The sequence below is a fragment of the Armigeres subalbatus genome, chromosome 3 (genome assembly GCF_024139115.2).
Source record: "Armigeres subalbatus isolate Guangzhou_Male chromosome 3, GZ_Asu_2, whole genome shotgun sequence".
Classification (NCBI taxonomy): Eukaryota; Metazoa; Arthropoda; class Insecta; order Diptera; family Culicidae; genus Armigeres; species Armigeres subalbatus.
Window position 1 is genome coordinate 126,452,833 of NC_085141.1, and position 144,179 is coordinate 126,597,011.

At 40.9% G+C, this 144,179-nt stretch overlaps 2 long non-coding RNA genes across 2 annotated transcripts; both read right to left on the reverse strand.

Annotated features, from left to right (window-relative positions):
• Window positions 1-4,006: 4,006 nt before the first annotated feature.
• On the reverse strand, window positions 4,007-5,094 carry LOC134227107 (uncharacterized). Its single transcript, XR_009983612.1, has 3 exons — window positions 4,900-5,094; window positions 4,584-4,827; window positions 4,007-4,267 (listed from the first exon to the last, which is right to left on the reverse strand). It is a non-coding gene; the product is annotated as an uncharacterized LOC134227107 (long non-coding RNA).
• A 40,651-nt stretch (window positions 5,095-45,745) lies between these two features.
• On the reverse strand, window positions 45,746-101,694 carry LOC134227281 (uncharacterized). The gene is made up of 3 exons (XR_009983644.1): window positions 101,597-101,694; window positions 46,143-46,368; window positions 45,746-46,078 (listed from the first exon to the last, which is right to left on the reverse strand). It is a non-coding gene; the product is annotated as an uncharacterized LOC134227281 (long non-coding RNA).
• Window positions 101,695-144,179: the final 42,485 nt, after the last annotated feature.

Here is a 144,179-nt window from a genome sequence, read left to right on the forward strand (position 1 = left end):
CCTGAACATGGTTTTCCGGCGAAACTGATTCGGCTGATTCGTATAACGGTGGACGGATCTAAATCAAGTATAAGGGTTGAAATATCGACGTCATTTGTTACCTTAGATAGATTCAAGCAAGGTGATGCACTCTCGAATCCACGATCAATACCAGCAAAACGAAGTACATGGTCGCTGGCAATCAACGTGGGTTTATTAGTGGTGGTTGTAGCGAAATGGTGCTGGATGGTGAAAAATTTTGAGAGAACAAAACTCGCGCTGTATACTACTCTGATTTTCCGGTGGCTTTATACGGCCATGAAACATGGACGTTAAAGGAGGCTGATCGGAGAGCTTTCGGAGTGTAAGGTGCTGCGGACAATACTCGGCGGTAAACAGCAGAACGGTATCTGGCGGTACAACACGGCTGACTACGGTGGGCTGGTCACGTTGTTCGTATGCTGAAAGAACGTCAAGCGAAGATAATACTTAGTAGAGAGCTCGGAAAATGCCGCAGGCTTCGTGGAAGGCCGCGTACACGTTGGATTTTTGCAGTTGAAGAGGACCTGAGGGCGCCTAATGTTCAGGGCGACTAGAAGCGATTGACCCAGGATCGAGTCCAGTGGAGAAGAATTCTGCATTCGGAGTAGGTTCATTGAAGAGCTGCAGCCCATCAAGTATCAAGTAAGTATATGAATTAAATGCAGCAGCATGGAAATTATTACTTGGAAATGGTCTAATTTTTAAATTTCTATTAACTTAAGATTATTATTAACTTAGTATTAAGAAACAAAAATTGAATATGTACCATTTGGTGAAAAGCAGGGTTGTTAACGTTAATAAACGATTAACACCGTTAACGTTAACTTTTCAAAGATTTAACGTCAACGGCGTTGAATTTTCGGCATATCAACGTCAACGTAAACGAACAACATTGAACTAACGTAAATGCCAACGTTGAAGACATCGTCAATTTTCACCAAGGAGAGAAACTTTTCCGGGAGGCGTTGTCATTGTCAACGCCCGAATAAAAAGAACAATAAAAAAACAGTAACTTTTTTTGTTACAATAAGAAAGAATACATTAAAAATACAATAAAAATCAATGTGAGATGAACATTAAAAATACAATAGAATATATTGTGATGAACCATAACATGAATTGTTATTGGCACTTTTACAATAGAAAAGTAGGGTTGTTAGTTACCGTAACAGTAAGAAAATCTTTTTTTCCCCATATATTTGGGAACACAAAACAATGATTTTTATTGTTCTTGTATTGTCAAAGATTTTGAACTAAACTATAAAATGTATTGGTAAACAACTGTTGTTACAATTCAAATAGATCATGGCAAATTGATTTCATTTTATTTGATTTTTTTTTGGAAATGTAGTTGAATAATGCTACGTTTTGACAGGGCAAGTGAATTGAACAACTCAGTTGAATTCAATTGACTTGCCAAAAGTTGAACATGTTCAACTTTCTTTTCATTCAAGTGAAATGAATTAAGGTGTTTACACGTTCCATTCGCGTCCGATTCAAGCGACTTGCTCAATTCACTTGCCTTGTCTAAACGTAGCATAAAGGTAATTTTGTTATTTTGCTTAGTCCGAGGCTTAGTCGATCAATTGCATTACAAGAAAACAATGATATTATTTATGCTGCAATATTTATTTATTTTCTTCAACTTAACATGTTATTTTCATTATAATCAGTATTAAATAAGTTATAAATATAATAAGTAATGAATATAAGGCTAATAACCAATTCAGATTATAACATTTATTATAATAAATATCATGATAAAAAGTTAAGATCAAGTTCATGGTATGAGCTATTTTACTTGACAAGGAGAATCTTGACATGAGACGTCCTATGCAGTGGAAATTAGATATGTGAACATTGATGTCAAGTTACTCTATATCCATTAATACGGCTCGATCAAGTGATAGAGTTTGTTGTCTGGCTGGCTGTACTCATTGATTGATTTAAGTCAGCGGTTCTCAACCTGGGGTACATATACCCCTGGGGGTACCTATGCTGGTCCTTGGGGGTACCTCGGACAATAATGCGTAATGGCGGACGTATTACAATTCTAATCATAACTCATTCATAAAGCTTTGATAATTGTGTATTTTTTATTTCAAAAAAATATATTGTACACAATATGTATTTTTTTTTCAAAAATTTATATTGTACATAATATGCAATGCGATGAATAAATCCCAATTGATTCCTGCCTTCCACAATCAGCACAATGGGCTGCGGAACAAAAGATCAAACAAACAAAACATCGAATGAACAAAATGATTTTATTTTTCACTAAAGCTCGTTTGCATCGTTGCAAGAGGATTAGAAGCATCCTTCTACGCTTCTCGGAAGCCTTATAATAAGCAGCTTGAAGGTCTCCTTTCAAAAGGCTCGTAAGCCTCCTTTCAAGAGGTTCGTAAGCCTCCTTTCAAGAGGCTCGTAAGCCTCCTTTCAAGAGGCTCGTAAGCCTCCTTTCAAGAGGCTCGTAAGCCTCCTTTCAAGAGGCTCGGAAGCCTCCTGGGCACTTCAGAAGCCTCCTTTCAAGTGGTTAGGTTGCCTCCTTTCAAGAGGCTCGGAAGGCTCCTTTCACTTTCAAGAGGCTCGGAAGTCGCTTTCAAGAGGCTCAAAATCCTCCTTCCAAAAGTCTCGGAAGCCTCCTTTCTAGAGGCTCAGAAACCTTCTTTCAAGAGGCTCGGAAGCCTTCTTTCAAGACGCTCGGAAGCCCCCTTTCAAGAAGTTCAAAGGCCTTCTTTTCTTAAGGCACAAAAGTCTCCTTTCAAGAGGCTCGTAAGCCTCCTTTCAAAATCCTTTCAAGAGGCTCGGAAGCCTTCTTTGAAGAGGCTCGGAAGCCTTGAAGCCTCCTTTCAAGAGGCTCAGAAGTTTCCTTTCAAGAGGCTCAGAAGCCGCCTTTCAAGAGGCTCAGAAGCCGCCTTTCAAGAGGCTCAGATGCCTCTCTTCAAGAAGCTCAAAAGCCTCCTTTCAAGAGGCTCGGAAGCCTCCTTTCAAGAGGCTCAGAAGCCTCCTTTCAAGAGGCTCAGAAGCCTTCATACAAGAGGCTCAGAAGCCTCCTTTCAAGAGGCTCAGAAGCCTCCTTTCAAGAGGCTCAGAAGCCTCCTTTCAAGAGGCTCAGAAGCCTCCTTTCAAGAGGCTCAGAAGCCTCCTTTCAAGAGGCTCAGAAGCCTCCTTTCAAGAGGCTCAGAAGCCTCCTTTCAAGAGGCTCAGAAGCCTCCTTTCAAGAGGCTCAGAAACCTCCTTTCAAGAGGCTCAGAAGCCTCCTTTCAAGAGGCTCAGAAGCCTCCTTTCAAGAGGCTCAGAAGCCTCCTTTCAAGAGGCTCAGAAGCCTCCTTTCAAAAGGCTCAGAAGCCTCCTTAAAGAGGCTCAGAAGCCTCCTTTCAAGAGGCTCAAAAGCCTTTTTCCAATAGGCTCGGAAATCTCCTTTTGAGAGGCTAGGAAACCTCTTTTCGAGAGGTTTGGAAGCCTCCTTCCAAGTGGTTAGGTTGCCTCCTTTCAAGAAGCTCGTAGGCCTCCTTTTAAAAGGCTCAGAAGCCTGCTTTCAAGAGGCTCGGAAGTCTACTTTTAAGTGGTTCGGAAGCCTCCTTTCAAGATGCTCGGAAGCCTCGCTCCAAGAAGCTCAGAATTCTTCTATAAAGAGGCTTGGAAGCATACTTTCAAGAGGTTCAGAAGCGTCCTTTCAAGATGCAAAGGAAGCCTCCTTTTAAGTGATTCGAAACCCGCCTTCAAAAGGCTCAGAAACCTATCTACAAGAGGCTCAGAAGCCTTTATTCAAGATGCGCGGAAACCGACTTTAATATGGATTCAAAAGCTGAAAACAGCTTCCCTCCAAAGGGCTAGGAATTATTTTTTCAAGAGGATTGGAAGCCTACTTTCGAGAGTGGGTTCCTCAATAGATGCAAACGTTCGAAGGGGTACCTCTGAAGAAAAGGTTGAGAACCGCTGATTTAAGTGAATTAACAGATGCCATACCATAAGAGTATTTTCATGTTATAGCTATGATATACTGCATAATAGACTTGATATACGAATACATAAATGGGAACTTGGTTTAGAAACTGCGAAGCTAATAATTGTGCTTAATAGGCTTCCTCTACATTTAAACTGGAGTTTGTCCTGCTTCGGACTCCTTGTCAACTTAGTGTTCTATTAGCATTTCCTCAGTTATTAGTTGAAAGCTTTTGCGGATTGGCAATCCTACGCCTTTGCTCGCACGGCTAACTGGTGACCCCTTATGGGCGCTAAGCTGCAAATTGAAAATATTATATAGTAGGGACTTGCTGCGAACGAGTACGAGCATGCCTTAGCGGCATTGTGCTCATCGTTTTACCAAAATCCTGCTGTTTCCCGTATATGCATAAAAATAGATACTTGACACTTTATTGGTCTTAAGGAACTGTGGAGATCTCTCAATTTAAATCCTGATTTACTTATGAGAGGGGTTTGGAACAAATTCTCAATAATTACGGAGTTGTTGAAGTTGAGCCATTGAAGTTAAAGAAGTTGTATTGTTGAAAATTCTTCTAAAAAAATCATAATATTATGAATCATAAAATACTCACCCCCTGCAGGTAGCCTATTCCAACTTTAGCATCAAACTTTCAAAGTGCTGGGCCTTTGAAAAGTCCGGCCAGTATTCGACCGTCTCCGGTGATGTTGAAAATCACTTTCCAAACATTGAATTCTTGCTGCCGGGGCGTATTGAAGAACTCTGGGAAGAACCGCCTGATCACCGATCGAAAGACGCAGCTCTTCAAACCACCGCTCGTCTTCCGTGTCTCGTCTGCCGAATGGCCGTGAAGACCTCTGGAGTTTTATGGTTAAAAATGTAAATAGTGAGCCAAAGTTGTCGTATATTAAACTGTCCTGTTTACGTACCTGTTGATAATCCTACAGATTGAAGACAAATTCGCCTTTGAGGAATGGGGGTTTTGTTTCGTTTCCGCTCTAACGTCCGTCTAGTTGATTATGGTAATGTTAAGCTAATCCTTTCCGTGATCTCGTTTACCCCAGAATACAATCGGCTCCAATATGGCTCCAAAACTATGATACACTGAAACCACCTAAATTCCACCACACCTGCAAGTAAATAAAGAAACAGATTATTCGTACAAAGATCTTCTAGCTGTGTATCCCAATTCAGTTAGTATTTACCGAAAACAAATATTATTACCCAGCAGAAGCAAAAAACTAAGTTGTGGTAACCAAACAAATCACTTGCAGAATCGCCATTTTGAATACATTATTTTTGTTAACGGTCAAATAAATACAAATTATTGTAATTTTATTGTAATACGATAGAATGTTTTATTTGCATCAGAAATCGTACAATACAAGAACAATGTTTTTAATTGTTACCTATAAATTGTATTGTTTCTGTACGGTTTGTACAGTGTAACTTAAGGTTTTGTTTTATTCGGGCGGGTATGTCAAAAAATGAAAATTTCATGTGCTACTCACAAGGAAAAAAAAACTTTTCTGTAATTGTTGGCATATCGCTGCCAGAAAGGAAATTGTGGTATGGTAATCAAGCTGCTAGCTTTCATCATAATAAAAAGTTGTATATATATTCATCAAGGAGATTTAAGGGCATTAAAGGGTATTAGCTCGAATGGCCATTTGGTCGAAATTAAGTCTTCGATTAAGCCTTTCCTTCATTTGTCATAAGACGAGTTAATACAGTCCCATTGAATTCCACCACTTAATTGCAATTAAGTGGTGGAATTCAATGGGACTGTATTAACTCGTCTTATGACAAGTGAAGACATTCCACTAAAAAGCTCAAAATAATTTTCTTATCACTTTCCTTCATGGTAGCTGTAGAGCTCCATCACATTTTGCACCTTTCAACTTTCATCGAGTTGTTTCGAAAACAAAAAGCAATATTTGGCACATGAAACTATTGAAAACAATCCAGTAATTATTGATTAACAATCAAAAACTTTTTCATTTTCCACTAATTTTGTCATGAAAAATAAATGTTGTTCTAGCATTTTCTCTGAGGCGATTCTTTCGTATTGAAATCTTTGAAAAAGTCGTGGGAAGGAAAGGGTTAATCAATAACGAATTATGGCTTGAAGTGCATTTTATACCGAACTAATTACGTTTTCTGCCGTAATCTGAAAAAGTGACGTATGCGCCAAATTACAAACATACTAGTTTTCTATTTTTCTGTTAAAGAGCACGAAGAGTACTACTCGTTAACACCATTTTCGGAAAATGGTTGAAACGTCACTTTTCCAGATTACGGCAGTATTGTGTGAATATAGAGTGAAAGAAAGAATATCCATGAAAAGAATAAAAAACCCATAATAATCCACCTAACGTTGATGATACCTTTCTTGTTCATTATAAAATGTGTCGAGAAATTCTATTAAAGAAGTAAAACAATACAAATAAAAAGCAATTGAAGGCTTAGCGCTGACAATGTATATACGGTACGCCGGATTCAAGTTTATGATTAAAATAGACTTATAAACTATTCGGAATACTCTACAGACTTTCAAAGTATGGACATTTTAAAAATCTGGTCATCATTGTATCTTGTACATATTTGATTACGGAATGCTGAAACCCTTTTCCATTTTTTTTTAATTTTTTAAAACTAGTTATATAAAATCCAACCACTGATGCTTTAAGGAACATTTTCATATAAAAACATTTTTCATATGATGAAAATAGTAGAAGTTATATTCAAATTACTACCAGTTTTAAATGTTCTTAAGGCTCTATAAACCGTAATCAATTTGATGATGAAGATGATTTTGTTCTCATTCGCACTAATACTAATACAATTTTAGCCAAAATTAAATATTTCACTGCTATTCACCAACTTACCTCAGTTAACGTATATTCATGGTATTTTTATATGAATTTTTCACTCACCTAGCTAATTAATTATTATTTATTTGACTGAAAACCGCTTAAAACTGCGTTTTTCCTAGACAAATTTTCGTATACTAATTGTACACACACCAACTCCGAACGATCGAAACACACCCATACACTTGTTTTGAACATGCACTCAGTTTTTCACTTGTTCTTTTCTCCCCGTTTTCTTGATTTTATCACAACTAAACATAATTCATCACCTAACTTTCACTTTTGTCTTCGATGTTGAACACCAATTTCTTCACTTCATGTCGAAAAAACAACGAAAACTGCTTTAAAAATTTGAAGTGAGAGACAAATTTGACGGCCGTATTGTGAATGTTGCAAAATTCGGAACACCCAAATCAACTATCGCATTAGGTGAAATAGTGCGCTCAAAATCTCGGCAAAGCAACTTAGAAATATCAAAACAATACATCGAATATGCTAGTCGACACGCAAACAACTTTATGCATATACAAGAAAAGAATCATCATTTCATCGTTGCCAGATTTATTTAATCAAATAATTATTGCGGTTTGTCGAATTAATCAAATCAACCAGAAAAAAAGAAAAGATTATGCAAGCTTCTGTTGGCAGGGTGGAGAATGGTTGACATTTAATTTAACCGTATCATTCATCCTCAAAAAAAAAAACCACGGCAGCCGCAGCAGCAGAGACGACCAAGCAGACGACAGCGCATTTACTATTTTCTCCCCCACAATCAATGTTTTCGTAGAATAATTTCTCAACGTATAATCGGTTTTGGTGGCAAATATACATTTCATTATTCCTTACTCATTTTACAGATTAGAACTAGTAAATCAGTACCTGTGGTCAGCACTCTTTCAAGGCTGTGTGCCAGCCTAATTCAACTCGATTCTGCTCGAGCACTGCGCACAAGAAAGTGTGGATGGATGGCACGAGACTCACGCAGCAGCAAACAAACAGTCTGCGGATGAAGAATAAAAAAGACACAATTTTGTCATACATTTATTTGGGAAACTGTCTCAGTGTGCTCGGTGCGCGAAATTTTACCGGATAAAATGCAAATATTCGGAGAATCAAAGTGTTTTACTGTACTTTCCCCAACGTTGTATGTTGAAAGCCCAGTGGTGTATGAATAATTTTAAAATAAGTTTCCATATAATAAATATTTCATAAATGCTCAAAAGTAAACATTTTGTTGCATCTGGCAACATTATGTAGCAGCTGACAAGCTTTTACCACCCCATTTCCACCCACCTCAAATTTTCGTCACTTTTTTCGTACTAGTTGCCTCACCAATACTAACAAGCAATATTCAAAACAGAGTTATGGAGCCTTGAGCCTTAACGTTTATTATGAATAGATTTGGAGCCTTCTTTAGCCGCACGGTAAGATGCACTTTTTAATATTTCAAATCAACAATAAAATAAAACTACGAACTAGTTCTAAGTAGTATTTATGTTCTTTATTTTAAACTTGATTTGAACCTCAATGGACGTCTACATTATGTGACCACTGTTATATGCTACCACCGTGCATCAGTTTAGGTACTTGCATACTGTTTGTGATTATATGGCATTTTGTAGTTTTGCGAGATAGTATAGAAATTTCTGTGGATGGCTTCCGTTGTTGGCTCCGTATACTTTGCAAGGCCTCCCTGTAATGCGCTCACGAAATTCAATAACATGGAATTTCAAAATAAGAAATTTTTCGGTGATTGGTAGCCCGGCTTCTATCCAACTGCCACAAAAAGCTTGTATGGCGTCTGAATAGAAGTCCAGCAATAAACTAAAACAGCAATAAACTACCTGTGGTAGACTCTCCAATACCTCATAATAACTATTGCATTATTTTTCTTTCAAAACACCCCGTTTAACTAAGACTTCGGCAGTACCGCCCAGTGAAACCAAATTGAGCGTTATGGGTTGAATTGAATTCTGATGTTCAGACTTCAGATTTGTCTTGATTAGAGTTTCCATCCCGGGACATCCCGGGACGAAAAATCCCGGAATTAAGGAAAATTTGGGATTTCCCGATTCCCGGGATATTATTTTTGAAATCCCGGGATACCCGGGACAAAAAATCTTTTTTTAACTCAGGCTTACTCAGTGGCGCCGGGAGGAAATACCTGGGTAGGACAGTCGAAGCATTGTCCTACCCATGATTATGGTAAGCACATACCATATGGATAGCTAAAAGATCTAATGCTATCAATACTGTTTCAATTTATAGATAGATAAATATCAGCAAAACGTTTCAAAGTGCATCAGAGGTTTGAAGCTTATCAGAAGTTAAACTGACAATCGAGGAGGTTTCCGGGACTCAAGTTTTCTTTACCCTATTACTGATATTTCTGCCAGCAACTGCCGCTCTCTTATATTGAAACAACAAGTATCTACAATATATCGCTAGCTAACAGTATTCCTTGATATACCAAAACAGCAGATACATCTAACTGGTGAATAGTTCCTGCTTATCTTTTATCTACAACTATGAGTCGCACACTATCCGATACATATTTCAACATTACACTACACAACCTGAAATATTTTGTGAATTTAAAAATAGTTTTAATAAATCGAATAAAGTTTATATAGCTTTTCTATTTTATTTTATTTTGGGATTCTATTTTACGCGTAATTTAATTATCATTTGTACACGCCTCGTTAATCTTCTCGACCCTCCTAACACCGAGCTAGTTATCCTGAGCTCTTCGTCGCCTATGTTTGTGTTTTGATTCGAGTTCCTTCAGGACTTCTTCTGACTAGCTTCTGAATGTTTTGGATTAAAGTTCTTCTTAGACTTTTGCTGACCTGCCCCGATAAATTCGGTACGACGCTATCCATGATTAATGCAGTCAATTTATGATCACACGGCGCCACGTAACTTAGACAACCGATTCATGGATCCCGTACTGCAATTCAACCTGCAATGGAGTATAGGGAACTCTACCATTGTGTTTTCGTTGTGACTCGTGAGCTTATGGTCCCAGTACGATTCCACTGCGCATCTTCCGTCTTTTTGCCTTTCTCGTATACTAAGTATACGTAAAGGCTATAATTTCCTCAAAACCAAACTTTTGATAGAAGGCTCGGAGACCCATAGTGTTATATACCAATCGACTCAGCTCGACGAATTGAGGTGATGTCTGTTTGTGTGTATGTATGTATGTGTGTGTGTGTGTGTATGTGTGTATGTGTACAAATTTTGTAGACACACTTTTTGGAACTTCGCATTACCTGATTTACTCGTAACAAGTTGCATTCGACGGGGAATGCGGTCCCATTGTTTGCTGTTGAAAATTGGCCCGATCCGATATAGCATTTCGGAATTATTGGAAAATCATCGTTTTTCCCAAGGGTCACCCCTGGGAAAAAAAATTTCAAAATCGGAAAAAAAAATTTTTGTCAAGAATGGTGGAAATGCATAGTAATTAATGCAAAAACCATGCAAAATGAAAGAAAATATGCGATCTATCCCCTAAAGTGCTGTTTTGACCTTTCCTATGTGATTTTTTCAGTACATTTTACAATGCACGAGAAAGGCACCATCACCGCTAGGTGGATTAATCTGGGTTTTTTTTTTTACAAGGGAGAATGCATTTACACACCAACCCAGTACACGTGCATTGTAGTTGCCAAACTACCACACGGAAGTGTACTGGAGTGTCGGACTCGACCATACCGGTAATACCGACTAAACTCCCTTGGGCTCCACCATCGTTTCCCCCAGGAACTACCTCGCAGTACTACTTCTGGGGGGATGGCAGTACTAAGCGTACTCGCTCATTATCGCTCACACAGGCACTCGTCCCACGCGAGACTGACTTGGGTGCTCGCACACCATTCACTCCATTTGAGTCTTACTTGAATGCTCTCCTGGGCGCTCCGCTGCCATGCCTCGAGGTGTCAATAGCGGTAACTGCCTGGGCCTACAGATATTACGCTACGACACTCCTGCCTCAGCACGAGCAGATCAATCACACCACTGCCGAAGCAGACCACACGCTACCCTGCCGAAACAGGGACACTCCCCATGCACCACATGTGCACAACTGTAGGTGTGTGGGTACAACCCACTGCTACCCTGCCGCCGAAGCAGCTTCTCCAAAGACCATTCGCTCCATGTGACCCTTTTTCGGGTGCTCACTCTAACACTCCACTGCAATGCCTCAAGGTGTCGATGGGTATCTCGACTCCTACCTCAGCATGTGCAGTCCATACTCAGACTTCTGCTGCGCTTCGAGGTGACAATAGCGGCGACACGCTATGACACTCCTGCCTCAGCACAACCAGATCACTCACTCCCTGCCGAAGCAGCTCACGCGCTACCCTACTGAAGTAGGGACACTCCCCATGCCAATTGGCACTCCCTGGGCTTGTGCTTTTGAAGCGGCACATAGTCGCTTTGATAGAGTCTGATTACGGGCACTTGTGGTTTTTTGGGAGGGATTTTAGCAGAGCCCACTGCTAAATCCCACCACGCCCTAGGCAGTTCTCCCTGACTCGCAGACAGCTGGGGAGGGGTCGTCAAGCCCTTGGACATGGTCCATGTTGTCCCTGCTGTCCCTGCTGCCCCTGCGCATCTTCCGTCTACAGCGAGGTGTCTGACACTGTATTGCCAGAGAAAATACGTTGCTTGAATGAAAACTTAGAAATGGTCTAAATCCAATATATAATACAAACAATCAAGCCTACTTCGACGGACAGCGAATGCGTCTTTTCGAACTTGGCGAACATTTGTTCCAGAAACCCTACTTTCCGATACAAACACAAATACTATTTGCTTTTTGAAGTCAAACCAAGCATTGATTTAAATTTAAATTGAATATAGTTTCAATTTGAATTCTGTATCATCTGACCCCTGGCCCCTCATCTGACTTTATCCCTAAACTTCGAAAAAAACTTTTTCAAAACAAAAAAATATATGTTTAATATCGAAAATTCCAGGATCCCGGGATTTCCAGGATATACAAGAATTTTCATCCCGAATCCCGGAACAGGCAAAATGGCCGGGAAATGGAAACTTTAGGGCTTCGTGGCCGTGCGGTTAGCGACGTCAATCGTCTAAGCACAAGTACTTTGGAGTGAGTGCGAGTTCGATTCCCGCCCTGGTAAGGAGAAAACTTTTCGTAATCGAAAATCCTCCACTGGTCCACTGGGTGTTATGTCCATTGTCTCGTGCTAGGTGTTTAAATGTTCAGTCTGTACAACCTCTGGTCGAAGACGGTGTTCCTGTCTTTTTATAGTCTTGATGTTTTTTTTTTGCTACAGGGCCAAAAATTTGGTAGACCAATCCCACCAGCTAATGTAGCTTTGGAGAAGGGGTTTTGTCTAAAATTATGTCATAGTCTGCTCCTTCCAGAAGATGATTATGAACACAATTGAAATATTTATAATTGAGCATCTTTCTTGGCCAGTCCAGCGTTATATTCTGTTTCTATGGTAACAAGTGGACGGTTCAGGGTTGCGGGTTTTTAATAGACACGTATGAGTTATGTAGTTATGCAGTTAAGTTGCTCCGACAAACATTTTATTAAATATTCATGGAGAGATACGAGACAGCAGAAAAAATGCTGTGATTAATGCATTTTGTTAACTCATATCTTTATTCGATCGAACTTGAAAAATGAGTTTAAAACGCACTTTAAGTTTGACATAATAGTTTGTGCGATAAATCTGTTTAGGACAAATGACGTTGAAATAAGTAAATTTTTGTAGCGTATTTAGCATACAAAAAGTAGTATTTTCCTCATATTTTCAGAGCCCATAATTCGATCAGGCTCGTTTCCGACATCAAACAATGAAAAATGATTCCCCATCCATTATAACTTGTTGAGAGTGAATTAGTTCAGAATAAGTGCCCAACAAACTAGTGAGTTTCCAAAAAATTTTAAAAAAAATATTTTTCTGACGTATATTTTGAGCCTTTTGTTTGATCTGACCTATAGTTTGAATAGCCGTTAAAGGCAACTTGATGCGAGTAAATCGGATAAGTGCCGGAAAAATAAATAAGTTTTCGAAATGCATTTTGCGTATAATATTTTTATTCTGGCCATAACTTCTAATCCCACAGTACAATCAGGTCAACGTTCAATAGGAAACAATGAGGCAGAATTCCCTGTTGAATGCAATCTGTTGCAAATAGATCGGTTGAGGATACGTGCCCAAAAACGAGCTAGACTTTTCTGCCCATCTTTGGTTAATAAAATGTATTTCAGCCATAACTTCTAATTCAATAGACCGATCTGGCCAATTTCCAGTAGGAAACAATGAGACAGAATTATGCGTCCAATGCAACTTGTTGCGAGTAAATCGGTTGAGGGTTAGTGCCGGAAAAGAGGGCGACGATTTTGGCGTAATAAAAGTAATTTGACCATAACTTCTAGTTCCATAGTCCAACCTGGCTAATATAAACAGTGTGGTTGTGGAGCGAGCATATAGCTTTACGTAAACTTTGTATGGGAGAAAGGCAAAACAAATGCTGCAATCCACTTTGGATGAAATGTCCATTTGACTAAATATGCCAAATAACAAATTTATTGCGGCTTGTTTTTATGTGAATGCTATCCTCTCGTTTAATAAACAATGTGCACTCACTTGGCTGTGGATATACAACAGTAAAGCACAGATTGGACAAATCAAGCATCCGAAAGATATTCAATTTGCAAAAAAAGAGCTAACCGCGGTGGAGGTTGGTACTCGGATTCTGATGGCTTTTCCGTAAACGTGACCTTTAAGTGGTCTTGTTGTGTAGGGGTTATCACTGTCTAGAGAGTAGGAGGTTGAGGGTTCGAGTCCCTCCAAGACACGTGGATTCTTTTTCGCAAATTTCATATCAATTTGTCTATTTCGAAACAGGTGCTGTGCATATGCACAGCCGAGATATTTAATAAGAAAATATGGTTGATACAAAAAAGGACCAATCGTCCAATGACTCCAAATAAAGCTTGAGCTATCTTATTGAGCATATTGTAAGTTACTTTTATCCAGTGGACAATCGCAAGCCGTCTGAAACTTGATGTAAGCATCTTGGAAGAAACTTCCACGGTTTTCTCAAACCCCAGAAGCCATACCGGAAATGCGGCTGCTGCAGTCGTGTCTTCTCTGGAAGCTACCGGCAGCTACCGCTTCGGCCCCACATTCGCTGACGACGTCACCGAACAGGCCAAATGCTACAAATCGTTGTCATCGTCGTCCCGCTCGGCGTTGTCATCTTCTTCGGAGTGCTTGTCCCAATCCCAAGCTTTTCAGTATACTTATGAGAGGTTTATTGATAGCAATAAGATTGGCTATAAAACTGAGCAACTAGCTATGGCGATTGCTATTATAAATCCGCTATAAGAATTAAATCCGGAGAACGTGAATTTCGAGCCTTGGACCCCACGAATAACACTGCATTCAAGTATAACATCTACCACAGCGGCGGCGGAAAAGCAGAGCATGGAGTTGGTTTCGTAGTGATGGGCAAGCAGATGAAGCGAGTGATGCGGTGGAAACCCATTAGCGAACGAATCTGTGTGTTAATGATACGGGGCAAATTCTTCAATTACAGCTTAATCAACGTTTACGCACCGACAAACGATAAATCCGACGACGTGAAGGACACGTTTTATGAATGTCTTGATAAAGCCTATGGAGAGTGCCCAAAGCATGACGTGAAATTTGTTATCGGAGACGCTAACGCTCAGGTCGGTAGAGAGGACTTTTTCCGTCCCATAATCGGTAAAGAGAGCCTTCACTCCGCGATGGCCATGAGTAGCACCTACTTTGCACGATAGAATATCCGAAAGCACACCTGGAGACACCCAAATGGTAAAACTTGCAACCCTATAGACCATTTTCTGGGCGCCATTTCTTGGATGTTATCGATGTGCGGACATTCAGAGGTCCGAATATTGATTCTGATCACTACCTCGTTATCAGTAAAATCCGATCACGGTTGTCAACAGTATCGAATGAAAGATCACAGCGAACGGTGCGTTACAATATCCAGCGATTGTCGGCGGAAGGAGTATCGGCTGATTACCGCCAGAAGCTCGACGAACGGATAAGTGCAATCAACGTTAGCGACAACATCAACGATCTATGGGAGTCGATCCATGGAGTGGTGAGTACAACAACACGAGAAGTTGTAAGCACTGCACTGAGGCGACCCAGGGCGGGTTGGTTAGATGTGGAGTATCAGAGAGTGACAGACGAGAAGAACGTTGCCAGAAGCCGGATGTTGGTATCGGGTACCCGATCGAATAGAGATCGGTACAAGGAAGCAAGAGCAACCGAAAAACGAACCCACCGCAGGAAGAAGAAAGAATATTAAGATCAAGTTATTAGTGACGCGCAGGAAAAAATGGAGCAGAACGATATGCGGAGGTTTTATGAGTCTGCCAATGGCGTGCGGAGAAAGACAGCGCCATCTCCCGTCATGTGCAACGACCAACAAGGAAATTTGTTGACAGTCAAAACCGAAGTGGCTGCCAGGTGGAAGCAACACTTCGAGACTTTGTTGAATAGTGGAAGCGACGATGCATCGGTGAATAGAATAAATATTAGCGACGATGGACAAGCTGTGGAATCGCCAACACTAGATGAGGTTGAAAAAGCTGTTAAAGAGCAGAAGACAATAAGGCTACGGGGAAGGACCCGCTCTCGGCTGAGCTTCTCAAGCATGACAGTGAGCAGCTTTAAGAAGCTCTGCATCATATTATGTCGAAAATATGGGAAGACGAGCAATTACCTGCTAGCTAGTTGGTCGACCTCATTTGCCCTCTCTTTAAGAAAAGGCACAGACTGGAGAGCGCCAATTTCCGAGGAATAACCCTCCTTAATTCGGCGTACACAATTATTTCCCGTATTCTGCTCAACAGATTGAGACCGCTTGGAAAGTCCTTCGTTTGCGAATACCAAGCAGGTTTTTGTGAGGGCCGATCAACGACGGATCAAATGTTTACCCTGAGACAAATCCTTGATAAATTCCGAGATTACAACTTGCAGACACATCATCTGATTTGTGATTTTCGAGGCGTCGTACGATTCAGTGAAACGGAATGAATTATGGCAAATTATACCTGAACATGGTTTTCCGGCGAAACTGATTCGGCTGATTCGTATAACGGTGGACGGATCTAAATCAAGTATAAGGGTTGAAATATCGACGTCATTTGTTACCTTAGATAGATTCAAGCAAGGTGATGCACTCGAATCCACGATCAATACCAGCAAAACGAAGTACATGGTCGCTGGCAATCAACGTGGGTTTATTAGTGGTGGTTGTAGCGAAATGGTGCTGGATGGTGAAAAATTTTGAGAGAACAAAACTCACGCTGTATACTACTCTGATTTTTCCGGTGGCTTTATACGGCCATGAAACATGGACGTTAAAGGAGGCTGATCGGAGAGCTTTCGGAGTGTAAGGTGCTGCGGACAATACTCGGCGGTAAACAGCAGAACGGTATCTGGCGGTACAACACGGCTGACTACGGTGGGCTGGTCACGTTGTTCGTATGCTGAAAGAACGTCAAGCGAAGATAATATTTAGTAGAGAACTCGGAAGATGCTGCAGGCTTCGTGGAAGGCCGCGTACACGTTGGCTTTTTGCAGTTGAAGAGGACCTGAGGGCGCTTAATGTTCAGGGCGACTAGAAGCGATTGACCCAGGATCGAGTCCAGTGGAGAAGGATTCTGCATTCGGCGTTGGTTCATTGAAGATCTGCAGCCCATCAAGTATCAAGTAAGTATATGAATTAAATGCAGCAGCATGGAAATTATTACTTGAAATGGTCTAATTTTAAATCTCTATTAACTTAAGATTATTATTAACTTAGTATTAAGAAACAAAAATTGAATATGTACCATTTGGTGGAAAGCAGGGTTGTTAACGTTAATAAACGATTAACACCGTTAACGTTAACTTTTCAAAGATTTATCGTCAACGGCGTTGAATTTTCGGCATATCAACGTCAACGTAAGCGAACAACATTGAACTAACGTAAATGCCAACGTTGAAGACATCGTTGATTTTCGCAGAGAAACTTTTCCGGGAGGCGTTGTCATTGTCAACGCCCGAATAAAAAGAACAATAAAAAAACAGTAACTTTTTTTGTTATAATAAGAAAGAATACATTAAAAATACAATAAAAATCAATGTGAGATGAACATTAAAAATACAATAGAATATATTGTGATGAACCATAACATGAATTGTTATTGGCACTTTTACAATAGAAAAGTAGGGTTGTTAGTTACCGTAACAGTAAGAAAATCTTTTTTTCCCCATATATTTGGGAACACAAAACAATGATTTTTATTGTTCTTGTATTGTCAAAGATTTTGAACTAAACTATAAAATGTATTGTTAAACAATTGTTTTTACAATTCAAATAGATCATTGCAAATTGATTGCATTTTATTTGATTTTTTTTTGGAAATGTAGTTGAATAATGCTACGTTTTGACAGGGCAAGTGAATTGAACAACTCAGTTGAATTCAATTGACTTGCCAAAAGTTGAACATGTTCAACTTTCTTTTCATTCAAGTGAAATGAATTAAGGTGTTTACACGTTCCATTCGCGTCCGATTCAAGCGACTTGCTCAATTCACTTGCCTTGTCTAAACGTAGCATAAAGATAATTTTGTTATTTTGCTTAGTCCGAGGCTTAGTCGATCAATTGCATTACAAGAAAACAACGATATTATTTATGCTGCAATATATATTTATTTTCTTCAACTTAACATGTTATTTTCATTATAATCAGTATTAAATAAGTTATAAATATAATAAGTAATGAATATAAGGCTAATAACCAATTCAGATTATAACATTTATTATAATAAATATCACGATAAAAAGTTAAGATCAAGTTCATGGTATGAGCTATTTCACTTGACAAGGAGAATCTTGACATGAGACAGTGGAAATTAGATATGTGAACATTGATGTCAAGTTACTCTATATCCATTAATACGGCTCGATCAAGTGATAGAGTTTGCTGTCTGGCTGGCTGTACTCATTGATTGATTTAAGTCAGCGGTTCTCAACCTGGGTACATGTACCCCTGGGGTACCTTTCGCTGGTCCTTGGGGTACCTCGGACAAAAATGCATAATGGCGGACGTATTACAATTTCAATCAAAACTCATTGATAAAGTTTTGATGATTGTGTATTTTTTATTTCGAAAATTTATATTGTACGCAATATGTATTTTTTTATTTCAAAAATTTATATTGTACACAATATGCAATGCGATCAATAAATCCTAATTGAATTCTGCCTTCCACAATCAGCACAATGTATGAAGGGCTGCAGAACAAAAGATCAAACGAACAAAACATCAAATGAACAAAATGATTTTTTTTTTCACTAAAGCTCGATTGCTTCGTTGCAAGAGGATTAGAAGCATCCTTCTACGCTTCTCGGAAGCCTTATAATAAGCAGCTTGAAGGTCTCCTTTCAAAAGGCTCGTAAGCCTCCTTTCAAGAGGTTCGTAAGCCTCCTTTCAAGAGGCTCGGAAGCCTCCTTTCAAGAGGCTCGTAAGCCGCCTTTCAAGAGGCCTGTAAGCCTCCTTCCAAGAGGCTCGGGAGCCTCCTGGGCACTTCAGAAGCCTCCTTTCAAGTGGTTAGGTTGCCTCCTTTCAAGAGGCTTGGAAGGCTCCTTTCAAAAGGCTCGGAAGTCGTTTTCAAGAGGCTCAAAATTCTCCTTCCAAGAGTCTCGGAAGCCTCCTTTCTAGAGGCTCAGAAGCCTTCTTTCAAGAGGCTCGGAAGCCTCATTTCAAGACGCTCGGAAGCCCCCATTCAAGAAGTTCAAAGGCTTTCTTTCTTAAGGCACAAAGTCTCCTTTCAAGAGGCCTGTAAGCCTCCTTTCAAAATCCTTTCAAGAGGCTCGGAAGCCTTCTTTGAAGAGGCTCGGAAGCCTTGAAGCCTCCTTTCAAGAGGCTCAGAAGTTTCCTTTCAAGAGGCTCAGAAGCCGCCTTTCAAGAGGCTCAGAAGCCGCCTTTCAAGAGGCTCAGATGCCTCTCTTCAAGAAGCTCAGAAGCCTCCTTTCAAGAGGCCTGGAAGCCTCCTTTCAAGAGGCTCAGAAGCCTCCTTTCAAGAGGCTCAGAAGCCTTCATACAAGAGGCTCAGAAGCCTCCTTTCAAGAGGCTCAGAAGCCTCCTTTCAAGAGGCTCAGAAGCCTCCTTTCAAGAGGCTCAGAAGCCTCCTTTCAAGAGGCTCAGAAGCCTCCTTTCAAGAGGCTCAGAAGCCTCCTTTCAAGAGGCTCAGAAGCCTCCTTTCAAGAGGCTCAGAAGCCTCCTTTCAAGAGGCTCAGAAACCTCCTTTCAAGAGGCTCAGAAGCCTCCTTTCAAGAGGCTCAGAAGCCTCCTTTCAAGAGGCTCAGAAGCCTCCTTTCAAGAGGCTCAGAAGCCTCCTTTCAAAAGGCTCAGAAGCCTCCTTTAAAGAGGCTCAGAAGCCTCCTTTCAAGAGGCTCAAAAGCCTTTTTCCAATAGGCTCGGAAATCTCCTTTTGAGAGGCTAGGAAACCTCTTTTCGAGAGGTTTGGAAGCCTCCTTCCAAGTGGTTAGGTTGCCTCCTTTTAAGAAGCTCGTAGGCCTCCTTTAAAGAGGCTCAGAAGCCTGCTTTCAAGAGGCTCGGAAGTCTACTTTTAAGTGGTTAGGAAGCCTCCTTTCAAGATGCTCGGAAGCCTCGCTCCAAGAAGCTCAGAATTCTTCTATAAAGAGGCTTGGAAGCATACTTTCAAGAGGTTCAGAAGCGTCCTTTCAAGATGCAAAGGAAGCCTCCTTTTAAGTGATTCGAAAACCGCCTTCAAAAGGCTCAGAAACTTATCTACAAGAGGCTTAGAAGCCTTTAATCAAGAGGCGGAAACCGACTTTAGTAGGAATTCAAAAGCTGAAAGGAGCTTCCCTTCAAAGAGCTAGGAATTATTTTTTCAAGAGGATTGGAAGCGTATTTTCGAAAGGGGGTACCTCAATTAATGCAAACGTTCGAAGGGGTACCTCTCAAGAAAAAGGTTGAGAACCACTGATTTAAGTGAATTAACAGATGCCATACCATAAGAGTATTTTCATGTTATAGCTATGATATACTGCATAATAGACTTGATATACGAATACATAAATGGGAACTTGGTTTAGAAACTGCGAAGCTAATAATTGTGCTTAATAGGCTTCCTCTACATTTAAACTGGAGTTTGTCCTGCTTCGGACTGCTTGTCAACTTAGTGTTCTATTAGCATTTCCTCAGTTCTTAGTTGAAAACTTTTGCGGATTGGCAATCCTACGCCTTCGCTCGCACGGCTAACCGGTGACCCCTTATGGGCGCTAAGCTGCAAATTGAAAATATTATATAGTAGGGACTTGCTGCGAACGAGTACGAACATGCCTTAGCGGCATTGTGCTCATCGTTTTACCAAAATGCTGCTGTTTCCCGTATATGCATAAAAATAGATACTTGAAACTTTATTGGTCTTAAGGAACTGTGGAGATCTTTAAATTTAAATCCTGATTTACTTATGAGAGGGATTTGGAACAAATTCTCACTTGAAGTTGAGTTGGAGTTGTTGAAGTTGAACCATTGAAGTTAAAGAAGTTGTATTGTTGAAAATTCTTCTTAAATAATCATAATATTATGAATCATAAAATACTCACCCCCTGCAGGTAGCCTATTCCAACTTTAGTATCAAACATTCAAAGTGCTGGGCCTTTGAAAAGTCCGGCTAGTATTCGACCGTCGCCGCTGATGTTGGAAATCACTTTCCAAACATTGAATTCTTGCTGCCGGGGCGTATTGAAGAACTCTGGGAAGAACCGCCTGATCACCGATCGAAAGACGCAGCTCTTCAAACCACCGCTCGTCTTCCGTGTCTCGTCTGCCGAATGGCCGTGATGACCTCTGGAGTTTTATGGTTAAAAATGTAAATAGTGAGCCAAAGTTGTCGTATATTAAACTGTCCTGTTTACGTACCTGTTAATAATCCTACAGATTGATGACAAAGTCGCCTTTGAGGAATGGGGTTTTTGTTTCGTTTCCGCTCTAATGTCTGTCTTGTTGATTATGGTAATGTTAAGCTAATCCTTTCCGTGATCTCGTTTACCCCAGAATACAATCGGCTCCAATATGGCTCCAAAACTATGATACACTGAAACCACCTAAATTTCGCCACACCTGCAAGTAAATAAAGAAACAGATTATTCGTTCAAAGATCTTCTAGCTGTGTATCCCAATTCAGTTAGTACTTAGCGAAAACAAATATTATTAACCAGCAGAAGTAAAAAACTAAGTTGTGGTAACCAAACGAATCACTTGCAGAATCGCCATTTTGAATAAATTATTTTTGTTCACGGTCAAATAAATACAAATTATTGTAATTTTATTGTAATACAATAGAATGTTTTATTTGCATCAGAAATTGTACAATACAAGAACAATGTTTTTAATTGTTACCTATAGATTGTATTGTTTCTGTACGGTTTGTACAGTGTAACTTAAGGTTTTGTTTTACTCGGGCGGGTATGTCAAAAAATGAAAATTTCATGTGCTACTCACAAGGAAAAAAAACTTTTCTGTAATTGTTGGCATATCGCTGCCAAAAAGGAAATTGTGGTATGGTAATCAAGCTGCTAGCTTTCATCATAATAAAAAGTTGTATATATATTCATCAAGGAGATTTAAGGGCATTAAAGGGTATTAGCTCGAATGGCCATTTGGTCGAAATTAAGTCTTCGATTAAGCCTTTCCTTCATTTGTCATAAGACGAGTTAATACAGTCCCATTGAATTCCACCACTTAAGTGGTGGAATTCAATGGGACTGTATTAACTCGTCTTATGACAAGTGAAGACATTCCACTAAAAAGCTCAAAATAATTTTCTTATCACTTTCCTTCATGGTAGCTGTAGAGCTCCATCACATTTTGCACCTTTCAACTTTCATCGAGTTGTTTCGAAAACAAAAAGCAATATTTGGCACATGAAACTATTGAAAACAATCCAGTAATTATTGATTAACAATCAAAAACTTTTTTTTCATTTTCCACTAATTTTTGTCATGAAAAATAAATGTTGTTCTAGCATTTTTCTCTGAGGCGATTCTTTCGTATTGAAATCTTTGAAAAAAGTCGTGGGAAGGAAAGGGTTAATCAATAACGAATTATGGCTTGAAGTGCATTTTATACCGAACTAATTACGTTTTCTGCCGTAATCTGAAAAAGTGACGTATGCGCCAAATTACAAACATACTAGTTTTCTATTTTTCTGTTAAAGAGCACGAAGAGTACTACTCGTTAACACCATTTTCGGAAAATGGTTGAAACGTCACTTTTCCAGATTACGGCAGTATTGTGTGAATATAGAGTGAAAGAAAGAATATCCATGAAAAGAATAAAAAACCCATAATAATCCACCTAACGTTGATGACACCTTTCTTGTTCATTATAAAATGTGTCGAGAAATTCTATTAAAGAAGTAAAACAGTACAAATAAAAAGCAATTGAAGGCTTAGCGCTGACAATGTATATACGGTACGCCGGATTCAAGTTTGTGACTAAAATAGACTTCCAAACTATTCGGAATCCTCTACAGACTTTCAAAGTATGGATATTTTAAGAATCTGGTCATCATTGTATCTTGTACATATTTGATTACGGAATGCTGAAACCCTTTTCTGATTTTTTTTTAATTTTTTAAAACTAGTTATATAAAATCCAACCACTGATGCTTTAAGGAACATTTTCATATAAAACATTTTTCATATGATGAACATAGTAGAAGTTATATTCAAATTACTACCAGTTTTAAATGTTCTTAAGGCTCTATAAACCGTAATCAATTTGATGATGAAGATGATTTTGTTCTCATTCGCACTAATACTAATACAATTTTAGCCAAAATTCAATATTTCACTGCTATTCACCAACTTACCTCTGTCAACGTATATTCATGGTATTTTATATGAATTTTTCACTCACCTAGCTAATTAATTATTAATTATTTGACTGAAAACCGCTTAAAACTGCTTTTTTCCTAGACAAATTTTCGTATACTAATTGTACACACACCAACTCCGAACGATCGAAACACACCCATACACTTGTTTTGAACATGCACTCGCCGTTTTCTTGATTTTATCACAACTAAACATAATTCATCACCTAACTTTCACTTTTGTCTTTGATGTTGAACACCAATTTCTTTACTTCATGTCAAAAAAACAACGAAAACTGCTTTAAAAAATTTGAAGTGAGAGACAAATTTGACGGCCGTATTGTGAATGTTGCAAAATTCGGAACACCCAAATCAGCTATCGCATTAGGTGAAATAGTGCGCTCAAAATCTCGGCAAAGCAACTTAGAAATATCAAAACAATTCATCGAATATGCTAGTCGACACGCAAACAACTTTATGCATATACAAGAAAAGAATCATCATTTCATCGTTGCCAGATTTATTTAATCAAATAATTATTGCGGTTTGTCGAATTAATCAAATCAACCAGAAAAAAAGAAAAGATTATGCAAGCTTCTGTTGGCAGGGTGGAGAATGGTTGACATTTAATTTAACCGTACCATTCATCCTACCATGCAGTTAAAAAAAAAACCACGGCAGCCGCAGCAGCAGTCTCGACCAAGCAGACGACAGCACATACTTTTACTATCTTTCCCCCCACAATCAATGTTTTCGTAGAATAATTTCTCAACGTATAATCGGTTTTGGTGGCAAATATACATTTCATTATTCCTTACTCATTTTACAGATTAGAACTAATAAATCAGTATCTGTGGCTAGCACTCTTTCAAGGCTGTGTGCCACAGCCTAATTCAACTCGATTCTGCTCGAGCACTGCGCACAAGAAAGTGTGGATGGATGGCACGAGACTCACGCAGCAGCAAACAAACAGTCTGCGGATGAAGAATAAAAAAGACACAATTTTGTCATACATTTATTTGGGAAACTGTCTCAGTGTGCTCGGTGCGCGAAATTTTACCGGATAAAATGCAAATATTCGGAGAATCAAAGTGTTTTACTGTACTTTCCCCAACGTTGTATGTTGAAAGCCCAGTGGTGTATGAATAATTTTAAAATAAGTTTCCATATAATAAATATTTCATAAATGCTCAAAAGTAAACATTTTGTTGCATCTGGCAACATTATGTAGCAGCTGACAAGCTTTTACCACCCCATTTCCACCCACCTCAAATTTTCGTCACTTTTTCGTACTAGTTGCCTCACCAATACTAACAAGCAATATTCAAAACAGAGTTATGGAGCCTTGAGCCTTAACGTTTATTATGAATAGATTTGGAGCCTTCTTTAGCCGCACGGTAAGATGCACTTTTTAATATTTCAAATCAACAATAAAATAAAACTACGAACTAGTTCTAAGTAGTATTTATGTTCTTTATTTTAAACTTGATTTGAACCTCAATGGACGTCTACATTATGTGACCACTGTTATATGCTACCACCGTGCATCAGTTTAGGTACTTGCATACTGTTTGTGATTATATGGCATTTTGTAGTTTTGCGAGATAGTATAGAAATTTCTGTGGATGGCTTCCGTTGTTGGCTCCGTATACTTTGCAAGGCCTCCCTGTAATGCGCTCACGAAATTCAATAACATGGAATTTCAAAATAAGAAATTTTCGGTGATTGGTAGCCCGGCTTCTATCCAACTGCCACAAAAGCTTGTATGGCGTCTGAATAGAAGTCCAGCAATAAACTAAAACAGCAATAAACTACCTGTGGTAGACTCTCCAATACCTCATAATAACTATTGCATTATTTTTCTTTCAAAACACCCCGTTTAACTAAGACTTCGGCAGTACCGCCCAGTGAAACCAAATTGAGCGTTATGGGTTGAATTGAATTCTGATGTTCAGACTTCAGATTTGTCTTGATTAGAGTTTCCATCCCGGGACATCCTGGGACGAAAAATCCCGGGATTTAGGAAAATTCGGGATTTCCCGATTCCCGGGATATTATTTTTGAAATCCCGGGATACCCGGGACAAAAAATCTTTTTTTAACTCAGGCTTACTCAGTGGCGCCGGGAGGAAATACCTGGGTAGGACAGTCGAAGCATTGTCCTACCCATGATTATGGTAAGCACATACCATATGGATAGCTAAAAGATCTAATGCTATCAATACTGTTTCAATTTATAGATAGATAAATATCAGCAAAACGTTTCAAAGTGCATCAGAGGTTTGAAGCTTATCAGAAGTTAAACTGACAATCGAGGAGGTTTCCGAGACTCAAGTTTTCTTTACCCTATGACTGATACTTCTGCCAGCAACTGCCGCTCTCTTTATATTGAAACAACAAGTATCTACAATATATCGCTAGCTAACAGTATTCCTTGATATACCAAAACAGCAGATACATCTAACTGGTGAATAGTTCCTGCTTATCTTTTATCTACAACTATGAGTCGCACACTATCCGATACATATTTCAGCATTTCTCTACACAACCTGAAATATTTTGTAAATTTAAAAAAATAGTTTTAATAAATCGAATAAAGTTTATATAGCTTTTCTATTTTATTTTATTTTGGGATTCTATTTTACGCGTAATTTAATTATCATTTGTACACGCCTCGTTAATCTTCTCGACCCTCCTAACACCGAGCTAGTTATCCTGAGCTCTTCGTCGCCTATGTTTGTGTTTTGATTCGAGTTCCTTCAGGACTTCTTCTGACTAGCTTCTGAATGTTTTGGATTAAAGTTCTTCTTAGACTTTTGCTGACCTGCCCCGATAAATTCGGTACGACGCTATCCATGATTAATGCAGTCAATTTATGATCACACGGCGCCACGTAACTTAGACAACCGATTCATGGATCCCGTACTGCGATTCAACCTGCAATGGAGTATAGGGAACTCTACCATTGTGTTTTCGTTGTGACTCGTGAGCTTATGGTCCCAGTACGATTCCACTGCGCATCTTCCGTCTTTTTTGCCTTTCTCGTATACTAAGTATACGTAAAGGCTATAATTTCACTCCAAAACCAAACTTTTGATAGAAGGCTCGGAGACCCATAGTGTTATATACCAATCGACTCAGCTCGACGAATTGAGGTGATGTCTGTTTGTGTGTATGTATGTATGTGTGTGTGTGTGTGTATGTGTGTATGTGTACAAATTTTGTAGACACACTTTTTGGAACTTAGCATTACCCGATTTACTCGCAACAAGTTGCATTCGACGGGGAATGCGGTCCCATTGTTTGCTATTGAAAATTGGCCTGATCGGACATTGCATTTCGGAATTATTGAAAAATCATTGTTTTTTCCCAAGGGTCCCCCCTTGGAAAAAAAAATTTCAAAATCGAAAAAAATTTTTTTTTCAAGAATGGTGGAAATGCATAGTAATTAATGCAAAAACATGCAAAATGATAGAAAATATGCGATCTATCCCCCTAAAGTGCTTTTTTGACCTTTCCTATGTGATTTTTTCAGTACATTTTACAATGCACGAGAAAGGCATCATCACCGCTAGGTGGATTAATCTTTTTTTTTACAAGGGAGAATGCATTTACACACTAACCCAGTACACGTGCATTGTAGTTGCCAAACTACCACACGGAAGTGTACTGGAGTGTCGGAATCGACCATACCGGTAATACCGACTAAACTCCCTTGGCTCCACCATCGTTTCCCCAGGAACTACCTCGCAGTACTACTTCTGGGGGGATGGCAGTACTAAGCGTACTCGCTCATTATCGCTCACACAGGCACTCGTCCCACGCGAGACTGACTTGGGTGCTCGCACACCATTCACTCCATTTGAGTCTTACTTGAATGCTCTCCCAGGCGCTCCGCTGCCATGCCTCGAGGTGTCAATAGCGGTAACTGCCTGGGCCTACAGATATTACGCTACGACACTCCTGCCTCAGCACGAGCAGATCAATCACACCACTGTCGAAGCAGACCACACGCTACCCTGCCGAAACAGGGACACTCCCATGCACCACATGTGCACAACTGTAGGTGTGTGGGTACAACCCACTGCTACCCTGCCGCCGAAGCAGCTTCTCCAAAGACCATTCGCTCCATGTGACCCTTTTCGGGTGCTCACTCTAACACTCCACTGCAATGCCTCAAGGTGTCGATGGGTATCTCGACTCCTACCTCAGCATGTGCAGTCCATACTCAGACTTCTGCTGCGCTTCGAGGTGACAATAGCGGCGACACGCTATGACACTCCTGCCTCAGCACAACCAGATCACTCACTCCCTGCCGAAGCAGCTCCCGCGCTACCCTACTGAAGTAGGGACACTCCCCATGCCAATTGGCACCCCTGGGCTTGTGCTTTTGAAGCGGCACATAGTCGCTTTGATAGAGTCTGATTACGGGCACTTGTGGTTTTTTGGGAGGGATTTTAGCAGAGCCCACTGCTAAATCCCACCACGCCCTAGGCAGTTCTCCCTGACTCGCAGACAGCTGGGGAGGGGTCGTCAAGCCCTTGGACATGGTCCATGTTGTCCCTGCTGTCCCTGCTGTCCCTGCTGCCCCTGCGCATCTTCCGTCTACAGCGAGGTGTCTGACACTGTATTGCCAGAGAAAATACGTTGCTTGAATGAAAACTTAGAAATGGTCTAAATCCAATATATAATACAAACAATCAAGCCTACTTCGACGGACAGCGAATGCGTCTTTTCGAACTTGGCGAACATTTGTTCCAGAAACCCTACTTTCCGATACAAACACAAATACTATTTGCTTTTTGAAGTCAAACCAAGGATTGATTTAAATTTAAATTGAATTTAGTTTCAATTTGAATTCTGTATCATCTGACTTTATCCCAAAACTTCGAAAAAAACTTTTTCAAAACAAAAAAATATATGTTTAATATCGAAAATTCCCGGGATCCCGGGATTTCCCGGGATATACAAGAATTTTCATCCCGAATCCCGGAACAGGCAAAATGGCCGGGAAATGGAAACTTTGTGGGCTTCGTGGCCGTGCGGTTAGCGACGTCAATCGCCTAAGCGCAAGTGCTATGGAGTGTGAGTTCGATTCCCGCCCTGGTAAGGAGAAAACTTTTCGTAATCGAAAAATCCTCCACTGGTCCACTGGGTGTTATGTCCATTGTCTCGTGCTAGGTGTTTAAATGTTCAGTCTGTACAACCTCTGGTCGAAGACGGTGTTCCTGTCTTTTTATAGTCTTGATGTTTTTTTTTTGCTACAGGGCCAAAAATTTGGTAGACCAATCCCACCAGCTAATGTAGCTTTGGAGAAGGGGTTTTGTCTAAAATTATGTCATAGTCTGCTCCTTCCAGAAGATGATTATGAACACAATTGAAATATTTATAATTGAGCATCTTTCTTGGCCAGTCCAGCGTTATATTCTGTTTCTATGGTAACAAGTGGACGGTTCAGGGTTGCGGGTTTTTTTAATAGACACGTATGAGTTATGTAGTTATGCAGTTAAGTTGCTCCGACAAACATTTTATTAAATATTCATGGAGAGATACGAGACAGCAGAAAAAATGCTGTGATTAATGCATTTTGTTAACTCATATCTTTATTCGATCGAACTTGAAAAATGAGTTTAAAACGCACTTTAAGTTTGACATAATAGTTTGTGCGATAAATCTGTTTAGGACAAATGACGTTGAAATAAGTAAATTTTTGTAGCGTATTTAGCATACAAAAAGTAGTATTTTCCTCATATTTTCAGAGCCCATAATTCGATCAGGCTCGTTTCCGACATCAAACAATGAAAAATGATTCCCCATCAATTATAACTTGTTGAGAGTGAATAAGTTAAGAATAAGTGCCCAACAAACGAGTGAGTTTTCAAAAAATTAGAAGACAAATATTTTTCGGACGTATATTTTGAGCCTTTTGTTCGATCTGATCTATAGTTTGAATAGCCGTTAAAGGCAACTTGATGCGAATAAATCGGATAAGTACCGGAAACATTAATAAATTTTCAATATGCATTCTGCGTATAATATTTTTATTCTGGCCAAAAGTTCTAATCCCATAGTCCGATCCAAACAACTTTCAATAGGAAACAATGAGGCAGAATTCCATCGAATGCAATTTGTTGCGAATAAATCAGTTGAGGATACGTGCCCAAAACGAGCTAGAATTTTTTGCCCATCTTTGGTTAATAAAATGTATTTCAGCCATAACTTCTAATTCAATAGACCGATCTGGCCAATTTCCAGTAGGAAACAATGAGACAGAATTATGCGTCCAATGCAACTTGTTGCGAGTAAATCGGTTGAGGGTTAGTGCCGGAAAAGAGGGCGACGATTTTTGGCGTAATAAAAGTAATTTGACCATAACTTCTAGTTCCATAGTCCAACCTGGCTAATATAAACAGTGTGGTTGTGGAGCGAGCATATAGCTTTTACGTAAACTTTGTATGGGAGAAAGGCAAAACAAATGCTGCAATCCACTTTGGATGAAATGTCCATTTGACTAAATATGCCAAATAACAAATTTATTGCGGCTTGTTTTATGTGAATGCTATCCTCTCGTTTAATAAACAATGTGCACTCGCTTGGCTGTGGATATACAACAGTAAAGCAATCAAGCATCCGAAAGATATTCAATTTGCAAAAAAGAGCTAACCGCGATGGAGGTTGGTACTCGGATTCTGATGGCTTTTCCGTAAACGTGACCTTTAAGTGGTCTTGTTGTGTAGGGGTTATCACTGTCTAGAGAGTAGGAGGTTGAGGGTTCGAGTCCCTCCAAGACACGTGGATTCTTTTTCGCAAATTTCATATCAATTTGTCTATTTCGAAACATGTGCTGTGCATATGCACAGCCGAGATATTTAATAAGAAAATATGGTTGATACAAAAGGACCAATCGTCCAATGACTCCAAATAAAGCTTGAGCTATCTGATTGAGCATATTGTAAAGTTACTTTCTTCCAGTGGACAATCGCAAGCCGTCTGAAACTTGATGTAAGCATCTTGGAAGAAACATCCACGGTTTTCTCAAACCCCAGAAGCCATACCGGAAATGCGACTGCTGCAGTCGTGTCTTCTCTGGAAGCTACCGGCAGCTACCGCTTCGGCCCCACATTCGCTGACGACGTCACCGAACAGTCCAAATGCTACAAATCGTTGTCATCGTCGTCCCGCTCGGCGTTGTCATCTTCTTCGGAGTGCTTGTCCCAATCCCAAGCTTTTTCAGTATACTTATGAGAGGTTTATTGATAGCAATAAGATTGGCTATAAAACTGAGCAACTAGCTATGGCGATTGCTATTATAAATCCGCTATAAGAATTAAATCCGGAGAACGTGATTTTCGAGCCTTGGACCCCACGAATAACACTGCATTCAAGTATAACATCTACCACAGCGGCGGCGGAAAAGCAGAGCATGGAGTTGGTTTCGTAGTGATGGGCAAGCAGATGAAGCAAGTGATGCGGTGGAAACCCATTAGCGAACGAATCTGTGTGTTAAGGATGCGGGGGGGCAAATTCTTCAATTACAGCCTAATCAACGTTTACGCACCGACAAACGATAAATCAGACGACGTGAAGGACACGTTTTATGAATGTGCCCAAAGCATGACGTGAAAATTGTTATTGGAGACGCTAACGCTCAGGTCGGTAGAGAGGACTTGTTCCGTCCCATAATCGGTAGGGAGAGCCTTCACTCCGCGATGGCCATGAGTAGCACCTACTTTGCACGACAGAATATCCGAAAGCACACCTGGAGACACCCAAATGGTAAAACCTGCAACCAGATAGACTATTTTCTGGGCGCCATTTCTTGGATGTTATCGATGTGCGGACATTCAGAGGTCCGAATATTGATTCTGATCACTACCTCGTTATCAGTAAAATCCGATCACGGTTGTCAACAGTATCGAATGAAAGATCACAGCGAACGGTGCGTTACAATATCCAGCGATTGTCGGCGGAAGGAGTATCGGCTGATTACCGCCAGAAGCTCGACGAACGGATAAGTGCAATCAACGTTAGCGACAACATCAACGATCTATGGGAGTCGATCCATGGAGTGGTGAGTACAACAACACGAGAAGTTGTAAGCACTGCACTGAGGCGACCCAGGGCGGGTTGGTTAGATGTGGAGTATCAGAGAGTGACAGACGAGAAGAACGTTGCCAGAAGCCGGATGTTGGTATCGCGACCCGATCGAATAGAGATCGGTACAAGGAGGCAAGAGCAACCGAAAAACGAACCCACCGCAGGAAGAAGAAAGAATATTAAGATCAAGTTATTAGTGACGCGCAGGAAAAAATGGAGCAGAACGATATGCGGAGGTTTTATGAGTCTGCCAATGGCGTGCGGAGAAAGACAGCGCCATCTCCCGTCATGTGCAACGACCAACAAGGAAATTTGTTGACAGTCAAAACCGAAGTGGCTGCCAGGTGGAAGCAACACTTCGAGACTTTGTTGAATAGTGGAAGTGACATCGGTGAACAGAATAAATATTAGCAACGATGGACAAGATGTGGAGTCGCCTACACTAGATGAGGTTGAAAAAGCTGTTAAAGAGCTGAAAAACAATAAGGCTGCGGGGAAGGACCAGCTCCCGGCTGAGCTTCTCAAACATGGCAGTGAGCAGCTTTAAGAATTTCTGCACCATATTATGTCGAAAATATGGGAAGACGAGGAAATGCCTGCTAGCTGGTTGGACGGCCTCATTTGTCCTCTCTTTAAGAAAGGGCACAGACTGGAGTGTGCCAATTATCGAGGAGTAACCCTTCTTAATTCGGCGTACAAAATTATTTCCCGTATTCTGCTCAACAGATTGAGACCGCTTGAAGAGTCCTTCGTTTGCAAATACCAAGCAGGTTTTTGTGAGGGCCGATCAACGACGGATCAAATGTTTACCCTGAGACAAATCCTTGATAAATTCCGAGATTACAACTTGCAGACACATCATCTGATTTGTGATTTTCGAGGCGTCGTACGATTCAGTGAAACGGAATGAATTATGGCAAATTATACCTGAACATGGTTTTCCGGCGAAACTGATTCGGCTGATTCGTATAACGGTGGACGGATCTAAATCAAGTATAAGGGTTGAAATATCGACGTCATTTGTTACCTTAGATAGATTCAAGCAAGGTGATGCACTCTCGAATCCACGATCAATACCAGCAAAACGAAGTACATGGTCGCTGGCAATCAACGTGGGTTTATTAGTGGTGGTTGTAGCGAAATGGTGCTGGATGGTGAAAAATTTTGAGAGAACAAAACTCACGCTGTATACTACTCTGATTTTTCCGGTGGCTTTATACGGCCATGAAACATGGACGTTAAAGGAGGCTGATCGGAGAGCTTTCGGAGTGTAAGGTGCTGCGGACAATACTCGGCGGTAAACAGCAGAACGGTATCTGGCGGTACAACACGGCTGACTACGGTGGGCTGGTCACGTTGTTCGTATGCTGAAAGAACGTCAAGCGAAGATAATATTTAGTAGAGAACTCGGAAGATGCTGCAGGCTTCGTGGAAGGCCGCGTACACGTTGGCTTTTTGCAGTTGAAGAGGACCTGAGGGCGCTTAATGTTCAGGGCGACTAGAAGCGATTGACCCAGGATCGAGTCCAGTGGAGAAGGATTCTGCATTCGGCGTTGGTTCATTGAAGATCTGCAGCCCATCAAGTATCAAGTAAGTATAAGAATTAAATGCAGCAGCATGGAATTTATTACTTGGAAATGGTCTAATTTTTAAATCTCTATTAACTTAAGATTATTATTAACTTAGTATTAAGAAACAAAATTGAATATGTACCATTTGGTGGAAAGCAGGGTTGTTAACGTTAATAAACGATTAACACTGTTAACTTTAACTTTTCAAAGATTTATCGTCAACGGCGTTGAATTTTCGGCATATCAACGTCAACGTAAACGAACAACATTGAACTAACGTAAATGCCAACGTTGAAGACATCGTTGATTTTCGCAGAGAAACTTTTCCGGGAGGCGTTGTCATTGTCAACGCCCGAATAAAAAGAACAATAAAAACAGTAACTTTTTTTGTTACAATAAGAAAGAATACATTAAAAATACAATAAAAAGCAATGTGAGATGAACATTAAAAATACAATACAATATATTGTGATGAACCATAAAATGAATTGTTATTGGCACTTTTACAATAGAAAAGTAGGGTTGTTAGTTACCGTAACAGTAAGAAATTCTTTTTTCCCCATATATGTTCTTGTATTGTCAAAGATTTTGAACTAAACTATAAAATGTATTGTTAAACAATTGTTTTTACAATTCAAATAGATCATTGCAAATTGATTGCATTTTATTTGATTTTTTTTTGGAAATGTAGTTGAATAATGCTACGTTTTGACAGGGCAAGTGAATTGAACAACTCAGTTGAATTCAATTGACTTGCCAAAAGTTGAACATGTTCAACTTTCTTTTCATTCAAGTGAAATGAATTAAGGTGTTTACACGTTCCATTCGCGTCCGATTCAAGCGACTTGCTCAATTCACTTGCCTTGTCTAAACGTAGCATAAAGATAATTTTGTTATTTTGCTTAGTCCGAGGCTTAGTCGATCAATTGCATTACAAGAAAACAACGATATTATTTATGCTGCAATATTTATTTATTTTCTTCAACTTAACACGTTATTTTCATTATAATCATTAAATAAGTTATAAATATAATAAGTAATGAATATAAGGCTAATAACCAATTCAGATTATAACGTTTATTATAATAAATATCATGATAATAAGTTAAGATCAAGTTCATGGTATGAGCTATTTTACTTGACAAGGAGAATCTTGACATGAGACGTCCTATGCAGTGGAAATTAGATATGTGAACATTGATGTCAAGTTACTCTATATCCATTAATACGGCTCGATCAAGTGATAGAGTTTGTTGTCTGGCTGGCTGTACTCATTGATTGATTTAAGTCAGCGGTTCTCAACCTGGGGTACATGTACCCTGGGGAGTACCTATGCTGGTCCTTGGGGGTACCTCGGACAAAAGTGCGTAATGGCGGACGTATTACAATTTCAATCAAAACTTATTGATAAAGTTTTGATGATTGTGTATTTTTTATTTCGAAAATTTATATTGTACACAATATGTATTTTTTTATTTCAAAAATTTATATTGTACACAATATGCAATGCGATCAATAAATCCTAATTGAATTCTGCCTTCCACAATCAGCACAATGAATGTATGAAGGGCTGCAGAACAAAAGATCAAACGAACAAAACATCAAATGAACAAAATGATTTTTTTTTCACTAAAGCTCGATTGCTTCGTTGCAAGAGGATTAGAAGCATCCTTCTACGCTTCTCGGAAGCCTTATAATAAGCAGCTTGAAGGTCTCCTTTCAAAAGGCTCGTAAGCCTCCTTTCAAGAGGTTCGTAAGCCTCCTTTCAAGAGGCTCGTAAGCCTCCTTTCAAGAGGCTCGTAAGCCTCCTTTCAAGAGGCTCGTAAGCCTCCTTTCAAGGGGCTCGGAGGCCTCCTGGGCACTTCAGAAGCCTCCTTTCAAGTGGTTAGGTTGCCTCCTTTCAAGAGGCTCTGGAAGGCTCCTTTCACTTTCAAGAGGCTCGGAAGTCGCTTTCAAGAGGCTCAAAATCCTCCTTCCAAAGTCTCGAAGCCTCCTTTCTAGAGGCTCAGAAACCTTCTTTCAAGAGGCTCAGGAAGCCTTCTTTCAAGACGCTCAGGAAGCCCCCTTTCAAGAAGTTCAAAGGCTTTCTTTTCTTAAGGCACAAAGTCTCCTTTCAAGAGGCTCGTAAGCCTCCTTTCAAAATCCTTTCAAGAGGCTCAGAAGCCTTCTTTGAAGAGGCTCCAGAGCCTTGAAGCCTCCTTTCAAGAGGCTCAGAAGTTTCCTTTCAAGAGGCTCAGAAGCCGCCTTTCAAGAGGCTCAGAAGCCGCCTTTCAAGAGGCTCAGATGCCTCTCTTCAAGAAACTCAAAAGCCTCCTTTCAAGAGGCTCAGAAGCCTCCTTTCAAGAGGCTCAGAAGCCTCCTTTCAAGAGGCTCAGCAGCCTCCATACAAGAGGCTCAGAAGCCTCCTTTCAAGAGGCTCAGAAGCCTCCTTTCAAGAGGCTCAGAAGCCTCCTTTCAAGAGGCTCAGAAGCCTCCTTTCAAGAGGCTCCGAAGCCTCCTTTCAAGAGGCTCGGAAGCCTCCTTTCAAGGGGCTCAGAAACCTCCTTTCAAGAGGCTCAGAAGCCTCCTTTCAAGAGGCTCAGAAACCTCCTTTCAAGAGGCTCAGAAGCCTCCTTTCAAGAGGCTCAGAAGCCTCCTTTCAAGAGGCTGAGAAACCTCCTTTCAAGAGGCTGAGAAGCCTCCTTTCATAATGCTCAGAAGGCTCCTTTCAAGAGGCTCAGAAGCCTCCTTTCAAGAGGCTCAAAAGCCTTTTCCAATAGGCTTGAAATCTCCTTTTGAGAGGCTAGGAAACCTCTTTTCGAGAGGTTTGGAAGCCTCCTTCCAAGTGGTTAGGTTGCCTCCTTTCAAGAAGCTCGTAGGCCTCCTTTTAAGAGGCTCAGAAGCCTGCTTTCAAGAGGCTCGGAAGTCTACTTTTAAGTGGTTCGGAAGCCTCCTTTCAAGATGCTCGGAAGCCTCGCTCCAAGAAGCTCAGAATTCTTCTATAAAGAGGCTTGGAAGCATACTTTCAAGAGGTTCAGAAGCGTCCTTTCAAGATGCAAAGGAAGCCTCCTTTTAAGTGATTCGAAAACCGCCTTCAAAAGGTTCGGTAGCCTATCTACAAGAGGCTCAGAAGCCTTTAATCAAGAGGCGCGGAAACCGACTTTAGTAGGAATTCAAAAGCTGAAAGGAGCTTCCCTTCAAAGAGCTAGGAATTATTTTTTCAAGAGGATTGGAAGCGTATTTTCGAAAGGGGGTACCTCAATTAATGCAAACGTTCGAAGGGGTACCTCTCAAGAAAAAGGTTGAGAACCACTGATTTAAGTGAATTAACAGATGCCATACCATAAGAGTATTTTCATGTTATAGCTATGATATACTGCATAATAGACTTGATATACGAATACATAAATGGGAACTTGGTTTAGAAACTGCGAAGCTAATAATTGTGCTTAATAGGCTTCCTCTACATTTAAACTGGAGTTTGTCCTGCTTCGGACTCCTTGTCAACTTAGTGTTCTATTAGCATTTCCTCATTTATTAGTTGAAAGCTTTTGCGGATTGGCAATCCTACGCCTTTGCTCGCACGGCTAACTGGTGACCCCTTATGGGCGCTAAGCTGCAAATTGAAAATATTATATAGTAGGGACTTGCTGCGAACGAGTACGAACATGCCTTAGCGGCATTGTGCTCATCGTTTTACCAAAATGCTGCTGTTTCCCGTATATGCATAAAAATAGATACTTGAAACTTTATTGGTCGTTAGGAACTGTGGAGATCTTTAAATTTAAATCCTGATTTACTTATGAGAGGGATTTGGAACAAATTCTCAATAATTACGGAGTTGTTGAAGTTGAGCCATTGAAGTTAAAGAAGTTGTATTGTTGAAAATTCTTCTAAAAAAATCATAATATTATGAATCATAAAATACTCACCCCCTGCAGGTAGCCTATTCCAACTTTAGCATCAAACTTTCAAAGTGCTGGGCCTTTGAAAAGTCCGGCCAGTATTCGACCGTCTCCGGTGATGTTGAAAATCACTTTCCAAACATTGAATTCTTGCTGCCGGGGCGTATTGAAGAACTCTGGGAAGAACCGCCTGATCACCGATCGAAAGACGCAGCTCTTCAAACCACCGCTCGTCTTCCGTGTCTCGTCTGCCGAATGGCCGTGATGACCTCTGGAGTTTTATGGTTAAAAATGTAAATAGTGAGCCAAAGTTGTCGTATATTAAACTGTCCTGTTTACGTACCTGTTGATAATCCTACAGATTGATGACAAATTCGCCTTTGAGGAATGGGGTTTTTGTTTCGTTTCCGCTCTAACGTCCGTCTTGTTGATTATGGTAATGTTAAGCTAATCCTTTCCGTGATCTCGTTTATTCCAGAATGCAATCGGCTCCAATATTTCCGCTCAGTCACGGTCAAAACTATGATACACTGAAACCACCTAAATTCCACCACACCTGCAAGTAAATAAAGAAACAGATTATTCGTTCAAAGATTTTCTAGCTGAGTATCCCAATTCAGTTGGTTCTTACCGAAAACAAATATTATTAACCAGCAGAAGTAAAAAACTAAGTTGTGGTATGAAGAATCGCCATTTTGAATAATTTATTTTTGTTCACGGTCAAATAAATACAAATTATTGTAATTTTATTGTAATACAATAGAATGTTTTATTTGCATCAGAAATCGTACAATACAAGAACAATGTTTTTAATTGTTACCTATAAATTGTATTGTTTCTGTACGGTTTGTACAGTGTAACTTAAGGTTTTGTTTTATTCGGGCGGGTATGTCAAAAAATGAAAATTTCATGTGCTACTCACAAGGAAAAAAAAACTTTTCTGTAATTGTTGGCATATCGCTGCCAGAAAGGAAATTGTGGTATGGTAATCAAGCTGCTAGCTTTCATCATAATAAAAAGTTGTATATATATTCATCAAGGAGATTTAAGGGCATTAAAGGGCATTAGCTCGAATGGCCATTTGGTCGAAATTAAGTCTTCGATTAAGCCTTTCCTTCATTTGTCATAAGACGAGTTAATACAGTCCATTGAATTCCACCACTTAATTGCAATTAAGTGGTGGAATTCAATGGGACTGTATTAACTCGTCTTATGACAAGTGAAGACATTCCACTAAAAAGCTCAAAATAATTTTCTTATCACTTTCCTTCATGGTAGCTGTAGAGCTCCATCACATTTTGCACCTTTCAACTTTCATCGAGTTGTTTCGAAAACAAAAAGCAATATTTGGCACATGAAACTATTGAAAACAATCAAGTAATTATTGATTAACTATCAAAAACTTTTTTTTCATTTTCCACTAATTTTTGTCATGAAAAATTAATGTTGTTCTAGCATTTTTCTCTGAGGCGATTCTTTCTTATTGAAATCTTTGAAAAAAGTCGTGGGAAGGAAAGGGTTAGTCAATAACGGATTTGTGGCTTGAAGTGAATTTTATACCGATTTATACGTATTCTGTCGTAATCTGAAAAAGTGACGTATGCGCCAAATTACAACATACTAGTTTTCTATTTTTCTGTTAAAGAGCACGAAAACTACTACTCGTTAACACCATTTTCGGAAAATGGTTGAAACGTCACTTTTCCAGATTACGGCAGTATTGTGTGAATATAGAGTGAAAGAAAGAATATCCATGAAAAGAATAAAAAACCCATAATAATCCACCTAACGTTGATGATACCTTTCTTGTTCATTATAAAATGTGTCGAGAAATTCTATTAAAGAAGTAAAACAGTAGAAATAAAAAACAATTGAAGGCTTAGCGCTGACAATGTATATACGGTACGCCGGATTCAAGTTTGTGATTAAAATAGACTTCCAAACTATTCGGAATCCTCTACAGACTTTCAAAGTATGGATATTTTAAGAATCTGGTCATCATTGTATCTTGTACATATTTGATTACGGAATGCTGAAACCCTTTTCCATTTTTTTTTAATTTTTTAAAACTAGTTATATAAAATCCAACCACTGATGCTTTAAGGAACATTTTCATATAAAAACATTTTTCATATGATGAAAATAGTAGAAGTTATATTCAAATTACTACCAGTTTTAAATGTTCTTAAGGCTCTATAAACCGTAATCAATTTGATGATGAAGATGATTTTGTTCTCATTCGCACTAATACTAATACAATTTTAGCCAAAATTAAATATTTCACTGCTATTCACCAACTTACCTCAGTTAACGTATATTCATGGTATTTTATATGAATTTTTCACTCACCTAGCTAATTAATTATTATTTATTTGACTGAAAACCGCTTAAAACTGCGTTTTCCTAGACAAATTTTCGTATACTAATTGTACACACACCAACTCCGAACGATCGAAACACACCCATACACTTGTTTTGAACATGCACTCAGTTTTTCACTTGTTCTTTTCTCGCCGTTTTCTTGATTTTTTACAACTAAACATAATTCATCACCTAACTTTCACTTTTGTCTTTGATGTTGAACACCAATTTCTTTACTTCATGTCAAAAAACAACGAAAACTGCTTTAAAAATTTGAAGTGAGAGACAAATTTGACGGCCGTATTGTGAATGTTGCAAAATTCGGAACACCCAAATCAGCTATCGCATTAGGTGAAATAGTGCGCTCAAAATCTCGGCAAAGCAACTTAGAAATATCAAAACAATACATCGAATATGCTAGTCGACACGCAAACAACTTTATGCATATACAAGAAAAGAATCATCATTTCATCGTTGCCAGATTTATTTAATCAAATAATTATTGCGGTTTGTCGAATTAATCAAATCAACCAGAAAAAAAGAAAAGATTATGCAAGCTTCTGTTGGCAGGGTGGAGAATGGTTGACATTTAATTTTACCGTACCATTCATCCTACCATGCAGTCAAAAAAACAACACCACAGCCGCAGCAGCAGCCACGTCCAAGCAGACGACAGCACATACTTTTACTATTTTCTCCCCCCACAATCAATGTTTTCGTAGAATAATTTCTCAACGTATAATCGGTTTTGGTGGCAAATATACATTTCATTATTCCTTACTCATTTTACAGATTAGAACTAATAAATCAGTATCTGTGGCTAGCACTCTTTCAAGGCTGTGTGCCACAGCCTAATTCAACTCGATTCTGCTCGAGCACTGCGCACAAGAAAGTGTGGATGGATGGCACGAGACTCACGCAGCAGCAAACAAACAGTCTGCGGATGAAGAATAAAAAAGACACAATTTTGTCATACATTTATTTGGGAAACTGTCTCAGTGTGCTCGGTGCGCGAAATTTTACCGGATAAAATGCAAATATTCGGAGAATCAAAGTGTTTTACTGTACTTTCCCCAACGTTGTATGTTGAAAGCCCAGTGGTGTATGAATAATTTTAAAATAAGTTTCCATATAATAAATATTTCATAAATGCCCAAAGTAAACATTTTGTTGCATCTGGCAACATTATGTAGCAGCTGACAAGCTTTTATCACCCCATTTCCACCCACCTCAAATTTTCGTCACTTTTTCGTACTAGTTGCCTCACCAATACTAACAAGCAATATTCAAAACAGAGTTATGGAGCCTTGAGCCTTAACGTTTATTATGAATAGATTTGGAGCCTTCTTTAGCCGCACGGTAAGATGCACTTTTAATATTTCAAATCAACAATAAAATAAAACTACGAACTAGTTCTAAGTAGTATTTATGTTCTTTATTTTAAACTTGATTTGAACCTCAATGGACGTCTACATTATGTGACCACTGTTATATGCTACCACCGTGCATCAGTTTAGGTACTTGCATACTGTTTGTGATTATATGGCATTTTTGTAGTTTTGCGAGATAGTATAGAAATTTCTGTGGATGGCTTCCGTTGTTGGCTCCGTATACTTTGCAAGGCCTCCCTGTAATGCGCTCACGAAATTCAATAACATGGAATTTCAAAATAAGAAATTTTTCGGTGATTGGTAGCCCGGCTTCTATCCAACTGCCACAAAAAGCTTGTATGGCGTCTGAATAGAAGTCCAGCAATAAACTAAAACAGCAATAAACTACCTGTGGTAGACTCTCCAATACCTCATAATAACTATTGCATTATTTTTCTTTCAAAACACCCCGTTTAACTAAGACTTCGGCAGTACCGCCCAGTGAAACCAAATTGAGCGTTATGGGTTGAATTGAATTCTGATGTTCAGACTTCAGATTTGTCTTGATTAGAGTTTCCATCCCGGGACATCCCGGGACGAAAAATCCCGGAATTAAGGAAAATTTGGGATTTCCCGATTCCCGGGATATTATTTTTGAAATCCTGGATACCGGGACAAAAATCTTTTTAACTCAGGCTTACTCAGTGGCGCCGGAGGAAATACCTGGGTAGGACAGTCGAAGCATTGTCCTACCCATGATTATAATAACACATACCATATGGATAGCTAAAAGATCTAATGCTATCAATACTGTTTTAATTTATAGATAGATAAATATCAGCAAAACGTTTCAAAGTGCATCAGAGGTTTGAAGCTTATCAGAAGTTAAACTGACAATCGAGGAGGTTTCCGAGACTCAAGTTTTCTTTACCCTATGACTGATACTTCTGCCAGCAACTGCCGCTCTCTTATATTGAAACAACAAGTATCTACAATATATCGCTAGCTAACAGTATTCCTTGATATACCAAAACAGCAGATACATCTAACTGGTGAATAGTTCCTGCTTATCTTTTATCTACAACTATGAGTCGCACACTATCCGATACATATTTCAGCATTTCTCTACACAACCTGAAATATTTTGTAAATTTAAAAAAATAGTTTTAATAAATCGAATAAAGTTTATATAGCTTTTCTATTTTATTTTATTTTGGGATTCTATTTTACGCGTAATTTAATTATCATTTGTACACGCCTCGTTAATCTTCTCGACCTCCTAACACCGAGCTAGTTATCCTGAGCTCTTCGTCCCCTATGTTTTTGTTTTGGTCCGAGTTCCTTCAGGACTTCTTCTGACCAGCTTCTGAATGTTTTGGATTAAAGTTCTTCTTAGACTTTTGCTGACCTGCCCCGATAAATTCGGTACAACGCTATCCATGATTAATGCAGTCAATTTATGATCACACGGCGCCACGTAACTTAGACAACCGATTCATGGATCCCGTACTGCGATTCAACCTGCAATGGAGTATAGGGAACTCTACCATTGTGTTTTCGTTGTGACTCGTGAGCTTATGGTCCCAGTACGATTCCACTGCGCATCTTCCGTCTTTTTTGCCTTTCTCGTATACTAAGTATACGTAAAGGCTATAATTTCACTCCAAAACCAAACTTTTGATAGAAGGCTCGGAGACCCATAGTGTTATATACCAATCGACTCAGCTCGACGAATTGAGGTGATGTCTGTTTGTGTGTATGTATGTATGTGTGTGTGTGTGTGTATGTGTGTATGTGTACAAATTTTGTAGACACACTTTTTGGAACTTAGCATTACCTGATTTACTCGTAACAAGTTGCATTCGACGGGGAATGCGGTCCCATTGTTTGCTATTGAAAATTGGCCCGATCCGATATTGCATTTCGGAATTATTGGAAAATCATCGTTTTTCCCAAGGCCCCTCCCCCTTGGAATAAAAATTTCAAAATCGAATTTTTTTTCAAGAATGGTGGGAATGCATAGTAATTAATGCAAAAACATGCAAAATGATAGAAAATATACTATCTGTTCCCCCAAAGTGCTGTTTTGACCTTTCTTAAGTGATTTATTGCAAAATATTTTACGACGCACGAGAAAGGCACCATCACCGCTAGGTGGATTAATCAGGGTTTTTTACAAGGGAGAATGCATTTACACACTAACCCAGTACACGTGCATTGTAGTTGCCAAACTACCACACGGAAGTGTACTGGAGTGTCGGACTCGACCATACCGGTAATACCGACTAAACTCCCTTGGCTCCACCTATATCGTTTCCCCAGGAACTACCTCGCAGTACTACTTCTGGGGGGATGGCAGTACTAAGCGTACTCGCTCATTATCGCTCACACAGGCACTCGTCCCACGCGAGACTGACTTGGGTGCTCGCACACCATTCACTCCATTTGAGTCTTACTTGAATGCTCTCCCGGGCGCTCCGCTGCCATGCCTCGAGGTGTCAATAGCGGTAACTGCCTGGGCCTACAGATATTACGCTACGACACTCCTGCCTCAGCACGAGCAGATCAATCACACCACTGCCGAAGCAGACCACACGCTACCCTGCCGAAACAGGGACACTCCCCATGCACCACATGTGCACAACTGTAGGTGTGTGGGTACAACCCACTGCTACCCTGCCGCCGAAGCAGCTTCTCCAAAGACCATTCGCTCCATGTGACCCTTTCTCGGGTGTTCCCTCTAACACTCCACTGCAATGCCTCAAGGTGTCGATGGGTATCTCGACTCCTACCTCAGCATGTGCAGTCCATACTCAGACTTCTGCTGCGCTTCGAGGTGACAATAGCGGCGACACGCTATGACACTCCTGCCTCAGCACAACCAGATCACTCACTCCCTGCCGAAGCAGCTCACGCGCTACCCTACTGAAGTAGGGACACTCCCCATGCCAATTGGCACTCCCTGGGCTTGTGCTTTTGAAGCGGCACATAGTCGCTTTGATAGAGTCTGATTACGGGCACTTGTGGTTTTTTGGGAGGGATTTTAGCAGAGCCCACTGCTAAATCCCACCACGCCCTAGGCAGTTCTCCCTGACACGCAGACAGCTGGGTGGGGTCGTCAAGCCCTTGGACATGGTCCATGTTGTCCCTGCTGTCCCTGCTGCCCCTGCGCATCTTCCGTCTACAGCGAGGTGTCTGACACTGTATTGCCAGAGAAAATACGTTGCTTGAATGAAAACTTAGAAATGGTCTAAATCCAATATATAATACAAACAATCAAGCCTACTTCGACGGACAGCGAATGCGTCTTTTCGAACTTGGCGAACATTTGTTCCAGAAACCCTACTTTCCGATACAAACACAAATACTATTTGCTTTTTGAAGTCAAACCAAGCATTGATTTAAATTTAAATTGAATATAGTTTCAATTTGAATTCTGTATCATCTGACCCCTGGCCCCTCATCTGACTTTATCCCTAAACTTCGAAAAAAACTTTTTCAAAACAAAAAAATATATGTTTAATATCGAAAATTCCCGGGATCCCGGGATTTCCCGGGATATACAAGAATTTTCATCCCGAATCCCGGAACAGGCAAAATGGCCGGGAAATGGAAACTTTGTGGGCTTCGTGGCCGTGCGGTTAGCGACGTCAATCGCCTAAGCGCAAGTGCTATGGAGTGTGAGTTCGATTCCCGCCCTGGTAAGGAGAAAACTTTTCGTAATCGAAAAATCCTCCACTGGTCCACTGGGTGTTATGTCCATTGTCTCGTGCTAGGTGTTTAAATGTTCAGTCTGTACAACCTCTGGTCGAAGACGGTGTTCCTGTCTTTTTTATAGTCTTGATGTTTTTTTTTTTGCTACAGGGCCAAAAATTTGGTAGACCAATCCCACCAGCTAATGTAGCGTTGGAGAAGGGGTTTTGTCTAAAATTGTGTCATAGTCTGCTCCTTCCAGAAGATGATTATGAACACAATTGAAATATTTATAATTGAGCATCTTTCTTGGCCAGTCCAGCGTTATATTCTGTTTCTATGGTAACAAGTGGACGGTTCAGGGTTGCGGGTTTTTTTAATAGACACGTATGAGTTATGTAGTTATGCAGTTAAGTTGCTCCGACAAACATTTTATTAAATATTCATGGAGAGATATGAGACAGTAGAAAAAAAAAATGCTGTGATCAATGCATTTTGTTAACTCATATATTTATTCGATCGAGCTCAAAAAATAAGTGAGTTTTTAAAACGCACTTTAAGTTTGAAATAATAGTTTGTGCGATAAATTTGTTTAGGACAAATGCCGTTAAAATAAATAAATTTTTGTAGCGTATTTACCATACATAAAGTTGTATTTTCCTTATATTTTCAGAGCTCATAATTCGATCAGGCTCTTTTTCGACAGTAAACAATGAAAAACGATTCCCCATCCATTATAACTTGTTGAGAGTGAATTAGTTAAGAATAAGTGCCCAACAAACGAGTGAGTTTTCAAAAAATTAGAAGACAAATATTTTTCGGACGTATATTTTGAGCCTTTTGTTCGATCTGATCTATAGTTTGAATAGCCGTTAAAGGCAACTTGTTGCGAATAAATCGGATAAGTACCGGAAACATTAATAAATTTTCAATATGCATTCTGCGTATAATATTTTTTATTCTGGCCAAAAGTTCTAATCCCATAGTCCGATCCAAACAACTTTCAATAGGAAACAATGAGGCAGAATTCCCCATCGAATGCAATTTGTTGCGAATAAATCAGTTGAGGATACGTGCCCAAAAACGAGCTAGACTTTTCTGCCCATCTTTGGTTGATAAAATGTATTTCAGCCATAACTTCTAATTCAATAGACCGATCTGGCCAATTTCCAGTAGGAAACAATGAGACAGAATTATGCGTCCAATGCAACTTGTTGCGAGTAAATCGGTTGAGGGTTAGTGCCGGAAAAGAGGGCGACGATTTTTGGCGTAATAAAAGTAATTTGACCATAACTTCTAGTTCCATAGTCCAACCTGGCTAATATAAACAGTGTGGTTGTGGAGCGAGCATATAGCTTTTACGTAAACTTTGTATGGGAGAAAGGCAAAACAAATGCTGCAATCCACTTTGGATGAAATGTCCATTTGACTAAATATGCCAAATAACAAATTTATTGCGGCTTGTTTTTATGTGAATGCTATCCTCTCGTTTAATAAACAATGTGCACTCACTTGGCTGTGGATATACAACAGTAAAGCACAGATTGGACAAATCAAGCATCCGAAAGATATTCAATTTGCAAAAAAAGAGCTAACCGCGGTGGAGGTTGGTACTGGATTCTGATGGCTTTTCCGTAAACGTGACCTTTAAGTGGTCTTGTTGTGTAGGGGTTATCACTGTCTAGAGAGTAGGAGGTTGAGGGTTCGAGTCCTCCAAGACACGTGGATTCTTTTCGCAAATTTCATATCAATTTGTCTATTTCGAAACAGGTGCTGTGCATATGCACAGCCGAGATATTTAATAAGAAAATATGGTTGATACAAAAAGGACCAATCGTCCAATGACTCCAAATAAAGCTTGAGCTATCTGATTGAGCATATTGTGTTACTTTTATCCAGTGGACAATCGCGAGTCATCTGAAACTTGATGTAAGCATCTTGGAAGAAACTTCCACGGTTTTCTCAAACCCCAGAAGCCATACCGGAAATGCGGCTGCTGCAGTCGTGCCTTCTCTGGAAGCTACCGGCAGCTACCGCTTCGGCCCCACATTCGCTGACGACGTCACCGAACAGGCCAAATGCTACAAATCGTTGTCATCGTCGTCCCGCTCGGCGTTGTCATCTTCTTCGGAGTGCTTGTCCCAATCTAACACCGTCTTTGCATTATAAAAATAAAATATGAATATAAATCTGTGCCCGCTACATTATTGTGGCCACGGTTGAGATCGTGTCATCCCGTGCGGCTTGACGAAGTGGCGGGAAGCAGCGGAGTGAAGAAGAGTACGTCCAGTTTCTCTTCGTCCGTCTGGCTGGGCTGAGTGAACAACAGAAGTCGCAAATTAAAAAATATGCTAAATTTATTGCATGAACGAGCTCACGCCGTTGATCTGGCCGCGGCATTCAGCATAGCTCCGTAGCCACGTCTACCGTGGTGAAGGTGCGAAGAATCATACACGATGGTTGTTAGTTGCTCCCTTATATGCGTCAATGAAGGATTGTGGAGCTACGGACGGCGGCGGTGTGGATGGAAAATTGTTGTGGAAATATGTATTTGTTGTTGCTTGGATCGAGAACCGGGATCACTTTTTAGTCGTCAACACGAAGCTGTAAAAGAAAGAAGATTTAAGTGAGAAAAGTGCTACACTTCATTGAAGGTACGATTTTATTATGAAAAATGTACAGGAAAATGCAAATATGTTATAACAAGAGGACCGCGTGTCCTGCCGCGAGTCGAAAGAATTCCCCGAGGTGGAGAGTTGGTCAATTTGGTTCGAATCGGATTGCATAGCCAGGGAGGCATTAGGGACCGCACGAAACGAGGAGCAATCGCAATTGCGGACAAAGTGTTGCAAATAATGTGAATCGGAATAAAGCTTGAAAATGCTGCGACAAGACAAAGCAAAACAAATTTCTTATCGACATGCATCGGAAATAATTTTTATTTCATTATTAATGGTCGTCTGCTTAACTGGACCGGGGAGTACGAGCATGAAAGGTGTCACGCTGTTCTGCGCTGCAGTTGCGGTAGTTGCGATGCGTCTGGTGTGTCCTCCGACTTCAAACGGCTTCCAGGTCAACTATTCAGACTTCTTCAGAAGCATCCAGCAGCAGCAGCAGTCCAGCTAGGACCCGCCAATATCGTGGACTCAGCCGGTGGTGGATGAAATATTGCGTCCATGCGTCGCACTGTCGAATCTGTTATTTTCGCTAATAAATCATTGAACTTCATCGCACGGTTTCGATCGAATTGGGTGCTCCCGAACAGGTCTTTGCTCTGGCTTTGCATTCGGCTGCTGTGGCAATTGCATCAATAATGTGCAGTTTCGGGTGGCCAAATAACTAAACAACTAAAATAAAAGTAAAGAAATGTTTTCAAATTTGTTATTCAAACAACACAATGTAATATGTACTGATTTGTGTGAGACGATTAATCTGAAAAATGAAATGCAGTTATAGTCGATCATTGGATACTGGAGTTAATTGCAAAATATTGTGTTCCCAAGAGCCTTTAAAAACAATTTTGTTTTTCAAATGCAGTGGTAATGCAAATAAATGAAGGTAAACAAATGTAAATTGAAGCATGTTATGGAATTTATTCTCCTGAAGTTATATTTCAATATGTTTTTTTTAAACATTTTTTTCAAAGTTCATAAAGCATTTTGAATGTTTAACTTTCATTACATGTTTGATTCACATTTGATTGTTTTTGTTAATATTTCCTATGGAAGGTTATGAAAATTAGCAAGAAATTGACAGCGAACACAATGAACAACCGATGTACATGACCTAGATGGGCAACTCACACACACAGCATCAGGCTAAGGCCGGTCGCCAACCACGCAGTCTGCGGAGGGTCCTTAAATTGTCCTTCGCCTGATCGATCCATCTTGCCCGCTGTGCACCTCGCCTTCTTGTTCCCGTTGGATCGTTTTCGAGAATCATTATTACCGGATTACTGTCCGACATTCTGACTACGTGCCCGGCCCACCGCAGTTTTCCGATTTTCGCGGTGTGAACGATGGATGGTTCTCCCAACAGCTGATGCAACTCGTGGTTCATTCGCCTCCTCCACGTACCGCCCGCCATCTGCACTCCACCATATATGGTACGCAGCACTTTCCTTTCAAAAACTCTTAGTGCGCGTTGGTCCTCCACGAGCATCGTTCAGGTCTCGTGTCTACGGACTACCGGTCTAATAAGGGTTTTGTAGGTAGTCAGTTTGGAGATAGTCGATTTCCTGCCATGATGTGTTTCCGAATTTATCTGCTGGTATCGTTATCGGTGATCGTCAGTGAGAGTACACGAAGATGGGCAATTCAATTTTTTTTAACCTGTAGCTTAAGGAGATGAATTTCAGCCCATTTTTTCCCAGATTGTCATTCAGTAACCGATCACAATCAGTATAATCAGTTCGTGCAATACAATGGCGACCTATGGTCAATGGTTGGGTTTAATAGTTCTGCTGATACAATACCATACAAGTGTTGCAACAGTTAAAGAGTTGCCAACCACAAGAAAAAAATCCATGAACGATCGGCCTTTTTGTAGATGGGACACATGACACATGGTAGTTGGTGGACCCCAGGAGCTTTTGTTATTTTTCAGCCGTCCAATCTCCTCCTGAATTTCCTGGAGCTTTGGAGCCGGAAAAAATATATTGTTGTAATGATCCATAAATTTGACCATATGATCCATACATTGTTAAAAATTGTGGATCAATTAATATAGTTTTATTGGGCTTCCATTGAAGCGTTATGGATCATATTACCAAAATTATGGATCATACGAACAAATATATAAAACAGATTACTGAAATTATGGATCATCATCACGATAAAAATCGCACAAATTTGAAATTTTCTGGATCATCTGTTATATGTTCATGGGAAAATTAAAGGAAAAATATTGTTTTTCTTGGTCATGTCTAAAGGAACATTTTCCTATTGATTGCTAAATTTTAACTTAGTTATGGATCTCAAACTTATTTTTTTAAATTGCTGAACTCCATCTATAGATTTATGGTACCATTTTACGACACAATCAGATGTTATTTATGGATCTCTTTTTATTTTTCCATGTATCGTTTTTGCACATTTCACGGTAGGAAGTAAGGGCTGCCAAAATTTAATCGTTTGGCGACGGCAGAAAGTTGGCGTCTGTAGCGTAATCACAAGTGCTTCGCAAAGAGACACTGCAATAAATTTATGCTCATGGATAGTGACTGTAGCGATTAGCAACCATTTAGGGGCCTTTCACAAATTACGTAACGCTTAAGGGGGAGGGAGGGGGTCAAACCCTGCGTTATGACCCATACAAAAAAATAGATCTTCCATACAAAAAGTGTTACGAGGGGGAAGGTGGGGGTCCAAAATCACCAAATTTAGCGTTACGTAATTTTAGAAAGAACCCTTACATGAAACCCCAATTATATTTGCACCAAAAGGCTTTATTTAATTTACGTCAGGCGGTCGTACCTTACAGCCCTTCTGATTTTTTGCTATCGAACCTTTCGTCTCATAAAATACTGGTCCTGAAAAGACCAATTTTTTAGTTCACAATGCACCAGATTCAAACGACGATTTGACGAATCTGATAGTTCTCCCACGCAAACCAACACCATCAAAAATCCGCGGAGAAAATAATTTTGTTTAAAATTTTCAGAATCAAATAAGGTCGATTCGAATATAAAGACAAAAAATTGAGCCACCTAGATTTTTTTCTCTAAATTAAAGTTTTGATGCGACAACAAAAAAAAATCGGAAAATTATAAGAAAATCCTTATAATTTTCCATTCTTTAACAAATCCGAGGAGGTTTATGATTTTTTTTTTAAATTTTAATATTTATTATTTATAACCCCCTCCCCCTTGCCCTTTCCGGCATCAGGGCATAAATGTAACGGCTTTCATTCTACATAATTGTGACCCAAGTGCCATAGGTAGGATCTAGCTCAATTTTACAACATATGGAAGACATATGTAAGTAACAGGTTATTTTGGATCTATTCACCATTTTCAAAAGTATGCTCCTCACCATAAACAACGTGAAAATATTCAACGCCTAATATCGCTTAATAGGGTAAATCACTACTTGGGCCTATGGACCCGATTCCCGGCTCACTGCACAGAAAACTAAGGATTTATACTGTTTGGAAACCGTAGGTTTATGATTGATAGTTTTAAAAAAGTCTTCCATTTATTTCGCACAGTACTCAATATCTTTCAACCATTTATTTCACTCCTAATAAAAATGTAGATTTCTAATATTCGCTCTTCGTTGCAACACCACTGAGCCGGAGTGAGTCTTTCCACTTTTACAAAACGGTATCATCATATGAACACCTACCTGGGGCCCTCCTTAGCCGTGCGGTAAGACGCGCGGATTGGAAATTGTCTCGACTTCCCTGGGCATAAAAGTATCATCGTGTTAGCCTCATGATATACGAATGCAAAAATGGTAACTTGGCTTAGAAACCTCGCAGTTAATAACTGTGGAAGTGCTCAATGAACACTAAGCTGCGAGGCGGCTCTGTCCCAGTGTGGGGATGTAATGCCAATAAGAAGAAGAAGAAGAGCTACCTGAAAATCGTCACAGGTCTCGATACAATCATTGGTTGAAGCCACATAATAATTCTAAACTAATGCACTTCAATCCTTCCTATTTGTTCGTTTTACCAGAACTTATATGAAAATATTAGAATACATTTAGAAATGTATCCTCAAACCGCACAAAAATTCACCTTGGCCTAAGAACTTGTAGCCGAACCGTGCTGCCAAAAGACCAGGAGCCTCTTTTAATATGAAAATAATCCTTCATTGTTAATAGGAAAACTGTCTAATACATTGACGCTTTCATGTTATTTATAATACTCTCGATTTCAAAAAGTGAAAAAATATAGTTTTAAATGTTTGGAAGAAATTTGGATGAGTGAATGAATCTTTTCAACCAAACATAAAATATTATAAATAAAAACCATCTGGCATCATGTTGTCGTAGAACGTGCATATTTTTGTTTACGTCGCATTTTCTACCGTCCCGAGAGAGAATGAGAGTAAAATGTTGAGAGATTCAGTGAAATTTTGCTTAGACCGGGAACTGGTTTGAAGTGTGCCGGAAATGCAATCGCTATGACTGAAATGAGTGCTGCGCCTCGTCAATTTATATCAAATAAAAGCTTTTTCAAACGATGTTTAGCAAGAATAGCTATTTTTTGAGCAGAAATGAAACCCATTGCTGTATTGCACGGCCTACAAAATTCAGGAAAAATGGCTTCCTGTCATAAATATCAATTGAATAATGCAGTCGTATGCATGTTAGGCCGGGAATGGGGTAAGAAACCCTATTTCCAACAGATTTCATATTGATTAAATCTGTTCACCATTTTGAAAAGTATTACAGATTCAAAGTGCCACCCCTCCATTTCAATTAACATCTTGAATGAAGTCTCCAGGTAAATTTTCGACCAAATTCATGAAGATTTATTGAATCTGTAAAACTTTGCTAAATGGTCTTTTCAACAGATCTAAGCAGTATGAAGCTGTTGAGTTTTTTTATGGTGGGGAGCATTTTTCCATCACTTTTTTTAATGGAGATGGAAGATAAACGAAAATAGTGACTGCTCGATGAAAACCTTTTTTCGTTTCATTACTTTTTCACAAATTCTTTGGTGCGCTGCGGTGAGAGATTTGAACCTTAACAATAATATCCCTGGGATGCTCTGACTCTAGCAAAATGTTCACGCTATCTGTATGTAGGCATAAGTTTACAGTGGCCAACCGTCCCGGATTATGTGGAACAGTCTACTTGCCTCGTATTTCCTGGTGCCCCGGAAAACGTTCCGAATTCCATGATGAATTATTTGAAGCCGTTATTTCTGCAGCTCAGCAAAATGAAGAACAAATTTTCGTTAAAAATACGGTTATTTTCTGAGACTGCCTTGTTACTATCCAGTCGGTAGCTCTAAAGAGGTGATCGCCATGCCAGTGTAACTTATTAATTTGGTACAGAATCTTCCAAAGACAGGAATATCGATTTTATTTTCCCTCCAGATAATCAAATCCTTCGGATAATTGAATCACCATAAAAAAAATCTGCAATTAAAAAATCTATGTTTTATTTTACTTGCAGTGGTGTAGTCAATTATTTAGAAAAAAAAACCCTGAATAATCCACCTGCGGCATCGGTGACTTTCTGGTGTATTATGTAAAAACAGTATTTTTGCCATAACTTTTGAGTCCATAGTCCGATCCACCCAATATGATAATTTTATTATATTATATAATTATATGGATTGTTTACCCGCTTTTTGTACAAAAAAATGTATTTTGGCCATTACTCATTCTATGCCAACAACTCGAACGCAGACATTTACGATTATTGCTAAATATTAACTGTTAAAAGCAGCAGCACGTCCAAACTAACAACAAACTGCCCTACGTAAAACGCACTGCACCGGCACGATTGTGACAGAAAATCGGTACGATTTTGAAGCATTTAAATAATCTGGATCTAGAAAAAGTGAGAAAATTATAGATTTCCATGATATACGGAATCAAAAATATCTGAAGGTAGCTAAACCTCTATGAAAATGATCTCAATCGGAAAGATACGAATCAGTTCCAGAATCGGAAATAAATGAGATATCAGAGAATGCCTCAAATCAAATCAAGATCTAACATTCTACTGAATCAGGAAAACTTCTGAAACGTCACCATCTCCATTTCATTACTTTCAAACAATGGTTGTTCAAACTGAATACCTGCTTTCAAAAGACAACGGAAAACGGACAATACTCAGTAGTCCAGTGAGGATTATTTCGCTTATCGAAGAGTTTCCACAACTAGAAGAGCACAAATCGAACAAACACCTCATAATACATTACATGTTACATACACAAACACATCTCAGTTTACTTAAATAAAATTATAGCATACCAAAACGATGAAATCTACAAATTATTTTTACTTCACTGAACAACATTATTTAAATTAACAAATATGCATTACGTTTTATACTTGAACACTTTAAAAAAAAACATCGAAGAAATTTTCAAGTCGCAAGCTAAATGCGTTTCTGTTGAAGATACAGAATTGTTTTACGTAGTGAAATTTAGTGAAAGAATTTCTATGTATAAAATATTGAGTAGGGTTTGAATGACTTTATTAAGCGGCGCAGCCGAATTTTTTTTTTATGATATGGAAATTGAAATTATTAAAAATTAATTTCGAAATTCCGCGAAATTCCGTTAAATTTCGTAAAAAGACTGATTTTTCTGTCGAAATTTTTGAAATTTAACGAAATTTTTCGAAATACCGCATATGCTTAGTCTGGCTACTCAACAATTTTTCGCTAAGATACTATTTATAATAAACTTTCAGCACCGATGCTGATGGCCCGAGACCGCAACCCTTTCAATCAACCCTTACTTCTCATAAAGTGTTGACCCTGATCAGAACCGATTTTCTTTTCACAATGCGCCTTTCTAATCACTAACAGCAACTAACAGCACCCTGCCCTAACAGTGAATGTAGAAACACATAGTCAAAGTGTGCACCTATATCTTTTACCAAAGGGGCTGGGCTTATGGTGTTAGGGGAACTGGGGGTAGGACGCCCACGTTAAGGAAAATGCCATTTTTATCAATGAAAACCACCATTTCAGCCAGTTTTCATCAGCGCATACTGAAGAACAGCATATCTGCGACTGACTACCGATAACAGATATCTAATTGTCCATTTTATTGCACAGAAATTTGATTTTTAAAAAGCACCCGAAAAAAAATGATTTTGAAACCATGCGGGGTGAGATGCGCCAGTGGATGGGTTAAAACGCGCATGTGTTTATCGTACTGATTTTCATTTTAATTGCCTACATTAAGGCAATTAACCGAATGTTTCAGCTGTTTCGGTCATACGAAATGGGCATGGGCGTAATGCCCCACACCGACCTCAGAAGTTTGAAGGCCCATAAAATCGTTTTAAAACCATTTTTGACGACGATTTCGTTTGGAACATAAAGAACACGAGTAAGCAGCATGGCTCATGGCTCAATTATTAATTTATCAATGTATAACAGCGACAGAAAGACTAAATTCCACCGAGCTAGAATTGCATCAAAACACGCAAAAATCGTTTTTTCGAGTTTTTCATGTATAACTAGAGAAAAATCATGAAATATATGTATCCAATGGCAATATTTTTCATTGGTTTATCGTATAGACTATTGAAAAAAATCAAAATGGGGATATTTAACCTTATTCAGGGGTGGCGCGTTTTAACCCCTATGGGCGTGCTACCCCCACTTCCCCTACCACAACCAGCAGGTGGTGTTGAAATAATCGTGTCGAGTTTGAATGTGGTATGGTATGCACTTCTACACGAACAGTATGCATAGACTAAACATGTATAAAATGTGATTCCTGAAATAAAAATGGTGGATAATAATTGATATATTGGTAACTCACAAAGGTTTTACTAAAAACGTATTTTTCACTAATACTTCCTCTTCTTCTTATTGACATTACATTGCCCACTAGGGTGTCCCAAAATTGGACAAAGTCTGGGATTTTGGGGGCTCAACCTTCAAATGAATGCTTAGGGTAAAACAAAAGAAAAATTGTTCTACGACAACTCTGGGGAATGACGTTTAGGGGTGGCCCCGACGCGTTTTATGAAAAAAGTGCATTTTTTATAGGTAACATCGAAAATACCGGTATATCGGAAAGAAATTCGATGAAACCCATCCATTTTATATTTTTTACATTTAACTTATGGTCTATACTTTATGGTAAAACTTTGATACCGCATGTTTTAGGTCTATATATTTTTCACTGATGCTCTAAATGCCCAGAAATGATGGATTTTTTTAAATATTTTTTTATTAATGCATCCAAAACGGGTATCCATCATAATGCTTTCGAAACTAGATATACACAGAAAGATGGGGAATTTTATAACGAGCATTTAGCTAAAAATTGCAACCTTCTATCTCTATCCGTTTAAAAGTTATTCACGATTTACTGCAGCTTGGAAAAAGACTTTTTGAAATTTCGGATCATAATACCTGGATCATGTTTAAGTAAAAAACGCCTACTTTTCCATACCAACCAAATGAGCGCTTTAATAACCAATATAGTATTCATATGAGTTGCATAAAATTGATTTTAATACTTATTTGAGTGTTATAATGGAAACCCAACGATGGACCAGCAGTAACATGACTGACTACAAATTGTTCAGTTAGTCTGGGTGAGTACTCAAATAGATTGATGAATATGGTTTCAAAACTACCCATAGGTAGGTTCAGTTTTCGTGTCATGGTTTGTCGAGCTGTGCAATGTTTCTCGATAACATGGAAATAAGTTGTTTTTTTGCGATCATGTGAAGAACGATAATGTGAAGCAAATCCAACTAGATCATTTTGATATCGATTTGTCATATTTTACGCCATATTGAAGCTCATTTTACGCCATTGCAAAAAAATAGTGTGTGCAACTAATTGCAAAACTCGATTTTATCAGCACTGATAGTATTTATCTCATTCGGTAAGCCTCGTTGGATAAACGTACAACCATGCTGATTAAATCATCTTTTTGCAACTAGTTACACAAATTACTATTATCATTATTATTTTATAATGCATATTGAAATATTTGGCATCTACCATCTACGGAATCTCTGGAAATAAGAACAATCTACACTAATTACGAACTATTTTGCCTACCAATACTGAATACAATTATAAATTGATTGCATCGATAAATCGGGACAAAAATGATCCAGCCGGTCTAACTTCACATGATCGTGCTGGTTAAAAAATCAAGTTGGTCAGAAAACAATTAATTTCCATGTTATCGTGAAACATTGCACAGCTCACCAAACCATGAAACGATAGCTGAACCTACCTATGGGTAGTTTTGAAACCATATTCATCAACCTATTTGAGTACTCACCCAGACTAACTGAACAATTTGTAGTCAGTCATGTTACTGCTGGTCCATCGTTTGGTTTCCATTATAACACTCAAATAAGTATTAAAATCAATTTTATGCAACTCATATGAATACTATATTGGTTATTAATGCGCTCATTTGGTTGGTATGGAAAAGTAGGCGTTTTTTTACTTAAACATGATCCAGGTATTATGATCCGAAATTTCAAAAAGTCTTTTTCCAAGCTGCAGTAAACCGTGAATAACTTTTAAACGGATAGAGATAGAAGGTTGCTATTTTTAGCAAAATATTCGTTATAAAATTCCCCATCTTTCTATGTATATCTAGTTTCGAAAGCATTATGATGGATACCCGTTTTGGATGCATTAATAAAAAATATTAAGAAAAATTAATCATTTTGGGCTTTTAAAGCATCAGTGAAAAATATATAGACCTAAAACATGCGGTATCAAAGTTTTACCATAAAGTATAGACCCTAAGTTAAATGTAAAAATATAAAATGGATGGGTTTCATCGAATTTCTTTCCGATATACCGGTATTTTCGATGTTACCTATAAAAAATGCACTTTTTTCATAAAACGCGTCGGGGCCACCCCTAAACGTCGTTTCCCAGAGTTGTCGTAGAACAATTTTTCTTTTGTTATACCCTAAGCTTTCATTTGAAGGATGAGCCCCCAAAATCTCAGACTTGGTCCAATTTTGGGACACCCTATTGCCCACTAATGTCGAATTCGTTTTAAAAAAGTTCCAACCTAGGTTGGAACCAGTTCCAACCTAAGTGCTGTCAAAGTGTTTTTTTATTCGCTCAGGTTGGAACTAGGTTCGCACTAGTTCCAACCCCAAAGCTGTCGGGTTCGCACCGGGTTCACCAATACAACTGTACTTCAACTGTCAAAACCACGTGGGTGGGTGGGACTGGGCGGAATAAACAAGCAGAAGGGAGAAACGAAACTATCTGTTAATTAAAATAAAATGCGCGTTGAAAATCTTTTTTCGAGGAATTTTGTGATATTTGTTATTGTATGTAGTTTAAAAAGGAATTAATCCGGTAATGTTGTCTAGATTCAGTTTTAAAAATAATTGTTAGGGAAGTTATGTATTCATAAGTTCATTCAGTTTTCCTCACAGATGATGTCCTAAATTAGGTCGGTGGATGGAATTATGTAGTTTGGGAATTCCCCTTGAAACCCGTTCACAAAATCCGCTAAAAATTGTCAGAAAAATATATTTGAGGAATACCAAATAGAATTATTTCTTATGCCTATTTCAGAATTTCTCTTGGTGCGTTTCAGAATTTTCATCGGGAATTCTGCCAGAAATTACTTCAGAAATTCTTTCAATAATTCTTTCTTGAATTTTTGGCGATATCTTTCAAGAATTCCTCCATATTTTTTCCAAGGGAGGTGAATTCCTTTGAAAATTCCTCTAGGAATATCTTTGAATACTGTTCCAGGATTTTCGCTGGAAGTTGCTCCAGGAACTAATTTGGAAATTCCTACAATATAATTCCTTCAGGAAATCCTTCTAGAATACAGGAACTTACTCGAAGTATCCTTCAGGAATTGCTCCGCAAGTTTCGTACATAAATTCCCCCGGAAGTAGCTTGAGCCATTCCTCCGGGAGATTCTTGAAAATTAAAAATGCACGGGGCCCAAAATCCGGCGGAAAATTTTCCCGAGGTGTGAGGCTACCTTTACCAGAAGAGGTAGCGAGGAGAAAAAATTAGCGAATCCTGTAGAATTTTTATTACATTCTTCTGAGTGTTCTCCGAAAAAAAAACTTTTGCAGAAATAGATGAATTTACGGAAATACGGAAAATACGGAATTCTTGGTATAAAAATGTGCACGGGATTTTTGAATATAATTAAATAGGGGAACTGTTCCGATCTACATCTCACTGAACATATATTCATCTCAACGGGAAACAAAAAAATGCAGCACCAATTTCGTCGCCTCTTTTTGTCAACATTTGCTGAGAAAAATCCCAAAAATAATAAACAATCCAAATTCCTTTCCATTGCTTTGTTTTTGATGGGATGAATATCGGAGCCATGAAATGAATTCCAGGAGCAGTTTCCCTGTTTATATCCACCCAAAAGTAAATTCCACATTTATTTATCATGATCTGATTAGTCAACGCCAACGCACTGCCAGTGCACTGGATGTCCTGGATCATATGTTTCGAATCAAAACAAACACGATGCTACCCACACCAACATATCCAATGACAGATGGAACTGAAAATGTTTTTTTATTCAGGGTTCGGGTTGGCGCTGACCCAGGTTTAAAAACGAATTCGACATAAGAAATTGCCGCCTCGCAGCTTAGTTTTCATTTAGCATTTCCTTAGTTATTAACTGCGAGGTTTCTAAGCCAAGATACCATTTCTGCATTCGTATATTGTGAGGCTAACACGATGATACTTTTATACCCAGGGAAGTCGAAGCAATTTCCGAACCGAACCTAGACCGGCACCGGGAATCGAACTCAGCCACGCACGGCATGGTCTTGCTTTGTAGCCGCGCGTCTTTTCGCTAGGCCAAGGAGGGTTTCAACAATACAAATCTCTTAAAAATGCCATTGGCCTGAACAAAATTTGAAAATTCGAATTTTCTAATGAATGCGGAGGAAAACAATGCAAACTTTTCAAAATAAAATTTCGGTGAAAAAAATGTGTGTACTTTATATGGCCCATATCACCCACACCAGAATGTGCCGTTTTGCCCCACAATGATCAAATTTCTTTAAAAGTTTTGAGATAAATTATCAATTCAACCCGTACACAATCTTTGAATATACTCAGTTTGAGATCCTCGAGGATCATGCGGATTCGTTTTGCGATTTCTGTTTTAAAAGCTTAAATACAGCACATCAAAAATTACATCACCATAGCATTATTAATAATATAGACAGAATAGTTTTCATTTTTTGACTGAAGTAAAATATGTTGTACTCATAATTTGAAACAAACAAGCAATAAGATCCACTTAAGAGAGTGCCAAATTTGTAGGTCGCCAGAGATGTCGTAAAATCTCGATTAATCGATAAGTAACTAATCGATTACTCTCGATTCTTGTCGATTATTAAATCGATTAATCGTTGGAAAGTAATCGATTCAAAATTGATCGATTATCAAATCGATTAATCGATTAATCGAAGTAATCCGCCGCAATCCACCGAAAAAGAGAAAGAAGCAGCAATCGCAGCTGCCACAGGTGTAACCGGAGCAGAAGGAGCGAGGGCGTGAAAGTGATGCTGGCAAACAAGGACCATCATCAATCCGTCGTGGAGTTCCTCGAGGTCCACAAGTATGAGTACTACACTCATGACCACTCCAGCGCGAAGCCACTCAAAGCTTTGCTGCGAGGGCTCTACGACATGAAGGAAGAAGATCTAATTTCGGAACTCGAAAGCTGCTGCCTGAAGCCAGTATCCGTGCACAAGATCGCTCGTCACGACAAGGCGAGAAGATATCGCGACCAGCTTTACCTGATCACCAACTTCGGGCACGGCATCAGGAACTGCCGCATGAAGCCGCGCTGCAACAAGTGTGGCGAACCCCATCTGACTGAGCGATAAGATGGAGGTGGCCGATCAAAAGTGCGCCAACTGTGGCGACAAACATCGCCACAGCAGTAGCAGCAGTGGCTGCATCGGTTCAAGCTACAGCACCGCCAGCTCCATCCTCCAGCGAATGGCCCCAGGTCCTTTCTCCTGGATTACGCAGGCAGCACGATGAGCATCCTTTACCCCCGGAAGAGTCCGCTCCGCTCTACACACAAGAGCAGCTGGCTCCAATATTCAGCCAATTTGTGGCTCGGCTTCGAAGCTGCAAATCCCGGTTCACCCAGATCTACACCTTAGGCCTTTTCGTCATTGAAAATGGCTTCTAGATTGGGTCTGGCTAACTGGAACGCTTGCTCGCTCAAGAGCAAAATCGTCGAGCTCAGCGATTTCCTTCAGGAGAAGAAGATTAACACGGCTTTTATTGCCGAAACCCAACTGAAGCCTGAGGTAAGTGCAACAATCCCGGGTTTTAGAGTGGTGAGGCTCGATCGAACAAACTTCAAAAGGGGAGAAATTGCTATCACCTGGTGGAGCAACATCGCCTGCTGCCTGCTACCGGACTTCAAGCTCAAAATCATCGAAGCCGTTGGAGTGGAAGTCAGCACCTCCATCGGAGTCGTCCCGTTCATCGTGGCTCACTGTCCCACACAAGCTAAAGTCGACGACGCGACGGCACGTCAGCCGAAATTCGAAGGGATATAGGCAAGCTCACTCGGCGGAAGGGGCTGTTCATCATTTCCGGAGATCTGAACGCAAAGCACCAATCGTGGGGTCTCAATGGCACGACTGTGGAATGGGCCAATGATGCCGACTACCTTGGCTTGATCCTCGACAGGAAGCTTATTTTCCGTCAACAGGTTGACAAGACGGTGACAAAATGTAACGTTTTGGTAAAACTACTGTACCCTTTGATCAACCGTCAGTCGTGATTATCCCTGAAGAATAAGCTTGCTGTCTGCAAGCAAATAATCCTCTCTGTGATCGAATACGGCATGCCGGTCTGGGAGAGTTGCGCCAAAACCCACTATCTCAAACGGCAACGGGTTCAAACTAAATTCCTGCGGATGATCATGAACACCCTACCCAGGACAAGAACAACTGAGACCCATCGTCTGGCCGGGATGAACACATTACTGGAACGCTTTGGTAAACGTAAAGAGAGGTTCAGGGTCCGTTGCTTGCATTCAGACCAGGTAGTCATTCGGGCGCTTGTACCCAATTATGTTATCAAATTGCACTTGTATGTAATAGTGTACATAGTAGTTAGGTTATCAAATTGTCAAATTAACTAATGCTTCCTAAAAGCAATATTGGCATTACATCTGAAATATTGGCATTACATCTCCACACTGGGACAGAGCCGCCTCGCAGCTTAGTGTTCATTAAGCTCTTCCACAGTTATTAACTGCGAGGTTTCTAAGCCAGGTTACCATTATTGCATTCGTATATCATGAGGCTAACACGATGATATTTTTATGCCCAGGGAAGTCGAGACAATTTCCAATCCTAAAATTGCCTAGACCAGCACCGAGAATCGAACCCAGCCACCCTCAGCATGGTCTTGCTTTGTAGCCGCGCGTCTTACCACCGAAATAAACTGAATTTAATCGAAAATCGAAATAAATTTTTCACCGGGTTTGAAAAGAAATGAAATTTTCAATTAAACTATTGATAATCAATAGCAGTGTTGTCCTACACTCAGGGCAGAAAATTCTGCTCTTTGATTTTACTCCATCTAAACGATTTTATTGTCTCAACTAAATAAGTTCAACTAATAGAAGGATATTTGAATTTTCTAAATGTCATGGCAAACTGTCAAAAAATGCACTCCAGAGCCACAGGAGCGCGCGCACTGAAAATACACTGGAGTGTTTTCACTGGAGTGTATTTTCAGCGCGCGCGCTCCTGTGGCTCAGGAGAGCAGTTTTTTGACAATTTGCCATAACATTTAGAAAATTCAAATATCCTTCTATTAGTTGAACTTATTTAGTTAAGACTATAAAATCGTTTAGATGGAGTAAAATCAAAGATAAGATTTTTTTACACTGAGTGTAGGACAACACTGATCAATAGTATCGAACGATTTGACAAATTTCTGGAGTGTTTCCGAATCGATTAATAATAAAATCTCGAAAATTCATTGAAATATAAAGACGCTATTAGTGTTTGCCTTCCCCTTAGACGTAGATTACGTCAAAAAAGTACCAATCTGAATACCTAAAAAATGTTCAAAACTATTTGCAACAAGACTGTATTTTTGACCACTTGTTAGTATGACATTTCTCACAGTGCGATGTGGACTGTGCGTGTCCAATCCAATCGAAAACATTCGCACTTGCAGGTGCAAACTCTGTACCGCCCCCAGGAATTTGCTCCCGACTTGTTGCACACAGTCTGGCCTCTCCTAAATGGAACGCAAAAATGTACTTCGGTCCAACACCGTTGTGTTGATCCCAACTACATTGTGGCGCGGTGCCAGGATCGGCACCCGATCAATTTAGGTTTTATCGCACGCCGCGGCGGCTAGCCACGAATTAAAAAGCTTTTAGGATTACTTCGATTCATTAGGAATTTCACTTCCGAGTGGTGACGACTGCGAGGCCGAATGGGTGAGCGAGCGAGCCGTCGGCCATTCGAACCGCTTTGATCTTAATTAAGACGTAAGCATGGTTAGGCAGAATTGGTCAGTAGCTAATCCCCACGGCTGGACGGCTGGGATCCGGAATGAATGGGTCATTTGATAAGATTGTGTTTTTCCAAATGAGAGCGGATTTTATGACCAGGTGAACGCAACTGTAGTTGTTATCTATGGGTTTTAGAACATGACAGAGCGAATGTGGTAGAATGCGACACTTTTCCAGTCTTGAGTCAGACAGGACAGAGTAAAAATATTGTGGTTGAAGGTATAAAGCCAATACGTGTCGTATGTACGTTGTGAATCAATTAAGTATTTTTTCAATAAAAATCACATTTCAATAAATTTTACGATCGCTGCTCCAGCGATAATCCCCATAGTACTAAACTGAATTCATTATCGCTGAAATCAATTTCACCGCTGATTCCCCTAAAAAAGACCCCGAAAGCTCCTCAACCGGAACCCACCGAACCACATGTCGGATTTCGTTCATGAATGCGCCACCCACCAAGATAAAGAAAGGCAAAACAAGGCCTGGCCTTTAATCCCTCCATCATCGACCTGCAACGTTCACCGGGCGAGGGATTGTGACACATATGACAATCGACCGGCCAGCCCAGCGTAGTCTGAATCACCACACGCCGAGTTGCGATCGCTTTCCAACTATCACCATTTGTCTGGCCAAATGAGATGACTCTCTTAAACCAAGCAGCAGCAGCAGCAGCGGGTGGAGCTTTATCCCCGACAGCATCTTTGCCATTGTTATTCAAATCGCACCTCCACGTCGCGGTCGCAGTTAGCTTCAAAGTTTCGGACTGTCCAGTGCGAAGCTGAGCGAAGGGGTATGTGACATGGGAATGATACTGACATATAACGTTGGATCGTGATTATTATAAATGTAACGAAAGGTAATCAATTGCATCGTTGAACAAACTTTTCCAATTGGACCTAATTAACAATTAATTGCAGTGCAAAATCAGAGTTATCCGATAAAGTTACTTCACTTTTGTTAAAAGAATATTTCCCGAATAAAAAAAATGTGAAAAGATAAATGTAGCGGTTCGAAACCAAATTTATTTATATAAATAGTCACTTGTCAATGTATTTATTCCACTTTACCAACGTTCAGAAGATTCCAAGGAGTATATTGAAAATCATGTTCGAAAAGCTAAATACCCTTAAACAGAACACGCGACTCCCGCTCTATTGATCGATCAATTGGAGGTTGTTTTGAGGCAGCATATTTTCTGTCACAGCAAACAAATTCAATATCGAACTGGCTCAGCAGAGCAGCAGACCTCGAAATTCAAGAGGGCAAACCAACCCGTTTGTTGCCGTCGAAACAACGGGCATAATTTACGACTCGCGCCGGAACCTCACCAGGCGATTGTCGGTTGAATCCTCCCGCGCCACCCTGGCCGGGGTAGGTGACATGAGAAGCGTTGAAAATATGGTCACACCTCTCCGTGGGGACTTTCGTTACTCGGGGCCGATTGATCATGGAATTTCGAGCTAATGGGGGTAAAGGTGAGAGGGGATTCCATTGCGGTTGATGCGTCAATACCGAAATGGCCCAAGCGGTGGTGCTGCGTTGAGTTGGTTAGCGTTCGGAGCGGTGTCATCTAAAGTGGATTGGCCACACACGATGGTTATGGATGCAAGCTGCTGATGCTTGGGTCAGTAAATATGAGACATGAAAGCATATGTTAGTCGGTAAATCTTTGCGGATTGATTCCATAAATATCGGAGGTTACGTTAATCTGCTTAGTTACAGCATCCATCAATAATTAACGAGATGTTCAAAATTAGGTTTTACGTTTGCTTGACATAATCTTGGGTAACTCCATTAATTTGTTTCACAATGACTACAATTGCAACAAACTTCGACAAATTTTGAAATCAATGGACGATGCGAAACACGTTTGCATAATCGAATGAGCACATTATTGATCATTTGAAACAGGCAAACTGTGGGATCAGTCCCGTTATCACGGATCAGTTCCGTCTGCGATAACTATTCATGACGCTTCTCCATTGAGCACGCGCGGCAGGCGAAAAGAAACCCTACACCATTTTGTACAAACGGTCGTATTTCACCGAGTTTTTTGCAGGAATAGCATCGTTATCATTGAAATGGGTAAATCGACGAATTGCATCAAATCTATTTCGCGGCAACAGGGTTTCGACTTTTCGTTTCAATGAGACCAAAGCAAGCGTTTTTCGGGCCAAGGGAGGATCTTTTTTCTTTGTTTATGTTGAGGATCATCTTTCACCCATCAATCTTTCTCCAGAATTAGCCTGGGAAGATAAACGAAAATCTTGCCTATTAGATGAACATCATTTTCATCACATCACTTTTCGCGAGAATTATCGCAGAACAATTACAAAATTGTATGGCCGCGCCGGGACTCGAACCCAGAATAGTAACAATGCAGGATGCGCTTACTCTAGCCACACCACCACGCTATCTGTATGAAAGCATTAACACGTACGTCCCCAACCCCCATTTTACGACAAAACTCAAAATTCAAAACCACGCAGCTCGGCCAATTTCTAACGGATTTTCAAGCAATCTTCTGGAATCGATCACAAAATTCCTATAGTTTTAGGAACCGTGGTCAATTTTTGTGCAATGGCCATGGTTCCGGATATATGCCGGGGAGTACTGGGGTTACCTCCCTCCCGGAATAAATAATCGGCTTCGAAATCCATCTTGCGACATGTCAAACTTAATGATTTTGCAAAACAATTACACTGACGTACATTTCGGTGATTTTCGATCGAATTGGCCACCCTCCGGGTACTTCCAGGGCCTGGTTCCCTTGGGGAAGTGGCCAATTTTCATTCAATCTTGGAACCCATCTTGCGACATATCAAACTTCATGATTTTGCAAAACAAGTACAGTGGAGTACGTTTCGGCGATTTTCGATCGAATTGGCCACCCTCCAGGTACTTCCAGGGCCTGGTTCCCTTGGGGAAGTGGCCAATTTTCATTCAATCTTGGAACCCATCTTGCGACATATCAAACTTCATGATTTTGCAAAACAAGTACAGTGGAGTACATTTCGGCGATTTTCGATCGAATTGGCCACCCTCCAGGTACTTCCAGGGCCTGGTTCCCTTGGGGAAGTGGCCAATTTTCATTCGCTCTTGAACCCATCTTGCGACATATCAAACTTCATGATTTTGCAAAACAAGTACACTGGAGTACATTTCGGCGATTTTCGATCGAATTGGCCACCCTCCGGATACTTCCAGGGCCTGGTTCCCTTGGAGAAGTGGCCAATTTTCGTTCAATCTTGGAATCCATCTTGCGACATGTCAAACTTCATGATTTTGCAAAACAAGTACACTGGAGTACATTTCGGCGATTTTCGATCAAATTGGCCACCCTCCGGGTACTTCCCGGGCCTGGGTCCCTTGGGGAAGTGGCCAATTTTCATTCGCTCTTGAACCCATCTTGCGACATATCAAACTTCATGATTTTGCAAAACAAGTACACTGGAGTACATTTCGGCGATTTTCGATCGAATTGGCCACCCTCCGGGTACTTCCAGGGCCTGGTTCCCTTGGGGAAGTGGCCAATTTTCATTCGCTCTTGGAACCCATCTTGCGACATATCAAACTTCATGATTTTGCAAGACAAGTACACTGGAGTACATTTCGGCGATTTTCGATCGAATTGGCCACCCTCTGGGTACTTCCAGGGCCTGGTTCCCTTGGGGAAGTGGCCAATTTTCGTTCAATATTGGAACCCATCTTGCGACATGTCAAACTTCATGATTTTGCAAAACAAGTACACTGGAGTACGTTTCGGCGATTTTCGATCGAATTGACCACCCTCCGGGAAGTACCCGAAGGAAGCAGGGCCTGGCTCCCTTGGGGAAATGGCCAATTTTCGTTTACTCTTGGAATCCACCTTGCGGCATGTCAAACTTCATAATTTTGCAAAACAAGTACACTGGAGTCCATTTCGGTGATTTTCGATCGAATTGGCCACCTTCCGGGTACTTCCAGGAAGACCTGTGCGCTGATTGAAATTTAACCGGCGGTGGCGTGATAGATCATTTTCAGCCAGCGGCGTCACGCCGTTGGTGATTGGCGGCGGCGTGGATTGGCGTGAACCAGTTTCAAGCGCCAAAATTCATTCAGAAGTTCCTCCAGAAATTCTTCCATAAGTTCCTCCACGAGTTTTTTTAAAAGATCGTCAAGAAATTCCTTTGGACATTCCTCCAGATATTCCTCTATAAGTGCCTCTGAGAAATTCTTCCAGATACTCCTCCCGGATATCGTCTGGAAGTTCCTTCAGGAAGCTTCTCCAAGAATTACTCCAGGAATTTCTCCGGAAGTTCCTCCAGGAATTCCTTCTGAAGTTCCTCCAGGAGTTCCTCCGGATGTTCCTCCAGGAATTCTTCCGGAAGTTCCTCCAGGAATTCCTCCGAAAGTTCCTCCAGGAATTCCTCCGGAAGTTCCTCCAGGAATTCCTCCGGAAGTTCCTCCAGGAATTCCTCCGGAAGTTCCTCCAGGAATTCCTCCGGAAGTTCCTCCAGGAATTCCTCCGGAAGTTCCTCCAGGAATTCCTCCGGAAGTTTTTCTAGAAATTCCTCCGGAAGTTTTTCTAGAAATTCCTCCGGAAGTTTTTTCAGAAATTCCTCCGGAAGTTCCTCCAGGAATTCCTCCGGAAGTTCCTCCAGGAATTCCTCTGGAAGTTCCTCCAGGAATTCCCCCGGAAGTTCCTCCAGGAATTCCTCTGGAAGTTCCTCCAGGAATTCCTCCGGAAGTTCCTTCAGGAATTCCTCTGGAAGCTCCTCCAGGAATTCCTCTGGAAGTTCCTCCAGGAATTCCTCTGGAAGTTCCTCCAGGAATTCCTCCGGAAGTTCCTCCAGGAATTCCTCCGGAAGTTCCTCCAGGAATTCCTCCGGAAGTTCCTCCAGGAATTCCTCTGGAAGTTCCTCCAGGAATTCCTCCGGAAGTTCCTCCAGGAATTCCTCCGGAAGTTCCTCCAGGAATTCCTCCGGAAGTTCCTCCAGGAATTCCTCCGGAAGTTCCTCCAGGAATTCCTCCGGAAGTTCCTCCAGGAATTCCTCCGGAAGTTCCTCCAGGAATTCCTCCGGAAGTTCCTCTAGGAATTATTCCGGAAGTTCCTCTAGGAAATCCTCCAGAAATTCCTGGAATTCCAGGTGGCCAATTCCAGTTTTACGGAGGAATTCCTGGAGGATCTTCCGGAGGAACTTCCATAGAATTCCCGGAAGAACCTCCGGAGGAATTCCTGGAGGAACTTCCAGATGAATTCCTGGAGGAATTCCTGAAGGAACTTCCAGGCAAAATCCGGGAGGAGTTTCTGGAGGAACTTCCCAGAGGCACTTACGGAGGAATGTCCAAAGGAATTTCTTGACGATCTTTTAAAAATCTAGTGGAGGAACTTCTGGAAGAATTCCTTGACAAACTTTTGAAGAATTTTTTAAGCTTGAAACTGGTTTACGCCGATCCACGCCACCGCTGATCACCAACGGCGTGACGCCGCCGCCGCTACCTGAAAATGATCTATCACGCCACTGCCGGTAAAATTTCAATCAGCGCACAGGCCTACCTGGAAGTACCCGGAGGGTGGCCAATTCGATCGAAAATCACCGAAATGGACTGCAGTGTACTTGTTTTGCAAAATCGTGAAGTTTGACATGTCGCAAGATGGGTTCCAAGATTGAACGAAAATTGGCCACTCCCCCAAGGGAACCAGGCCCTGGAAGTACCCGGAGGGTGGCCAATTCGATCGAAAATTTGTTTTGCAAAATCATGAAATCAAAATCATGAAGTCGAGTCAAGTACGAGACACTGAAGACGGCCTTACTGTTGAGGTCGAAATACGTATCTGTCAAGATACAATTAAGTGGTGGAATTCAATGGGATTGTATTAACTCGTCTTATGACAAGTGAAGGCATTCCACTAAAAAGCTCAAAATAATTTTCTTATCATGAAGTTTGATATGTCGCAAGATGGTGTCGGCGGAAGCCATCTTTACTTTTTTCTTTCACTGCCACTCACGACCGTTCGTCACATCTTTCTTCTATAAACTGACTCATGTCGGTTCCACGCCAAGCGGCGCGACACAATTTTTTGAATGTATCTTTTGCTCCGTTATTCGAATGTCATTTTCGAACTTCCGCTTTATAATTTCCGTTGAAAGATTTCAAGCTTATAATGAACAGTGTTGGCAGTAATAATAACTTCATTCAATATCGAATCAATTAACCGCTGTTCATTATATCTGTGCAATGTTTTAATACTATTTATTGTCTAAACAAATAATTCTAAAATTATACGTTACGTTATCTTAATGATATCTACAATTTCCTCCACATCTACTCTCAAATTATCATATGTTGGAAACCACTACGATAGTATTGCTATACTGGGATACCTAATTATTAAAACAATTGTTAACCGTTGATTATAACAACAATTGACCAAGCATTTTTTTTCGGAGAGAGAGAAAAAAAAACTTATCCATTAGGGTCTGTTCAAATATTGTTGTATCAAAACCTCTCGCGTGTAATACTCTCGTACAGTAGCGCCATTGTAACGAAGTAAAATGAGTTAACTCAAGGTGATACGGGAAGCACGAACAATCATCAAATCGCCATCATTTTTTATCATTGAATGATTATTATTATTTTTTTTACTACGATTATGATTTTGAAAAAGTGTCACCGGCGCGTACTTAGTCGCGATCTATATGTTGATACGTTAACATTCGATACGACGCTTCGAAGTTTCGTGATGATGATGCTTTACTCCTGTGTTGAATTTTTTTGCGAACTTAATTTTGTTATTTTCACTTCCCCCTGTACTATGGTAAAAACAACTCAAATTTGACTCCTTTCACGGAGCAATAGTTTTTATTTTAGGTACTTTTTTTTTGTGTATAAGCATAACGCATGCTAACGCTGTAGCACAGTTTTAATACTATTTATTGCCTAAACAAATAATTCTAAAATTATACGTTACGTTATCTTAATGATATCTACAGATGGGTTCCAAGAGCGAATGAAAATTGGCCACTTTCCCAAGAGAACCAGGCCCTGGAAGTACCCGGAGGGTGGCCAATTTTGTCGAAAATCGCCGAAATGTACTCCAGTGTACTTGTTCTGCAAAATTATGAAGTTTGATATGTTGCAAGATGGGTTCAAGAGCGAATGAAAATTGGCCACTTCCCCAAGGGAACCAGGCCCTGGAAGTACCTGGAGGGTGGCCAATTCGATCGAAAATCGCCGAAATGTACTCCAGTGTACTTGTTTTGCAAAATCATGAAGTTTGACATGTCGCAAGATGGATTCCAAGATTGAACGAAAATTGGCCACTTCCCCAAGGGACCCAGGCCCGGGAAGTACCCGGAGGGTGGCCAATTTGATCGAAAATCGCCGAAATGTACTCCAGTGTACTTGTTTTGCAAAATCATGAAGTTTGATATGTCGCAAGATGGGTTCCAAGATTGAATGAAAATTGGCCACTTCCCCAAGGGAACCAGGCTCTGGAAGTACCCGGAGGGTGGCCAATTCGATCGAAAATCGCCGAAACGTACTCCACTGTACTTGTTTTGCAAAATCATGAAGTTTGATATGTCGCAAGATGGATTCCAAGATTGAACGAAAATTGGCCACTTCTCCAAGGGAACCAGGCCCTGGAAGTACCCGGAGGGTGGCCAATTCGATCGAAAATCGCCGAAATGTACTCCACTGTACTTGTTTTGCAAAATCATGAAGTTTGATATGTCGCAAGATGGGTTCCAAGATTGAATGAAAATTGGCCGCTTCCCCAAGGGAACCAGGCCCTGAAAAGTACCGGAGGGTGGCCAATTCGATCGAAAATCGCCGAAATGTACTCCAGGGTACTTGTTTTGCAAAATCATGAAGTTTGACAGGTCGGAGGATGGATTTGGAATCCGATCTGCCGGTGACCAGTTTTTCCGGGAGGAGGTAACCCCAGTACTTCCCGGAATATATCCGGAACCATGGCCATTGCACAAAAATTGACCTCGGTTCCTAAAACTATAGGAATTTTGTGATCGATTCCAGAAGATTGCTTGAAAATCCGTTAGAAATTGGCTGAGCTGCATGGTTTTGAATTTTGAGTTTTGTCGTAAAATGGGGGTTGGGGACGTACGTGTTAAGTTATTTGGTCCACATAAGCTACTACTATTTGCATTTATGGTGCTACGAAAAGACTCGAATATAAAAGAAAAAGAACAACCCAACGATTGGCGGCAATCGAAGGCTGTTTTTCTTTCCCCAAAAGCGATTTCTCCCCGAAAATTTTTGTGAAGGAGCATCCTGTGCTCCTGAGATTGAGTGAGCATTACGAACCCTGCGCGGCAACGTATTTTGGATCGATTGAAACGCATATTCACTCCAGTATGACCTTATGCTCGGGTATCGAAAAACAGACATGTAAAAAAGAGTTCCGAAATTTTTTCTTTTTTCAAACGCCGCACAGTGGGAATAAAAGGGCCCGTAACGGTAGTTATTTAGATGCCGCTATTTTAGAGGTCCGGAAAAGACCCATTCTAATGTAAGAAAATCCGAGGAATCGATTGGTGATATTTTCACTACAAACAAATAATTGGAGAGGGCTCAAAATACACTATAAAAGTGAATTAATTAACGGAAAATCATTTTTGCCGCTCACGGAGAGGACTCAAATGTTACTTAAGTGTTGATAAAATATTGGTGAAATGCATTGCATTGAGTTTTGTACGTGACATATCTCAAAACTAGCCTACTTTTCCCGAATCTCCCCTAAACTCATGAATTAGTTAATAAAAGTTGTAATAATTTCTCTCGATTAAAATGATATTTGCAGCTATAAATCTATTCAAGATACGGTTAGACTATGTCTGTCTGCATGTTGGAATTTGGAATTTTGGAATTCAAGATGGTCGACTTCCGGTTTGTTAAGGTGACTGGAAACTTTTTCAATACCAACGGCCAAAAACCATTCCAAGAATTCGTCCGGGAGTCCTTCCGAGTGTTCCTCAAATATATTCTTCCAGAAGTTCATCAAAGGAATCCCTCCTAAAGTTCTTCAAATGGGTTCCTCCGGAGATTCTTTTAAAAAATTTCTCCGGAAGTTCTTTAGAAGATTTCCTCCAAAAGTTCCTCAACGGAATTCCCCCAAAAGTTCCTCAAAAAAATTCTTCCGGAAGTTTTTTTCTTCAAAAAAATTTCTCTGGAAATTGTACAAAAGCATTTCTCCGGTAGTTCCTCAAATTAATTCCTCCAGAGGCTCCTCAAATGTATTTCTCCGGAAGTTCCACAAAGGAATTTTTCCGGAAGTTGTAGGATGGATTACCTCCGGTAATTCCTCAAAGGAATTCCTCCGGAAGTTCCTTTAAATAAATTACTTCGGAAATTTCCCAAATTCCTTTGACAAACTTCCGGAGGAATTCCTTGGAAGAACTTCCGGAGGAATTCGTTTGTAGCACTTGCGGAGGAATTCCTTTGTAGAACTTTCGGGAGTAATTCCTTGGAGAAATTTCGAGGTAATTCCTTTGAGGAACTTCCGAAGGAATTCCTTTGAGGAACTTTCGCGGTAATTCCTTTGAAAAACCTCTGAAGGAATCCATTTGAGGAATTTCCAAAGGAATTCCTTCGAGGTACTTCCAGAGGAATTATTTTGCTAAACTTCCGGAGAAATTCCTTTGTGGAACCTCCGGAGAAATTCATTTGAGGAACTTCCAGAGAAATTCCTTTGTAGAACTTTCGGAGGAATTCCCTTGAGAAACTTCCGAAGGAATTCATTTGATGAACTTCCCAAAGATTTCCTATGAAGAACTTCCGGAGAAATTACTTTGCAAAATTTTCGGAGGAGTTCCGGAGAAGCTCCTGGAGGAACTTCCGGAGGAATTCCTCGAGAAACTTCCGGAGGAATTCCTGGAGAAACTTCCGGAGGAATTCCTGGGGGAACTTCCGGAGGAACTTCCGTAGGAATTCCTGGAGGAACTTCCGTAGGAATTCCTGGAGGAGCTTCCGTAGGAATTCCTGGAGGAACTTCCGTAGGAATTCCTGGAGGAACTTCCGTAGGAATTCCTGGAGGAACTTCCGTAGGAATTCCTGGAGGAACTTCCGTAGGAATTCCTGGAGGAACTTCCGTAGGAATTCCTGGAGGAACTTCCGTAGGAATTCCTGGAGGAACTTCCGTAGGAATTCCTGGAGGCACTTCCGTAGGAATTCCTGGAGGAACTTCCGTAGGAATTCCTGGAGGAACTTCCGGAGGAATTCCTGGAGGAACTTCCGTAGGAATTCCTGGAGGAACTTCCGTAGGAATTCCTGGAGGAACTTCCGTAGGAATTCCTGGAGGAACTTCCGTAGGAATTCCTGGAGGAACTTCCGTAGGAATTCCTGGAGGAACTTCCGTAGGAATTCCTGGAGGAACTTCCGTAGGAATTCCTGGAGGAACTTCCGTAGGAATTCCTGGAGGAACTTCCGTAGGAATTCCTGGAGGAACTTCCGTAGGAATTCCTGGAGGAACTTCCGGAGGAATTCCTGGAGGAACTTCCGGAGGAATTCCTGGAGGAACTTCCCTAGGAATTCCTGGAGGAACTTCCCTAGGAATTCCTGGAGGAACTTCCGTAGGAATTCCTGGAGGAACTTCCGTAGGAATTCCGGGAGGAACTTCCGGAGGAATTCCGGTAGGAACTTCCGGAGGAATTCCGGTAGGAACTTCCGGAGGAATTCCGGGAGGAACTTTCCGAGGAATTCCGGGAGGAACTTTCGGAAGAACTTCCGGAGGAATTCCGGGAAGAACTAACGAAGGAATTCTGGGAGGAACTTTCGGAGGGATTCCGGGAGGGACTTTCGGAGGAATGCCGGAAGGAACTTCCGGAGGAATTCGGGAAGGAACTTCCGGAGGAATTCGGGAAGGAACTTCCGGAGGAATTCCGGGAGGAACTTCCGGAGAAATTCCGGGAGGAACTTTCGGAGGAATTCCGGAGGAACTTCCGGAGGAATTCCGGGAGGAACTTCCGGAGGAATTCCGGGAGGAACTTCGGAGGAATTCCGGAGGAACTTCGGAGGAATTCCGGAGGAACTTCCGGAGGAATTCCGGAGGAACTTCCGGAGGAATTCAGGAGGAACTTCCGGAGGAATTCAGGAGGAACTTCCGGAGGAATTCCGGGAGGAACTTCCGGAGGAATTCCTGGAGGAACTTCCGGAGGAATTCCGGGAGGAATTTCCGGAGGAATTCCTGATGGAACTTCCGGAGGAATTCCTGAAGGAACTTCCGGAGGAATTTCCGGAGGAACTTTAAGAGGAATTCATGTAGACACTTCCGAAGAAACTCCTGGAGGAGCTTCCGGAGAATTCATTCAGGAACTTCCGGGATAAGTCCTGTAAAGAACTTCCGCAGGAATTCCTTTGAGGAACTTATGGAAGAATTCTTTTGAGGAACTTCCCGTGGAATTACTTTGCGGAACTGAGTTTTTAGCGGAGAATTGGGCAAAATAGGTTTTTTTTTGGTTATGTCACAATCAGCAGCATTTCACCATTATGTTTTTTAATACTTGAGTGATATTTGAGACCTTTCCGAGAGATGTAAATAAGATTTTCCGTTGATTAATTCGCTTTTTTGAGTATTTTTGGGTAATTCGGGCAGAATGAACCCTTTCGTAAATCTTAAGTCACAAAATGATAAGAATATGCTGTCAGCATAGATCATTTTATTCGAGAGAAATTACTATACAGCAACTTTTTTTCCAATATTCCAAAAAATCTCCAATTTTTTCCAATATCTTGGTAGCCAAATGGCGTCAGACGGCGGTACCAAGATCGACATAGGCGCACGGATCAAGAAAGCAAGGGCTGCCTTTGCGAGTTTACCAAATATCTGGAAAAACAAGCAGATAAGTGAACGCACCAAAATACGAATTTTCAACTCTAACGTGAAATCTGTGCTGCTATATGCTAGCGAAACATGGTGAGTATTTTTGGACAACACTCAACGGCTGCAGGTGTTCATTAACAGATGCCTGCGGTATATAATTCGGGCCTGGTGGCCTCACAACTGGATCTCAAACAACGAGCTCCATCGTCGTTGTCACCAGAGGCCGATAGCAACAGAAATTCGGGATCGGTAGTGGGGCTGGGTCGGCCACACTCTACGTAGGGGCGGAAACGAAATCTGTAAACAAGCATTAGACTGGAACCCAGCGGGACATCGCAGCAGAGGCAGACCCAGAGGCTCATGGCGGCGAAGCCTCAATAAAGAAATAAAAGAAGTCGCCCGAAATCTAACCTGGCAACAGGTTAAAGCGATAGCAGGGCATCGCTCAGGATGGAGATCTTTCAAGTCGGCCCTTTGCACCACCGGAGGTGTACAGGATCCATAAGTAAAGGAAAAAAGATCATTTAAACCGAGAGAAATTACTTTCCAGCAACTTTTTTTTCTAACTAGTTGATGAGCTTAAGGGAGAATCGGGCAAAATAGGTTAATTTGGAGTTTTGTCACGCACAGAATTCAATGCAATCCATTTCACCAATATTTTGTCAACATTTCAGTGATATTTGAGACCTCTCCGAGAGAGGCAAATAAGAATTTCCGTTAATTCGCTTTTTTGAAGTATATTGGGGAAAATCGGGCAAAATGTAAATCGACAATCGTTGCTATGAAAAACGACAACAAAACAAATGTCGTTTTCTGTTGTTGATGTGTTTGTTATTGTCCAAAGAAGTAAAAATTTGAATTCTAAAAATTTGAACATATCGACATAAGGAGAGTGAATCCTGAAGAAAATATGATCAGAACCCATCGAGATAGGGAGGTTATCGAGATGTAAAGACCCCAAGTGTATGTAGATTGAAGGGACTGAGGAAACCATCGACATAGGGAGAGATATAGAACATCGAGATGTAGAGAGTCGACTGTAATTCATTAGTTTAGAGGAGAATCAGTCAAAATTGACTAGTTTTGAGATATGTCACGTACCAAACTCAATGCAATCCATTTTACCAATATTCTATCAACACTTGATTAATTCGCTTTTATAGTGTATTCTGGGGAATATCTGGCGAAACGGGCCCTTTTCAATGGTTTATCAGTAGTGAAAATATCACCAATTGATTCCACGGATTTTCTTACATAAAAATGGGTCTTTTCCGAACCTCTAAAATAGCGGCATCTGAATAAGTACCGTTACAGGCCCTTTTATTCCCACTGTGCCCCGTTGTGGAGAAACTACTCATGGCGTTCTTTTGCTTCGCATAAAGGTTAGTTTGAGCTGCAATGTGTTCCAAAATCCCGTCGAGAAAATATCTTGTTCAGATCTTTAAATTGCTCTATGTCAGCTTCTTCAAACAGTAGATCGGATTCCGGAACGACGAGATTTGATTTTTTCCATTTAATATTTTTGAACGCAGCAGCGGATCCAACGAATGTTCCGGGTCCTATGAGTGGATCTGATTTACCCGATGCTTTTTCAGCATTCACAGTGCCAGAGGTATCTTGCTTGCGTCGCTTGGGTGCAGGGGGCGAGGAAAACGACTCTTCAATTTCCGGGCCACGTCCGTGACGTGGAAGAACGAAATCTATAAAATTACATAAACCATCGTGAATCTAAATTGAACTCATTAAAAAATAAAGCTGCATTTAAAACTGGTTTGTGGTACAAGCGATTCTCAAAAAAAAAAATCGCTCTACTGCCCAATACCGCCTTATAAGTTTGATAAAAAAAATGTTAATTTCAGAGTAAAAAAACTTATATCTATCCCAAAGAACAAGCGTTTATCAACTTACTTACTAATTGTGTTGCTTTTGAATACTTCAAATAGTATAAAAAAATCAATTGCCTAAGCCGACATCCGTTCTCGAAATAGTTTTTTTGCACTTTTTTCCTAAATCTTCAACTTTGAACCGCTGTCGCTGTGTTGTTAAAAACCCAGATTAATCCACCTAGCGTTGGTGGAGCCTTTCTCGCATCAAGAGTTAAGACATCAACCTTATATGGGGTTTATATGGTCCGATGTGCCATTTTCTTCATAACTTGTAAACGCAATGATCGATCGTTATCAAATTCAATAGTGATCAACAAGGCTTTGACCCCTGTCGAATAAAACTTGTTGCGAAAAATTCGGTGAATGATTACTGTACGAAAAGTTGTCTAATGTTTTTTATAGATTTTGTGCACACATACACACACACATACACACACATATACACACATACATACACACGGACAGACATACATGTGCTCAGTTTGTCGAGCTGAGTCAATTGGTATATAACACTATGGGTCTCAGATTCTTCTATCCAAAGTTCGTTTTCGGAGTGAAATGATAGCCTTTCGGTACTACTTCGTTGTACGAGAAAGGCAAAAAATCGACTGTATATTGTACATAGTTTGTTTTGTACATTGAAGAAATTTCTTTTTGGATCAAAAAGAGACCTGATAGAAAGTTGGTCTTGGAAAGAATCGATTTATTTTCAATAATGCGCCTTCCCAATTAACTGCAACAAAAGCAGATCCAGAACCATTGAGAAAATTTTACTGGAGTGCCGCTGACGCTGGCGATAGCCACTCGATAGTTTGGCGCTGAACCGCTACAGATGCAGAAACCACCGCCATCGATGCTGGGACCGCTACCGATGTCGTCGTTTTGTCATCGCACTCCGTGCCCGCTCTCCGTGAGCACTCACCTTGGATTCTCGAACAGAAATGACGCGCGAGCGCGAAACACGGTTCTTTTTATACCCAAAGAATTGAAACGGTGGGTCAAAAGGCCCGTAACTTACATCATTTTGATGTGCGTGTTGGGAAAGCATGAACGTGATTGGTTGGTTCTAAAAATGTTACTGGGAAGGATAAGAATTGAAATTTTCAATAGTTTATCGTGAATAATCAAAAGTTTCAATAAAATTGACAAATTGCTGGAGAGTTTCTGAGTCAATTGGTATAGAAATCCCCAAAATCTATCGAAAGATAAAGGCTCTATTAACGTTCAAAATCGGGTAAGACGTTGTTCAACATCAAAAAAAGTTCGCAAATCTTCTCCATGGTAAGCGTTTGCGTTTCGGTACCATATGTTAATGATTCGATGGATAACAGGCGAACAAAAGAGATTCTTAAAGCGTCCACGATCAAGACAGATACCGGCAGGTATGAAGCCGGGCCATCAAATTTTCGGGCAGTAAGACCCATGGCGGAGAGCTGATTGAAATGTTTGGAACGTCGTCTTTGTAAATCTCCTGCATTAGGTAAATACGTGCGTCACACAACAAATGGTGAACTACAGCAGATGAATCCAAAGCGGATGTGGTTTTCACCCTTGTATGTAGTAGTACATCCCAAGAAACCCGAAAAGCTAGGGTGGTAAAGGACACCGTGGCGAAACGTCCGTTTGACGCTATTCAAGTTTTCTTCATGGATGTCGCTGGATTCAGATCATCATGCTCTCCAAGCTCAACGGAATATGTTAAGTACTTGAATGCGGAGCAACAAGCGACTGAGTTTTCGGAGGCATCTATAGCAATAAAGGATAACCATCATGTGGATAATTACCTCGAAAGCGCCAACACTATATGTAGAGGAAGCTGTCAAGCTACCGTTAGACGTCATAGAAGTTCACGCGAAGGCTCGTCTCCTTATCCGGCATTGGCTGTCAAATCCTTCTGAAATGCTACAGCAGATTGGCGAACGGAACACGGTGTCAGTGAAAAGCTCTTTTCAGCAATCTGGAACGAATTTTGGGAAAAATCGGGAGACCACATAAAGATGTGTTCAATGCTACCATTGTACTATGGGTATTACTAGAATCCAATATGTAAATCACACCATTATAACTTTGTTGTATGAGAGAAAAATATCCCTGAAGAGTTGTTAGCTACTGCTGTTATGAAACTCACATCTAGATAAGAACATTTACCATAATAAATTCCACCTAAATGCGATACAAAAATCCTTCTCACCTTATTTGCAATCTCCAATCGCTACCCAAGCGCCTCAATGTGATCTCAATCGCGGTTGTTTATGCTGGGCACTTGTATGTTCCGGACCACAAATTAAGACATTGGGGCAGCACACCCGACGTGACAAATCCCGAAAGCAGCCGAACGCGGTTGCGACAGATGCAAAATATTATCGCTTCATGTATAATTAATCTCCCGTAAGATAAATTAATTTATATCAATTACACACGGATCCGGAGGGAGAGAGCGAGCGATCCCGCGGCGTCGCGATTGGGTCACCTCGTGGATGAGCCTCGTGATCAAGAGCAGTGAGGAAGCAAAATGCGCGATCAATTATTTTCCCTCTTCGCTCATTATATTTTGCACTGCTGTTGTTTTTAGATATGAATTATAGATAAGCCAGCGTGCGGTCAAGTTTATCGCACGGTGCGGTGATATTTTGGTGAACTGATCGACGACAGTGGCTCTGCTACTTTGGTTGGTTGTTGAACAGTGGGCTGATTTTCTTAATTTTGACAAAAATCAATATTGTGGAAATAAAAAAAGATTTAATTCCATAGTTGCGTTTATGTATCTAAAAAGGGCTTTTGATTTCAAAATTTGCAATGAATATCAAGCTATTTAGTTGAAAGATGCTATGAAGTTTTGTCTAATCGACGCATTTTGAACCGATTCTCCCATATGTAATGTAATACTGCAAAAAAGTTTGATATTATATTTGACTTACTACGACTCGTTCACCAATAAAACCCTAACTATTGATAATCGAGTAAAACAAGCGATTCGTCCTATCCGCCAAATACCAAGTCCACATTCACTCGCGTGACAAAATTTATTTAATTTTAATAGCTTCTGTTTCGCTCCAAATCAAAAACCGATTATCGGAAATCCCTCTGCTGGTTGCTCCCGCTCGTGTGTGTCTCGCCGCTAGGCGAGGGTGAGGGTCCTAACCGGAGCGATACGGGCGGATTGGATCGAAGTCAGATGCCGATCTGATGGCAGTCAGTGGCAGCGTGATTCCCTCGACGATCCCTTCCTCCAAGCGGGCAGCGGAACTCGCGTGGTCGCGTCTACTCTCACCCTATCGCAGATTTCAATCTGTTCGTGTCTCGCGCTGCCCGCTCGTTCTCTGGGGTGGTGGCGTGGCGTTCCGATCAGCGCACTTCTGCTAAAACAACATACTTTTATTTTTCCAATTTAATTGCGTTAATGAATTGCCCGCCGATGAGCTCGGTGAGCTTCTTAGTGATGTTCACGTGGGATGTGAGCCGGGCAGTACTGCAGGTAAGGGTTGGACAACTCGTGCTACTGCTCGCAGGGAACAAAAAGGGGCTTGTTAATGTGTTTTCGGGTGTAGGCAAGTGTGAAAACTGACAAAAATTAACGTCATGTGTCAGTTGGTCTGAAATATGGGGAATTTTCGGGAAAAACGTCAGTATGCATGTGAGAGATCGGGCTTGATCTTATATATACTGGTCTTTAATCTTCATCCTACAAGCAAAACAAAGTTCATGAACTCGTGAACTAACTAAATCACGGTGTATTTGAAATCACGATTTCGGGAACAAGAGTCACGTTTTCTGGAACGTTCTGGAAAACGTGACTGGTGTTCCCGAGTCCGTAATTTAAATCACGGTGTATTTTACCTGGATCACGAATTCGGGAACGCTGTTTTTGCGTGAATGAAAAGCACTGAGAAGTGAATAGGCTAACTTCTTATTTTCATTTTTTTTAGTAGTGAGGACGCATGCTAACATACCCAAAAAGTGGTATTTTACTTCTTTATTTCAAAATAAGAAGAATTTCTGATAATGAGATAAAAATGGCAACTTTTTCTTCAATAACACAAGCTGAAATCATGAAAAAATTTAATTATTCAAAAACGACATTCAGAGCAATTACCGTTTTGATTCTGATGATATTCCATTACTCATTACATTTGAAGGTCAAGTAATTTCACTGGGTTAAAATTATTTAAATTGGTCTTACAATAATGTAAACTTGAACTATCGAATATCCTTTTCCACTTCCCCCAGTGCACCTTATTTGGACTTTTTATTCACAAACACTCTAAATGATGTCTGTGTAAATGAGTCTCTATCGCCTTTAAGGAAAAATGAAGCATTTCACACAGCAATTGAATATTCTGTATTTGTGCATGTAGGGTCATGGGTTCGAGTCCCATCGAAGGGAAAAGTGGTTACCTCCAATACATTTTCCAAATCAATATCTTCCACATAACGTACATATTCACATATGAGTTTTCACAACATTGTAAATTAAGGTCCAACTCGGGTGGTTTAATCTTCGGAAATAGGCAATTAACTTTGATTGAACATAACTTTTGATCCCATATTCCGATCTGGATTTTCAATAGGAAACAATGGGACAGGATTCCCCGTCGTATGCAACTTACTGCAAACAAATCGGATCAAGATAAGTTCCTAAAAGATGAGTAAGTTTTATTTTGCGCACATACATACACACACATACACACAAACAGACATCATCTCAATTTGTCGAGCTGAGTCGATTGGTATATAACACTATGGGTCTCCGGTATAGGTGTGCGCCGCCGCTGACAGTTTTTGGCACGCCGCTGCCGCCGAGATTTTTGCATCGGCGCGCCGCCGTTTGAAATTTGTCACACCGGTGGTTTATAATTTTCCACGCCGATTAAAAATAGAAGAAATCCGCAGAATTTTCCGTGGAAAATTCGACGATTCAATGAAATTTTCATAGATTTCTCCGGTTGATCCCTAGAACATCACGTTAGAATTCCAGTGATATTTTTGTGGAAATACCAATGATATCCTTAAAAATTCCATACAATTTTCCGTTGAAATTTCGAAAATCCAACCGTGAAAAGTAAGACAAACTTCGAGTGTAAATTTCGAAGGATTTCCCGTTGACATCCAAAAAAATGTCGGTGAAATAGATTGTTTGAACGGAGAGTCGTTTGGCAGAAAGCCATTTTGTCGAATGCAACAATGCCCAATAAACCTTTGGAGGAGAATAAAGCGCTTGTGACCATAAATTAGTCCACATCTCGATATTTAAGAGCTCGTTGCTTTGAAAAACGACAACAAAATAAATGTCATTTCTGGTATTTGAAGTGTTTGTTATTGTTCAAAGATGGTCTAGTAGCCTAGAAATTCGATCATAGAGAGAGAGTGAAACCTGAACAAAATATGACCAGAACACATCGAGATTGAGAGATATCGAGATAGGTCGAGATGAAGAAGGCCCAAATATATGTAGATTGAAGGGACCGGAAGGAAAACCATCGTCATACGGAGATATATCGATTAAGGTGGTTCAAAAAATCGAGCGCTAATCTGATTCTTTATCATGTTCTGAGTGTCGTCTGAAAATTTTAGCTCATTTAGATTAAAACTGATTTAGCCCAAGCCGAACATCGAGATATAGAGAGTCGACTGTATAGCTGAAATTTGAGCTCTATCTGGTAGAAGGGGGAATGTCCTAAGAGAGAATACTCTTCGTTGACTTTTGCTCTTTTAAGTAAAAGTGACAAGCAGAAGATTTATTTGCGGTTTATAACCTCAGAATGCAAGTTCTCATTGTTTTCTAGCTTTCTGAAGTTAGTTTGTTGGTAAGTCCGAAAGTTGTTTGGTCTAATATACTACATTTGACTGAAGCTCATCTGTGTGTGTGTGTGTGTGTGTGTTTTTTTTTTTTTTTTTTACAAGGGTTAAAGGCCATCAAAAATCTGCGCGACAGACACCTCGAGCATCCACACTATGCTCGAAGGCGAACAGGGATGGACTCCTCCCGACCTGCTAAAAATGTGCCTCCCGGATAAACCGGGTCCCTTATCCTCCTTGCCTCGATCCCCCCGGGACCACTGGATGCTGCGACTACTTCGGGGGGGGCTGTGCTCATGCACTTCTTCTAAAATTCCGGCCCCTAGCTTAGGCTAGTTCGCCGACTGGCTTGCTGAGATCCACTGCTACATTGTCTCGATCCCTCGGCGGTCGTGCCGCAAACTTCCTCACTCGAATCCTCCTGACTTCCCCCGGCGTCGAGGGTGGTCCACCAGTTCCGGTGAAGGAAACTTCCGCACTGATGGTGCCCCGACTACCGGCGGCTATCGCAGGGGACGCTTTCGCGCATTGCGCCGACTTCGTCTTCGGGTTGCAGAGGTGGTCCGACAGTTCCGGTGGTGGATAACGTCCGCACTGGCGGTGCCCTACATACCCGAAGCACTTCCTTCTTCTTTCTTCTTTCTTCAGCAGGTTGACTGATCGAGTGCCGAAGTCGGTCCGACGATTCCGGTTGGCAGAAAACTTACAGTTCGCTGGCGTACCGACGACCCGAGGCCAAACACTGCTCACTATGCTGGGTTTTCCTCCGAGCCGACGCTTGTTTGCTGGTCCCTTCTCCATCTACGCTGCAGCTCTGACAATATTTGCCTCACGACTCTGCTTACCGCATTCCACGTATCTTCATCGTGACACATTCGCTCTGCGATGTTGTCCACGCTTAGGGCAGGCATTCCTCTACGTGCTTCCGCAAACCTCGGACAATCGAATAACACGTGCTCTGGAGTCTCCTCTACGTTGATACACGCCGGGCAGAATGGCGATGACGCATGGCCACATCGGTGCAGATATTGGCGGAAACAACCGTGTCCGGATAGGAACTGAGTGAGGTGAAAGTTCACCTCTCCATGCTCCCTGTTCACCCACGTCGACACATTGGGGATGAGCCGGTGGGTCCACCTTCCATTGTCTGCATTGTCCCACTCCTGCTGCCACTTCACCATTGAGTCCAGTCTCATCGTCTCCCTCACATTTCTGGTACCTCTCCGTTGGTAGCACTCGATATCCTCTGCTAAGGTTATGTAGATTGGAATCATCCCTGCGATAACGCAAACTGCCTCTGACGAAATTGTTCGGTACGCACTCGTTACTCGAATGGCCATTAGACGAAACACGCTATTCAACTTCCTGCGATTACGTTGCGTCTTGAGCGCAGCTCCCCAGGCTGGAACGCCGTACCTAAGTATTGAGGATGATACGTTCGCCAGAAGACGCCTACAGCTGCCTCTCGGTCCGCCAACGTTCGGCATGATCCTAGCAAGCGCACTGACCATCTTTGCCGCCTTCTCGCAGGAATAGTCGACATGGGTGTTGAAATTCAAACGGTCGTCGATCATCACTCCTAGATGTCTCAAAGCCCGCACGGACGGTATGTCGTGCTCTCCGACGATAATCTGCATTCGCTGTATGATTCGGCAGTTGCTGACCAGCATCACTTCTGTTTTGTGGTGAGCAAGCTGCAGCTTGGCCCCATTGATCCAGTTTTCAACTGCGTCGGTCGTCTCCGCCACCAGCATATCTACCTCTTCCAGCGACTCTCCGGTTATCGTTAGAACGACATCATCCGCGAATCCGAAGATCTGCACGCCTTTGGGCAACTTCAGCTTTAGCACTCCGTTGTACATAACGTTCCACAGCATTGGGCCAAGTATGGAGCCTTGCGGAACACCCGCCGTAACCCTAATCGACTTCTGCCCCGAGTTCGTATCGTAGACCAGAATCCGGTTTTCGAAGTAGCTCTTAAGGATTCTACACAAATAGCCAGGAACCCGCATTCCATGCAGCGCTACGGCGATGGCCTCCCAGCTAGCACTGTTAAACGCGTTTTTGACGTCAATCGTTACTACGGCGCATAACCGATTGCCACACCTCTTTTCCTTGGATGCTTTCTCTGCCACTTTAACGACCGCCTTAATTGCATCCACCGTCGATCTGCCTTTTCGGAATCCAAACTGCTTCTCCGACAAGCCGATCTCACCCTCCGTGAACTGCGTCAGCCTGTTAAGGATAATCCTTTCCAGAAGCTTCCCCAGTGTATCCAGCAGGCATATGGGCCTATACGAAGCTGGACTCCCCAACGGTTTTCCTGGTTTCGGCAGTAACACCAGTTTCTGAATCTTCCACTTATTCGGAAAGTAACCATCTGCTAGGCATTTCTGCAGCACCATCCTGAACAAATCTGGAAACGCCAGTATCGCAGTTTTTAAAGCCACGTTTGGAATTCCATCCGGACCCGGAGCTTTCTTCTTCTTCAGACCTTTCGCCACTGATGACAGCTCGCCGTTGGAGACTTGCATACCTGCAATGGTGACACGGTCTTCATCTTCGTACGGTGCAGGCGGCCACATCGTAGAATCATGTTGCGGGAAAAGACCGTCCACGATGATCTTCAGCTTGTCCGGACACATCTCCGCTGGCGTCGCTGGACCCTTGATTTTCGTTATTGCCACCCGATAAGCATTGCCCCAAGGATCAGCGTCAGCTTCTTGGCACAACTGCTTGAAGCAGTTGGACTTGCTGACTTTGATCTCCCGTTTGAAAGCCGCTCTAGCTTCCCGGAAAACTATCTTACGTTCTTCTCTTACCGTTTCAGACCTTGCCCTCTGAAAACGTCTCCTGGCCCTGAGACAGGCAGCACGAAGATTGGCAAGAGATTCGTTCCACCAGTAATTTGGGCGTCGGCTGTCTAATGGCTCCAGTTTTCTTGGCATCGACGCATCGCAAGCCCTCGCTAACGTTTCCGTCAGTTCATCTGCTTCCAGATTTATTGCGCTGCTGTCAACTCGAAGTGCTTCGATGAAAAGCTCCTTGTCAAAGTCCTTCGTTTTCCATCTTCGCCCGGTAGTCCTTATCCCTCTCCGCGTCGTCGGTAGCCGTGTTCCAACACTATACCGGATAGCTTGGTGATCACTATGAGTGTAGTCCTCACAAACTCTCCAGTTCATGTTTCTCACCAGCGACGGGCTGCAAAACGTCACGTCAATGATGGACTCCCTGCTGTCTCTGCGAAATGTACTAACGGTACCTTCGTTGCACAGTCTGACTTCCAGCTTTGCAAGCGCCTCCAGCAAACTGTAACCTCTGGCGTTGGTCAGCCTGCTCCCCAATCCACTGCCCAAGCATTGAAGTCGCCTCCGATGATTGCGGGTTTAAGGCCGATCAGCTTCTCCGTGAGTGGGGGTGCGTAGCAGCTACACACGAAGATCCCGTTGATTTTGGCGACAACAAAACCTTCGTTAGAGCTGTCTACCACCTCTTGGATAGGGAATCTGCCCGTCACTTGGATAGCCGCAATCCCCGTAGCATCCGCCACCCAGTTGCCGTTGTCAGAAGGGATCCGGTACGGCTCAGCAATAATTGCCACGTCGCACATTGCTTCTGTTGTCGACTGCCACAACAGCTGCTGTGCGGTGTCGCAATGATTGAGATTCAACTGGATGATCTCCATTAATCTCGGCCCGCCATCGCCTTCTTGTATGCAGGGCATTGGAACCCGACCAGAAGAGCGTAACGGAAACTGAACACAATTTTAACATATTGTGATATTTATAACTTATTTTGATACAATTTTGTTCTCAGTAGTCATTATATTTCAAATGTTGTAACAGGATTATATCAAAATATGATTTGAAAAATGCTTAACACCGAATTGCCCAACAGTAGGCAACAAAAAAAAGTGGTAGCAAAGTCTCCCAGCTATAGATATCACAACGCTGATATAATTTGAGAAGGTTGTCTTATTTGTAATGTTGTTAGTTTCGTGTTCTCGAAAAATATTCTTGTTCGAACAAAAACAAAAATTTCTGATTGTTGATCACAATATGGAGACCTATCACGACCTGTAAAAATTCCAACTGCACAGAAACAATATATTTTGTATCTAATTCTGTTATAAATTTCTATCAAAATATGTTATTTTTATGATAAAGTTGTAACAAAATTTGATAGTTTTTTGCTTCCAGTAGTGTAGTTTTTGATAGAAATTTAGATATTTTAACAACATCCTGCACCATGTTTCTATCAAATTTAGTTTTAAAAATTTAGTATAACATAATAACATAGGTTGATATAATTTTGATATGACCTTCTAGTCGGGAAGCCACCCGTCGTATGGTCGTTTCCAACCTCCGGTTTGCAAAGCAGGCATCTCAGTTGCTTCGTACAGTCCCTAGCAACGTGTCCTTCTTCGCCACATTTTCTACATAGACCGGATCTGTCCGGACCTTTGCAGTTTCGCGTCTGGTGTCCAAAGCATCGCTCCATCTCTTTGGTGACCCGCGGAGTGAGTCTCAATGGACACACCGACCATCCGACTTTCACCTTGCCCACCTCCACCGTTTTGATGACAGCAACTGCTGGTAATCGTATCGCTGCTACTTGTGTACCTCCGTACGCTTTCCTAAGCCGGATAGTCATCTGCACCTCACTCAGCATACATTGTGAGACAAGAGCCTCCCTCAGTTCGTCTTCCGACGTAATCTCGTCCAGGTCTCTGCACTCGACTACTGCTTCCTGTGTAAGAGCTCTTACGTTTGCTTCACTGCCCAAGGAATTGGCAACGAGCTCCCGGAAGGCCGAGCTTTTGATTGTTGGATCTTTCTTCAGCTCGAAAAGCAACTCCCCCTTCTGGGTACGCCTAGTCCTCACTACTTTCTCTCCCAAGTCCTTGAGATCCGAGTTTTCTCTTACTTTCCGTAGGATTGCTGCATACGTCGTCCTGTCGCTCGCTTCGATGATCAGGGCGTCGTCCTTGACCCTCTCCTGAGGAGATCGACGTTTTTCTTTCTTCTTCTGTTCCTTCTTCTTTTCCACAGTCACCTTCTGCTTCTTCCTCTTCTCTCGCTGGCTTTCTACGGTTTGCCATTCACCGTTCTTGGCGCCATCCTTTAGTACGTTAGCACAATCGTGCACGTTCCGCTGCTTCTTCGGGACTTCCTGCTCCCCTGGCGAGTCCCTGCTTCGCTTCTCCGTGCGAGTATTTTGGATGCTCATTGGTGTCTGCTGTGTGTCTGCTGCATGCTCCGCTCCCTCTCTCAGCGTTTTTCAGCTGCCTCAGCTCTTTTTGAGCGCGTTCTGTTCGTGCTCGGCAGCTTTAACGGCGGATTTGATGCTCGTCACTAGAACCTTTATCTTAGTGTGGACATTGTGTTTGTCCTTCGTGACAAATGGCTTCATGGCTTCCGCACCTCCATCAGGTTGGACCTCCCAAGTTAAAGTTCCTCCTGAATAACTCTACTTGCCAAATTTGGTTTGGTGGACACCCTATTCTCGGATCCTAGCTCCTGTTGGCCTGTCTGATTCTAAGAAGTCTTGGCCATACTGTTGGTACTTGCTAATGCTGCCTGCGCCATCACTGGGAATCGCTGCAGATTCCCACTTTTTGCGAAAACAATCGCTCCGCCTGCTCCTTCGTTGATTTTGTATTCGTTTCCATGTTAAAGGGTCCCCCTCCGGGCCGTTATCTCTACCTGTTGTAGATACTCGTCTGTTGTGATCCCTTGGGTACCTTTGTAAACAGTGAGGTCCATACAAGGTTGACTCCGGTGCCTTATAGCACCGTGTTCAGAGCCGGATCGACGTAGATCAGGAATGTTACATCTGAACCTACTACCCACCAGTCTAGGTGACAGGTGTTGAGCGTTACCGGAGGCCTGCCAGGTTGTTTACCGGGACGGAGGCAGTCAAACCATTAGCCTGCCTGCCGTTTCAAAAAGATGTCACTCTTTTTTACTCAGGAAACAGAATAGCTCGACTGTCAGCCCATATACGCCTAATCCTATCCATAAATCGAGAATCGTCCAATGTCGTTTGCCGTGACCAGTATACCATAATCAGGATCTTACTGGTATGAATCCTGATGTGCCAGTTGGCACTCCTCTTGGGCTTGTGTGCTTTGAGCGGCGCACGGTCGCTGTGATAGGGCCTGCTTGCAGACACATGCAGCTTTTTATAGAGGTTCAACAGAGCCCACTGTCAAACCCCACCACATCCTAGACAGGCCCCCTAACTCGCAGTGGCCATGGGGAGGGGTCGTCAAGCCCTTGGACAAAGTCCCTGCTGCCCTTGTGTGTGTGTGTGTGTGTGTGTGTGTGTGTGTGTGTGTGTGTGTGTGTGTGTGTGTGTGTGTGTGTGTGTGTGTGTGTGTGTGTGTGTGTGTGTGTGTGTGTGTGTGTGTGTGTGTGTGTGTGTGTGTGTGTGTGAGTCTTAGTGTGTGTTTTAGTTTTCAAATAACTTTAATCCATAATTCATTTAGTTGACATTGAAGTCAATCAATGTGTACTTAAAAGTAACTTGAAGCTTAATTAAAAAATCATAGCAATTTTTATGAAATCTTTATTTCGTGAGTTGGTTTTATTTTTATATTTTTGTGTTCAAATTCGTATTACTTTGATTAGTGAAATATTTGTGGTTAGTATTCTTCTACAATTAATCCGATATCATAAAGAGCTAAAAAGATACATAATACTTTTGGTATGATGGAAATTATGTCCAAGTATGAAAAACTATTGCAGCAAAATTCTTAAAATTCAATGAATTTGACAAAAAAAGGAAGTAAAAAATGGTTTTGAGCGAATACGGGCATTTGGGTCTTAGAGGGTTAAAGGAAATAATTGGAACTTTCTCACCAGATTCGAGTGTCCGTTGTATTGTTCTCCATCAACCAGCTGCGTAATTCAGCAGGATACGTCAACAACGACGACCACAGAAACGATTTTCCGGCGATTTTCAATGGATGGTAGTATAAGTTAAGGAGTTCGTTTTAATGATTTGAAGACAAAATTTTCAAAACGACTTATCTGCTTTTGTAAACAAAGATTCAAACGACGATTTGACGAATCTGATAGCTCTCCCACGCAAACTAACACCATCAATAGGTAGGTGAAGGTTTCCGCTACCTGTTGATGGTGTTGGTTTGCGTGGGAGAGCTATCAGATTCGTCAAATCGTCGTTTGAATCTTTGTTTACAAAAGCAGATAAGTCTTTTTGAAAATTTTGTCTTGATTTGTCCTTTTTGGCATTTATTGGAATAAGGGCTCTATTCGGCGATGTGGAATCAGCATGTCAGCTCCTTCTGGACGCGAAACACTATTCTTATTTATCACTTAGAGCGAAAAAAAAAACACAGGACGAAAAGCGAGCGAGAGAAAAAAAAACCGTCTTCTTCCGTTATCACAACTTCTCACTTGAAATACTTTTTCACTAGGGGTTCGCCCTTTTATACCTTTCTTGAGAATAACTTCCAGTAACCCACAATTGCCGCGACGACATTCGGCCAAATAAAAGCCTATTTTAACTGGTATAAATACCGTTCACATTCGTACAACACGCAAGAACGCCTTTTTTTTCTTATATAAACTAAACTCAACTCGCGTCTTTTAAATCAAATTCATTAAAATTCGAAAAATTAAGACAGGAAAAACAAATACATTTGACTGAAGCTCATCTAGTCTTAAATTACTTTGCCGAAAATGACATTTGGTCGAACAGCTACTTTAACTGAAAAAAAAAAACAGTTGGCCGAAAAAAGCATTCGACCGAAAGTGTCGTTCGGCTGAATTGGTTGAATGTTTGTTTTGCAGAAAGGACATTTTCGGTCCAAACGACTCTTTCTGCCAAACGACCATTTCTATCAAATGACATATTCGGCCAACTGATCTAACCGGGCAAATGACTTTCTCGGCCAAATTACATTTTCAACCAAATAAACTGTTAGAGCAAAAAACATTTTCGGCCAATTTACCAATTTGGCCGAATGAGGCTTTTGGCTGTTTGTCGCTTTTCGGCTCTTTGTCAGTTTCGGTCAAACCATTTCCGACCTAATACCGTTCTGTACAAACGTTTGATTCGGCCTAATGGAAATTGGCTAGAAGACTTTTGGCCTAACCAGTTCTTCGAATAAATGGCTTTTCGCCGAATGATTTTCGGACAAACGACAGGTGGGGCCGTTTGGCCGATAGACACAAGGCCGAAAGGTGTTTGGCCGAACCAACTATTAAGCTAAAGCCTATCTGGCCGACAATTTTATTTAGCTGAAATAGACATACGGCCGAAAAAGGCGTTTGGTCAAAAAGTTGTTTGGCCGAAATGGTCGTTTGACATAAAGGCCTTTTGGCCAAACTGGTGGATTTTTTTGACCATATTACCGTTCAGTAACCAACATTTTCGACCAAATGACCCTTTCTGTCAAACAACCATTTCGGACTTATAACCTATGCAGCCAAACGACCATATCAGCCAACCAAATGACATGTTAGGGAAGAGTGCTTTTTCGGCCAAATTACTAATTCGGTCGTATGCTGCTTCGGCCAAATGTAATTTTTGGCCAAATGTTTGACATTGTAGAACCGTTTTGCCCAAACGTTCATTTCGATCAAATACAATCCGGTTGGATGATTTTTGACTTAACGTATTATTCGGCCCAATGGCTTTCGCCAAATTATTTTCGGTCAAACGACCCTTCTTCTTTTTAATAATTTTGCATTGAATTTTCTACGAATTTCTTATGGACAATACAAAGAATTCCCTGTAGAAATCAAAAGAAATTCCTTCAAAATTCCATTTTTTCGTTGAAATACCAAACGGTCAACTGAAAAAAAAATGACTTGGAAGTTCTGAGCAAAAACACCTATGAAATTCCGAAGAATTTTCCATAGAAGATTTGAAAAAATCCCGTGCAATTTCCAATGAATTACTTATGAAAACTTCGAACATTGTGCCGTTGAAACTAATTTTGTTTTGTTGATGTCCACATTTTAAACAATCTCGCGTAATATATCAGAAGATTTTTCTGTGTGAATTTCGAAGAATACTCAACGCAAACTTTCCATGGAATATCCGAATATTTTCCTGTAGAAACTCAAGCAATTTTCCTTGGAAATTCCCAAGTGCTTCCTTGAAAATTCCAAAGAATTATCAAAACTTCAAAGTAGTTGTCATGGAAAGTCCGAAAATAATTTTCAAATTAATATTTTGGAGAAGCTCAGAGAATTTTCGAGAGAAGTTCATCAGATTTTTCCGACGAAATGCAAAAGATTCTCCCGTTGAAGTCTTGAACAGAGTGTAAAATAATCGATAATTTTTGGTGAAGTCCACCTTTCTCCATTTGTCAGCTCACTTCCAGGCACACTCATAGTCGGCTGTCAATATTCGGTTGAATATTAGTCATTGAATATTTATGCACATTCTACAAATTGATAAATTATCTGAAATCTGAACACGTTTCAAATGGGTAAAGTAATTTATCACATAGAACTGAATCCGATTTGGATCCGCGAGGTACTTTCAACGGTAAATATCAATATCAATGCTAATTATGTTTTTTCTGCACATAGTAAACACTCAGTGACGGTCGAATGAATGAGTTGGTGGAGAAGTCGTTGGACTATGTCATTATATGCCGATTCACGCCGCCGCCGCTGGCTAAAATGGCTTTCGGCGTGACACCGAAAACGCCGTCGCCGCCGACTAAAATTCTGACAAACGCCGCCGCCGAAGATTTTCGGACCGGCGCACATCTCTAAATATATAGCCTTTTCGTTACACCCTGCTGTACGAGAAGGCAAAAAAGATATCCACAGTAAAACGGTGGCAGAAAAGGAGAGATCCACACAACCATTTTTGTGGATATGAGAAAGATTCTCTAGCGCGAAAGTAGAAAGCATAGCCAAGTTAATAATCACATCAGCTTCAGTTTAATAAATAATACATGGTAAGATTTCGATACTAAAAAATATATATTTCCGGGGCAATTTTTTTTGTGGGGAAGGGGGTAATGTAACATACTTACAAAGTAGGAACCGGTTTAGTAGATCTAATTGAGTTTGATTCGTTAGCTTCTCGCCACGAGAAGCCGATTCAAATCATCTTGTTGGATTGAGTACTACACACTTAAAATAAATCGCAGATTTCTGTAAAATTTCACCGAAATATCAACAGCAGAACTATTCGGTGAATAATTTTACAGATTTTCGGTGGTTTTGACAGTTGAACAAAGGGAAAATCGCCGAAAATTTTGTGAAAAAATTACCGAACAAATCTGCTGTTGAGATTTCGGTGAATTGAAGCAAAATTCACCGAAATCTGTGAAATGATTTAAGTGTGTAGGACTACGTTCAGACTGGTGATATAGCTACTTGATATGAAGAATCTTGACATGAGACGTCATATGCATTATTTACAGTGAAAATTAGATTTGTGAACTTTGATGTCAAGCTACTCTATATTAAGTGATATAACTCGTAGTCTGGATCAGAGCATAAAACATTCATCTTCATGAAGCAACTTCAGTCCGAATTTTGACAAACATCGCATGAATATTCAAAACATAGAATGACATAGTCAGACGACTACTCCCCCAACTCATTCATTCGACTGTCACTGAGTGTGTTTACTATGTGCAGAAAAAACATTATTAGCATTGTTTATGTTGATGTTTACCGTTGAAAGTGCCTCGCGGATGAAAATCGGATTCAGTCCTGAGTGATAAATCACTTTACTCATTTGAAACGTGTTTAGATTTCAGATAATTTATCAATTTGTAAAATGTGCATAAATATTCAATGACTAATATTCAACTGAATATTGACTGTCCAGAGCCGACTATGAATGTGTCTGGAACTGAACTGACAATTGAAGAAAGGTGGACTTCACCAAAAAATTTCAATTATTTTACACTCTGGTCTGGATGGCACAAACTTCCCGATTCCATTTAGCTTGACGACGGAAAAGGACACAAGTATGTATGATGCTAATTCTACTCGAAGCCATTCTGGGTCCTAAATAACTGTGCAGAATTTGGGCTCGATTGGTTACTTCCTCGCTTTCCGCATCGCGTTTGAAGTTTGTATGGAAATTAGTATGGGAGAACGCATATTTTTGCATTTTTACTTCTAGAGGTTTCAGTTCATCGTAAACCAAGTGGCACATTGCTTTAAAGTATAACCCAAAGGATTCCGAATAACTTTGCCGAAGAAGGTACGTTGCTGGAACGTTCACGAAAAAAGTTATAACGCTTCGAAGATTTAGTGTTCAAACCATATGCAAAAAATCATTTATTCTGCCAGCACTGCCGAACTACGTGGACCAATAATTTAACTGCGTGTTATTTCGAAATTATTGATTTTATAGGACTTTGAAGCTAATGGGAGATATTCGAAATGATTTCACAAAGTAAAAATTCCGACTAGAAGGAAAATGGGTTTTGCCCTCTGACAATTACAGGTTGTCTGGTAGTGCTGGCAGAAACATTGATTTCTTGCATATGGTTTGAACAATCAATTTTCGAAGCGTAATAACATTTTTTGTAGGCTTTATAGCTACGTACCTTCTTCGGCAAAGTCTTTCGGCATCTTTCAGACTATAAGCTAACATATTGAGTCACGTGATTGACGATAAATTAAAGCCGCTAAGAGCAAAAATGTAAAAAAGTACGTTTTCCCATACTAATTTCCATATAAAATTAAAACGCGATGCGGAAAGCGAGGACGCAACTAATCGAGCTCATATTTGGCACAGGTGATTGGGGTCCCAGAACGATTCAGAAAAACCTTGATCTCACTTGATTGAATGATGTTTGCGTTTTTCCATACAACTGCGCCCCACTCTAATGATGATTCTCACATCCACTTGGCATGAAACGTTGATTATGATTGCCTTTGGTCGCATCTTCCTTCATCTGGTATATAGTCCAGATGGTTAGCGCGTCAGTTGACAAGCGCCAAGCGTGGAGGGTGTAGGTTCAACAACCGTCTTTGATCGACTTTTTTTGTAAAGCAGAAAAAGTTGTCGAGGTATGCAGCATTCCACTCCTCGCTGGGAGTGTAAAACTAGATTCAGTATACACACAACACATAGGGGAAGGGGGGGCAATATGCCCTAGCTAAGCAAACACTGCTCTATTGTCTTATTTGTAACGCTATTCATGGGTATTTTTACGTTATGCATCAGTTAAACAAGATAGCTAGTTGATGCCATTCAAAAATTGTCAAAAATCTCAATCATATTGATAATATTCACATTTCAAAAAAGTGGTGATATTTTGTTGAGCTTGAGCTTGAGCTTGATTGACTGCTCGTAGTTGCTACTCCATTATGACCAGATCAGCTGTTCTTGCACAGGGAACCAACAGATGTTTGCTTGGGACTAGCACACATCTTCAATGTACAAGTACTGGTGATCTCATTTGTTAGGTCATACTGGCGCCTGCCACGTCAGAATGCAAGTCAATGTAGGGAAGGGGAGGAAATGATGATGCAATCACTCGCCCACTGCAAGCCGAATATACCTCTGCACTTGCCACGAGTTCATGCGGAATTTGTTGGAATTTCTGGGTTAGGTTGGAGAGGCAGAGGTCCGTCTTGGTTAACGAGCTGCCAATGTGATAGATAGGAGAAGGTAGCTGATGGAATTTCTAATTGGATGTAGGAAACGAGCTCTATAAGTTCATTTCCAATTTTAGCAGATTACTGTTAGAATACTCAAATTGAAGGTATAGGAATAGTAATGGAAACGGTATGGAAGTCCATTTCCAGTTCTAGCGATTGCTAGAACATGAGAAATAAAGAGAAAGATACAAAGTAGGAGAATGGAACGGACCTGGGATTGAATTCACGACCTCCTGCGTATGAGGCAGAAGCAGTAGCCATATGACTACCAAGCCCGCTTCGAAACAAGAGAGACCACGCACTGAACTGATTAATTTTATTACCGGCCGCGCAATGCAGAACACAATATTTCGTCCGACCACGCGATCGTTCTGCTGTCCGAAACATGAGAGATCATGCACTGAACTGATTATTTTTATTACCGGCCGCGCAATGCAGAACACAATAATTCGGCCGACCGCGCGATCGTTCTGCTGTCCGAAACATGAGAGATCACGCACTGAACTAATTATTTTTATTACCGGCCGCGCAATGCAGAACACAATAATTCGGCCGACCGCGCGATCGTTCTGCTGTCCGAAACAAGAGAGATCATGCACTGAACTCAAAAAAAAAAAAAAGTGGTGATATTTTGTTGCCGGAAAACTCATGACGCAAAACGCCTTTCAGCCGGCGGCTGAAGGGAACAAAGGGCCACGCGTCGGCGAATCAGCATTCTAGTATGGATAGTCCGTGGAGGCGCTTTTTGGTCCTCTTCCCCTAACCAGTTCTTATTTTCTCGTGACCGGGTACCTAATAGGGGAAGGCGAAGGATTTTAGAATATACACTACATGTGGCCCATTGATAAGAATTAGATGACACACAACCGTTTCATCATGCTCAGTTTTTGCCTTTCTCGTACAACTAAGTTGTACCGAAAGGCTATCATATCACTCCAAAATCGAACTTTTGATAGAAGTCCAGGAGACCCAAAGTGTTATATACCATTCGACTCAGCTCGATGAGCTGAACAAATGTCTGTCTGTCCGTGTGTGCGTGTGTGTGTGTGTATGTGTGTGCGTGTGTGTGTGCACAAAATGCCATAAAAAACATTAGCCAAATTTTCACATAGAAACTCTTAATCGATTTTCTTGCAACAAGTTGCATCCGACAGAGACTAAAACGCTGTTGATCACTATTGAATTTCATAATAATTGCAAATTGCAAAAAATAGATAATATTAAAATAGTGATGAGACATAGTCACATAGAACAATAATGAGTTATGAAAAATGCCTTGCATCTATGAATATTTTATCCGTGGCTTCCCATTAAGAGTTTCATCGTACTATAAAGATGCTCGTGTTGCACGCATTTAGGCGTAAGTATGCTCTTCGTTCAGTTTCATAGTACTATGTACATAGTACTAAATTGTCCGAAAGTCAAAATTCGAACATAGGAAATTCGAGAACCTTTGGCAGCGCCATCTGTCGTCTACTAGTGTAAATTTTATATCATAACATTAGACGGTGTAACTGTTTTGCCTTTCTTGTACATCATCGAGGTGTAAGCGTAAAGGCTACATTTATTACCTTTTTACGCGAGAAAGGCGCCATCACCGCTAGGTGGGTTAATCTGGGTTTTTGTTATACTAATCAATCTAGTTCACATCATTACGATGTTTAAGCACCATCATGATTAATTAAATTCATCACTTCATAGATGTTCGAAGTAAGGTTCGGGTCCGAAACCTTACTATAATCCAATGTTATGCGCCAACCGATGCTGCCGATCTGCAAGACAAAGAGAACTTCTACAGTCAACTCAATGCCGTCGTAGATAGAATTCCGAAGGGTAATATCAAGATCTGTTTGGGCGATTTCAATGCAAAGATCGGATCCGACAACTCGAACCATGAGCGCATTATGGGACGCCATGGTCTCGGAGAAATGAGCGAAGCTGTTCGCAGAATTTTGTGATAATAACGACATGGTGATCGGGGATCGCTCTTCCCTCATCGACCGGGTCACAAGGTCACGTGGGTCTCCGTGACGGCTTTACAGAAAATCAAATCGACCACATCTGCATCAGCCGAAAATGGAAACGGAGCCTTCTTGATGTACGGAATAAACGTAGTGCCGATATCGCGTCTGATCATCACCTCCTCATCGGCGAAATACGCCTGCGCATTGCGCGGATTCGTCGGCAGGAGAAAAGAGTTGGACGACGATTCAACACACGCCGACTGGAAGATGCCACGGTGAAACGGTCCTTCGTTGAAGAACTGGAGACGCGTGCTGCAGATATTCCGGAAGGTGGCAGCGTGGAAGACCAATGGACCGCCATCAAGAATGCCTTCATCGCCACCAGCGAGAACAATCTGAATGAACTACGCACCCAGAGAAAACAATGGATCACCGATGAGACCTGGAGGAAGCTAGAGGAGCGAAGAGAAGCCAAAGCCGCGATAGAGCGATCGAAACCCAGAGGAGCCAAAGTCTTAGCCCGTCAACGATACACGGCTCTTGAGAAGGAAGTAAAACGCTCATGTCGACGGGACAAGCGAGCGTGGGCAGACTCTCTGGCCGACGAAGGAGAGAGAGCCGCCGCAACCGGGGACATTCGCCTCCTCTATGATATCTCACGACGCTTAAGCGGGGCGAAGATGAATGCAACGATGCCTGTGAAAGACGCGAATGATCAGTTATTGACCGACCCAACTGACCAGCTGAAACGCTGGTTCGAGCACTTCGAATAAGTTTTCCAGTGCCGACCAGGCCATCACCACCTCGGCATGATCTGCCTAGGATCCGACGTATAACACGTGTCAATACCGAAGCTCCATCACTGCTAGAGATTCAAACAGCCATCCAAAGCATGAAATCGAATAAAGCCCCAGGGGTCGACCGCATATCAGCCGAGATGCTCAAAGCTGACCCCATGACATCCGCTCAACTACTGCATCGTTTATTTCGTAATATCTGGGACACCGCAACTTTCCCGGTCGACTGGATGCAAGGTATCTTAGTGAAGGTGCCGCAAAAGGGTGACCTGACTGTATGCGATAACTGGCGAGGCATTATGTTGCTGTGTACCGTTCTCAAAGTTCTGTGCAAAATTATCCTAGCCCGGATTCAGGAGAAGATCGATGCGACTCCCCGGCGGCAGCAAGCCGGATTCCGTGCCGGAAGATCCTGTGTGGACCATATTGTCACGCTCCGCATCATTTTGGAGCAGGTCAACGAATTCCAAGAGTCCCTTTACTTGGTATTCATTGACTACGACACAGCTTTCGACCGTCTCAATCACGCGAATATGTGGGGCGCCCTGAGACGCACAGGGGTTCCTGAGAAAATCATCGGCCTCATCGAAGCACAGTACGAGGCCTTTTCGTGTAGAGTGCTGCACAATGGGGTCCTGTCCGACCCTATCTGGGTCGTAGCTGGTGTGAGGCAAGGATGTTTTCTATCACTGTTACTGTTCCTCATCGTAATCGATGAGATTCTGGTAGATGCGATTGACCGTGAACCAAACCGCGGGCTGTTATGGCAGCCTATAACCATGGAGCACCTAAACGACTTCGAATTGGCGGATAACGTTGCACTACTCGCGCAACGGCGCTCTGATATGCAGAGTAAGCTCAACGACCTTGCCGATCGCTCCTCCTCGGCAGGTTTAGTCATCAACGTCAACAAAACCAAATCGTTGGATGTAAACACGGTGACTCCTTCCAGTTTCACAGTAGCCATGCAACCAGTGGAGAATGTTGAAAGCTTCCAATATCTTGGTAGCCAAATGGCGTCAGACGGCGGTACCAAGATCGACATAGGCGCACGGATCAAGAAAGCAAGGGCTGCCTTTGCGAGTTTAAGAAATATCTGGAAAAACAGGCAGATAAGTGAACGCACCAAAATACGAATTTTCAACTCTAACGTGAAATCTGTGCTGTTATACGCTAGCGAAACATGGTGTGTATCAGTGGAGAACACTCAACGGCTGCAGGTGTTCATTAACAGATGCCTGCGGTATATAATTCGGGCCTGGTGGCCTCACAACTGGATCGCAAACAACGAGCTCCATCGTCGTTGTCACCAGAGGCCGATAGCGACAGAAATTCGGGATCAGAAGTGGGGCTGGGTCGGCCACGCTCCTCGTAGGGGCGGAAACGAAATCTGTAAACAAGCATAGAACCCAGCGGGACATTGCAGCAGAGGCAGACCCAGAGGCTCATAGCGGCGAAGCCTCAATAAAGAAATAAAAGAAGTCGACCGAAATCTAACCTGGCAACAGGTTAAAGCGATAGCCGGGCATCGCTCAGGATGGAGATCTTTCAAGTCGGCCCTTTGCACCACCGGAGGTGTACAGGATCCATAAACTAAAAAACTTCATAGATGCTACGTAGGCCAGCAGCAAACAACTTCGCTTGGCATGCAAATATCAACACGACACCCGAATGGTAAATTTTGCATATTTAAAGGCCTAGATCCGATAGAATGAGGTTAAGGAATAGTTACTTTTAGGTGTAGTTAACAACAATCCTTCAACAAAAATTCAGAATCTTAGAGTCGGGCGACATATCATTAGGGAAAATAGATTAAGATGTGTTCTGCAAATTATGCTAAAACCATGTTGTTTCGAAAACATTTTTCTCGTGTCAACTCCGCCACCACAAAAGTATCTGTTTAGTATCAACTGAAAGTCAGCTACGGTGATAAAACCTGTAGAATGAAATATTTTTACAAGTAAGTTATATAAAGAAGATTCATCGCAACAAATTTTATTGAAATGTGAAATAAATATTAACCCTTTCCCGCCCACGACTTTTTCCAAAGATTTTAATAAGAAGGAATCATCTTTGAAAAAAATGCTAGAACAAAAGTTATTTGGCATAGCTAAAATTAGTGGAAAACAAATAAAAAGCTTTTGATTGTAAATCAATAGTTAATTGATTGTTTTCAATAGTTTAGTTATTAGTACCCAAAATTGATTATATTTGCAGTCTAATGGAACCATAAAGATGTGCCAAATATTGCTTTTTGTTGTTGAAACAATTCGACGAAGGATAGAAGGTGCAAAATTTTATGGTGCTCTACAGATACCATGGGCGGGAGAGGGTTAAAAATCATTCAGATCAAGCTGAACATTTTTTCATGAAATGAAAAACAAATCATGCAAATGTACTGCGGCCCGCTTCAATAGTTCAAAATTGCTATGCGGCCCTAGATAGTAAGCATGCTGGGGACCACTGGTTTAGATGTATTGATCGAAACCAAATAAACCGATAAACAAATATAACATTCTCTGAGCGGTTTGCATGCGAGATTTGATACAAAACGCTTTATTGGAAAAAATCTCACAACTTTTTGTTTTGGGTGCAGATTTTTGGTTAGGGTATAGATCTGAAGGCTTCACTGCTGTCAATGATGTGAATGCTTATAAGCTTATAAGCACAATCTAATCGAATACTCATTTTTATGTCAAATTAAGAATCTCATTTCAAACTAAAAAATCATGCTGATTTCATTGACAGCAAAATTTGTTCTCAGTATGATTCCACAGTTCAAAAATATACTCTTATTTCTGCATACAAAACAAGATCAACTGGAGAAATCAAATGATTGACATCATGGCAGCAAATCTTGATTTCAATTTTATTTGAAACTTTGTTCGGGTACCAATTTTGAATGAATGAACCATAACATTTAAATAATATATTTCAATTCTACCTGAGATTAAGCAATCATCGCTGGAAAGTGTTATCAAAAAATCCAATAAACATTTTCGTATAGCGCCACTTTTCATTAACACCAAAATGGATCAATCAGCGCTCAAAACTTTATCAGTGTTGATAACTAATACGATTACCGCGCTCTCATGATTCCTCGAGCTCCCATTCTGTGCGAGATCGTTGCGTCGGACGGATTGTTAGCCAGCTAGAGCGAGAAAACCCGATACCCATAAAATGCTTGTATCGTTAAAAGTTAAAAGCATGCAATTAAAATCCACTAATTAATCCCATCTCATCAAGGTCCCGTGAGAGCAACAACAGCGACAACGCGATTGCAGGCGCTTTGACGGGCTTCTTTCTTTTTACGACACCCCGACGCGACGCGCTGCTACCACGGAAAAGGGGTTCGCGGCCCATGAGGAACGCTCTCCGTGCCATAGTTTTACTGCGCCACATTCTATGCATAAATGAGATGCGTCGCCACTTCTGGCTGCTGCTGGTGCGCAACGAACATCAGTCGGATGCTATCAATGTCGACCACGCGCTAACAAACAGGTGAGAAAACTAGAATCCGTTTTGGCGGAAAAAGTGTTAAAGTGAATGCCACACCCAGAGATGCCAGCTGCTTTTCTGCACATTTTCAACGTGAACGTATTTCGCGTGCAGTGAGTTTTGTATTTATATGTCGTTTTAGTGTAAAGCATTATTAAAAAAGGAATATGGATTGAGCATTCCAGGCGAAAGAAAAATATGCCCTCAAATCTGGCATCCCCAACTCCGGAGAAAACGAAATCCTTGGGAGAAGGATTGATTTCCAGCAGCGCCCGATTGCACAGTTGTAAACACGCTTGTCACTCCGATCGCGGATACAGTTCCAGCTTTTATTGCCACGCACGGATCGCGCATAGGACACGATGAGTTCGATGCGCCCCTTTTAGAATTTACGATCTAATCAAAACGCGAAGATCACACCCCAGGGATAGGTTGTAAAAGGCAAGTAATTAAAATCATAAATTTCCAAACAGTGAGCCAGCACTAAATTGACCCACAGGGAACGAGAAACTGGTCCATCCCCAGTTTGGTCCGATGAACCAATTTTCATAATTTACGGCTTACGCACCGCAGACAAACAAACACGAAATAAATATCGCCCAGTGTATCGTCAAAATATTTGGATAGGCTAAACGTGGTTAGTTGGAGCTGCGATGCCGGCCAATATCGGTGAAAACGGGGAGGGTATTCCGAACTCTTTCTGGTTAGCCGTTGCGGCGGGTGTCAGTATAATTTGCTCGGTCGAAGCAGTTTCCATGCGCTAGAACTGATGCATGGTGACGAGATAAATTTATTACGAGGCGGATAATGATATGTATTTGCCGGAGTATTTTTCTAATTTGGTTTGATTTACTGAAGCAAATTAGTTGGTTATGTGTACGAAATATTTAAAGCGTGCCGAATACTTTTTGACATTTCAAAGTGCCAAACAAAATTGTCAGAATTAGAATAATCAACAGTGAGATCATTTTCATTTATATTGAAAAATGTTGATAGCTCACTACGGCGAATTGTAGTAGGAATAAAAGGCAATCACAAATTCAACCAATATGAATCAAACTGTTTTACGAAGTTAATATCACGTCTTCTACACAGTCCCTCAATTATTCACAGATTCATATATGACAGCGTACGGAGATGGCAAAATTAAAATCATTTGTATCCAGTTGCATCTAGCTCCAAGACCAACTCGATAGAACAACTTTTTCTACAATTTTCATCACAAATCGGAATGCTCACTTACCATCATTAACCTGGAACTTTTCCGTCTGATATCGTTGCCCATTAGCCATCATCCAACCAGCGAATGGCAGACTGTTCTGTATTAAAACATTGCTGAATCAGTATACAACTTTGGCATATACAAATTTGGGACCTTCCTTGGCCGAGTGGTAAGATGCGCTTCTACAAAGCGAGACCATGCTGAGGGTGACTGGGTTCGATTCCTGAACCGGTCTAGAAAATTTTCCGGTTGGAAATAAAAGTATCATCGTGTTAGCCTCATGATATACGAATGCAAAAGAGACATATTTATTACATTTATGTATTTCCAAGTATGCAGAAATAATTGGATGGCGATCTACCCTCAACTGTTAACAGCATTGAGCTGATTTTGTTATACCATTATGCTTGGGCAAACATATACATTTTTTTCTAAGGCTGTGTCTTGTTTCCCGAATTGAACTGAAATTAAATTGAAAATGGTAATTGAATAATTTTGTAATAACGCTGCTCCCACAACTAAATTACTTTTGGAAAACATTGTATTTTTTTGACAGATGTGTTATCGATGTTTTTGGGTGTCTTTGGTGTTTTAATCTTAAATTATTTCAGAATTTCATTAAGTATTTCAAATTATATGTTTTGGAACCAAAAAAAGGTTTTTTCTTCTTTCTTATAATTCCATTTGAAAATACTTCAACTTCTTGTAATTTTTTTGTTATTTCTTCAGAAATTATGATTTTTTTATGGAAATTTCTCCAGGAATTCATCCATTGGGAAATTAATCAGAAATTTTATTGAAAATTCCCACATAAATTTATCCTAAAATTTCTATAAGGATTTCAACCAGAAATTCCTTTACGAATTTCTTCTGGAACTTGTTCAAGAAATCCTTCAGGACTTGTTGCATGGTACCTTTTAAGAACTACTTCGAAAACATATTTCCACGAAAATTCCATCGTGAATTTCGTCTGGAGAAATACACCGAAACAGTTCCTGGAAGATTTCTCGCTTAACTTTTCAAAAGGACCTAAGTAACATTTTTTTCATGAATTAATTTGAATGCAGCAATCAATAGCTTTCATGTTCTTCTGTTGATAGCGCTTTTTTGTTTGCAGTATACACACTTAAATTTTTTCACCGATTTCGGCTGTGCGAATCTCGGTTTAAGTTCGTTTGCTGAAATATCAGTTAAATGGAGGTATGATTACTGGGATTTTTTGAGTGCTGCAGTAAACAAATTACATGTTTAGCTGAGATATCAGCAGAAAGTTACGAACCGAGCGCTCGGCTGTGCGGATCTGGGCAAAAGAATAAAAAAATTCTGAGCTGAACTGAGTGTGTACCTTAAGGAATTCCCGGGGGAATTTTAAAATATACTTTTGAAGCAATTTTCCGGGAAATTTCTTGGGGAATCTATTGAGGGATTTAGAGAAGGGTTCTTGAAGTAATTGCCGCGGAAACGTCTGGAGGAACTCGAAGGAGATAAGGTAGGAGAATTGTCGGAAGAATTTTCAGGAGCGAAATTTGGGTGGAAGTACTGGGAAAAAGTTAGGAGACTTTCGGAAGGAAATTCTGTAAAAGTTTCTGTAGGAATTGCTGGGAGAATTTAAAATATACAAAATGCATCTGTTATGCAAACTAGTATAAATAAAGCCAGGAGAGATATTCAACAAACGAATAAAGTCACTGGGATGAATTACACCAGGAGCAATGCTGGCGCTCTGGCCAATGATATAGTTACTGAACAGAAAGTTGAATGGGCGATTGATTCTTTTGAACCCTTCAAAGCGCCAGGTAGGGATGGAATCTTTCCTGTACTACTGCAGAAGGGAAAAGCAATCTTAACACCCATACTAACTAAGATGCTCCGATCAAGCTAAGTATTAGGCTATATACCGATTGCATGGAGAGAAGTGCGGGTTGCATTTGCCCCAAAAACCAATAAGAAAGATAAATCATGCCCAAAATCCTTCAGACCAGTTAGCTTATCGTCCATTATACTAAAAATAATGGAAATCAGTTTGCATATCAGGAGGGCAAATCTTCAGTAACAGCGCTTCACAAGCTAGTTACAAAGTAGGAAAGATCTTTTGAAGCAAAAGAAATCTCACTTGCAGCGTTCCTTGACATTGAAGGAGCATTCGATAACACACCTCACAGTTCAATGAAGAATGCTATGTTGAAACGAGGTTTCGATGTAGGTATTGTTGATTGGATTGGTGAGATGTTATAAAAAAATATCAACCATCCTTGGAAGCTCATCAATTAGTGTAAGAACAGTAGAAGGGTGTCCTCAAGGAGGCGTACTATCACCTCTTTTGTGGTCTTTAACCGTTGATGATCTTCTCAAACAACTGGAGGCTCGAGGCTTCGAAATAGTTGGCTTCACGGATGATATAGTTATATTGGTGAGAGGAAAATATGACTGTGTTATTTCTAACCGAATGCAAATTGCCCTAAATTTCATCACACTATGATGTGAAAGAGAAGGATTAAACATAAATCCTTCAAAGGCCACATTGGTGGCGTTTACAAGGAGAAGAAATCATTATTTTCCTACTTTGAAATTGAAAGGAGCAGATTTGAAACTGTCAAACTCAGTCAAGCATCTTGGATTTAGACATGACAGTAAGCTGAATTGGAACTTACATCTTGAGGAAGCATTGAGTAAGACAACAAATGCTTTATGGATAAGTAAGGCGATATTCGGTAAAAAGTGGGGACTAAAGCCAAAAATGATTCAATTATACGGCGATTGTGAAACCCACAATTTCATATGCCGCATTAATATGGTGGCTAAAAACAAAAGAAAGGGTGGTTCAGAAAAAGTTGGAGAAACTTCATAGATTGGCTACTCTTTCATTAACTGATGAAATGAGAAGCACGCCGAATAAAGCGCTAGACGCTTTGCTTTGGATCAATTTAAAGGCAGAGAAGAGTGCTTTGAAGATAAAAGGTGACCTAAAAGGACATCTTAGTATTCTAAACAAAATAAGTATCAACTCACTTATCACAACCAATGATGACTGGATGAAGAGAAGATACAATTTTTATCGTTGTTTTGATGTAATTAATCTTGAGCGAGTGCGCAAGTGTGGCAGCATTCGCTCTAAATGAATCCTGCCTATGAGCAAACATACTCCGATCGCGCGTGTGTGGTAATTGTTGTCCGGGTGAATCGTATGACGATTTAGTCAGAAGCGAAAATCGGCAGTTCATTCTCGTTTCTAGATACGATCCAGCGTGTAGTTTCGGGGTGAGCGATTGGATCAAATTATGAGAAAGTGAGTCGAATAAGGCCTTGAATAAGGCTGAATATCCCCATTGTGATTATTTTCAATAGTCTATACGATAAAGCAATGAAAAATATTGCTAATGGATACACACATTTCTTGATTTTACTCTAATTATACATGAAAAACTCGGAAAAACGATTTTTGGATGTTTTGAAGCAATTTTGGCTTGGTGGAATTCAGACTTTCTATCAATGTTATAGGGTAACGGCTGTATTTTGGACCGGGCTCATATTTTGGACCACCCAGCAGAATTTTGTATTTATATCACACAAAACTAAATAACACATGCAACATTTAAATGTTATTGCAAAAATAAACTATCCAGACGGTATTTCCTACATTTGTTTCTTATGAAATATTGCAATTATTAAGAATATTTGCACGCATTTACCCATTCTAGCTGGATTAGACCAAAACAAAGACGACATTGTAAAATTTAAGTCAACTTTCAAAAGCTGTAAGTTTATTTGTACATAGATTTAAAACATGTGAATGATGTTGTTGAATTATTACAACCTAATAGAAGCAGTTTCCTATCTCGAGCAAAACATTGTAAGTTTAAAAACAGTATTCTTAGGCATGTCCAAAATAGGTTCATTTTTCATTCAGCCGAACATATTTTCGACATATCTTCTTTTTAAGTTCTAGATCTCTTAAACTTTTGTTTTTACCAACCATTTGTTGCTCTAGTATCAAATCATTCATAAATTACTGTTCATATAGCATTTATAAATTACCGTTCATTGATGTAGAAAAATGAAAAACATTAAAAAATGTCTATTAACCCAACATGTAACTGTTTTTTTTAATTATTCCCATACGAAAATACTGCCTATGATCGCATATCAGTCCCATCTTTACTAGAATTCCTATCCATATGGGACAAATATGCTATTGTGGGCAGAACAGTTAAGAAAGCTCTATGACAAGAACCAATCTTTGCGTTCCAATTATGTTTCGTTTTTAAAAAGAATGTCCAAGGAGCAAGAAAGAACCGGGCAACCCACTACTATCAATGGCGCAAATGGAACAGATCTACATAAAAATGTGGCAGGGTAGGAGTGACCAGGTACATACATCACGGCCATGGGCCACACGTTTGTTTTGCTTTCATGATGCTGTACCGAGTGGTACTGAAATTGATATTATTTTCAATACCCTTAGCTTGCAGATATTGTTCTAAGCTTTTGAGTGCTTGTAAAAATGTATTGCTTAACAAGGAATTTCAGGATGAAAAAGCCGAAAATGCTGGAGATCACTAATTTAATCTAATAGTAACATAACTTTGCGAGCAATACAACATTATTTTAGTGGTCCAAAATATGTTCAATAGGTGGTCCAAAATAAAAACAGGCGGTCCAAAATTAAATCTTACATATCTTCAGAATTTATGATAGTTTGGTTCTTTCGGTGGGATTTACATCATTTTTACCTACAAATCCTACCTAGCATTCACAACTTTGTAGTTTCATAGGGAATTGATCAAGCATTATTACAAAATCTAACTTTTATTCGAAAAATTGTTCGGCCATCTCCTAAAGCGGTCCAAAATACCTCCCTTACCCTATTATATTGATAAATTAAAAATTAAGCTATGAGCCATGCTGCTTACTCGTATTCTATATGTTCCACACGAAATTGTCGTCAAAATTAGTCAAAATTGATACGGGCCCCCAAACTTCTGAGGTCGGTGTGGGGCAGTATGCTCATAAAGTTGGGTTAGCGAGATTGGACACAACACTTATGGTTCCTACAAACGAAAGAGGAAAATTCACTTATTTGTCAACTGGTCTTGGACCGATGCTGCCCATCTGCAGAACGTGAACCAACTAGCTTCAAAGAAGTTATCTGAGGGAATTCCGCACGAACTCCCTGAGGAAGTTCCGAAGGAATTTCTGGAGAAATGTTCCAAAGAAGTTCTTGAAGAAACTTCATGAGAAATTCCTGGAGGAATTTTGATAACTTTTGTAGGAATTCAGGGAAGAACTGTTTTAAGAACATTCCCGGAGAATTCCTGGAGGAACTTCCCAACTAATTTCTGGTGCAACATTCGGAAGAATTTCTGGAGCAACTTCCGGAAGAATCCCTGGAGGAACTTCTAAAGGAAATCATGAAATTAACATCCGGATCAATTTCTGGAGGAACTTCCGAAGGAATTGCTGGAAGAACTTCCGGAGGATATGCTGGAGGAACTTCCGAAGGAATTCCTGGAGAAACGTTCGGAAGAATTTCTGGAGGAACGTTCGGAAGAATTCCTGGAAGAATAGACCATTTGTACGGGTCCGATAGACCATTTGTACGGGTCCGCGACGTTAGGCATAAGTACATTAGGCATAATGGATGTTAGGCATAACGGACGATAGGCATAATGTACGTTAGGCATAATGGACGTTTGGCATAATTCTGCCTTCTTTATGTCATAGGCTGTTCTTTGGGTCATTTTATGCCTAACGTCCATTATGCCTAGTTTTTTTTGGCCTTTTTCAAAGTGTCATAAATTGAGGTGATTTAATTCAAAAAGTGAGTTCCAATGCTTATTTGTACATTATTATATCCACACTTTTTGGAACAAATCGTTGACTGATTTGCTTGCAACAAGTTGCATTCGACGGGGAATCCTGTCCCATTGTTTCCTATGCAGCTTTTTATTATGGGTCAACTATAGTAATTCATTTTGACACATGCTGTGTACGGATTTTATAGTATTTATTATCCTAGTAACCTTCGTAGATTCGCTCGGATTTTGCTGAACAACTAAAACTTAAAAAAACTGGTTTTGTTTTGAAACCTGATGACCACCTATTTAACCAGTTATTTTATTTCTTTTATATGATTTTTGAAAATACTAATTGACTGTTTATATTTTTAGATGGGTGCTCATTCAAAGCTTGATTCGAAGCCAGGTTTCAGACATATTGTGGACCCACCATAGAGCAAAGAAAAGGTCATAGTACTTAAATACGGGCAAAAGGTCAATGTACCAAAATGCAGAGATAGAAGTACGGAGATAGATACGAAGTATAATATGACTGCTCAAAGTTCTGGATTGAGTGTCGTAAAGAAAAAAAATTCTCCAAAACGAAGGTCACCATGTATTTTTAATGAGGCTGGATTTTTTATCTTTCGTACCAAAGTCACCTAAGCCCTGATGCCTCTTTGAAAATGCTTGATGCCAAAATCTGCGGAACAAGCTCTCGAGGTTTGCGGCTACTTTAAGAGCCATTCAACAGATACGGACTATGACTCATTGATTGAAGACCTCCCTAACTTTCCTTTGGACGAATCGTCTCTGTGTTAATTTGATTGCGAACATCTTACTAGCTCTGATTGTACCGTTTTGTGGTAATTTGGTTTTTTGCATGCCATACATACACGCGTCTTTTCATACCGTCAATTCATACCTTTGAATCCGTCGATATATTTTAAATGACGCCAGAAAATTGAAATTTGTTCGAAATGAGCTATAATTAGTAGTTATAACGCTCAAAATGCACAAAACCTCTCACGATGCGATGGATACTTTTTGACAGCTGACTTTGGAGATTTTTTGACACTCGTTTTGACTCTATCCGCAGCCCCCAGTCTGAAAGAAGCTCTGAATTCAAGTAAAAAAGAAGCTGATAGTGAAAAGATGCGCCATATAGATCATAATTAATAACTATAATATGCTCTTAGGACCTGTTCACTTTATTACCAGTTGCTATGAAAGGTATGAACGATGACACCATGAATAGATATCTATCCGAAAAACAGTTCCCATTCAATAAACGTATTTTAGCTTAAAACGTAAGACAAGTCAGCTCCAAACTACTTCGGGATCCCGAATACTTCTAGACCAACATTTGAAAAGGGCGTAACAGCCAAAATTTATTCCGTCTGATTCTTTGTCCACATATACAGCTGTATATGTAGATGAATAATCAGAAGGAATGAATTTTGGCTGTTACGCCCTTTTCAAATGTTGGTCTAGACTTGACCTTCCGTCTTATATACCCAGTCAATAAGATAATATTGCTAAAGTAGTAGATCTAAAATAACAAAAAGGTTCTGGTAAAATAACAAAAAGGTTAGGTTCTGCTGGGATACATTTACAAATAAACAGAGAAAAACTCGCCTCGTAAACAGTTCAGAATGAAACCTAGGCAACAAAAATTGTGCCATAAGCATTGTACACAGCTAGTGTCAAAACTTTATTACCATAGTTGATTTATGGCTAGCGTAAAAAGCTGGATTGAAAAAATGTTGACCAAAATTTATGGTCAAAATATATTTTTTTGTAATGAACGTGATTAATCAGGATTTTTTGAAGGCGTGTAATGAAGGCGTGATTAATCAGGATTTTTTTTTACTGTGAGGTATATCAATAAAGCGTAAATCAATGAAAAATTAAAACTCATTTACCTAAAGTGCTATTTTATACTTATGTGATTTTTTCAATATCCTCCCTAATGGAGGCATCATCACTGCTAGGTGGATTGATCTGATTTTTTGGTGCCTCCTGGATATTAGAATGAATAAATTATTCCTTTTCATTAAATTTGGGTGGTTTCTATTCATACTTCTTCATTTTTAGTTGAGTTTTCAAGGGTGCCCACAACCGAACCACAAAATTGAAATGTCCAAAAATGTCAAATTTGCAAAGTTCATTGGTTTATTATCCAGTTATATTGATAACTAGAATTGTTATCATTTTGGTTGAATTACCAATCGACATAACAAAAATGATAACCGAAGTTAATTCCAAATAGCGAATCAGCGATCAATTAGGATCAATACAGTTCATCGTACTTTTATTAAATACTTTATTTTTTTCAGTAATCGAGACAACAGAAACCTCAACTCATTCTTACTTATATACGATCGAATCTCCATGAGTCGACGTTCTATCACTCGATATCGACTCATGGAAGCAAATTTTTCCATACTAAATAATGCTTTATGGGTTACTGTGATGACAGTACCTACACCTTCCAAAGGATTTTCTATATCACATCTCGATAATTCCATGAGCCGACTGTCCCTTCACTATTGACCTATTCACGTATTCACTATTCAATCAAACCTAGGTTCAAACTGTCAACAGTTGAGCATATTGTAGCGCCGCACTCTAGATCGACTTCAGTGCGAGCATGATTGTGTTCTTCACAACATACCAGATCGTTGCAATTTTTTGATTATCCGACATTCCCAGTTAAATGTTTTGCTTTCCCATATATATGAACATTGCGGATTCCAAAACGAGTTATATTGCCGTGAATAATTATATTGCCTCAAAGCAAATGCAAACTATGTTTTATATATAGACACGTTGCCCTGCATAGTAGGCGGTTAGTCAAGAGTATTCGTCATTCCTGATTGAGCGAATCCCCTTGGCATATTTATTTTTATTTGCATACTCAAAAATTAATCAAAAGGATTGTCCTAAGCTTTTTTGACTTAATAAGTAGAAAAAGGGAATTTTCGACCAAAGCCGGGTACATTTAGCACAGGTTCATTTAGCATAGTATGTTTGATATATTTTTTTATTATCCAGTTATCAGTTAATCACAAAATTGATAACTCAATATCACAATGATAACAAGTTTAACTTAGCGTGTTATCAGTTTGATATAATTTCAGTTATCTGCCTTTGCTCGGGTCCACTACACTTTGAAAAATGTTTGTCTCGGTTCAACCTTCTCTTAAGCAATATGATGGTTCAGAATAGAACCGATTTGTTTTCAAATAATTCGCCTTTCTTATCACAAGCAGCAACAAAATCGAAATCAGAATCTAGAGAAAATAAAGGTTCCCCAAAACACACGCGACGGGACAGTCGTGACGCGAATATATTCGTCGCCGTAGGTATGGAACCGCAAATAGTATATTGCCTGCAGCGACCCAACGATAGAATCGCGGCGACTAGTTGTCGCCGTCGCGGCGATGAAATCTCCCGCCGACGATGAATATTCGAAATGAAACGTACTTGAAAAATATAAAAGACTAACAAAAAGTCATCACAAACAGTAGAATCCCCTTCTAGGTTAATGCAGCCATTATTGTTGCTAATAAGTAAGGCAAACGAACAAACCACCATAAATCAAAGAAGACCTCTTTCGAGAAACCGATACCATTTCACTGCGAACCAACCGACCAGCAGCGGGGCCTTGTTGACTCATCCGTACTGCTTATGCGTGCAATGCATTTTTGCCGCTAAAAGGACTTGTTTTCGACTTCATTCATTCACTCTGAAATGTTTATAATGTCGCATTTCAAGCTTGCGCGGAAATATAACGGATGTGAAATAAAACTGCAGCAGTCGACCCGTCCTTTCGCCATTGGACGGTGACCGTTTGTCAGAAACACGCGCCCCGACAGATTCACCGTGGTTTGCACTTGAGCCATTGTGAAAGACACACTTTGCGAACGACATACAACACGCGACGCAAGTAGGTACCTACTACCAATCATCAGGCAATAAAAAGTCAAATTCAGCGCGGCAGAGTATACATCATTAAATTGCATTTTATAGTACCTGGCGTTCCTCTCACCCCCGGGTCCAACCGATCTTCATTCACAATCGGAAGGTCTCTTCTCGATCCTGTTGCAGCTACCTGCGGCCGGTGACAAGACAACTCCGGTGTGGCAGTAACATGTCCTTTAGCGGCTTGCAAAATGATCGTCTTCCTCCTGCGCTGCGGACTGTGACATGCCACTTGATCGTGTTGCGGAACAAGGGAACCGAATGAATAGAGAATGCTTTTAAGCGCTACAAGTCACCGGGTCCGACCGATGAGATGATGGAACGGGTACAATCGTTGTCACTTTTTTTCTCACTTATCATTATACTTTATCATAGCAGAATCTGTGTTGTGATGATTATGATACTGGGGGGTTCCAAAGGCTTCAAATTGTGGGCTGTCAAAAATTTGTGACATAAATGCTTAATTTTACATGAATAAATATTCTTCATTTTAATACTGTATTGACAGAATCAATATTTTATTTTGTACTAGCAGACCCGACGAATTTCGTTTCGCCTAAAATTGATTTATTCTCTGATTAGTTTTCGAGTTATGCATAAATATCTGTTTCATTTGTATGGAAGTCCAAAAACGTCTGCATACAAATTTTCAAGCCGATCGGTTCATTAGTTTCCGAGTCTATAAGGGTCAGACAGACAGAAATCCATTTTTACTGATTTGTTTAAACGATTGACGCATCATCACTTGAACCACACCGATTTAAAATCCCAATCCATCAGCAAACGCACGATTGCAAAATGAATGTTACTCAACCCAACAGCGAAAACACTGAGTTGGACTCAGAAGATTTATTCAATTTAGACTCAATGATTCGGTTTGCGGCCTGAACCTTTCTACTGAATCCTCGCTCATCACTCAATTGCGATTTCATTCGTATGTGAACCGAATATAAACAAATACTCGGCTATGCTACCTGTGGGAAAGAGTTACTGATGAATTTTAGCTGTTTGTTATTGGCATGATTCGTTACTAACTGAAGCCATACGACAGACATTTGAAATTGAACATATTGGAAGGGCTCGTGTACAGTTGCCTAATCTGTGATTGTGTGTAGAAGTGAGTGAAAGATTAACGCTGAATGAACAGATTTTCCATACCTGAGTGTCACAGTGTGTCTACTATTACAATACGTGAAGAAATGTGAACTATCATGAGAAAACAAAAATCATTCGATTTTGGCAACATAAATGTTCCGAACGTGTTAGATGATTTTTAACTGAAATGAAACGGAATCGTGCACAAAATTTTTTAGTACTTCAATTCTCAAAATGTTCTTTGGAGTCTTTCTGCTGGTCTCTCTATTCGCGTCCCAAGTGAGATAAAAAATGGCTTCCAATCCAGCTGTACAGCTCTACTCCAGCGGCTTCTGTAATATCCAGCAGCTCTGCGGACTAAACAAAAGTGGTCAGACAGTTTTTCATGAAAACCAACCAGAAGGCAATGGAAAGAAGATTAAGCACGGTGTGTTTGTTCGAAGAGGCTTATTTTCAAAAAATCAGTATCTCTAAAACACTCACCACACGAAAGTAGAGGTTTTCCTCTTTCACGTAGGTACATTTTTAAAATGTTCTATCGGGGGTCATTTTTCCATACATTTTTGGAGGGGTTCAATCGGCTATCATTTAAGATTTCTATGGAATTTGCACCAAAAATAGTGAAAAAAATAAAAATTGTTCTAGATCCCCCGATAGAACATTTTAGTCTTCCCACTATATGAAAGAGGAGAGCATCTACTTTCACGTGGTGGGTGTTTCAGAGATGCTGATTTTTGAAAAATAATGTTTCCCCATAGACACACCGTGTAAGACTCAGGAAAGTCGCAAATCGATGCAGTCTATCAAATCCTGTTGGTCGATTTGTGTTGTATTACTTAATTTGCGATGCATCAGTGGTGCAACGGAATCGGAATAACATACCAATGGTGTCATCTGGATTCCTCGGAAATTGTGTAAAAGTGATATCTAGACACTAATTCGTGCACGTTGAGGTGGAAACCGTCTAGTAATTTCCCGGAAACTATTAAAAAGAAAAGTCTTGTCACGGATTCGCCAAATTGGATGTTTCCCGGATATGTCGATTCAAGTATAACCTGATTTAAACCAGAACCTCGACGAACAATTGGTCTTTCCATCTCTGAAAAAACCATTCATATCAAAACAGTCTGATGTTGAAGAAAGGATCTTGCACATTGAGGAGCGATTCGGTGAGAAAATTCCATTGCAAATTATCATAATTTACATTAAAACTATTTAATTATATATAAAATATCCATCAGGGCACCCGATTGAAGCGATTTGGATAGGAAGAGTGGAATTGCCAACTTCCTATTTTTAACATTTCGTGGATAAAGGGCGGGCTCTTCTCCCCATCTATTGGGTCAATCTGGGGAACGAGAGCTAGATTGTATTATTGTATGTTCGAACTTTCTTCTGGAAGGAGATTCTCTATCCATCCCGTGGATTCGCATAAGTGTCTCTACTTATGGAACCACCCACCCATTTTTGGCCCTTCATACAGGAGTTTGATGAAATACATACAATAGTATAATCATGATCAAATCGTTTGTCAGATATTGCCAGTGCTATCGGCAGATGCCTTGCTACAATAGATGGTAGTATCATCATCATCATCATCATCATCATAAATGTTCCGAACGTGTTGTCTATCTATCAGCTGTTTGCCATTCTGCTGCCTTTACGCAGTAGAGGTGGTGTTGAGCAAAGCAACAGACGATCGTGAGGTGATCGGCACCTACGTAGCAGTATACGGCGGCCGCCGGGCATTCCAACTGCGAGAATAAGTGACCACACTATGGTTCTCGCAACATAGTTTCAAAATATAATAACTTTTGGCACAATCATAGCCGACCGCCTTGAAACATATGGGCTTCAATTTGATTTGATCTAAATGTCACAAATTCAATAAGCTTCTAAATCTAGGTTCCACCTCGAGGTGTCGATATCCAACGGATGGGAAGGGTTGAAAATTGAGCAAATCGTTAAGGCCAAATCGTGTTACCAAAGTCGAATCCTGACGGTTGCGGTGAGCTCACACCGCGCCATGGAGCTGATCTGGTTGCCACAGTGTTGTCGATGAGTTGGTCAAACTTCGATTAAGACTGCAGCTTCTGGACCAGTGATTGATATCAGGTGTCAGGACATACCTCGGCGAAATGTGACGAATTAGCCATGAAGCAAAATAGAGCCGGGGCCGACTTAAACGGATTACTCTAACTAGAGTTCGATGGACAGGACTTCTTGAGGACGGTCACTACTACCATCACCAACATGCGTTTGTACCTCGGACTGGGGGTTCATGGACAGAATCTCGGACTGATGAACTTGAAATGGATCCCTTCATTCGCGGCGTTGCAAGATACGGCGTTCTGGAATTGCTGCGGTACGAACAAGTCCAATAGGTGTCGAAGTTCCCGCTTTGCTGCATCGAAATTCGTGCCATTGTTACACATTATGATGAGCGGGCGTCCTCGCCGGGCGGTGAAGCGTTTAAGTGCTGCCAAAAACGCCTCCGTTGTGAGATCGAAGATTAATTCAACATGAACTGCCTTTGTTACAAGGCAGACGAATACCCCAACGAAGCACTTTACTGGAGTATTCCGGCCATGAAGGTAGGAAACCAAAAACGGACCGCTGTAATCCACACCGATCTTCAGGAATGGCGGTGCCGGTGTTACCCTTTCTAGTGGCAGTTCGTGACACATTTTTGGAGAACTTTACGCACCAAGTTTCGGATCTTGGGAATCCAGAATCTTTCTCTGGCGCTTGCGATGACGACTTGTTGTCCGGAGTGAAGCAATTTCACATGGTAATGGCGGATTACCAACGTGGCGAGAGGATGGCGTGGATCAATGATCATTGGATGCTTCCGATTTTGCGAAACATTTGCATTCCGAAGCTGGTCACCAACGTGAAGTATACCATCTCGTAGTATGGGGTGGAGTGATGATATTCTAGAGTAGTAGGAATTCATTTCAAACTCCGCTCGATGATCACGACGATCAGGCTGCACCCTTTCACAGTTGAAGTTCCACTTGCATAGTGTGAACCCAGCGGACTCTGTAAGGGCGATTGTGTCTTCGATCAACCGTTTTCCTTCTTCGGGATTGTCAACGCCAGCGATCATATCGTCGACGTAACAATCTTTCCGCAATACCTCTGCTGCGCCTGGTCGTGAAGTTTATCCGGCTACTGCCAGCTAAACCAGCCATCGTGTTGCGAGAAAGGGCGCGGAAGCGGTGCCGTACGTTACGGTCGTCAGCTGGAACATTTCGATAGGTTCGTCGGCGTCTGTCCCCCACAAGATCAGCTGTAACTTTCGATCTCGTGGGCACATCTTAATCATCCGATACATTTTTGCTACATCGGCCACAATGCCGATCCGGTGCAGACGGAATCGAGCATGAATTGAGATTAGGTCATCCTGGACCACAGGACCAACCATCAGCCCGTCGTTGAGGGAAAGACCAGACGAAGTTTTGCACGAAGCATCGAATACCACACGCAACTTTGTTGTTGTGCTGTCCGGCTTCAGTAGTGTACTGCCCCGGAAAAATCTCCTTCACGTATCTTTTCCATGTGCCCCATTGTCACGTACTCCTGCATAAACGCGCAATACAGCTTCTTCAGCTGAGGGTTGTTTGATAGCCTTCTCTCCAGACTAAGGAACCACCGTTCCGCGACAGTTCTGGAGCTACCCAGGTGACCGATAACGTGGTCCTTCCTAGGTAGGTTCACGGTGAAACGACCACGGGTACGTCACGGGTAGTGGTTTTCTTGAACAACTTCTCACATGTAGACTCTTCCACGGAATAGATGCTGGCTAGATGACAGCTTTCGAGATCGCAGAAACTAGTGAGCTGTTCTTGAAGATCGGACATGGAATACAACGCTGTGGATGATGCTGATACGGAGATCGTGCTACTGGGAATACGTCCGGATACAACCCAACCAAAAACGGTGTTTTGGAATGTTGGGCTGAATCTTCCTTCCTACAGCAGGTCGAGGTAATACTCGGCACAGATTATTATGTCGATGTCCGATATGTGGTAGAACTCAGGATAAGCTAAGACGATGCTCTCCGGGAGATTCCTCTGGCAAGTTTCGAACCCTTCATATGGGAGTGGAACCGTCAGCTTCGGCAGGACGTTGAACCGCATAGCTGTCGAAACGTGGGTTGATTGTTCCGCTAACAGCTTTCTTCGACACGCTCCCGGTATGACCGATGCCCTTCATCGGTAGATAATTCGGGAGCTCTTCAAGCTTCATGCGTCAATAAAACTCGGACGAAATTAAACAATACTGCGAGCAGTAATCGAGCAGTGCTATGGCAAGCATCGAGCTTCCGTTGGCATCGCAGATGCGCACAACGGCAGTGGAGAGAAGAATTTGGCGTGTGGAGGTATTGGTTTGTGTTGGTAGGGCTGTGGTGTGTTGCAGTGTGTTTGTATAGTCTGTGGCGAGCTGTGGGTTGGTGCTATGCGATTGTGTATTGGCAACTGGTAACGAAGTGGGAGGTTCGGTGTGGTTTATGGGTGGTGCTTTCTGGTGTGTTAGTGATTCCAATTGCGTATGCGTCTGTTGGTGGTGTTCACTTGAGGGTCTCTTCGTCATCTGTGGAACGGATGACCTCGTTATGGCACTGTTCATTTCTGTGTGGAGAATGTAATGATGCTTCTTCCCGCATTGACGACACGAACCTTTGCTGCAATTCCGGTCAAAATGACCTGACGATAAGCAGTCCATGCACAGGCCGTTTCTCCGCACTGCATCACACCACTCCGAGATCTTCAGCTTCAGGAATCGCTTGCATGAAAATGGTTCCGAACAAAAGCAACACCGACCACTGGACGTAGAAGAATGGCTGATGCTTACTTTCGGCTTCTTGATATCGATTGAGACGGGTTTACTCCATCCAACTGATTGAAGAACCGAACAGTGACTCTTCAGGAAGTTCATCAAGTTCCGGTAGACGGGTACTTCCTCAATCCAACCTTGAGCAAACCATGTGCACTAGAATCGTGCTCCAGCCATCTGTATTCTGCCCCATTCTCTGCAACATCTGGAGGTCTTTCTCAAAGTCGCTGATTAGCTGGCTCAGCGCTTCGAATCTTTCCTTCCGCATCGGCTCAATCCTGAAGATGGCATCCAGGTATGTCTTGACGATGAGCTTCTGGTTGTGGTAGCAATCTACAAGTGCAGTAATTGGCAGCAGAAAGCTCGACGGAGGTAATCTCTTGAAGAGCATCGCCAATTAGCGACGACCGAAGGTACGTGAATCTGTCCATGTCAGTGAGATCTCGGTTCTCGTGAATGAGGCTTCTGAATGCGTCGCGATATGACAACCAGTCTCGTAGCCTGCCGTCGAATGTCGGAAGTTTTATCTCTGGAAGCTGCAGCCTGGAGATGGTTGTTCAGGCAGCCACAACTAACGATCCGGCGTTTGGTGATGGTTTTCGAACACGGCGTTCCACCAACGTGGCCTTAGCCTTGCAGAACCGATTTTCGACATCGATAGTGATGACCAAATTGTTCTCTTCTCGCTTCCTTGACGCACTCTCCAGCCTTATTTTGCGAGCTTTCTCCAGTTCTTCTGGATTGACGGTTGCCTCAACAGCAGCTTCATCCAGCAACACCTCTACTTTATCACGCACTACAAAACACTCTGAGACACAATTTTCCAGCAGCTGCAAACGAACTTCGACTTCTTTCTTATCACGCTCTTCGCCAAAGTCTTGCAAGAACTTCTCCACAAGCACTAAACTGTTCAGAAGGCGCTTCTCCTTCTTTAGCAAACTTCTCAAGTCTTCGAGCATGATTGTCACTTTGTCACTCGCAGGTCACCCCGAAAACACTGCACTAGGAAGTTCGTTTGCACTGGACACTACACTGATGACAGCAAATCGACCGTATGTTCCATTCGCCGCGAGACGAACTGACCTCCCAAAGTGACAACAGCGACGGGAATTCCACCAACAGAACTCGAGCCAACCAAGTATCAGCGGAATCCAAGACCAACTAGCAACGAACGAACCACAGGGACCAGTTTCACTTCAATCAAAAACCCACAGTCTAATAGCTCCCGTCATGCATCGCAAGCCACAGACCACACATGCAATGGAGTACTTCCCTTTATCAAGCCTTTCCGTAGTCCGATCGTTCCGCCCGAATATTGCCTCAAGCTTTTCGCAGACGACAAAACTGATCGATCCGCCTCCAGACAACAGTAACACTTAATCCACCTTCAGACAGCAAATCCACTTGATTAATTGCCGCCCAAGATGGCAATCACTTATTGTCACTTATTGTCAGCACTAGTGTCCTTTCTTACGCGAAACACAATCGAACCGCGCACAAACGTCCTCAACCGCGGTTGATCCGGTTCGAAGGACCAAATATTTTCACGCACATAGAACGAACTGCCGCCTAATCAACCCGGAAAAGAATAACGAGCGAGACGCGGTGATATGCTCAATAACGAAAAACATTGCTTTTACACAATCAACAAAACTGCACTTTATTGCCGTATCACTCTACTTTGGGAACAAAGTACGAGAGGCTTTATTTCTGAATAACTTTCTATCAGCTGTTTGCCGTTCTGCTGCCTCTACGCAGTAGAGGTGGTGTTGAGCAAAGCAACAGACGATCGTGAGGCGATCGGCACCTACCTAGCAGTATACGGCACGACGGCCGCTGGACATTATAACTGCGAGAATGAGTGACCACACGCTAGGGTGGTTTTCGAAACATAGGTTCAAAACATAATAACCTTTGGCACAATCAAGAGCTCTGGTTAAGCGTGTAGACCTCAACGCCTGACTTCAAAGAATTCTTGGATGATCATACCCACATGTCATGAACGCATTCTACTCTGTGTACCACAAAGGGCATGTTCCACATTTAAAACTGGCCAATAGATATCTGGTTACGCGTGTAGAACTCAAAGCCTGACTTTAGGGATTTCTTGGATGATCATGTCCATATATCATGAATACATTCTATTCTATGTATCATTGAAGGCATGTTCCACTTTTGAAACTGTCCCATAGATTTCTGATTATGCGTGTAGACCTTGTGGCGTGACTTCAGGGAATTCTTGAATTACCATACTACGTAGACCTGGGCGCCGCCGTCGCCGATGGTTTTACTCACGCCGCCGCCGCCGACGATTTTGGGTCGGCGCGACGCCGATCATAATTTTGCCACGCCGATGGCTAATCGCAATAAAAAAAATCAATTAACTTAAGTTGAGTCGAGTAAAGCACAAGACACTGAAGATGGCCTTACATGATGATAGTTCATAAATGGTGAAAAGGTGGAAATCGTCAGAATTCAATTTCAAATCTACCTTTCGAGATGGTGTCTCTAAGTCAGTGTATTTGTAATGTATATGTAATGTATTTGTCTGCTGAATCAAGAAAAATGTTGGTTGATTAGTTTATGAGTTTGCATGCGGCTTTATCTAGTGGATTTCGTCTACCAAGCAGAATAACACATAAAATGTTTAACTGATCTTTGGAATTCGTCTAAGCCAGACTTTGGATTTGGCATTCAGTCGAGTCAAGTACAAGACACTGAAGACGGCCTTACTGTTGAGGTCGAAATACGTATCTGTCAAGATACAATTAAGTGGTGAAATTCAATGGGATTGTATAAACTCGTCTTATGATAAGAGAAAGAGTCATTTGGCTGAAAGGGTTATTTGGCCGAAAGGGTCATATGGCCGGAACGGTCGTTTGGGCGAAAGGGTCATTTGGCAGAATAGGGCATTTGGCCCTATAGGACATTTGACCGAATAGAACATTTGAAAAGTGAGAAATTAGAAGTGAGAAGAGAGACGTCTCAATTCTCATTCCTCATTTCTCACTTCTCACTGTAAAAAGTGAGAAGCGTGAAGTGAGTAGTGAGACGTCTCACTACCCACTTCGCACTACTCACTTTTTACAGTGAGAAGTGAGAAATGAGAAATGAGAATTGAGACGTCTCACTTCACACTAAAAAATGAGTAGCGAGAAGTGAGTAGTCAGACGTCTCACTATTCACTTCGCGTTTCTCAATTTCTACAGTGAGAAGAGAAAATTGAAGAAAAAGAAGTGAGACGTCTCACTACTCACTTCAATTTCTCACTGTTCCCTGCAAAAATTGAGAATTGAGACGCCTCTCTTTTCACTCCTCGCTGTAAAAAAATGAGAAGCATGAAATGAATAGTGAGATGTCTCACTACCCACTTCGTACAACTCACTTTTCACAGTAAAGTGAATAATGAGACGTCTCACTTCTGACTCTTTATTTTTCTCTTCTCATTGTAGAATGTGAGACGTGAGACGTCTCACTTCTCACTGTGAAGGGAGGAATTGATGAATTGAGACGTCTCTCTTCTAATTCCTTATTTCTCACTTTTCAAATAACCTATTCGGCCAAATGACCTATTAGGCCAAATGTCTTATTCGGCCAAATGACCCTTTCGGCCAAATGACCCTTTCGGCCAAACGACCCTTTCGGCCGAACGACCCTTTCGGCCAAATGACCCTTTCTGCCAAACGACCCTTTCAGCCAAACGACCCTTTCGTCCAAATGACTTTCGGCCTAATGGTCTGTTCGGCAAAATGGTATATTCGGCCAAACAACTTTCGGCCAAACAACGTTGGCAAAAAGATGCAGACTACCTATAGAATTCTTGAAGTATTTGAGCAGAAAATACTGCGCGGGGGAGAACAGTAAATGGCGCAGACGAACGAATGAATCACGATTGTACCAAGTTTATAAAAATGCAGACCAAGGCAGGCTGATAAAATATGGCAGATTACAGTGGGCTGAACATGTACTGTGTATGCTGGAAGAGAGACCAGACCTTCCAAGAGCCTGGAAGAGGACTCTGGCTCCGGGGTAGACCCCGCACTCGGTGGCAGTGCGCAATCGACGAAGATGCTAGTGCAGCCGGTTTGCAGGGAGACTGGCGACTGGCGGCCCAAGAACGAGCAACCTGGAAAAGGAAATTAAATACGGTTTTCCTCCGGACAACACGGAATGTACTAGAATAGATATAGGTAAATTTAGAATGAAACTTTTGGTCATTTTCCTCAGGAATTCGACAGGAATTCGACATCACGAAATTTTTCAATTTCTTTTGTTTTTTTAGGGTCCCTTCATATATTCATTCAAAGCTCCTAAAAAAATTTATTCGGAAATTTATTTGAAATTCTGTTAGGAATTACTTTGAAAATGTCTGTGAGGATTTCTTCGAAATTTTCCTAAAGGGTTCCTACTGATTTTTCTTTGGGAATTCTTTCAGTTCCCAAAGTTTTTTTTCGAAAATTTCTTTAAAAATGTTGCCGGATTGCCTTCATAAACTTGTTCCGACATTACTTCAGGAAATCCTTTGGAAAACTATTTTAGGAATTCCATCGGAAATTAGTTCATTGTTGAATAAATTTCCGAATGAATTCCTGCATGATTAGCTCTACTAAAGGAATTTCCAAATTTCTGTAGGAATTCTCATAGAATTTTACGAAGGAATTCCTTATGAACTTTAATAGTCTGTAGAAAATTCCTTAAAAAAATCTTCCTCCAGAAATTCCTTCAGGGACTACACCAAGAACTTTGTTGGCATATTTAATCAAATTTCAGGAAAAATATTAAATTTGGTTGTTCATCCTCAGTCTTACTCAGCTAGTATTTATTTTTATTTATGTTGATCATAACATTTTAACATAAATAACATTTTAAAATCAGGTATTGATTAGTGTCGCCGGCAATTGACTATTTTGAATGTGCTGCTTGATGATCGGCAAATGTAGAATATTGCAATTTTAATTCACTGAAGTCGATTTGTATACGGGCGATTCCTACCGTGTGAATCAAAACCGCATGACTCCAAAAACCCGCATTAAAATTGATTTTTCCAGTCATTGATTTTTTCATCCACGCCGGTTCACGCCGCCGATAAAAGTCAACGGCGCGCCGCCGCCGGGGCAAAGGTGACCACCACGCCGCCGCCGCCAATGATATGACCGGCGCACAGGTCTATACCCACGTGACATAAACGCAATTTATTCTACGCAACACAAAGGGCACGCTTCATATTTAAAACTGGCCAATAGATCTCTTATTACGCGTGTAGACCTTAAGGTCTGACTTCAGGGAATTCTTGGATGACCATACCCACATATCATGAACGCATTCTACTCTGTGAATCACAAAGGGCATGTTCCATATTTGAAACTGGTCAAAAGATCTCTGGGTACGTGTTTAGACCTCAAGGCCTGACTTCAGAGATTTCTTGGTTGACCATGAAAATATGCCATGAACGTATTATATATGTACATAGTAAGTACATATCCCTCTTTTTACAATCTGATAAGGCGCAACAAAATTTATAATATACTTTTTGAAAAAATAAAGGAAATGGAAATATGTGTTTTATTTATCTTGCTATGACTTTGACTAGACCTCTGAAAATAAATAAAAGACTCTTGAAGGTTTTTCAGAATTTAAATAGCTTCAGAAGTTCTACCATCCATGGAGGGGATAGATTGTTTATGTTATATTCACCAAAAAAATGTTTCCGGAAATCATTACTTCCCACACCTCTTTGAATAAGAAAATCCAACGGTTTAACAGAGCCTCAGGTTTGAGGAGTCTTCTCTGCCCTTATGTTTCGCAACATCATACGAATTTCAATGATCTCGTATACAATCAATCCGCAACGCTGAAGAGTCTCAATCGGTCTATTTTTATGCTTTCAACATGCCGGTCATCCAACGATAGCTATCCGATATGATGGGAACGCACTGATCCCTATTAACGGCCATTCGCGGTGCTAACTCAATAACTACTCAAATTCAATTAGTCTGTTCAATGGCTGAAATCGACCAATTATCACACATATCGTCCAAACTTCGCACTTCTGACGGGCCGCCTGCTTTCCGTCCATCGAACGACCGGGCTAGAAAATGATAAATCGACTGGAGCCTGAAAAGCCATAACCTTTTCGCTTTGGATAGCGCTTAATGACTTAATGGTTAATTTGGCATGTGGTGAGGTCGCCGCTCATCCGTCCGTCGATTTCTTTTCCGTCTTTATTTTTTTTCGACCGGACTAGATGGAGATTGATCATTCCACTAATTTTTCCTTTCATCGATGAACGAATTATGAGACCTACAGTGCGAGTCAACATTAACAATCGATCCGAACAGAGAGCATATAGCGTCGTCGTTCATGCTTTGCATTGAATTGTGCCATATTTGGAAATCATCATCATCATCAACGAGATGGGTATTAACTTCATACGATGCTGATAGATGAATTTATGCGATGCAGTGCAGGGTACAGCGGCTTAGTGCGGTTCGATCTGTCATCCGAGAGATCGGCTTAAATCAATTATTTCATGCTGTGGGTCGATTGTTGTGATTAATCACGATCGTAGAGTTCACAGGAAGAATATTGCTAAATATTTTACTTAATAGCTTGAGCTTGAGCTTGAGCTTGATTGACTGCTCGTAGTTGCTACTCCATTTTGACCAGATCAGCTGTTCTTGCACAGGGAACCAACAGATGTTTGCTTGGGACTAGCACACATCTTCAATGTACAAGTACTGGTGATCTCATTTGTTAGGTCATACTGGCGCCTGCCACGTCAGAATGCAAGTCAATGTAGGGAAGGGGAGGAAATGATGATGCAATCACTCGCCCACTGCAAGCCGAATATACCTCTGCACTTGCCACGAGTTCATGCGGAATTTGTTGGAATTTCTGGGTTAGGTTGGAGAGGCAGAGGTACGTCTTGGTTAACGAGCTGCCAATGTGATAGATAGGAGAAGGTAACTGATGGAATTTCTAATTGGATGTAGGAAACGAGCTCTATAAGTTCATTTCCAATTCTAGCAGATTACTGTTAGAATACTCAAATTGAAGGTATAGGAATAGTAATGAAAACGGTATGGAAGATCATTTCCAGTTTTAGCGATTGCTAGAACATGAGAAATAAAGAGAAAGATACAAAGTAGGAGGAGAATGGAACGGACCTGGGATTGAACCCACGACCTCCTGCGTATGAGGCAGAAGCAGTAGCCATATGACTACCAAGCCCGCTTCATTGCTAAATATTTTACTTTATAGTACTCTAAACGAAAAAAGAGATTCTGAATCCGTGATTTAAATCACGGTTTGTAAGAATCGTCGAGTAAACGTCTTCTCAATATAACACTCTACAAGGAGCACGCGTTGAATTCGTAATGAATAAGAAACGTTTGATTGTAGTGAAATATCTTTTATGCAAAACAAGTTCTAATTCCGTAATACTACAGATTCTATATTTCACCCTCATCGTTGCACTGGAAAGGTCAACCGCCTTGGCGATGCAACAAAAACTATCCCAAACCATGTGTGGTCCAAACTGCTAGATGCGATGCTTCTTGGGTGCTCCGAACTGGTTTAGATTCTCAACGCCATCACACGCCATACATAAGCGGGAATTGACCCAGAAGTGAAAGAATGTGAACAACGGTCGAAAATCGCCGTATCAATACACAAGAGGAGCGAAGTCGAAAAAAAACGAACTCAAAATCACACCTTCTAAATGGGAGAAGATGCACCGGAAAATGAATAAACACACATCGTGCAACCGCACCTATGACTTGAGGCGGGTGGCCTTTATGTTAAATGAGATATAATTTATGGCCTCTTGTACTGCTGTGTTGTTGGTTGTCCCCGTTCGGGCTTATTATGTTCAAGTGTTAATTAGGCTTAGTTGGTGATCTCCTTTCTGTGACGTTGCACTGAATTTCAGAATATTTTTTCAATCGTATATTGAAATTTGGTCATTACCAATGGTTATTCTTATCCTTTAGTTGTATGTTAACGCATTCGACAGATCTTTTATATTGTATTGTAATATATCTGCACTTTTGCCTTAACTGAAATGTGGATTTCAATAGAAGCAGTAGAGGAACTAGGTTTAAAATGCGCCAGTCAGCTTATATACGAGTCAGTGCGTTTTCCTGGGTAATAAGCTAAATTAAGTTACAAAACCGATGGCAGCTGACGTCCAAACAAGTTTTTAGAACACCAAATTAAAACTAATGGTCGAGGCATCTATAATAAAAATAAAAATAAATAAAAAATTTACATTTGAAAAAAATAAGCTTCCGTTCCATTAAGTTCTTTTCAATGGATATAAACATTTTCTCAATAACTCTAGCATATGCCTGGAAAAACAAATTATTAAAGATTGTGACAAGTCACTAAAAAGTTAACTTTACTGCATTTTACACAGAAAAACATACATTGCAATAAAAACTTTGCATTCAGGATAAAACGCGCCAATCAGATAGGTACGACTAAGGATAACATAGTTTGATAAGAGCGTGTGCTACTAATAATTTATTTTCAAATAATTATGAATCGAGAAGTAAGATTTGAAAAGTAAGGAAATAGAAGTGAAAAGTGATAAGTGAGAAGTTATGAGTGATGGGAAGTGAGAAGTGAGAAACGAGAATTATACTAAAAAGCATTCAGTGATTTTATAATCAATCGTGAATTGTGAAACTGGATTTTTTGATATGGGAAGTGAGATGGCAGAAGCGAGAAGAAAATAAAAGAAATTAAAAATGAGAAGCGATAAGCAAGCATTGTTTGAATTGTTAAATGAGTTATGATCAGTAGAAAGTTAACAGCCAGTAATAAAATGTAATAAGCGAGATATTTTGTGTGAGAAATGAAAAGTGAAAAAATAAGAAGTGGAATATAAGATGTGATATAAATGGGATGTGAGAAACGAGACGTGAGAGGTGCAAGGTAGGAGTAAAGTTAGAGAATTGAGAAAGAAAATGCGGGAAGGGAGAGAAGTGAATAGTGTAGAGACCACTCAGAATAGAGTTTTATGAGCATATTTTTTTATCATCTCAGGAATCCCTGGAGTAAGGCGTTACGAAAGATCAATCAAAATGTGTTAAATATGGTACATGTCCTTTTGGATGGGTTGAATAAAATCCCAAGTAGCACACGCAACATCTTCCAAAAAGCACCTCGTTCTATTCAGTTTCATTAAAGGCATGTGAAATGTTCAGTAGTGGAACAAGTTACGCTGCTTGGGATGTGTCAACTGCAGAGGTTTTTGGTCATCCAAAAAATTCCTGGTCTTAAGATTTACACGCGTAGCAAAAGATCAATCGGACTATTCTAATTATGGTACTTGCCCTTTTGGGTGTGTAGAATAGAATGAGTCAACGTGAAAGATTCTTGGGCACTCAAAAAATAGCCGGAGTTAGCCCTTAAGATCTACACGCGTAATTAAAGATGAATCGAACTGATTCAAATACTATACATGTTTGTTGGACGTGTAGAATAGAATGTGTCAATGTCAGAGGTTCTTGGTCATCCAAAATATCCCTGGAGTAAAGGATTAAGCTCTACACGATTATTCAAAGATCAATTGGGTGGATTTAAATATGGTTTATGTGAAGAGAATTTTTTTTGTCTCTATAATATGCCAAAAATAGTCACCACTTGAACCGAGCACTCGGGTCTGATATTCTCTTCAATTAGATTCCACACTTTACCTTCCATATATTTGCTGAATTCTTCTGACAGCATCCTTTTCACTTATACTACATTACATTTTCCTTCGATTGAATTGTCCCCTGAATACTCTTTCCCGTGATAATCGAGTACACATTTATTAATTAAGAGTTTCTAGCTCTTTTTGGCTATTAGACTTTTCTGCATCGTACTTTTGTCGCAACGAAACCTTTTCCGAACTACTGAACGGTTCAGTACGTTTTGATCGTGGAGAAAGTGGAGATAGTTTATTCAAACTAAGATCTCGATTCGTACACTAGTCACGAGTATCAAGGTGTCCAAGGGACAACCCTGTTTCAATTGGAGTGCTCGGTAGGCTAAGCTGAGGGAACCCAAAAAGCGCCGTAGAAAACCCAGGAGTTAGGCGTTAACATCTACATGATTAACCAAAGATCAAACGGAATGTTTTAGATATGGTACGTGCCCTTCGCGATACGTAGAATAGAATGGGTTCACGACTGAGGATCTTGGTCATCCAAGAAATTCCTGTAGACAGGAATTCATGTCTACACAAGCAACCATGTAATGTAATCTTAAGGACTGTAAGGACATGTACGGTAAGACGCACGGCTACAAAGCAAGACCATTCTGAGGGTGGCTGGGTTCGATTCCCGGTGCCGGTCTAGGCAATTTTCGGATTGGAAATTGTCTCGACTTCCCTGGGCATAAAAGTATCATCGTGTTAGCCTCATGATATACGAATGCAAAAATGGTAACTTGGCTTAGAAACCTCGCAGTTAATGACTGGGGAAGTGCTTAATGAACACTAAGCTGCGAGGCGGCTCTGTCCCAGTGTGGGTATGTAATGCCAATAAGAAGAAGAAGAAGGACATGTACTATATTTGAAACAATCCAATTGATCTTTGGTTACGCATGTGGAGCCATGTGAATGCCTTATTTCAGTTTTTTTTTTGATAAAATTTTATGCGTGATTTTCATAAATAGCGTCAAAACTAACAGTGGATAATTTTTCTGATTTAACCGCGAAGTGAACGAAGGACTTCGCTTGACCATGCCTTTAAAGATTCATAAGATGTCCAAATCTCTCACATAATCTTATTTGGATAAAAAAAAACACCGATAACAGCTCAAACATTAATAAACTATCAATCGATTTTTCATCAAATGTTGGATTTTTTGGCATTGATAAAAAAAAATATGTAGATAAACATTGTTTGAACGTGACTGAATGATCGTCCCATGTTACCAATTCTAAATCTTATCACCCGAAATCCCATGTCCGGGTGTTTCCTTCCTTCTACTACTAAAAATGTTGTCTCAGAAAAGAACACGTACTTCCCACCTGAACTGCAATTCTAAGCTCGCTTGCCCGGCTTATTGGCCTGTATCTAGCGAAAAAACCCTTAGGAAATAGACGCCAGCAGCGAGCAACAAGCGTAAAACAGAAGAAGCCCTTCTCGAACGCGCTGATGATGATGACACTTTGGCTGACAAAAAAGCGGGATACAAGACACTAGCTGATTGGCCCACCAATTGGGAAGCAGAGAAGATTCAAAATAAGGTATAAAAGAAAAGTGCATTCGCTCGCAGAGCATTCAGTCTTTTTCATACCATCACTAGAAATTCGCGGTTATTAGAAAAGATCGTTTTCTTACTTTTTGCACTTAGCCGAAGCAAACAGCCTTTTTCAAGGCTCTAAGAGTTAAAAATAATGTTCTCCTTCAGTCGCTATAGCACGGATTAGGATTAGGCCCTACATTCCCTGCTGGGCCAACTTGTGGCTTATTTCAGGCAGTCCTTCAGTAAGAAGGTTGCCACTGTCGAGGCTAATATTTCGTGAGCGGGCAGATACTTCCTGAATTGTTTTGGATGATTCTTGTTCGAGGTCGGTTTGATGAGAAGATTTTGCCAAGGAATGGTATGCAACGCCGATTATTTATCCAAAATAGTTGATGTGAGAAATTTGGACATATTATGTATCTCAAAGGCATGATCAAGTCAAGTCTACGTCCACTTAGCGGTTATGTCACAGACATTACCCACTGTTCGTTTTTTTTCTAAAAATTAGGTGTTTTTTAAAAGGATCATTAAGTTGATCCTTTTCATTGGAATAAATCCATTTTATAAGCTTCAGGGTTTCATTCAAACTTTATCATAACATTACATTTATAAATACATAAAGTGAACTATCTCTAACTCGATGCTCTGTAGCTCGATACTTCCCCTTACTCGATGAAATTTAAAGTCCCTTGAAACTAGCATACTGCGATCCTTCCATAAGTCGATACCTCCCTTAGACCCTTACTCGATATTCTCTAAGCCGAAGTAATTTTCCAATGCATTTTCTCCTCGCTAACTCGATGTTGTCAGAAATGGTTCACATGCATGATATACATGGTCTCGGGCCATCTGGCAGAATTCCGTTTGACCGAATAGTTTAAAATAAATTTTAGATTGAAGAAGTTGGAGTGAGAAAGTCGAAGCAAAAAGTGAGAAGTGAGAAGTGAAAAGACGAAAGTGAGAAGTGAAAAGACGAAAGTGAGAAGTGAAAAGACGAAAGTGAGAAGCAAAAAGTGAGAAGTGAAAAGACGAAAGTGAGAAGTACGAAGTAAGGAGTGAAAAGTGAGAATTACGAAGTAAGGAGTGAGAAGTGAAAAGTGTTAATTTGGAATCGAGAATTGAGAAGTTAGTGATAAGAAGTGAAAAGTTCCTTTACCTTGTCCCTTATTTGTTATTTTCTTCTCCCTTCCTTCTATTTACTTCCGCTTTTTTTCTTCTTGCCTTGTTGGAAACAAGTGAAAAGTGAAAAAGAAGAAGTGAGAGGTGAGAATTGAGAGATAAGTAGTGCTAAGTGAGAAGTATAATGAGCATTGAGAAGAGAGAGTGAAAACTGAGTAAAGAAATAAGAAATAAATCTTCTTTCTGTCTTTCATCTTACCACTCATTTTTCACTTCTCAGCATCTCGCTTCTCATGTCCCAAAAATCATTCCTCACTTCCCACCTTTTGCTTCTGTTTTCCTCACTTCTCATTTTCTACTTTTCACTTCTCATTTCTCACATCTCATATCTCACTTCTCACATCTCATTGCTCACATCCCACTACTCACTTCTCAGTAAGTGTAGAAAAACACACTCACTACTAAGTACTCACTACGGACATCTTATTTGTCACTTTTAACTGTTCACTACGAAAATCTTACTTTTTCTTTTTTCCTTCCTTTTCTTCCAAAACTAACCCTTTCGGCAAAATGACTGAACATATAGTTACGGCAGAGATCCTGCTGACGCATGCACCTGACCCAGTTCATAACGTACGACCGGATGCAAGGTCAGCAGTCCTCGCGCCCAGCAACAGTGACACCAGCACCAGCAATTCGAATTGATCAGCAGTTCAGGTTAAATTGCTCAAATATCATTATTGAATAGGACCAGACAGGGCTTTAGGCATTTAGTTCGTGACTTTCAATGTATGAACGAGGTTTAATGATAGTAATTAAGTGATCGAGTGTAAATGTTAATTTGAATAAATGTTTTTTTGACGCAAGTGATTATTATATATATATCTAAATGCTATGGAAAGTATCTCATATTTATGGAAAAAATATCAATGTGCTGCCTCATTCGCCAAAAAAATGGTCCGTTTAAACCAATTTTAGGACAATTTTTATTTACACATGCAAGAGTATTCATTGTTCTCTGCAATGAACGTCAATTCGGCTTTTTTTTTATCGAAGGAGCAAAAAGAAAACCTACAAGATTCAAATTTCTAGATTCTGATTTGGGTACGATTCAACTCACGCTTGATTTGAATCGTTCATGAGACTTTCTCAAACAATTATTAAATCGTTTTTCGTATTTAAGTAAGGTACACTGGGGGAAGTGGAAAAGGAAAAATCGATAGTGCATGTTTGAATTAGTGTAAAACCAGTTTAAATGATCTAAATGCGTTCAATCAAAATGGGCTATCAAAAACAGTCAATTTTGCACCAACTGTGCGGTAATTCATACCATTTTGGTCGCTTGAAATTTGTGGAAAAAGATTTAAAAATAAGGAGTTGTTTTTCCACTTAACCCAGTGGGATGGGGTAAGTGGAAAACCCATGTTACCTTGACCTTCAATACTGATGAATAGTTACATATAACTAAAATCAATACGATAATTGCTCTGAGTATCTTTTGTGGAATAATTTCATTACCTTAACGGAATAGATCCTCAAGGAATTCTCGTTATAGCTAGGGGAGGGCTGGTTTTGTCTTCTCGAACACTAAGTGTATGTAAAATCTATATGTTCGCCCCAAAGATGAACTTTTTAAAGGAAAAATGGGACCTACAGGGTTATAAACTAATCAACTTAGTTTAACTAATTGAGATGATGTCTGTATGTGTGTGCGCAAAGCACGTACAAAATTATCAGCTATTCTTAAGCACTTATCCTTAACCAATTTGTTCGCAAAAAAAATTGCATTCAACGGCGAAACTTGTTATAAAAAAAGTTATGTAAATTATACAATATATTTACCTATCAGTGCTATTTTTAAACTTCTTATATATTTTTTCTATATGTAAAACATGTGAAGGGCATCAATACCGATAGGTGGATTAATCAGGCATTTTCTCATTTATATTAGTCCAATCACCACTGGAATCACAATGATAACAAAGAAGGAACATATTAAGATTCACAGCTATCGAAATAAACCCTGGCGGGAAGAAAAAAATGACTAATTATAACATTATCCACTTCCCCCGCAGTGTTTGATACCTGGGGTAAGTGTAAAATCTTTGAATTATTTGCGTTCTTGGTACAAACCACTACCAATTGAATGGGATTAGTTTAAGTGTATTATAATGGTCACCTGTATCATATAAATTCATTTGACAAAAGGACAATTGGTACAAATAAGAATTGATTCAACGAATGCAAAAATCAACTTTTCGCGAAACCTAAAATTACAGTTCAAGCGTTAACCGTGTTAGTGTATGTATTATACAAATTTCAACATAGTATTAGTGTGAGCATCAAAGTATATTCCTGCATAATGTTATGATGTGGTAAAAACTGTAAAGTATGTACAATTCCAATTTTTCGAGTCGATTTTTACACTTACCCCCTTTTTCCACTTCCCCCAGTGTACCTTATATTGTATTTTATGTGTGGGGCACTGTTAAGATCATTGAAACATTATAAACATTCACTCATGGTGGTGCTCATATCGTAAATTTTCCTACATTTCATAGCAACCGATTCAAACTTAATCACGTAATTGACGATCACGGCAGCGTGTACGTGATTGCTTTCCGGAACCTATATCTGTCCGCATGAAAATTTGTGACCCAACCCGTTCTTTATTTTGTCACAACACGCTACGTTGTATCGTTATCGCCGTCATCGTCAAACAACATCGCTCTTAAGGATCCGTCGGTCGCTGGGAACACGAAAGACCTCGTGTTGCGCTTTTCGGACTTGAACACTTTCCCTTCAGCTCTTATCGTCGTCTACTTCTGGCGGCGGTGTCACTCTGTCGAATTGCCGGATGAAGGCAGAACGCAGATAAAAATATTTATCTATAATAACAATAAATTTATTGACACGAGTAATTAATTGACAGCATAAATTCTTACAACTCTTTTATACCCATGGGTTCGATGTTTCTGCACTGAACAGCGTGCATAGGGCAGGAACAAAAGGGTGCCTTGGCGGGCGGCAGCAGGGACCCGCAGTGCATTTTCGGGTCCTTCTTTCTACCTGCCAGAGCATGGCTTGTTGTTCGAGTAAAGAATGTTTGTTTAATGTGTGGTTTTACGACTGATACGATCCGAAGACAACGCTCTTCAGTGGGAGATGAGATAGTGGGAAAATTTTGAACAGTTATGAGGCGTAACTTTGAATGATTCGTTCGGATCGGATCGAAAGAACGCCCGATACGCAGCATCATTTCTGTTTGTCCTTCGCCAGTTCTTTTGCTCAAGGTGATTTCTCCTCTTCAGGAGTGACCTCGAGTATTGTAATTCATTCCCGGTTTTCAAGTTTGTTTGCACTCCTCTAAGCAAGTCAGCATGGACAGTGAACAACAGTCGAGACTGAGGTTGATGTGTACACATCAACACCATCGCTCAATGCTCACCGACCGCAGCGATCCAGCTCAAGTGACGCATTCAACAAATGCTCCAGGCAGCTCGAAGCCTTTGCCCCTATAACTGAACCATTCAATCTTGTTGCACAGTCACCGTGGTCGGCATAAGGGACAGGAAATGTCCAAGTCATCGTTCCACTCGCAAATACACTAATAATGGAACCAGGAGCAGCAGCCTGTGGTCAGACGGGAGCACAGGGAACATCCACTTTTGACGAAGTTGTTTGATTCGAGTACTTCAGGAAATAGCACGCGTTTGTTTGCCCGGGCTACCGAACTATAACGGCTACTTTTTCTTCTTCGAGAGCTACGTTCTCCACTAAAGTAGTAATGTGCATGACCACGGCTGAACCAGCAGGATCTTGATTCAGGGTTCGAACTCTAATGGTTTGACATTTGCTTTATGATATTCACGATGCCATTATGGTCATTTCGATCTCATGGATATGTTAGTTATGATTTTTGGGCTTGCTAGAACAAATATGTATTATCGGAGATTAACAAAAACTATTTTTGACTTATTATGGGTATGGGACCTTTTTCAAAATGTACATTATATGTACATTTTGAATGTTCTAAATTTCTGCAATGTGATTGAAATTAAAAATTGGACAAGTTCTTCAAAATGTTTAATCATTTGGCTTACTTTTGTAAACAAGTATCAAACACATCAGCTATGACACCCTTGGAGAAGTAACTCAGCTGGGTAATGTATCCATTTGAATATATCCGTTTCATAAAATCATCATACTAAAACGCTGGTAACAGTTGGCTTACCAGAACCATGCTGACAATCGATTTGGTTAGTGCTGGTGACACAATGACCATTCTTCTCCTTAGACAGTGCAACATTTTGGCCACATACAAGCAAACCGGTGCTATTCATACCCGCCAACAAAAAGCGTGAACGCAACTTAAATCCCCTTTATCATCTGCTCTGAATACGAAAATCCTCCGCGACCATTGAATCCCATCGGACACCGAAAGCCCTACCCAGTCCACTGCCGTCTGTGACTCGGCAGCAGTAAACAGTGACCGGCGGCGGCAGCATATAATCACCGGTTAACGAAGTAACGAAATATTCAATTTAGAAAAATAGCTCCCGATTCGTCCCGGCTAATAAATAAAGTAGCATTAGCGCTGCCAGATTGTGCGAAATCACGTCCCGATAAAGGCCCTATAATGAGCATTAGCCATGAATACGACCCGAGCCGCGGCAAGTTCTCCCACCGACCGGGCACCATCCGGTTGGTTGACCGGAACTCGGACTGTGGAGTCCAATTCATTGTGTTGCGTCTGGAACCTGAGACACAATTTGTGATACATTTCGCAAACTTGTTTGCTGGAAACCTGGATGCTGGCGGCATCAGAATGCAGTACTCTGCACCGGTCTAGTTGAACTACATTTTTCCCATACCGAATCAACTGGTGGGTCCCGAACGGGGGAACGGAAACTAGCGAAGAATGGTTGTGGTCTTTCAGAATATTGTCAACATAGAGCTAGACCTTCAGAAATTTGAAAAATGCTTCAGTAGAATTTATTACTCTATTAAGAGTCGTAAATCTTTTAAACTGCTGCGTTCAAAAGTGTATTTGAATGCTGTATCGAGGGGTGAGGGACGATGGTGGCGAATGCAGCATAAGCACCTAAACTGAACCAAGCTCGGAATGGGAGAATAGGTTTTCGTTAACCGTTTCCAGCTTTTGTGGTCTACCCGCAGTCTGCACTCACTGGTTTATGTTCGCTTTCCAGTGCGCTGATCGTTGTTTTCGTTGGTCAGCCTTTTCCGGTGTGTCTGCGGCTCGTGGCTCAAGTCCGTGGCACACGATGCGACGTGGTGACATGACAGTCGGCCGGTTAACAAGGCACTTCTGGGCACAAGAGTTGCGTTTTAGTAAGCTAACTGATTTAATATATGGTTCGGTCTGGAAAGATTGCGTACAACATATTGCTGATCAATTAAACTGGTTTTAATTGTTGGAAAATTAATCGAATATGAGTTAGCCGTCGGGCATTCGGGATTGGTTTAAAAAAAATGCTTACGGCTAGTTACACGTTTGATGATCTCTTAAGGACTGATTTAATGGCTTCGAAATAAACCTAGCTGGCCTCGGTCTTTTAACTCAAATGCTGTTATCAGCAGATTCCTGATTGCAGTTTGTTGCCTAAATGTGTTGCAACTCGTGCTCGGTGGCAAACTGCAGAGATTGTAATTTGTGGAGTTGTTGGAGTGTTTGGGTACACTCGATACCGTCTCTGTTGTTGGTAAGTCCGGCTGATTGATTGGTTACAACCGTGACTTATGTATAACCCGTAGCTGGTCGCAATTGGAAGTAAATCATCTTGTTTTTCAAATAGTGTAAGGGTATCATTTTCGTGTTGATAACTGAATTACATTAAACACATTAAATCATAAGTATTTTATGGAAAAATACGCATTATCTATCGAATAACGATAGGTTATTAGTCGAAAGTTTTTTCATTTTGCTTGACGGTTTTGTTTTGTTTAAAGTAACGTTCCATATTTTTCTGACTTATTATTATTTATATTATACCGGTCCGGAATATGTACGGTTTCCAGCCACGATTCGTCGAATTCCGAATTTCAATGCTGGTATCATTTTCGGCAGACACTAGTGAGCCCAAGTACACGAATTTTTCGACCACTTGGATTTCGTCACCATCACAAGCGGGCTTGGTAGTCATATGGCTACTGCTTCTGCCTCATACGCAGGAGGTCGTGGGTTAAATCCCAGGTCCGTTCCATTCTCCTACTTTGTATCTTTCTCTTTATTCCTCATGTTCTGGCAATCGCTAGAACTGGAAATGGACTTCCATACCGTTTCCATTACTATTCCTATACCTCCAACTTGAGTATTCTATCAGTAATCTGCTAGAATTGGAAATGAACTATAGAGCTCGTTTCCTACATCCAATTAGAAATTTCATCAGTTACCTTCTCCTATCTATCACATTGGCAGCTCGTTAACCAAGACGGACCCCTGCCTCTCCAACCTAACCCATAAATTCCAACAAATTCCGCATGAACTCGTGGCAAGTGCAGAGGTATATTCGGCTTGCAGTGGGCGAGTGATTGCATCATCATTTCCTCCCCTTCCCTACATTGACTTGCATTCTGACGTGGCAGGCGCCAGTATGACCTAACAAATGAGATCACCAGTACTTGTACATTGAAGATGTGTGCTAGTCCCAAGCAAACATCTGTTGGTTCCCTGTGCAAGAACAGCTGATCTGGTCATAATGGAGTAGCAACTACGAGCAGTCAATCAAGCTCAAGCTCAAGCTCAAGCTCACTTGGATTTCGTCACCATCACTCGTGGTGGATGGCTCACACTGTCTTCTCTTGAACCTTTTCCTACATTGTACTTCGTCTTCGACGTGTTGATGACTAATCCAAACTGGTTAGCTTCGCTCTTCAGTCTGATCTAGGCTTCCTCCATCTTCTCAAACTTACGTGTCATAATATCTATGTCGTCGACGAAACCAAATAGCTGAACGCACTTCGTGAGTATCGTACCACTAGTGTCGATCCCTGCCCTTCGTATTACTCTCTTGAAAGCGATGCTGAATAGCAGGCATGAAAGACCATGCCCCAGAAGCTCGAACTACACACACCACCCGATCCATCGTCGCCTTGATCAACCGTGTCAGTTTATCCGGAAATGCTCGTTCGTGCTTTAGCTGCCATAGCTGGTTCTGATCGATTGTATAGTATGCAACGATGAATAAATAATGTGTGGGCACGTTGTTTTCGCGGCATTTCTGTCATACCTGACGTACGACGAACAATACCAATGATTTCATTTAAAATTCCAAACAATTTCCCGTTGAAATTTCGGAAAGCCCTCCGTGAAACAAAAAAAAAGAAAAATTTTGAGTGGAAATTCAAAAGGATTTCACGATAAAGTACAAAAAAAATCTAGTTGAAACAGTTTTGAACAGAAAGGGTCGTTTGATAGAAAATCATTTGGCCGAAGCCCATCTAGCCGAAAGTCATTTGGCCGAAAATGTCATTTGGTCGAACAGTCCCTTAGCTGAATCGATTAGCTGAATATGTCGCCTGAATATGTAGAAAGGGCCATAGCCGAAACAGTCATTAAGCCGAATAAATCATTTGGTAAAATTTTCGAGCCAAATGGTTATTTTTGCCAAATGACCATTTCTGCTAAAGGCATTTCTAGGCAAATGACCAATTGGGACAATTAACTTTTTCGACCAAATAACCAGTTCGGTCAAATATCCCTTTTGGCTGTGTGTCGTTTTCAGACAAATTACATTTTCCACCAAACAATTTTCGGCCTAATAACCGTTTCGTATAAAATTTCAATTCGGACAAATGGAATTTGGATAGATGACTTAAGGTTTAAAGCGTTATTCGGCCAAGTGGCATTCGACAAGTGGTTTTTCACAGAATTGATTTCGGCCAGCGACGGGAAGTGCCATTAGGCCGAAGGCCACAAGGCCGTAAGTTGTTTGGCCGAACAAACCATTACGCTAAAACCCATCTGGCAGAAAATGTGATTTGGTTGAATTGGACATACGGCAGAAAATGCCATTCAGCCGAACGGGTTATTTGGCCGAAAAAGTTGGTTGATCATTGGACCGAAAATACCATTTGCCGAAATGGTCCTTCAGCCGAAATGGTCGTTTTACAGAAAGGCCATTTAGCCGAAATTGCCAATTAGCCAAACGGGAGGACATTTTTGACCATTTTATTCGTTCAGTAGTTTGTTCAGTAGATGACACTTGACCAAGTTACCCGTTGGGCCCTGTTATTGCAAATGGCTTTTTCGGCCAATTTACCAGTTCAACCATATGACACTTTTGCCAAACTGTATCCGATGTACGACCGTTTCGCCTAAACGTTTATTTCGATCAAATGAAATTCGGCTAGACTTTTTTCAGGTTAACGTGTTATTCAGCCTAATGGCATTCTGTTGAATGATATTAGGCCAAATGACCTTTCCTTCTTTTAAAGATGTTCCCATAGAATTTTTTATGGATAATACAAATAATTACACAAAAATTACAGTACAACCAAAAAACAAATTTGGCAATTATTGTATAAAATCTAGGCATATACAATTCTGTAAGCTTTTTATACAAATATTGTATTAAAATAATACAAATCTGTATTATTTCAATGCAATAATTGTATTGAAATAATACAGATTTTGTATATGCCCAATTATTATACAGTTTCTGCAAGGTTCTTATGCAGAACTGTATTAAAATCTGCCATCCGCTTATGCAGAACTGTATTAAAATCTGCCATCCGCTGGATGGGTGTAGAAATAAAATAAATTAAAAAATAATCCATTTGAAAAAAAAATTGAGAAGTTTATCGGATTTTTTCGGCGAAATACAGAAGATTCTCCCGTTATTGTCTTAATTATTTTGCAAAAATGCAGAAAAAAATCTTTAAGAAACAAACATAATAGAGCATTCACGCCGCCGCATTGCCAGCCTATATCGCTTTCGGCGTGGCGCCAAAAACGTCGCCGCCGACGACCAAAATTCTGACAAACGCCGCCGCCGATTTTCGGACCAGCGCACACCCCTAGGGTGAACATCCCCTTGGTGGTAGGGCTGACGAACTCTATCAAGAGTTTCTCCTCGTCAACACGTGCTTGAGAGCTTCGGGAAGCTCTGGAGCAAGATTGATTCTCTCCGTTTCAGTTTCTTGTCTACTTCAAGCTTTTGTCCCTTTCGACCTTTTGTCCCGTTCGACGTTTTGTCCTTTCGACCTTTTGTCCCGTTCGACGTTTTGTCCTTTCGACCTTTTGTCCCTTTCGACCTTTTGTCCTTTTCGACTATTTGTCCCTTCGACCTTTTGTCTTTCGACATTTTGTCTTTCGACCTTTTGTCCTTTCGACCTTTTGTCTTTCGACCTTCTGTCCCTAACCCTAATCAGACGGTGATCAGATTTTATTTCGGTCTAGGATACATGGCGTGCAATCTCTAATTTGTGTGACTTGTTAATGCAATGAACAAGACGAGCCCTAATTACAGTTGCTTGAATATCAACACGAGAAATCGAAAGAAACTTCTGAGGAGTTACACGTGTTTCTGATCAAATCAGCGCACACTACACTGTTCAACCTTCCTCGAACTTGTGTGAAGAAAATTTGCAATTCTACCAGGCCTTGTCCTTGGCGGATGTTATGACTCGGTAACATCGAGATATTTTGACTTGAAAACGTTTTGCAACGCTTCAATCCGTGGTGGGACGTTCATCCAGGAATCCCGCCTGGTCTTCTTCTTCTTCTTCTTCTTCATTGGCATTACTTCCCCTACTGGGACATTGCAGCCTCGCAGCTTAGTGTTCATTAAGCACTTCCACAGTTATTAACCGCGAGGTTTCTAAGCCAAGTTACCATTTCTGCATTCATATATCATGAGGCTAACACGATGATACTTTTATGCCCAGGAAAGTCGGGACAATTTCCAATCTGAAAATTGTCTAGACCTGCATCGGGAATCGAACCCAGCCACCCTCAGCATGGACTTGCTTTGTAGCAGCGCATCTTGCAAATCCCGCCTTATACTGCGTCCCGAACTCTCTTGCGATTGGTGTTAGTCGGCGGCATACAATTAGGGAGAATACCTTGCTATAATCCAGCTTATCGTCATTTTTGTACTTGGGACACACGACACCTTCCATCCACTCCTGCGGCAGAACCTTCTCTTCCCAAATCTAACCAGTGTCTCACCACCGTGTTTAAACAGCTCTCCTGGTAGTTGGTTAACCCCATGGGCTTGGTTGTTTTTCAGCCGGCCGATCTCCGTCTGGATTTTTTGGATAGCCGGAAAACGTATCCATCGTAAACATCACCATTCAGGTGTTCTTCGTAGTACGGCCGCCACCTTTGGATCACTTAACGCTCGTTCGTAAGAAGGTTCCCGTTTATGGCCTTACACATATCAGGCTGTGGCACGTGGCCCTTACGTGAACGGTTCAACTTCTCTTAGAACTTTCGTGTGTTATTAGCGCGATACAGAAAATCGAGTTTTGTCTGTTCCGCGCCCGTTTATATCGTGCCTCGTTCGCCCTCGTGCGGTGTTGCAGCAATCACGCTCATGCTACATTCTTCTCTTCCACTAACTGCTCACATTCGCCGTCACACCAGTCGTCACTCCGATCCGGGGGCACCGTGCCTAGTGCAGCAGTTGCGGCGCTACCAATGACTGATCGAATATCTATCTAGCCATCTTCAAGAGAAACTGCGCCTAGCTGCTCTTCCGTTGGGAGTGCCACTTCCAGCTGCTACGCGTATCCATGGGCTAGTCTACCGTCTTATGACCGCCCAATGTTAAGCTGCGGCGTTCGACTTCAACGCGTGTTGTACACCGTAGAGAGATTTGAGCGCAGGCATACTGCAACGAGGTAGTGGTTCGATTTAATATTCGCACTGCGGTAAGTGCGTACGTTCGTGATGTCGGAGAACAAATTACCGTCAATTAGAACGTGGTCGAATTGGTTTTACGTTTCTTGGTTAGGTGATCTCCATGTGAGCTTGATGTGGATATTTTTGCGGGGTAAGAAAGTGCTTCGGAATACCATTCCGCGGGAGGCTGCGAAGTTTATGCAACGTTGGCCGTTATCGTTACGGTGTGCAGACTATCCGGTCCAGACTCCATTTCGCGGTCCTTGGCCTCATACCCAGCAACTCCAATCCCTATCTCCTCGTGGCATTGGCCGGGATACGAGTAACCTTAGGGAAGATCGGTTAACCAATTCCGGTGGGAACTTTGGTCGTATGCTCACAGGGAAGGGGGGCTTTGCTCCTCTCCGGAGTTTCAAATCTTACTGAGCGTCTGTTTTCCATGCTAGGAGCGGCTAACAACAGCGTCTGTTCCTCATGTTAGGGGCGGCTGGTCATCGTCCGAGTGCCAGCGAGGGACTCTAAGCAAAAGTGTGCACCATGGTTCTCCGGAAATTTAGGGAGTTGGTGCCGGGCCCTGCAAACCAGTTAAAAAAAACTTACGCAGTGAATAATCAACAAGAGAGTACGGACCGGAACCATGGGCGAAGACCACTGCGATGAAAACGGACTAGTGATTGGAAACTCGGTTCGAGAAACTGCAAAACTCCCAACTTCATCGGAAGCAAGCGCATACTCGCCGATGTGCTCAAGGACCGTGGATTCTCGAATCAGCGCTGCCGGAAGAGGGTGATCTCGATGGGGCCCCTCTTGAGGACCTTTGGAATACAGTTGAAGCAGACATTAACGACGCAGCGGAGAACAACGTCGGGTATGTGGGACGAAGTCGACTGAACGATTGGTTCGACGAAGAGTTCAGACAGATTCTGGAGGAGAAGGACGCAGCGCGGGCGGTCGCACTGCAGCAAGGTACTCGGCAGAACGTAAAATGTTATAGATGGAAGCGGAGACAGCAGACCCGCCTTTTTCAGGAAAAGAAACACCCCCTGGAAGAAGCGGAGTGCGAGAAGATGGAATAGCTGTGCCATTCTCAAGAAATACGCAAGTTCTATTAGAAGCTCTACGCAAAGGAAAGGCTTCATGCCGCGAGCCGAGATGTGCAGTGATAAGGATGGGAGAATCTTGACGGACGAACGTGTGGTGATCGAAAGGTGCAAGCAGCACTACGAAAAACATTAAAATGGCGCTGAGAGTACAGGCAGTGAAAGTCAAGGCACCGGAGGAGATGATTTCGTCAGTTCAGGGACGATGGAAGCCAACCAGTCCCCACCATGAGGGAAGTTGAGGATGTCATCCAACAGCTAGAGACCAATAAAGCGGTTGGTAAGGATTGTATCGGAGCTGAGCTCATCAAGATGGGCCCGGAAAAAGCTGGCCACTTGCCTGCACAAACTGATAATCTTACTCTGAACAGCTACCGGAGGAGTGGAAGGAAGGGGATATATGCCCCATATACAAGATAGGTGATAAGCTGGAGTGTGAGAACTTTCGAGCGATCACCATCCTTAATGCTGTCTACAAAGTGATATCCCAGATCATCTTCCGTCGTCTATCACCATTAGTGAATGAGTTCGTAGGAAGTTATCAAGCCGGCTTCGTTGACGGCCGCTCGACAACGGACCAGATCTTTACTGTACGGCAAATCCTTAAAAAATGCCGTGCATACCAGGTCCAATGCACCATCTATTCATGGATTTCAAGGCGGCTTACGACAGTATAGACCGCGTGAAGCTATGGAAAATTATGGACGAGAACAGCTTCCGGTAGTCCTCTATGGACAATGGTTGAGTAACATTCGGCGTTTTGCCTATTTCTTTGTAATTTCGACCTTTTACCCCATGTCACATTTTGACCGTTCGATATTTTGAACTCGACCTTTTGACCTTCAACCTTTTGACCATTCGACCTTAGACCTTTTGTCCTACAACCGTAATTTATATCGTTTGTGCTTTCGAAAGGGCCGGGTTTAGGGGGCCGGGCCCCCACAAATCTTATGTACCAAAACCAAGCTTTTGTACAATTTAAGCTGTCGACCCAGGGGCGCCCTTCCGGCTAAATCCGGCCCTGGTTTTCGACCTTTCATCCTTTCGACCTGCCCTTCAACTTTTTGTTTTTCGACCTTCGACTTTGTTTCGACCTTTTTTTCTTTCGACCTTTTGACCCTTCGATCTGTTTTCCTTTCTTCGACCTTCTGTTTTTCGACATTTTGACCTTTGACCTACAACCTGTTTGACTCCATGCGAATACTTTTGTGTACCAGTGTAGACGAATCTATCTCTTTCCAGGATTCTTTGATTAGCTGATTGTGTATGTATAGACTGGAAGGTAGTTATAGACGAATTTCGCGCCAACCCTTCTATGGGGCTGGCAGCACCATCTCAGAATCGAATGAAACTTGGTGGGCATAAAGATATGGTATTTCTAAGCCACTCTGCATATTTAGTTTTTCAAAAATTGTCAAGAGTAACATTTGATGAGGGCCTAATTTTTTTTCATGGATTTTTTATAAATCGATGTAACTCTAAAATGACAAGACCTACAAAAAAGTGTTGTATGGCGGACTGTCGTGAAATTCCCAGAAGTTTTTTGGAAAAATATCCAAAAAATAAAATCCGATTTCAACACTGAAAAAAAATAGTTTTAAAAATTAAAATCGATATTACAAAAAAACCTCATCTCAGAATTCGATGAAATTTTTTCTGCAGATAGGTATTTTAATTATCTAACTTTTCTGGGAATAATGTTCCTGTGACATATTTAAGGAAAAAAAGTTTTTCTAACAAAAACTTTTTTCATGTCCATATTGAGTGAAAATTTATCAGCGTGTTTTATGCCTACAGCGCCAATTATAGGTTCAGCAGCCTATCATCAACCAACGACACATTTTGGAAGTATAAAAAATTGTTTAGGAAGCAATTTAGCATAATCTAACATAATTGTGGACCAACATTTGAAAAGGGTTTATGTTTTATTTGACTTTTTGTATCGAAGTAACTTAAAAACAATTACAAAAAAATAATTACTTTGGAAACGGGCAATGTTGCCGAAACGAAACTGAAGTGATATTTAATTGTAATAGTGGAAAAGAAGATGTTGTTTTTCAGCAAAGGCCAACCACTGAACGGTGTAATTTAGAAACCGTTCTAAAGCCTGTAGATGATTTTGTATCGTATTTTATTGAAAAAATTGAAAAACTTATAACTTATGACATTATTTGCAAACAACAATACACTTGTACTGTTAGATTTATCTGAAAATTATCCATTCATTATCCAAAATGCTGCTCAAGGTTGGAATAATTCCCAGGCAACAATACATCCATTCGAAGTTTACTTTAAAAGAAACGGCTAATTAGAAAACGTTAGCTTTATTAATCAGAAGTAATGACCCATGACACAAAAGCTGTTCACTTATTCATTTCAAAATTAATTGACTTTTGAAACAGTCGATGGATTTTACAAAAATTACTTTTGTGTCTGGGTGAGCTGCAGCACATTATAAAAATAAAAGGAACTTTGCCAGTCTGTGTAATTTAAATTCAAAACATGGCTTAGAAGCAGAACGGCACTTTTTTACAACATTGCACGGAAAAGGCCCTTGCGAAGCTATTGGTGGCACTCTCAAA